This window comes from Schistocerca americana, chromosome 3 (assembly GCF_021461395.2).
Source record: "Schistocerca americana isolate TAMUIC-IGC-003095 chromosome 3, iqSchAmer2.1, whole genome shotgun sequence".
Taxonomy (NCBI): Eukaryota; Metazoa; Arthropoda; class Insecta; order Orthoptera; family Acrididae; genus Schistocerca; species Schistocerca americana.
This window is the reverse complement of record NC_060121.1, coordinates 382,108,797-382,230,692: the sequence shown is the minus strand read 5'-3', so window position 1 is coordinate 382,230,692 and position 121,896 is coordinate 382,108,797. Positions and strand designations below refer to the sequence as shown.

General features: G+C 43.9%; 1 protein-coding gene across 1 annotated transcript; it reads right to left on the bottom strand.

Moving 5' to 3' along the window:
* Positions 1 to 229: 229 nt before the first annotated feature.
* On the bottom strand, positions 230 to 116,674 carry LOC124606100 (probable tubulin polyglutamylase TTLL9). Its single transcript, XM_047138066.1, has 9 exons — positions 116,469 to 116,674; positions 102,465 to 102,540; positions 80,832 to 80,938; positions 65,338 to 65,509; positions 54,540 to 54,680; positions 49,938 to 50,137; positions 38,991 to 39,104; positions 5,983 to 6,101; positions 230 to 309 (listed from the first exon to the last, which is right to left on the bottom strand). The coding sequence occupies exons 1-9, from the start codon at positions 116,672 to 116,674 to the stop codon at positions 230 to 232; spliced, it is 1,215 nt and encodes a 404-aa protein (XP_046994022.1).
* Between the last annotated feature and the right edge of the window lie 5,222 nt (positions 116,675 to 121,896).

The following is a 121,896-nucleotide window of genomic DNA, read 5'->3' as shown; positions in this document are numbered from 1 at the left end:
TCCTATTATCAAAATGTATAGGTGACTTACATAATGAAAAAAATCTCTTTTCCACTTTTAACAAAATTTATTGCTTAACAAATTTGTGGGTAACAAAATTTATTGTTTCACAAATTCATGAATATATAGGCCTTCCAACACAGAGCAACTAATTAATTCTTGTGGCATAATGCAACAATTTTAAAAAAGACAGTAGAAATGACAACTTCAACCACATTCAGAAATTCATCTATTTAACTGCAGTAGACCTTGTCTTAGCTGCTTTTGACCATATCTCTAACAGCTGCTTCTGACGATTATTCTCACACCCTGCATATGGAAAAAACATTAATATGAAATTACAATGAGAAAAATCACAAATGAAATGTTAAAATGTTAATAGATAGATGTGCAGTACTTTTATAAGAATTTATCAATACATTTTATTAATGCTCTTTGTGTAGGTGCCATGGCACTAGGGGAATAAACTGTCAATAAACCACTTTTGTAACAATTAAAATATCTTTATTAACACATCATATTTCAGAATGTGTTACTGAATGTTGATTCATAAATCCACTGTTGCATTAGATCTTTGTTCCATGTAATGCAACCTGCAAGCAAATAAGTAACTGAACAACATAGTTTAGTAGATTGACTTTTCAGCTCATAAGTAGAACAATATGCAATATCAGCTGCCTACACTTGACACTTCTCCAGTGTTCATAACATACATGAGTAGGAAGACATCATTGTAAAAGGTAAGATATTTGTAAAAAAACTAATAATTTTTTTCTACTTTTAACAAAAATTGATTCTTCACATATACCTGCCTGTACAGTATGTTTCCAATCTTTAGTGTCAAAATTTTACATATGATAGAGGATCATAAACTGACTTGTTTGAGATAAAGTATTGATTGTCAGAAATAAATATTTAATTCTCTCTTTTTGAGGTAAAGAACCTATGTGCTAGAACAGCAATAACAAGTATTCAAAGTGATGAACACTCAATGAATGCTTTACAATTGGAGTGCTACACTGGACAATCCATTTACAGAAATTAACCATGACCTCACAATTGTTTTGCCAAAGGCCTTGCCTCCGTGGTAACACTGGTTCCCGTCAGATCACCAAAGTTAAGCGCTGTCGGGCTGGGCTAGCACCACTTGGATGGGTGACCATTCAGTCTACCAAACACCGTTGGCAAGTGGGGTATACTGAGCCCTTGTGAGGCAAACTGAGTAGCTACTTGATTGATAAGTAGTGGCTCTGGTCTCGTAAACTGACATACGTCTGGGAAAGCGGTGTGCTGAACACATGCCCCTCCATATCTGCATCCAGTGACACCTGTAGGCTGCGGATGACACAGCAGCTGGTCAGTACCGTTTGGCCTTCCATGGTCTGTTTGGACAGAGAATTCACAACTGTTTGAACCCATTGCTTGCACATAATGTTTATGACAGTGGTGGAATTGTTCCCACACTGTATTCTTCCTAGTGTCAGTTTCAGGAGAAAGTGGACAGTTGCTTATTAATGAATCTTCTACCAAACAATCCAAAACTATCTCCTAAAATTCTATTGTGTGTGCAGTTCTGAGTTGACAATCTTGGCTAGTTCTTTGTTGTTTTCATGATTCAGTTTCTTGTAAATTTCTATCATCAGTGACATGTTTCCTCCATTTAAGATGAAACTTTCCTTCATGCGTTTTTCTGGTTTCTGAGTGCAATGTCCTAAGGCACCATACATTAAATCTGTGTCTTTATGTTCCTAATAAAAGTAGTGCTGCATTTGTGGCAACCAGTCTGCACTATAAAAAGTGGTAAGGTCCACCATGGGTGCATCACAGACAATACAGTGCAATGTTTTTCTTATAAAATATGGTGTCCTACTACTCATGGAGCAAGTGTCCACATACATGTATATAGATTTTATTGAGTGTTAGGACAAAGGTCTAACACAATAATGCATAAGCCTATAGGTCTAAAAATGTAATAATGCATTCTGAATCAAGTGTGTCAGTGAAGGTACTTCAATTTTACCAGATGTATGTTACAGAGAAAATACTCCAAGTGGTATGGAAAAATGTTAAAACATCAAGCACTAACAAGATGCACAAATTTAGTCGAAATATTTCTTTTGTTGTAATTTTCAATAATAAAATTCCTCAACAGAGTACTACTTTTTTTATACACAAGTATAACAGCTGCTTCTATAATTGAAAAACTAATCACAAAACTCTTTGGTAAGTATGTTTCCTTAAATGGATTTCGCTCAAGTTTTGATTAAAAATTGTTCAAAAAATTGAAATTTTGCTTGTTGACATGAAAAAACTTGTTTACCAGTTTCCTTGCATAAGCAGAAATCTGTTTATGTATGATTCTGTTACTTCAACAACAAAAATTGTTGAGTCCTATTAAGGATATTCATTGTATTACCAGTTTGTAACTTACTACATATTTACTAAAAATCTGTTTGGTGCTAATTCGTTTTCTATAACATTTAAGATATTTGTGATGCATGATCCCATTCTGACATTCATTACTGTGTTGAATATATGCTCTTTAGTGCTTGTTCTCTCAACACTAACAAGACCAGGGCTCAGATTTAAGTTGTCCAATTATTCTCTCACACTTAAAAGGTGAGTAATATCTAGATAAGATTTAGTAGGGGAACTGTAAATGAGGAATGTAGTCATGCACAACTGGTTTACAGGGATTATTTAACTACAGTATTGCACAAGCAATATTATACCTGCATGTTAGAGAAGGAGACTGATCTGCTTACTTTTCATAATTTGACCCTTTAAAAATACGTGCTCCTGGGTAATAGCCAATATAGGCTTTGCATCTCTTTAAGTGGATGCATGGCATCAGCAGTTGTTGCACATCTTGCTGGTCCCAGTGAACAACAATTTTGTTAAACATCTAATGCAGCAGTTATGATTTGCTTGTGACATCAGAGCATAATGCTTCTTACACATTGGTAGCATGTTAAGTGACACTTTTCAGTATGATTGTATACTCAATAACCAGATGAAGGAATAATAGTGGCTTTATTGTATGTTGTGTATAATGTGTCTGATGTGAGTACAATCTAATAATAATATCATATGACTGTTGAGATAATGAGAAGCGCAATATGACGGGATATCAGTTAATGATTGTATTTATACTCATTTTTCTATGCAAGTAATCTGCCTTGGCTTTGCATGGACAGCACAAAGTGTTTCTGGCTGGATGACATGTCTCGTATAATAGTAATATTGTTTATGGGCCACTGCTTACAGTTACACATAAAAGCCAGAGAACAACATTAGGTAACAGAACATCATTACTTTCATACAACTAAATGGTTTACACAAAACATACCAGGAAAAGCTCTCAGGAGGCATGAATGTTATCTGTTTCATATTTAATTAGCATTTGGAGTGACTTTCATGGTAATGACTGGAGGACGTCATGATTTAGCTTACATGTCTACAACTAAGGTAAATATTCTGTGTTCTGTGCAAATCATGGGTGTATGGGTGTGAATGATTGGATACATCTTTTAATGATGTAGGAAGAGAGAGACTGCTACTTATTGGGAAGAATACACATCAAGTTGCAGACAGGTGTGATTAAAAGACACTCACATGTAGCAAACGAACACACACAAACACACACACACGACTGCAAATTCCAGCATCTCAGGCCATTTTTACTGACAAAGGCTGTGGCCAAAAGCTATATGTGAGTGTCTTTTAATCATGCCTGCCTGCGACTTGATGTGTCTTCTTTATGGTAAGTAGCAGTCTATCTTTTCCTACATTGTTGATATTCCTATCTAGCATATCATGTAATGGAGGCTGGCTAAGCGGATCATGTCTGGAGCCCACAAAAGAAATAAAACGAAAAAGAAAAGCCTGATGTAGATCTTCAACCCACAACAACATTGCTCTTGTCAAGCTCAGTATACACAGATTCATTGTAAGGACTCACTGCCACAATAATTTGTCAAAGACTCTTTGTGGTGCATTTTTTCACGCTGCCACTCAGAGGGATGTGTGTGCCTCTACGGTTGATTCAAGAAAAGCAGAAAGCTAGAAGCTAAATCATCCACTGCACTGCTGTAGAAAATTTCTCTATGTAAACTATCCAAAGCAACTTTACTTGGGGAAGTAGTTTATTGAAAAACATTTTACTTTACACACAAAAAACTAAAAACCACAGATTCTGGATTCACATGTTTTTTGCTATGCATTTGTTGTTGGTCATATATATTACAATATTTTTACATTAAGTAACTCACTACTCATTGTTGAAAGTATTTTCAGTGAAATATGAGTGCAAATTGCAATTGCCAGTCTGATGGAAGCCCATATTGGAACTCCAAATTTGTTTTCTTTTTTCAAACTGCATCCCTCAACCATCTGTAGAAGCTTTCACAATCTTCTATCATTACGTGTACAAAAATTCTGAATCCTGCTCTATCTTCTATGTTTAAGTTGTCAAGAATATTTTACTCATATCTATTTCTTTCTTCAAGAAGCTTCTACTTTTTGGTTGGTGCACTTTAGGTTATACATTTTTGCATATAAAATGTAGCTGAAAATGACTTTTTTTAACAGCCATTAAAGATCTGCATCTGTTTCTCATCACTGGAGATTTGTTTACCAGAAAAGCGTCCAAACAAACAATATCTGAACACGTGAAGGTGCATTCTCACTGATCAAACCATGCTGAACACATTCTGCTTGTCATTGGTACATCAAAGGAAATGGAGAACATGCACTCAGTTTGAACAGGGTGGTGTTGCACTGTGCAGAGCTGTGCTTCCAAGGAGCTCTGCTGTTCACAGATAGAAGGGAATGGCATTGTTCTCACAGCAGTGCTGGACTTTAATTCATCATAATTCTGTCAATTTGCATAAAATATTTGTAAATTATATACACAAACCTTCCTCTGTAAGAATGGCAGCAGGGTGGTTATCAATTCATATATGCATAGTCATAAGTATGTTTTTCTGTACCAGAAATACTGTTTTACAAACTGATATGTGACATTTCATCTTGCCTTTAGACTTAAAGCTTCTGTTACATAAATTCATTTGTAAAGGATCAGCAAGCAGAAATATTTAGAGCTGAATTAATTTAGTAGCCTCCAAACTGGCCATCTGCATGCTATTACAATACAGGGTGAACCAGAACTCAACAGACAAACTTTCTGTGGTGATAGTATGCACCAAATCAATTAGAGAAGTCCGATAAACATGGGCTCTAAAATGCATACCTTAAAAGCTATGAACACTTGTTTAGTTGAAAAGATGTTTTATGCAGCAATGAAGATGAAAAGGTGCTCACAGCTCTTAAGTTATGCACTTTACAGCCCATATTTACTGCACATTGTTTCTTGTTTTGGTCCATTATATCATCTCCCAATATATGGAAAACAAAGAGCTTACATTAGAAAATATATATCTTGTAGCAGTGAAGACAAACAAGTGCTCATAGCTCTGAAGGTATGTATTTTAGAGCCCATTTTTACTAGACTTTCTCTTGCTTTTGTCCATACTATCACCTCTGAAAGTTTGTCAATCGAGTTCTGGTTCATCCTGTGTAGTCCACAGAATTTACAGTTACATAAACTGAATTGTAAATCTCAACATCTTCAATAGTTTGTAACCAAAATTCATTTCCTATTTAAAAAAAAAAAAAAAAAAAAAAAAAAAAAAAAAAATCCACCTGTTTCATCAGAGTATCATAACGTTCTGGTTAGTTCCTTGAATTTTTTGTGGATCCTATCCATCATAACCTACTTCAATTTGGAATCTGCCAACTCAATTATAAAAGCACTAAATTTTCACATTCAATATGTGACTAAGTGCTGGCAATTTACATGACTTTCTTTTCTACAGCAGTGTAATAGCACTCCTGATTCACTGGTATCAAATCCACAAACTGTTATGGAGTGAGTTAAAAGATGTAATCATGCACAAAAACAGTATTTTAAATTCGAATTACCCAGGTAAAGGTTTAAATATCTTGTGTCAACTTGTCTACCACCTGGAACTGGAGCCCAAAGTGGCTCTCCATTACATAGCAAGTCAAAGCCACCAACTCTTCGTTCTTTTCCTGTTAATCTGAAACAGTTCAGTAACCAAATAGGTGAACTTATCCCTTCAGAAGTTAACAATTTTAAGTGATGCAAAAAACATGTTTAACTTTTTACTTACTTTCATATCAAGTATTTTACTTTTTATGACTCATTTACAATCGTTCATAATGTATTTGTGACTTTTATTCATCTAAGTATGGTATCCTATCATATGTCAAAGTATTAAATATCAACTCAAAATTGAAGCTTTTTGTATCTTTCTCCTTCCATTTGGAAAAGATACTATTCTTGAACTGCCTTTAGTTTTCCATGTTTGAAAATGAAACTCAGAAATATGAATCAAGAATTATATTACAGCATTTTACAGACTATAAGACGCACTTTTTCTTTGAAAAATTGCCGCCAAAATTCAGGTGCATCTTATACTCAAAATTAATATGAAAATGTCCAGTGTTTAATTTAAAATTCCTGCCAGTCTAAAAAATGGCCATGTATTCAATGCCATGGGAAACCTATCTCTATCAGGCAACATTGGATTCAACTGGCAGCAGCAGTGCACTGATGCGATGAAGATGAGTTGCAAGGATTCACAAACTTGCTAAAACCATCTCCCTCCTGCCCTACCATCACAAACCCAGAACACAGTCTAGCCTACATCATTGCAGTCTGTGGTACCAGTGAACATGAATTGTAAGTGATTTGTGTTACTGGTAACAGAACAATATTTTTGTTAGTAGCTAATTTTGTAATGGAAAAAAATAAAAGGTATTTATATGATGCAGGCTATAAATTGAAAGTAATAGCATATGCAGAAAATCATGGGAACAATACAGCTGAGTAGCATTTTCACCCTCCACCAACAGAAAAGACCACTTGCAATTGGCAGGCTAGTAAAGAAGAACTGAAAAAAATAAAATGAGGAAGACTAATTGTGCAAATAGAGGACTGAATGCAAAACAGCCAAAAGTAGAAGATGGCATACTGAAATGCTTTCAAGGACACTGTCCAAATGGCATTGTAATTCACATAAAATGATTTTAATACAAGGTGTTTGAAAAAGAACTTCCTAGTATTAAGTATAAATTTAATGGGGAAATTAATGAAAAATTATATCATTGAGGACATATCATAAAAGAGAATTCCTTCAAGTTTTGTTAATGTTAGTAGACATCAACGTGGGATACATTTGTTACCCTGCACATGTCGAGATGCTATTCCACTTCTTGCCATGTAGTCACCAACATATCAGGTGTAACTGTCCTAACTGCCATGATGGTTCTTTCCCATGTCTCTGATCCTTTCTCTGTACACAACTTTTTTATGTGGCCCCAAAAGAAAATGTCCAGGGGGTTAAGTCTGAGCTTTGTGGTGGCCAAGGTATTGGGCCAGCCCTGCCTATCCACCTTCCTGGAAAGTGAAGGCAATCCTAATTGTAGACTAGCATTTATGTGCTGGGTACGGGCTTGGCGAACCCGGGGTCCCCGAGCTGTGGACTGGTGTGCGCCGCCAGTCCTCTGACACCGTAAGCTCTGGGCATGCTTCAGCGACCACCGTGTGGTGCAACGGTGGAACGTTGTGTGTCGCAGGGACCGGGGATCTTGGCTTGATTGCCTGGATCGCGAGGATGGTACATACCTCTCTAAAAAACCCGTCAATCTTAAGGTGTGCTGCGCGCCGATAAGATGCATGGCTGTTGAGGTGGAACAGTCGCTAGCGGGCGACCTCTGAGGAACCTGCCACACCTCAGTTGTATAAGGCTTACCCAGGCATGCGGGGCTCTGTCTGGGCTGACGTTTCGTTCCCTAGCTGCTCGTGGGACGCACATGGCAACCACGTATTTCCCTTCACCAACTTCGCAATCAGCCAAGCGCATGAGGGAGGCTAGTCCTCCAGATATGCAGATGGAAAAGAGTAACAGCGCTCATGGAGTCGTAAATGACAATGTTTTCATCGTGATTAAGAGGAAGGAGGGCTCATTTGAAAAAGTGTCTCCTTTCTACATACATAAAGGTTTAGAAGGACTCGCAGGTACACTGAAATCTATCAAACGCCTGAGGAATGGTACCCTGTTAGTTGAGACTACTAGGGCATCGCAAGTGGAGCTGCTTCGGAAGTCACCCAAGTTAGGCGAGTATGATATTACTGTCGAGTTGCACAATTCCCTCAACTCCAGTAAAGGCGTTGTCACCTGCCGTGATTTAATGGATATCGATGTCGACGAGCTGAAGCAAGAATGGGCAACACAGGGGATTGTAGGCGTGGAACAAAGGACACGTAGGAATAATGGAGTTATTGAGAAATCTGCCACTTTCATTGTGACTTTCAATTCGCCTGTCTTACCTGAATACGTTCTGGCTGGTTTCCTCCGACTTAGGGTTCGGCCTTATATACCTAACCCTATGCGCTGTTTCAAATGTCAGCGATTTGGCCATACGACAATGAGTTGTGGGGGTGAACCAACCTGTGGTATCTGTGGCAAGGCAGCTCATGAAGCTGGGACCAACTGCACATCTCCAGCGCTGTGTATAAACTGCTCTGGGAGCCATCCCGTCTGGAGCAGAGACTGCCCCGTCTTTGCGGAAGAACGAAAAATTCAGGAGATCAAGGTGACAAAGAGGCTACCTTATGCGGAAGCCAAAAAAGAGTATAGGGCTACAAAACCCCCTGTCTTTGCCACGTCCTATGCCTCCTTGGTGCACAACCGTGCGTCGCGAGTAGACGCTTCGACGCAGACCATGTCCAGCGTCGCAGTATCCTCCACCAATACCTGTACCTGTGTTTGTACCTGCCAGAGCACTCCCACTAACGATATAGCTATTCAGGCTGCTCCGCCTGCACCCACCGCTATTGCAGAGAAAGCTCCAGTGAAACCTTCGAAGGCCCTCCAGAAACAGAGTGCCTCTCCACTTCCCCCATCCCCAGCTTCCACAAAGAAAACGGGACCAGGGAAAGGGGCACGGCGTTTGATGTCACACCTGCCAAAGGCACCATCGGATGTCGTCATGGCATCCCTGACTGATGAGGAGGACATCGTCATGGATTTTGATACCTCTTCCCCAGAACCTGGCAGCCCCTCTGCTGCCACTCGCTCTACAAGTGCCTCACCAGCGCGGCGCAAAGACAGGGGGGAATCTAAACCGAAACGCTGATATGGCTCCCATACTTCAGTGGAATCTGAATGGAGTCAGACCTCGCCTTGCAGAATTGCGGCTGTTAGTACAGGCAAACCCCATTTGCATCTCTTTGCAAGAGACACATTTTAAAGAGACTGACACGCCTGTACTTACGGGATATCGCATGTACAGGAAAGACGACCTGACTGGTAATAGGGCTCAGGGTGGGGTGGCAGTGTTCATTAAGGACACATTCCACTCCTCACCTGTGACCTTAACCACGACGCTACAAGCGGTTGCAGCTCGGATCCTGGCCCAGGTTCATGTTACAGTGTGCTCCTTGTATTTACCACCCACTGAGCTCCTTGACAGTGAAGCCCTTTCACGGCTCATTGATCAGCTGCCCCGTCCCTTTCTCATTTTAGGAGACTTTAATGCTCATAATGCATTATGGGGTTCCAACAAAACCTGCCCCAGAGGCCAGATGATTGAGCAGTTGCTCAGGACTTCCGACGTCATACTGCTGAACACAGGTCAGGCCACGCATTTTAGCACCGCTTCAGGTTCGTCTTCTGCCATAGACCTCTCTATTTGTTCGCCTGTGCTTGCGGACATTGCTCAGTGGGTCGTCGACGACGACCTTCATGGCAGCGACCATTACCCTATCTGGCTCCATCTGCCAGTTGAAATGGGTCGTGTCGCACAGCCGCCGAAATGGTTGTTCCGGAAGGGAAACTGGACGCTCTACCGGCAGTTGGCTGTTTTTGAACGATGTGAAGGCGTCCAGGATTGGGTGGATCACATTACGGCGGTGATGCACCATGCCGCTGATGTATCCATACCAAAGTCAAAGGGAACACCTGTGAGGCAGCCTGTCCCTTGGTGGAATGACGACTGTCGTACCGCCATCAGAGACAGGCGGGCGGCTTTGAGGAGATTCCGTCGGTGCCCCACTGCTGCGCATCTGACAACTTTCCGGATAGCACGGGCGCGGGCGAGGAAAATCGTTCAGGAGAGTAAACGGAGGTCTTGGCGTGAGTTCCTGAACTCCATCAATAGGTCCACATCATCAAGCAAAGTATGGGAAGCCATTAGGAGGATCTCAAGGCGATACTCTCGACCGCCACTAGCCGCTATACGTGAGCGGGGGTGTCTCCTAACATCTCCGAGAGACATCGCCCGGGCGTTGGCAGAATCTTTTCAAACTATTACGGCCGATTCTAGCCAGGACCCCGAATTTCTGCGCTATCGGGGTACACAGGAGAGGGGTGGTTTTGATTTCCGTTCACAGAACACTGAGGAATACAACCAGCCTTTCTCTTTGTGGGAGTTGGACTCTGCACTGTCCATATCTCGGGATACCGCACCTGGTCCAGACCTGATATCGTATAGCATGCTGCAGCAGTTGGATCTGCGGTCAAAGGAAGTCCTCCTTCAACTTTTTAATGAAATTTGGAAGACAGGCGACTTTCCTAGCTCGTGGAAAGAATCGATTTTAATTCCGCTTTTAAAACCAGGGAAGGATCGGACCGAACCCAGTAGCTACCGTAGCATTAGTCTCACGAGCTGCGTCGGAAAGACATTTGAGCGTATGGTCAATAGGCGCCTGGTGTGGGTTCTCGAATCTAGATCCTTACTTACCCGCTGCCAGTGTGGATTGAGGAGGTATCATTCCACCCTACATAACCTGATCCTACTCGAAACAGCGATACAAGCTGCTTTCCTACGTAAGCAACAACTTATCGGGGTTTTCTTCGACCTGGAGAAGGCGTACGATACTACCTGGAGGCATACCATTTTGCGGCAGCTTTATGAGTGGGGTTTCCGTGGGCGTTTACCCACACTCATCCGATCCTTTCTGTCGGACAGGTATTTTAAGTATAAGGTTGGGAATGTCCTGTCTGACCGTTTTAAGCAGGAGAACGGTGTCCCTCAAGGAAGTGTCCTCAGTGTGACAGCTTTCGCAATTGCCATCAATAGTATTGCGTCCACAGTACGACGGCCCGTGCAGTGCTCCTTGTTTGTGGACGATTTCTCCATTTTCTGTGCGTCTTCCTCCGTCACAGCTGCTACACGCCAATTACAGCTGACACTCGTGCGATTGGAGGAATGGTCTAAGACCACGGGCTTTAAATTCTCTTTGGAGAAGACCATTTGTGTAGATTTTAACCATTCCCGTTCTCTTTTTAATCTCCCTGTTTTAAAACTAGGAGACACTGTTCTCCCCTTTATGGAGAAAGTGAAATATCTCGGGCTTATTTTTGATGAGAAGCTCACATGTTTGCCACACTTAAAGGATCTAAAGGTCCGCTGTTTCAAGGCTTTAAACGTCCTTAAATGCGTCAGTCATAGATCCTGGGGCGCTGACAGGGCACGTCTGCTCCAACTTTATAAGGCCTTTGTGCGACCTCGACTGGAATACGGATGTCAAGCTTATGGCTCTGCAAGACCTTCCTACCTCAAAATGTTGGATGTGATTCACCATGAGGGTATTAGGCTTTCAACGGGGGCTTATCGCACGAGTCCGGTTGCTAGTCTGTGTGTCGAGGCGGGAGAGCCTCCGCTGTCCATTCGGCGTCTTCTCCTCGTGGTACGGCACGCGTACAGCACCAAGTCCACTCCTCTTTCATTGGCGTCCGACACTTTTTCCCAGCCGGCACTGGCACGTCTCTTCCGCCACCGTCCGGCGGCAACAAAGCCGTTTGGCATCTGTGCAAAGGAGAGTCTCGAGTCGGTACACCTGGAGGGCATTAAGGTCCTCCACCAGGAATGGAGTAGGGGATCTCCCTGGCGACTACAAAGGCCAAGATTACTTCTTGATCTGGCTGCTTACAGGAAGTATTGTACCCCGGACCACCTTTTTAAAATTAAACTTACTGAGATTTTAGGACGCCATTCCGATTTTACTACTGTTTACACGGATGGTTCTAAACAGGGGGATTTTATGGGCTGCTCTGCTGTGTTTACTGTCCATCGGATAGGGCTCCCAGAGCAGTTCTCAGTTTACTATGCAGAACTGTTTGCCATTCTGCAAGCATTAGAGCATATGCGCCGACATCGTGGCACGAAATTCATCATCTGCTCCGATTCCCAAAGTGCTCTACACGCTCTTGAACAGATGTACCCAGTAGATCGGATGGTGCAAGAGGTGCAGGACGCACTCCTGCTCTTGCAACAGCAGGGTAAGGATGTGATTTTCTGCTGGGTTCCAGGGGACATAGGGATTCCTGGAAATGAACTTGCAGATGCGGCTGCCAAGGAGGCTTGCTCCATCACACCTCCTGCTCGCTGTTCCGTCCCCCTGCAGGCCATTACGTCTTTCGTGACTCGGAAGGTCATGCGTTGGTGGGAGGCTCAGTGGCTGGATGTGAGGGGTAATAAGTTGCGAGCGGTGAAGGATTCTGTCCGACCGTGGCTCACCTCCTTTCGACAACGCCGCGCTGAGGAAGTAGCCCTTACACGGCTTAGAATAGGACATTGTCCTTTGACACATGGTTTTCTGTTACGTCGTGAGGAGCCACCAACGTGTCAGACATGTGGGAGACAGTTGTCGATACGGCATATTTTAACTGAGTGTGTTTTATATGCGGGTTTGAGGGAAGATTTCCGTTTCCCACCAGACCTACCCTCTCTTTTAACTAATAATGAGGCGAGTGTCGCTAGAGTTTTACGTTTTTGTGTGATCTCTGGCCTTCTTCCCAAAATATTGGGATTGAAGTCTTAATGTGCTGTCCAGTGGTTTGGTCACCCATTATTTTTAAGTGGTCACTCAGCCACCGTTACTTCCTTTTCCCTGTTTGTACTGCTCTTTTATTTTTAGTTTTATCTCCCTGTTTTGATGTGCTGTGTCCAATCTTGCAATTTGAACAATACCACTTCTCTCACGATTCGGCTCTAAATTGAACTTTTGGGAACGGGCGCTGATAACCTCGCTGTTGTGCGCCCTAAAACACTAATCATCATCATCATCATCATGTTTGGACAATGACTTTTTCGGGCTCCAGACACACGAAACATGGATCTGTTCAACAAAATCTTCAGAAGGTCTTGGTCTACCTGACGATTTTGCCTTTAAAACACTACTGGTTACCTTGAATGTCTTTAGCCAATGATGGATGGTTTTTGTTGTAGGTGGTTCACCACCATACTGACTCAGTTTTCACAAGCCATATAACACACTGCACTTTCTGTTGCAGAGTACACATTGTTGCTGAGTTGCTCTGCACTGCACTGCACACATGCCTGGACTGAACTCAGGGAACAGAGGAAAAAAGAACAGTACTGGTGCCGTCTCAAGGTCAAGTAGACCTGTCAACTGCAGGGGAGCCAAACTTGGAGAGTTGATGAATCAAACACCATAAACTAGAATAGTTTACGTCACTTTTTAAAGATTCTAGGACACATTAAAACTAGGTAGCTCTTTTTCAAACACCCTGTATATGCTCATAAACTGGTGCTACTTGACAGACCTTAAGTGTGGAGTTGGTTTGTGCTACAGGTTTATAAAGCATCATGAACTTAATGTGCAAACTAAAAACAAAATATCTCAGAAAATTCCACAAGAGTACAAAGCAAAAATATTATCTTTCCATCACTTTATTATTCAAAATTGAAAGAAAAACAGTGTGGAATTAAGTCAAATAGTGAAAATGGACAAAACTCCTCTGACATTTGATGTGCTGAGTAACAGAACTGTTGCCATGAAAGGTGCCAAAACTGTAACTACAAAAGCAAGTGGACATGAAAAAATACACTACACTGTTGTCCTTCCATGTTGTGCTGATGGTACTAAACTTAATGCAATGATCATTTTCATGTGTAAACAAATGCCAAAACCTTCTGAAATAGCCAGGTGTTCATGTACATGACAAGGGTTGGATGGATGAGGCTGGTATGAAATTATGGATTAACAGAGTATGGGAGAGAAGGAAAGGTACTTTATTGAAGAAGAATTCTCTTCTTTTGCTAGATCAGTTTAGTAGTCATTTAAAAAGTTCTATGAAACAGAAACTGATACAGAGAAATACAGAGCTCAATGTTATTACGGGATGGCTTACTTCACAATTGCAACCATTTGATGTCTCAATAAATAAACAAATAAACCTTTTAAAGTATATATGAGAGAGGAATGGAACAAATGAATGAGGCACAACATGAATTCAAGCTAAAGGGAGTTTTAAAATGACTTACAATCAAACAAGTATTTCAGTGGATAAAACAGTCATGGTCTAGAGTGAGAGAAGACATTACTATTGAATCTTTCAAGAAGTGTGGTATAAGTAACACACTCAACAGCAGTGAAGATCAACTTATATAGGAAGAAGACAACTCCAGTATCCTGGTCCGACAATTTGGACAGCCTGCCAGAAGGCACAGACATAGATGACAGTGCTTGGTGGTGCTCCTGTAACCTGCAAGCGCTGCTGTCACAACCACAGTGCTGTGCATGGGTCACCCCGCCACACCAGCCTATTGGCACTTACGGGGGCTCTATAAAGCCAGCAACACAGGGGCTTAGAAGTCAGTCATGTTCTGAGTGTGCTCTTGTATTGCATGCTGTACTCATCATTGTTCAGTTCCTGATCTTGCTACATATAGTCTCTCACTTTGGTTCACTCTTTGGACTTAGCATTCTGCTGTATCCACCCACAGCTGTTGCCGTCATCTTCATTGTTCTCCATAGCTGTTGTCTTTCTGTGGTTCTGGGTAACTCACTACTTTTGCCCTTGGCTGGTCAGCCTGTGTCCGCTGGTCATGTTAGGCTTCAGTTATTAGAATTGGCTATGAGGTAGAAAGGCTAACAGTGCATTATGGATGCAAAACGTGTACAGTTCATGGAACAGCAACAGCAACAGCTGCTCCTGCAGCAGCAATTGCTACAGCACTTCCACCAGCAGTTCCAGCAGCAAACAGACCTTTTGCATCAGGAAATGCAGCTGCTGTCAGGATGGTTACAGGTACAAGTTTCACAACTCATCTCGGCTGTGGTCACCCTCCAGGCGGAGTCCTGCCCACCCGCATTTCTGCCATTTAACAATACCAAGGAGGATTGGGACACATGTTTGCAGCAGCTAAACAGCATTTTTTCACTTTTTAGTTTCCGATGATGCTCTCCAGCAGTCACTCATCCTTTCTTGTGCCTTACTGGAGACATTTTTCTTACTTAAGAAGTTGGTTCCCATCTCAAACCCAGTTGCATTCACTTTCAAGATAATGTGTTCATTGGTGTCATCCTATTATTCACAATTGTTTCACATGTTGCATCGCACCTCAAAGCCATCAGTACCACAAGCAAGTGGGCCAGTCTTATTGCTCATGGGTGATGGATTTGCAAGTGCTGAATCATATTTCTGATTGTATTTGTTCCAGCCCATCTTGCAAAACCTCATATGCCAATTCCCTGATCCACGACATAGTGGTCAAATTGGTTCCTGATCCAGAAGCTTGGACTGCAGCCCTCAAGCTTGACAGTCGTCCCTTGGATGACATACTGAAAATTGCACTTTCTTTCGAGATCACGCAGGCCCCAAATCAATGTCATATGGCCTTCCCCCAGATGGCTGTGATTCAACCACCACTGTGGGAACAAAATTCTCACAAGCCTTCTTCCTGAAGGGGTCATTGTGATTCATCATTTTCAGATGTGTCAATGTCCCTGAGCAGCCAGTCAAGCCTGCAAGCAGAGGGGTCTGCCTTCTTGTCCTGAGTATTTTGTGATGCACCAACAGGCAGACTACCCTGATCAAAAGATGCACTGCGCCCATGGTGGCAAGGATGGACATCTCTGAACTGCATGCCGCCAGATATCAGGTCAGTTTAATCCCACTCCTAACTTGAGTCATGGCACGGCACATGAAACTCAGGCCAGGCCATTGTTCCCCAGGAAAATCCTTGTGCACCACCCCCCCTCCCCCCTCCACAGTTGTTTACTGATCTCACAACTGCCAACCATCATGTTGACATGGGAGCTACGGTTTCCCTGGTTAATCTTTCAATATACACTCATCTGGGCTACTTGGCATTGACCCCACCCTACTATGTGTTGATTGCATATGGTGACAGCTTTATTACCCACAGAGGTCAGTTCTCCACTACGCCTACATACAAGATGGTTACATGACCACTAATGCTGTATATTGCCAACAGTCATTCAGCTGGCAACATTTTCAGCCTGGATGCTTTTTCACTGTTTGGGTTCTCCATCACCAATGAAGGGAGAACCCAATGAAGTCTGGTCATCTTGGACACAGTTCTCTTCCAAGAACTTGGTTGCCATTGCACCTCTTTTGTGTCTCTGAGTCTGGCCTGAAGTGTATCATGAGTTCTGAGGCACATATTTCTTGCTGTCCAGATGCAGTGCCCCATTTCTGTCAAGCACATCCCCTTCCAGTTTCCTTCAGATGGCTGTTATGCTCGAACTCAATTGCCTTCATGATGCTGGGCTCATTGAACTGGTCAAAACTAGTGCTTGGGCTACACCTTTGGTCATGGTCCAGAAGCCAAATGAATCATTCCAGCTTTTTGGAGATTTTAAGTCAATAATCAGTGCCCAAATTCTGGTGGAAACCTACTCCATATGACATCAAGAGGGCCTTGTCAAGCTTGTAGGAGGTGAATGTTTTTCTAAAATAGACCTTGCTGATGTTTCCTTACAGATTTCACTAGATGAGGAATTGCAACACAATGTCACCAATATGCCTTTTGGCTTATAAAAATACAAGTAATTGCCTTTTGGGGTATCTTTTGCTCCAGCCATCTTCCAGAGATACCTGTAACAGTTAAGCATGTCCATCCCAGCTTGTACCAATAATTATCTAGATGATGTAATTGTTACGGGTACTATCCACCAATAGCAACTGCGTAACCTACACAACCTCTTTACTAAGTCGCATGATGTGGGCCTCAAGTGCCATCTGCACAGTTTTTTCAGGAACAAGTAAACTACCATTGCCGCTTGCTCATCAAAGATGGGATTCAGCCCACTGACTGCAATGTTTCTGCTACTGACTCTCTTCCACATCCCCAAATACCACAGGAGTTGCAGGCTTTTTTTGGGAAAAGTGAATTATTATTCTAAGTTCTTTCCACCAGTTTTGGAAGAAAGGCATTCTGTTTCAGTGGTATGCAGCCTGTGAGCAGGCCTTCACACAGCTAAAGTACATGTTACGTTCTGTGCTCTGTCTTACCACCTTTTCCCCATCACATCCCCTTGTTTTGACTGTGGGCACTTCTTCCTAAGGCATTGGTCCTATGATGGTATGGAGCAACTCATCACCAATGTATCAAAAACACTGACATCCTGCCCAATGCAGTTTCTTCCAGATCAAGTAGGAAGCATTGGCAATCATCTTTGCCATGAAGAAATTCCTTGTGTACCTGTTTGGGACTTGGTTTACCCTCGTTGCAAACCACAAACCTTTAGTAGCACTCTTTGGGCCACACTATTTGCTTTTACAATGGACAGCCAGAAGGCTCTGACATTGGGATCTTTTCCTTAGCTCCTCCAATTATACCATCAAATACAAGCCAACTGCACAACATGCAAATGTTGATTCCCTCTCATGTTTGCCCTCAGGACCAGACCTGGCTTTCAACCAACTGGAGTTCTCCTGTTTTCACATTGATGTGGAACAACAACATACCTCAGATGGGTTTCCCATTACTGCTACTCACATTGTGGCGGACACACACCATAATTCTCTCTTGCAGTGTGTCATAGCTATGTGGGTGGCCCACTTAGTTTTCAAAGTCTGCTGCTGGGCTCGGCTCTCTCATTGTTTGTCCATCATCTCCAATGTGCTCCTGCTGGATGCAGAGGCAGGTACTCACCATGTTGTCATCCATCATGACTACCTTATGCTCTCATGTCTTGGGACTCCTCCATTGTGGGCACTGGGGTATGTCACAGATGAAAGCTCTTACCAGGTGACATGTCTATTGGCCAGGACTGAACAAGGCTGTGGAGGCATGGTGCACTGTTGTTTTGCTTGTGCTCAGCATCAGGATGCTCCATCTCAGTCTTTCAAACACTGGCCTTCTTCCATCACCCTTGTGATTGCAGTCATCTACACTCCTGGAAATGGAAAAAAGAACACATTGACACCGGTGTGTCAGACCCACCATACTTGCTCCGGACACTGCGAGAGGGCTGTACAAGCAATGATCACACGCACGGCACAGCGGACACACCAGGAACCGCGGTGTTGGCCGTCGAATGGCGCTAGCTGCGCAGCATTTGTGCACCGCCGCCGTCAGTGTCAGCCAGTTTGCCGTGGCATACGGAGCTCCAACGCAGTCTTTAACACTGGAAGCATGCCGCGACAGCGTGGACGTGAACCGTATGTGCAGTTGACGGACTTTGAGCGAGGGCGTATAGTGGGCATGCGGGAGGCTGGGTGGACGCACCGCCGAATTGCTGAACAAGTGGGGCGTGAGGTCTCCACAGTACATCGATGTTGTCGCCAGTGGTCGGCGGAAGGTGCACGTGCCCGTCGACCTGGGACCGGACCGCAGCGACGCACGGATGCACGCCAAGACCGTAGGATCCTACGCAGTGCCGTAGGGGACCGCACCGCCACTTCCCAGCAAATTAGGGACACTGTTGCTCCTGGGGTATCGGCGAGGACCATTCGCAACCGTCTCCATGAAGCTGGGCTACGGTCCCGCACACCGTTAGGCCGTCTTCCGCTCACGCCCCAACATCGTGCAGCCCGCCTCCAGTGGTGTCGCGACAGGCGTGAATGGAGGGACGAATGGAGACGTGTCGTCTTCAGCGATGAGAGTCGCTTCTGCCTTGGTGCCAATGATGGTCGTATGCGTGTTTGGCGCCGTGCAGGTGAGCGCCACAATCAGGACTGCATACGACCGAGGCACACAGGGCCAACACCCGGCATCATGGTGTGGGGAGCGATCTCCTACACTGGCCGTACACCACTGGTGATCGTCGAGGGGACACTGAATAGTGCACGGTACATCCAAACCGTCATCGAACCCATCGTTCTACCATTCCTAGACCGGCAAGGGAACTTGCTGTTCCAACAGGACAATGCACATCCGCATGTATCCCGTGCCACCCAACGTGCTCTAGAAGGTGTAAGTCAACTACCCTGGCCAGCAAGATCTCCGGATCTGTCCCCCATTGAGCATGTTTGGGACTGGATGAAGCGTCGTCTCACGCGGTCTGCACGTCCAGCACGAACGCTGGTCCAACTGAGGCGCCAGGTGGAAATGGCATGGCAAGCCGTTCCACAGGACTACATCCAGCATCTCTACGATCGTCTCCATGGGAGAATAGCAGCCTGCATTGCTGCGAAAGGTGGATATACACTGTACTAGTGCCGACATTGTGCATGCTCTGTTGCCTGTGTCTATGTGCCTGTGGTTCTGTCAGTGTGATCATGTGATGTATCTGACCCCAGGAATGTGTCAATAAAGTTTCCCTTTCCTGGGACAATGAATTCACGGTGTTCTTATTTCAATTTCCAGGAGTGTAGGTTTTGCTGGCCCCTTCCTCAGTTGAATGTGGCTTATTGTCATGGATGCTTATTCAAACTACCGCTATGTGGTCAGCATGGTGTCCGCCACCACAGCTGGCACACTCAATGTCCTTCTGCAGATTTTTGCCACTGAAGGCCTTCCCTACAACATCGTAACTGACAAGGGGCCACAATTCACAGCTATGGCCTTGCAGCACCTGTGTAGCCCTCCATTTCATCCCTCCTCCAATGGCTAAGTGGAGCAGATGGTACACATATTTAAGCCATGAATGTTGAAGGCTGTGGTTGCATCTACCATGACAGTTGCACTCACAATGTCCCTGAGCACCTACAGGTCCACCCCTGACTATGACTATAGCCCAGCAGAGCACCTCCATGGCTGAGTGCCATGTACTCTCGTCCATCTCTTGGCACCCCTACCCAAGAAACCCCAGACCCAGTATGCTGAGTGATATCCTCCTGATTTGGCTGTTTGGGCATGTTCCTATGGGGCAAAGCCCTCATGGATGCCAGCTATTATAGTAGTCTATCATGGGTGCCACCTTAGAATGATTGACATCACACGAGGTTTGGATCATCAGCACATGAACCAACTCTGTCCCTGCCTCCAGCCCATCCCTCCAGCAACAGATTGATCTGAGTTGCTTCCTCATGAGTACTATTTCTCTCCAGGATACCAGTGGCAGCTCCCGTGGGCAAGGGTATGGAGACTTCACCGCAGCCTCCGTCTGCTTTGTGTACATCCCCCACATTGCAGTTTCCCAGTGCAGTGCCTTAAGTCCCTTGTTCCTTCTCCCAGATGGTGGCTTCCGCTGATGGGACACCACTGGATCACCACCTAAAACATCGGCCAGGTTGCTTCCTCCCTGTATGCCCATTTTGGGAGGGGAGGGATCTGCTATCCCAGTCTGACAATTTGGACAGCCTGCCAGAAGGCGTGGACATAGATGACAGCTGCTAGGCGGTACTCCTATAATCTATGAGTGCTGCTAACAGTGCCACAGTGCTGAGCACAGGCCATGACCACCATGCCAGCCTATCGGCACTTATGGGGGCCCTATAAAGCCAGTAGTGCAGGGGCTCAAAAGTCAGTCATGTTCTGAGTGTGCTCTTGTATTGTACATTATACCCATCATTGTTCAGTTCCTGATCTTGCTACATCTAGGCTCTTTATTTGGTCCACTCTTCAGACATGCCATTCTGCTGTATCCATCCATAGCTGTTGTTGGCATCTTGGCATCTTCATTGTCATCCACGGCTGTTGTCTTTCTGTGGTTCTGGGCAGTTCAGCGCCATCACCCTTGGCTGGTCTGCCTGCATCTGCTGGTAATGTTGGAATCCAATTACTAGAACAATGATGACACAGAAGCAGAAGAACAACAAAGTTCAGATGATGAATTTTAGGGATTTTAAAGGTCAGTTTGGTTTTATAAACTAAGATTTTCTTTTAGTCTGGCTTTGCAGTGTAATAATAAAAATGTTTTTTTTTTTATTTTTTTTTTTTTTTTAATTGCTTAAAAATTAAGAAGTGTTATAGTCCATAGCATCTTATAGTCTGTAAAATATAGTAAAGTAGATAAAGTAATGTTACTGACAACAACCAAATCTGAAAGAAATGGAGCACTAACATGGAAACTGAGCTTTCAGAACTAATGGTTACTATTGTGATATTAAGGCAACAGAAAATCGGAATAAGTTTAGCAAAACTAAACCAAGTTTTGAATCCTTAAAATTCTCTGCTTTTCCTCATATAATTTCCTTATTATGCTTGACTACATATATTTATAATGTAAATGGACAGATAAAATCTACTCATCAAGTGGCGGCAGGAGAACACACACACAAAAGGATTTAACTTTTACAAGCTTTCAAAGCCAGTGGCTCTTTCTTCTGGTGGAAGAGTTGCAGGGGAGGGAAGAGGGGCAAAGGAAAAGGCCTGGAGAGGTTTAGGGAAAGGGGTACAGTTTAGAAAAGTCACCCAGAACCCCAGATCAGGACAGACTTATTGGACAGAAGGAGAAGGAAAGACTGATTGTTGGGGACTGCACTAGACCACATTTGGAAATCTGAGAGCTTAAAGGTGGTAGACAGGATAATATGCAAGAGAAAGATCACTAGTGAAAGATTGTTCAAGGTGTGAAAAGCTGAAATCATTGTACATAACAGAGGTGGGAGGGAGGATGGCGAAATATAGACAAGTCAGAAAATGAGAGGTGTGGAAAACTAAAATGGAGTGAAGAAAGGAGTAGTTACTGCGACAAAAGTTCTGAGATGGAAGGAATTAACATAAATTAAGGCCAGGTGAGTGGAAAGAACCAAGAATATGTTGTAGTGCTAGTTCTCAACTGTGGAGTTCTGTGAAACTGGTTTCTGGGGGGAAGAATCCAGATGGTGTGTGTGGTGACACAGGCACCGAGGACATGACTGTCCTGTTGAGCAGTGTGCTTTGCAACAGGATATTGTGTGTTGCCTGTATACATCCTCTGCCTATGCCCATTCATCCTGATTGATGACTGGGTGATACAATGCCAATGTAAAAGGCTCAACAGTGTTTACATGACAGCTGGTATATGACGTGTCATTTCACAGGTCGCTCTCCTTTTGATAGGATATTTTTTTGCCAATTACAGGGCTGGAATAGGTGGTGGTAGGAGGGTGCAAGTCTTGCACTGGAGACATCACAGGGGTAGGTGCCATAGGATAGGGAGATGGGTGCAGAAGGAGCATAGGGTCCGACAAGGATATTGAGGAGATTGGAAGGGTGACAAAAAGTATTCTAGGTGTGGTGGGTAAAATCTCAGACAGAGTGGCTCTCATTTCAGGGCATGATTTTAGGAAGTAGCTGATCGATACATTCAAGAGCAGAATAATACTATTGGGTAGCAAGTGGTGTACCGTGAAGTTGTTATTTGGAGGGATCAGCAGTACCAGGATTGGATATGATGGCCTAGCAAATCTGCTTTTGAACTAGACTGTTGGGATAATATGTCTAGTGAAGACTGAAGTGAGAGTGGTGGTGTATTGCTGGGAAGAGTCTGCAAATGAACAAATACGTTTGCCTCGATTGCCAAGGCTATATGGCAAGAAACATTTGACGTGGAAAGAATGGGATCTGCCAAAATGTAAATACTGTTGTTTCTAAGTGGGTTCTATATGAACAGAAGTGTGTAGCTGGCCTTCGGTGAGGATGATATAAACATAAAGGAAAGTGGCTTGGGATTCAAAATAGGGCATGTGAAATTTAATTAGGAGAAGGTAGTTAGAGATTCCAGGAATTTTAACAGGTCAGCCTCACCATGAGTCCATACAGCAAAGATGTCATCAATGTATCTAAACCAAACCAGCGGCTGAAGGCTTTTAGATCCCAGGAAACCCTCCTCCAAGCAACCTGTGAAAAGGTTGGGCTAGGAAGGAGTCCTCCTGGTTCCCTAATTTGTTTGTATGTCTGCCCCTCAAATGTGAAGTAATTGTTGGTAAGTATAAAGTTGATTAAGATGAGCAAGAAAGATGTCATAGGCTTGGAGTCAGGTGGGCATTGACTGAGGAAATGTTCAGCAGCAGCTGACAGACCATGTACGTGGGTTATGTTGGTATAGAGGGAGATGGCATCAGTGGTGACAAGTAAGGTGTGTGATGGGAGTGGGACGGGCACAGATTTCAGTTGATCTAGGAAATGGTTGGTATCTTTAATATTGGAGGGAAGTATTTGTACTATGGGTTGCAGGTGTTGATCAACTAACGCAGATGTACACTCGGTGAGTGCTTTGAAGCCAGTAACTATAGGATGACCAGGATGATTGGGTTTGTGGATCTTAGGAAGAAAGTAAAAGGTGGATGTGCATGGTTTGGGTGGGTTGAGAAGTTCTATGGACTGAGATGTAAGTCCTTGTGAGGGGCCTGAAGTTTATATATAAAAATCTACTTCTATATAGGTACAGCGGCATCCACTGGTGAAGTGCATTGTAAAAGGTTCTTGCTAATTTCAGTTTGTTCTTATTCCATTAGTGTATGGTGTATAGGAAGAATTATTGCTTGAATGCCTTTGTGTGCATTGTAATTAGCCCAAGCTAGTCCCTTACAAGAGTAAACCACAGGTTTTGTAATACACATCCAAATTCACTACTTAATAGTGATTCTTGCTACTAGGTTTTGATGTTTTGTGCCATGCACAGTTTTATATTCCTGAATATTTAATGCAAGCTGCCTGCCTTTGCATCACTTTGAAATCTTATCAAGATATGACTGTATATTTATGCAGATTTTTCAGATAGTTAAATGAATGAGCATAATCTTTTTAAGAAAGCACACTGTGGTCTGAAATGGGAGGATTGACTGTACCACAGTTAAAAAAAGTGGAACTTGAAGCCCTTAACAAGGATGACTGTATCACAGGTACATTCTTAGATCTGTCCACAGTCTTTAACACTGTTGACCATAAAATACTATTAAACAAACTAGAGATATTAGATGTAAGAGGAATAGTAAATGATTGGTTCCAGTCTCACTGGAAAAGTAGAGTGCAAAAGGTAGAGATAATTCTTGTGTCTACTGATGATAAATTTTTAGTATGACAATTGTTAAACAAGAAACATGCAAACATAGATACGTCTCAGGGTAGTGTACTGAGCACACTTCTGTTCTTAATAAGTATCAATGACTTTCCAGACAGCTTAAGACACAGAGGGAAATTCTCTTTGCTGACAACAGCAACAGTATAGTCACTGATAAAACAGCAGGACTAAGAGAGAAGATAAAATAGACCCTCAAGGATGCCTACTAGTGCCCAATATGTAATAAATTAACATTGAACATAAAGAAAACAAACAACATGTACTTCAGCACAAACATGGAAAGCAACTCTGTCTCAATGAACATAGATGATAAACCTGTACATTGACTAGCAAACACAAAGTTTTTGGAGATAAACTTTAATTGTCAGTTAACATGAAATGAACACAAAAGCATACTGGCAAGAAGAATATATCACGAGCACGTTATGCTTGAAGGATTCTAGCACAATCTATAAAAGACAATGTCTCATGGTGCATAGTATTCCTACATGCACTCACTTCTTAGGTATGGGATTCTTTTCTAATGATCAAAGGTGCACACAATTTTAAAACTTCAGAAAAGGTTCAAAATAACTATAACCAAAATAAATGGCCAGTCTTATTCTAAAGGACTATTTAAAGAACTGGATATTATTACTGCATTCAGTGAATATATCTATCACCTGTTGTCCTATCAGGGAAAAATTAGTAGTATTTCATTAATGTTCTATATATAATCATAGAACAAGAGCCAATTTTGACTTGCATTTACCTAGGAAAACACACAAAAAAACCTGAAACAGTATCTTCTACCAGAAAAGAAAATTGTATAACAAATTGCCCAAGGAGTTGAAAAAGAATATTAAAATACATACACATCACCTGACAGAAAGGTAAAGCACCCATAAGGGGAGGAAGAAACAAAATTAAACTTTACAGATTGAGAGAGTATGTGGCATTATTTCAGTGATTACAAAATTGAGTAGAACTTGGCACTATGAGTCCACTAAGCAACATGAGATGCAAGTATTGATTCAGTTGGGAAAGGTATCATAAACCTATTGTATCCTCTTCTGAGGCAAGTTTGCCATACAACTTTTGTAATATGGATAATGGCCATAAGATGGAGGTGATATTCAACATGGTTCCACACGCATTCTGGGCATCTTGCTGGCCATGGGAGTACCTCAGCATTATGCAGCTAGGTCATAGAGCCACATGCCTTGAGGTGACAAGCATTGTCCTGTAGTAAAATGGCTCCATCATAGTGTCGCATGAAAGGTAACATGTAAGGACAGGATGCTTATGACCTACTGTTGTACCATCAGAGATCTCTCAGCCACTGCCAGTCCTGATGTGAGACCGTATCTAATGGTCAATGATGTCAGGAATAACACCACTGTGCCTCTCCAAAACATCAGAAGCCCACTATTGTGAATAATGAAACAGTATGGTTTCACTCTCTGTGGTTCTAGTAAGGCCAACCAGTACCATTAAAGAATACCAGAAAGCTCTTCACTAATTTTTTATTGGAAACAATTTCTTCAGGACTTGGTTACCTGAATATTCTGTGTATTTTGAGCTCCACCACCTTGTATGGGAAGGTTTGGTGTGGTGCAGTTCCATCACCCTCTCCACACTATCTTCACATAGAGCTTCTATTTTTATACCCATCACCTGTTGGTTTTTCTTAAAGTTCCAATGGCCTGTCACTAGCTCTACCAAGAGTTTAGTCTGTCTCCTGTTCAAGCCCAGGATTACAGAACTCACCTTTCTATTACATCAAAGGACTGTCCAAAAAGGGTAATACAAGTATGTGCTGATGAATCAACAATTACAACTAAACTATACATCTGGTTCACATCGTACTGTATAAACATTAACTTCACTGAGATACAAGTTACAAAACTTCAAACAAATAAAATTTTTAGCCATTAATCACTATGAACTATATTTAACTCTGTATGTAAAGTTCCTTAGGATATACCTAGATTACAAACCAAAATGGACTCATTCAAAAAACTTCAGTTTTATGGTTTTTGCCTTAGATGTATTTCTCATTGTTCATACAAACAAAATAGTTTCAACTTAGAGATAAGAACAATAGCTAGTTTTAATACATTATTTCTCTTTTATATTAACAAATTTTCCTGGATAATGCATCTAATGTAAATAAATTATTCATCCATAAAACCAAGCAAAAAGACTAATGTTTAAAATAGCTAAACATATATTTAGCAGAGAGTGCTACAAAATCTTAGAAGTCCTACATTCACTTTCCAGTAAATTTTTTGCTCAATTGTATTTGCTGCTAATAATAAAAATCAGTTGCAGTTGAATACTGACTTACACAACCATGATACAAGATACCGGTATACAAACAACTTTCATGAAAAATTGACTCATTGTGCACTTTTTAACATGGGTTTCAGTACTCTGCTGCAAAGGTGTTTGCCATGTTACCATAGAAGTGAAGAAAGAAATAAGGAATCCTTGTGATTGTAAAAGAAAACTAAGAAGTATTAGTGGGGTCTTCTTCTAAAAATTACCTAAATTTGTGAATTGAAAATGCCTTTTAGTAGCCTGCCAAGAAACAATGATAATTGAAAATAGGTCTCTATTCTTACAGAATATTGATAACTGTTCCCCTTGCATAAATATAACTATAATAATGATGTGTTATAAAATAAACAGCAGGTATTTTACTAAATTTAGCCTGTATGATGTCATATAGTAAATAACAATTTGATTATAGCTCATTATTAATAGGCCTACAGTTTAGAGAATTTGTTCTTAACAGGTGTTTCTCTACCTTGAATCTTTAGTCATTCCTCATATCCTTCGTGAACAGACATGTAGTACACAATGACTGAGTGAAAGGAAATAATCCCTTAATGACTGTTAGGATGAATTTTCTTTTGTTTAATGTGTGTGAAATGTTGCACCAAGAACTAATTTTCTGAAAATCTGCTGATTTCAAAGGATATTATCTTCTATAAAAGAAAGTATCATTTGGAAATAATCTTGTAAAGCTGGAAATATCACCATTTGCCAGAGCAGATGGGAGGAATACAACAGGAAATCATTTATCCTGATCCATATAAAAGATAAGATATTCTGTGAATGTTGTCTTTCTCATGCAAGAATGAGTAAAAAGCTCTTCCAGAAGCCTACAAAAAGGGTTGTTTCCTATAGTCATTTGGATATCAACATTCAGACTATGTTCAGCTGTCTGTTCTACAATTTTATAGTAAGCTGACATTCGTGCTATTGGACTATACCACGAATTTTACAGTTTTGTGTAACACATGGCTGGTACTTAAATAGCATGAAAGGGCAGCTAAAACTGACAGCAGATCCTTAGGTATCCTATACAGACTGTAACAAGAAATCATTTTGTATGGTCACCTTGAGTTTCTGTAGTCTCTGTTTTAAGGTGACTGACAGTACTGTCAATGACTTCATGTCTTCAATTTCTGCACTTACCAGTTGTTATACATAGGAGCTATGGAAGACAAAATAAAGAACAGAACAAGGAAAAGGAAAACCAGACAGAAGACAGGATTCCAACTTTCCATCTATAATGTATTTGTGCAGCAAATATGTGAACAAACAATGTTAGTCCAATTGGTGTTTTAGAACTGACTAAACATTCCTGGGTTTTTATGAAAGCCATGGAGATATAATTTTTTTTCTCAAATTCATTGGAGGATTTTTGAATAGTTTTTCTCCAAGTTTTTCTGAGTCAATTTGATTTCAGTTTACCTATACAAGACTTTGTCATTGCTTTTGTGCCAACAGTGTAGCTCTCACTGCTGCCGTAATGACGTACCAATAACATTATTAAATATGGTGAAGCCATACCATTGCTCAACCACTGCTGTGATAGATGAAAATGGTTCAAATGGCTCTGAGCACTATGGGACTTAACTTCTGAGGTCATCAGTCCCCTAGAACTTAGAACAACTTAAACCTAACTAACCTGAGGACATCACACACATCCATGCCCGGGGCAGGATTCGAACCTGCGACCGTAGTGGTCGCGCGGTTGCAGACTGAAGCACCTAGAACCGCTCGTCCACTGCGGCCGGCTGTGGTAGATGCATGTTCAGCATAATTTAACATCAGTATGTGACTAAAAAGATCCCTCTAAGTCCCAGAAGTATAATATTATATTCCTTTCACAACTCTTTTTCTGCATTAGTAATCACTTGTTCAATGACAGGTTTGTGACCATCAGTATCTGCTGTTAAGCTACAGAACTGTTGATGAAAAGAAGGCCTATAATGTGGAATGGGAATGGCTTATGCAAATAATCTATAACTCTTCATTATTATGTAATATAATTATAAAAGCATCAGATTTATCATCTAGTGCAGTTGATGATTGGTCACCAATTGAGTTGCTCTTAGTGGTTAATAGAAGCTAAAAGTTTGTGTGACAAAGCTCTACTACTGTCTAAATATTATAACATGCTTGAACCAAAGTTTTATAAATTTTGGTTTAGGTTTTCTGCCTGTAAAATGTAAGTATGATGTGGCATCACTGGCTGGTTCAAATGGCTCTGAGCACTATGGGACTTAACATCTGTGGTCATCAGTCCCCTAGAACCTAGAACTACTTAAACCTAACTAACCTAAGGACACCACACACAGCCATGCCCGAGGCAGGATTCGAACCTGCGACTGTAGTGGTCACGCGGTTCCAGACTGAAGCGCCTAGAACCGCACGGCCACACCAGCCGGCAGCATCACTGGCCATTATGATGAATTTGAAACCCAATGTCAGATGTTTTCCTTCTTAATTTCAGGCTACAGCATGGTATGGACCAGCCAACACAATATTGAGCTGAAACCTGACTCATAATCAAGGATGACTACATACTGCTGTAACCTGTTCTGCATGCAATGTGGAGCATCAGATGGCATCTCTAGCAGTCATGTTGTGGGTATCCAATGTATATCTGATCACCAATAAATATTTTTTATTTAGCATTTATCATTTCTATGAAGTTTTTGAAGTTTACTTTTGTAATTTTAAATAGTATTGTATATTCAGTGTTTGTATAAATAATAGCAATCTCTACACAGGAGACAGTAGTGTTCTGTCTGTATGTTGGTGTATGTAATAAATGTGCTTTCAGTGCTAACTGTTGTACTTTACTGATGACCGTGTTTAGCATTTGGACTTGAGTGTGATTATGGTGTGACATTGTTTGGTGAAGACACAGGGTACTTCGAAACATCTACATTATCATGGATCCAATTAGACAGTGTAAAAACTGCTGCCTGCGAGGGCAGGGACTAGAACACAATCAAGGACGAAATAAATAAATAACATTTGGATGAAAGAAAAGTAGTATGACCAACTCCCAAATGTGGTACCTATGATAGTTGCACAAGGCCACCATGAACACACATCTCTCATGTACCAGGCTATAAGAGAAGAGATACGGTGATTTATGGCAGTCAGAAACGTCAGACCATGTATACAAGAGATAGTAGCTATTAATATAGACCCATTTGTTTGGAGGTAACAGAGAATATTGAAAAAGAATGTTGGATGTCTGCCACCAGTTGAATATACCAAGAGGAATAGAGTAAGCCAAATCGGACTGATGCCACAGTCATCAAACAAATATCCAGCATCTGACCAACACAAATACAAGTACAATGAACTCCTCTACCAAGTGTTACACCATGCAGAAGAATAAATATTTGGAGGGCAGTGGACAACATCCTGGTATGTTTGCAATATGGAAATCATACCAGATAGGTGTTCAATAAGTAATACCCCATGAAATGTCAACTATTATAATAGTCCTATTCGCAGAGTCAACTGCAGACGATTATAGTTGTCTTCTAGGATGAAGACCATAGCCACACCTTGGACAAGGTTGCTGCCCAACATGTCATTGCTGTTCCCCATCACTTTACAGGGGTACCATCCAAAGACTTATTCACCACATTCAGGTAAACTAAACAAGGTGACCATCTATAGAGGTGTAGCCATTACAGATGAAATCTTTCATGGAAGACAGTTATCGAGATGTCACGAAACCTTATTGATGTCATCACGATGGTTGCCAGTTGACTCAGGGACTACTTTTTCTGTAATGTCTAATGTTCTTCATTGTCAGCTAAAGTAGGCTATGTTCCATGATATGAAAGTGACTGTGCTGAATGTGGTAAATGGGAAGTATGTCCAACTGACAAAAACATGTTTTGCAAAAATGGCAGAACACAGCCCTATGAATCTCTCACTTGAACAGAATGTAGTCCTGCTGTTAATTCTTGGATGGGATTTCATGCAGGTATCAAACAATTATAGAGTGTGGAAGATCAGCACTCCTGATTGATGAATCTATTCAAACATGCAAACACAACAAAGATTGTTCGGGGTGGCTATCTGCCATTTAAGTTATTTTATCCTGCCACCACCAACAATATGAGTTCCAGTTGTCAGTGACGTTATTCAATTAAACTGCAAAACTTTTTGCGACTGCAAAAAGCTACTCTGGCCCACAAAATATATTTACATACCAGCAGTGATCATAAGCATTGCATGTGGTCAAGGAGAATTTCGGATCACTAATTGTCATGAGCATCCACAATTCTTTCCAGATGGTATGTGTAAAGGCACAGTGAAACCAATCCAGACAGGCAGCTTAGTGCCACTGACAAAGATTCGTGCACCGGTACCAGTACAGACAATGTAGTGAAGGAAACTACTATTGGACAGCCAAAAGCATTCATCCTGACTGAGGGACAACATTGGCGAGTGTTAGCTGAGCTGCAGCAATTTTCAGATGCTTTCAAATCAGGAGTGGAGAAAAGACAGACCAAGTAGCGCATGGTACAACACTGTATCAATGCAAGTGGAGAAGATGTTGCAAGATGACACTATTGAACTGTCAGAGTGTCTTTGGTCCTCTCCTGTGAGCCTTGAGAAGAAGAAAGACAGCACAGGGCATAACGCATCACCCACCTTCAAGCGTATGATGGACTATCTGCTTTGGTATCTTAATTCGATGATGTATCTTTGCTATCTGGGTAACACTGTCGTTTTCTAAAAGACGTTTGAAGTACATCTGAGCTGCATGACAGCCATACTGAAGCGTGTTCAGACTGCAGGCCTGGATCTGAATCTGAAAAAAATGGCTCTTTGCCAACCAAAGGATATAAATAGTGGGGCTTCTAGTTAATGGCGATGGAATCATACCAATCTAGAGAAAATAAAAGCAGTCACAGATTTTTCGGTTCCTTGGCACATTGGTGATGTGAGGAATTTTGTCAGAAGGTGTTAGTACTACTGGCGATCCAAAAAGGACCTCTATACCAAAGCACACCCCTTGAAAAAACTACTCCAGGGAGACAACAAATTTTCCTGAAATGAAGTGCAAAGTCTACCTTTCCTTGTCCTAAAGGAGACACTAACATCTTCTGCAGTCCTGGCATTTTTTGACAAAAATAATGAGACACGACTTCACACCTATGCTAGTGGCTATGGGATAGGTGCAGTTCTAGTGCAAATTCGGGAAGGTTCTGAAAATGTGTTAGATCATACTGCCAGGGTACTACCTAAGTTCAAGAGGAACTGACAACTGACACGGGGGGACCACGACGTTGGGATCACTGTTTTTCTTCAAAGTTTGTATACTTTTAGTAGGACAGTAAAACAACGTAATATGCAAGTAGGAAGGTGTACCACTCTGGCAATTCCTAGAAAATCGCAAAAAAGCTTTATGCGTCTATTATGTAAGTCACGTATCTGAGGTGCTCCTCATAAAGAGTCAGTGTGGGCCAGCAGTTAGCGTTCGTGCTGTGCAAGAGTGTCGTGGATGAGGCAACGGTTTAGATCCAGTTTACTTTAGTTTTTAATCTACCTTTTTTAAGCGCTGTTCACTTTATTTAATTTATATGACGTTTGAGAGGGAATATAATGGAAAAAACCACGTGTATTTTCATGAAATTGTTGTGAATTTCATATGTTATTTGACCATTTACTACTTGCAATTAAATTTTCAAGATGCGAATGAAGTTATCCACAATCAGTAATATAGTATGTCACAGTGTGCCAGACCACAAGAGTAATATACAGTTACTCGTCGGATGTGCTCTCGACATCACACGTTGCAGGATGGTATTTGTCATACAGACATGGAAAACATAAATTGAAACACGTGTTTTTTTGCATTACATTGCGTCTTAAATGTCATATGAATGAAATAATATAAGCAACAATGAAAAAAAATAGATTCATTATTAAGTTGGAAACCGAGTCGGACCATCGCCTGATAGACCTCGTCTTCTGTAGCTCGAATGCTAATCACTTGATCACCATGTACTCAAACGTCCAGCACCTACGCACAGATACAGAAGAGACATAACAGATGCGTAAAACTTCTCCTGTGATTTTCTCGGAATTGCCAGAGTAGTGCCCCTTACTATTTGCATATTATGTTTTTTTGATGGCCTACTAAAGACGTACGAAGTTTGAAGTAAATCTGTGATCTCAACGTCGTGGCCTCCACTTGTCAGAAAGACTGCCTTGTTTGAACCATCAACAAGTTCCAGACGTATTTATTTGGCAAATCATTCAGTGTTCTGATGAATTACGAGTCTATATATCGGTTGACCAGCATGAAAAATCCATCCGGTTAACTGGCGAGATGGTTACTGAAGCTTAAGGGGGTGTGTCGTCACAGTGATATAAAAGCGGACGCAAACATAGGGCTGTCGACTGCATGTCAAGGAATCCTGTGGCCGAAACCAGCAGTGTGCATGAAGTCTCAGTCATCGCTGCAGTGAATAACTTGGCTGCTGAACAGAAGGAAGATCTAGTACTGCCGAAAACCAGAGAAACCTTGAAGAAAGAGGAACTGGTCAAAGGAGATTTCCAGTTTATGAAAGGAAATTGTCTAAGAGGAATTGTGGTCGAATAGGGTGTAAATGGTTGCTCATCATACCAACTTCTCTATGGCCAATTATCCTGATTTATTTCCGGAGTGCTCCAACATATGCTCACCTGGGATTCGTCAAGACTCCAGAGAGAACGGACGCAGGTATCACTGACAAGGTTTCCACAGATCCGTTAGACACTATGCGAGCTACTGCAACGAATGCAATTGAAGCATGTGCCACAGGTACTTCCGAGCCATCAGATACCAATTCTGCTTGCGTCGGCGCCATTCCATCAGGTTCGAATCGATATCATTGGGAGGTTTCCAAGGTTTACAAATGGGAATCGATGGATAATAGTCTGCACTGACTACTTGAGCCGCTATGTTATCACCAAAGCTGAACTGAATGCCAAATTTCTGGAAATTGCAAGGTTACTTGTAAAAAAAATAATTTGACACACAGAGCATCATGAGTGATGATTTTTAATTGTGGAAAGGTTTTCCAGTCTCGACTAGTAGGAGAGGTAAATTCGCACTGTGTTATCACCTACAGGATGAGAACTACAGACTACCCACGGACGAGTTATCTCAAAGAACGCTTTAATGAGACGTCTGCAGAAGAGGTAGACTGGGATACAAATCTGCCCATCATCACATTCGCATATAAGACAGCGAAACAAGAACCTACAGGCTTTATACTGCTCCCTCTGATCCACTGTCACGAGGCCCAAACAACAATGGATACTTGGCTCGTTTCAGCCGGATGATATTCAGAGTGGATACGTAAAACAGCTCATCAACAGGACCGGAGAAGCAGACAGTTAGCTCGCATATGGTCCCTGAACGCCCAGAAGGACTGAGAACGCGAAGGACCAGCCAGTGAGATACAGCCCGAAAGACTTGGTACTGTTTTTATACCTGTACAGAAAGTGGGACAGTCGGAGAAGTTAATAATAGGCTACTTTAGACCGTATAGTATCCTTTGACGTTTGTCGGATGTCGCATACAAAATCTAGGATTATGGCCCTTTAGCAAGAAGGCTAAACCACAGAGACGTCTTCCATGTCCTCCATGTGGAGCCGTGCTACAGCCCTGAAGCGCAGATTAACGATGGGGGTTTATTGTAAACTGAAAGCGAGCTCGATGATCGTGAAGCTTTGACAGAAAGGGCTACCTTTGATGCTCATCAGAGGGACGAAGATGTGACAACACGACCCAAACACGACGATTCTCTAGTGCTGCCTTATAGAGGGATAGAGGGCCACTGACGAGATCTATACCTAGGCCGCTGTAGTCGTTTCCAGTGAGAACTTCTAAAACAGAAGATCGCTGTTTCTCCAGAGGAGAGCAAGCTGTGAGTCCCCAGTTCAAATTCGATCACCAGTAGTATTTATTATTCACTATTTATCGTTTCTAGAAGGTTCTAGAAATGTATTATGTTTGTAATGTTTAGATATTCTGGGGTATTCAGTGTTTTTATAAATAGCAGTACTCTCAATCTGAGGGGGGGGGGGGGGGGGGGGGAGGTTCTGTTCTGTCTTTACGTTGCAGTAAAACTCCAGTGGCAGACGTTACAAGAGAGGCATTGTGCATCACGGAGAGGCTTACTATTGAAATTTGGAGAGAACACTTTTCAATAAGAGTCGGACAACATGTTACTTCCTCTAGCTAATACAGAGGCTTACTGACAATCATTCTTCCCACGCGCCATTCGCGAGTGTAGCAGGGAAGGAGTTTCAGTTAGTGGTACCCTCCGCCACACACCATTTGGTGGCTTGAGAGCATGGTGTAACTGTAGAGAAACGTGCTTCCAGTGCTACGTGTGACAACCCTGCCTTTGGATTTGGACCTGATTGCGGTTACGACGTGACACCGTGAACAATGTAAAAAACCTTATGACAGTAATCCCTATAAGCACAAAGAATAGGAGTTGAAATGTTTGCAGTTAGTAAGCTAACGTACTTTGATGAACGACAGTGATACCAGAATGCTTGTCGTATTCTGCAGTGACGCATCTTAGATGTCAGTGCCAGGCATTACGAATTTGTGAGAAGCGAATCCTGAACTACATTCTGTTGTACTGTATTGGTACTCTTTCGTCATTTTTTGTACCAGGTTCAATAAAACATGGGGCAAGTCATTTGAGAAATTGTGTGTGGATTCTTATTTTTCAATGATATCAAATGGTTCAAATGGCTCTGACCACTATGGGACTCAACATCTATGGTCATAAGTCCCCTAGAACCTAGAACTACTTAAACCTAACTAACCTAAGGACATCACACAACACCCAGTCATCACGAGGCAGAGAAAATCCCTGTCCCCGCCGGGAATCGAACCCGGGAACTTCAATGATATCCATACATATTATAAAAATGGGATGTATGTGTATTTGTTCCATATCTCTTCCTAAGCCACGGTATCGATTTCAGTCAAACTTGTTATCACTTATCATTTGGAAAAAACCACTGTGAAGGTAAGAACCACCTACCTCTCAGACGAGTGGGGGAGAAGGTGACAAAGAAGTGTAGCTCACGATGCGCAGATCACCAGGCAATATTTACCCAGTATTTGAGAATGAGACCACTTGTAACAAATTTTATACGTAATTTCAAAGCTTTACGAGACTGTCTCTCTGACACCACCCACAAAATAATGAAAGGAAAAAAAAGTTTATCGCTTACTACATTTTCGTTGTTCGTGTAGTAAAATGGCCGTATCATGCATGATGTGGTAATTTATTACTTCTCTACTACTAACTCTACTCATATTCGCAATATTATTCGCAGACACTATGTACATATACCACTGAATGTACCAGCAAAATTATATCACTGTACGACACATAGTTCAGGAGATATGACATCATAAACATCGAGCAGTGTGAAAATGAAATTGCAGGGCTAAATTCGCTAGAGGTACGCACCGATGAAATACGTATACAAATATGTGTGAAATATGTTAAATATAAATGAATACATGCGACACGTTCGAACCTGAGCAAAGCCACAGGAAAAAATCTGCTAAACTTCTGGATCGATTTCATGCAAATTTAGTAAACGTTACTTACTATTTGGAAAGATTACTGTGGGGGTGAGAACCAATAACTTCCTATTTGGGGTGGGTATCAAAAAATGGTTCAAATGGCTCTGAGCACTATGGGACTCAACTGCTGAGGTCATTAGTCCCCTAGAACATAGAACTAGTTAAACCTAACTAACCTAAGGACATCACAAACATTCATGCCCGAGGCAGGATTCGAACCTGCGACCGTAGCGGTCTTGCGGTTCCAGACTGCAGCGCCTTTAACCGCACGGCCACTTCGGCCGGCCGGGGTGGGTATCGTAATACGGTGATGGAGAGAGAACATTTGAGGAATAGATGGACAGAGCGGGGGGGAAGGAGATGACGGACAGAGGGGAGGGAGGAGCAGATGGATAGAGAGAGGTGGGAGAACGAGATAACAGAGAGAGGGGGAGAATGAGATGAACAGAGAGAGGCGGGAGTAAGAGATTGGAGAGATGAAAGGAGGAGACAGACAGAGGGGGTGGAGTAGGTGTGCACAAAGAGAGGGGAAAGTGGAGATGGACAGATAGTGGAGGGGGGGGGGGAGGATTGGAGGAGGTGTACAGAGAGAAAGTGGAGAATGACTTGGACGCAGAAAAGGGGAAGAAGGAACTAGACTAATAGAGGACTGGGATAAATACATACCTGTGCAATCATAGGTATTCAGGTAGTTATAGATATATAAATTTTATAGTTAAATAAAATGAAACAGTTTAGAGTTATTTTGCACTACATAATAATAGTTTTTTAATTGTGTACACACATTCAGCAGAAAGAGTTGTGCTTTGACATGTCCTCCAGTATTCAGGTATATGATATCGTACAATAGCTGAACGATTTCTACAAGGTGATTTGTGGCATCTTCAGGTGGTCCTGATGCCAGCTTATCAAAATATCACACCATACGGACGACGCCACACAGCTGAACAGCCGGGAACAACTTAGAATCAGTATACACCTTGAAAGGCTAAACTGTTACATCAAATTGTGATTTTATTACACACAAAAACTTAATTTTACATAGTGTGTCTTTGTGATATTTACTGACTGAATAGCTTTTCTTTCCAATTCCTTGTATGTTTATGTTCTAGTTATTTTTATTTTTTAGACTGTGGTAATATGTTTTTGTTGAATGTGACCCTGACGCCTTCGCTGTTAAGTTTGCAAATTAGTGTTTTTCAGTCAGTGATGTCAAAAGCATCGGACAGTTCGAGGCATATACCTATGACATTCTCGCCATTTAACTTATGGAGCACTTTATTTTAAATACAAAAACGAATGTGTCAGAGTATTGGAGTCTCTAAAGCCATTTTTCATTTAAATACAATGTTATTAGTTTTATTCAAATTTATGATTCAAAACCTATACATTGTGACCCATGAGGAATGGTCAATATTCAGGGACGTGAAAGGAATGCTCAGTTGGAGGGAAAAAATTCATATGGTTATATGCCCAATTCCGAATGGTTTCTGAGACAGAACACATTTAACGTACATTTGTTTTTAGACCAGTGGTGCACGCCTATGTGTCCCACCCAGTTGAACCTCGTCGGCGATTCATTTTAACCTCGCTGCTTTCAACCTCCTTGCTCGGGATGTCTTTCTGCCATCAAACTAGCCAGTTGAACTGCAACTGTCCGCGATGTGTTGAGAGTGGAGTAGTGCGAAGGACTGAGAGTGTATCAGAGATAAGCATCTGTTAACTGTGTTTATATACGTACGCGCTTGCTTAAATTTCGCATCTACACTAAGGACAAATATGCAGATATTGTGTACGTTTACAGCTTCTACGATGGTAGTACTCCTACTACTGTCGAATAATTCTGTTGACGCTTTCCAATATGTTGAATTTTGATTGTAGAGTGTTTACCAGAGTTTTCAGGGCGTTGCGTGAGACAGTTGTTCTTCCTAGTTCCCATTTTTCCTGAACGTTTAGTTCAACAACCTGTTCAAGAACAGCAACACATTGCCTACTACCAGCACACAGCGACTTTCTTGCATGTGAATGTGTTAAAAATAATTTTTTTTAAAATTAATACTTTGTGAACTGATGTTTGCTAAATGTTGTACACGTGTAAACCTGACAATGTATTGAATAATACAGAAAATAAATAAAAATGTGCAAATTTTGGAAATTTGTGGTAAGGTCTTATGGAACCAAACTGCTGAGGTCATCGGTCCCTAAGCCTACACACTACTTAATCTAACTTAAACTAACTTACGCTATGGACAACACACACACCCATGCACGAGGGGGGACTAGAAACTCCGACGGGGGAAGCCGCAATAACAATGTGCATTAAATGTGTTCAGCATGGAAATCCATTCGGAATAGTGCAGGTGTCCATCTGCAGTTTTTTGCTTCAAGTGATCGTTCCTGTTACATCCCTGAATATTCACCATTCCTCCTGGGAAACCCTGTATATCGAGCCAATTCTGTAACAGTAAAGACAAAGGAATGAGGCACTATGACACAAAGATGTTGATCGAGACCGTAAAACTTTCGGTAGTACGATATTCTTTGTTACTTCAGTAAGTAGAATATGTGTTCTGAGGACATTTGAGAAAGTGACGAGACATTCTTTATCATTAAAATGCCCGTATTTTTAGGAAAACAAACCTGGTGGGCACCTTGAACGAAAGAATTCATTATAAAAATTATAAAAAACCTAAACCTGTATATGATTCACATATCATAAAGCAGGAGACCTACTACTGGTAGAAGAATAATTATTACACAGTCTAAAAACATAGGTAATGGAAATTTTACATCTTGCTTTGGACATACTTTCCTTCAAAGTCCAGAATGTTAAATACATCTTGGAGAAGGTCATGCTTGAGTCGCTGGTCATCAGCATCACTTGGAGCAAGCGACGGAGAAGCATTCACCTCCAGCAGCCACCTAAAAAAGTGGAGCACACACTTCATTTACAAACATACGTCTAATACAGCACATCCCAGCTAATATTCCCTTATCTCAAGGTTTAGGGAAGTAACCGATGAGAGGAGAGTCCTTGAAAAAGAGGACCAACTACCGTTCCCCGATGTGCGAATTAAGAGAAGAATGGACGGATCCTTGAGTCTCCGTCTATGGAGAAAACCTGTGCGCACCGAAGACTCTCTCTGTAACTCCAGCCATCATCATACATCACAAAAAAATTCGCTGCTAAAGACCCTGGTCCATATAGCTCGAAAACTTTCAAACAAAGAGAGTGGAAGAATTACAACGCCTTCGAATAGCAATCCAAAGAAATGGGTACTCAGATAATCAAACTGAACAGTCGCTGCAATCAAAAATAAGATTGCCTGTGAAAAAGGAGACTAAGACAAAGGAAGAGAAGCCAAAATCGCTTACATATCTAATGCTCTCCCACTATCCGGAAAAAAAATCGGTGTACTCCTAACGAAACATGGCATCCAGTATCTTAACTTCCTTCAGTTAAGATAAAAAAGTATTGTTTGTAACGTTAAAGGCGATCTAAGTCTCCGAAAGCTGTGTGTGTATCGCATACCATGCGAATGTGGCATGTCTCACGTTAGTTAGGGAGACTATCAGAACAGACGAGCAGAGATGCAAGGAACATCAATGACACAGCGGACTAAAACAACCATGCAAACCAGCTGTCGCCGATCACTGCCTCGAATCTAATCGGGAAATGCATACGATCAGATCAGTATCATGGTATAAACGCCAAGTTTGTGGAACACCATAATTATAGAGTCTATCGAAATATAGAAATCAGGAAACCTAGTAAATAAGGACAGCAGTTTCATTTTAAATAAAGCTGGCGTCTGGCACTCAATTTATTAAATACTCGCCGCTCCTCACATCCACCAGAGTGTAAGAAGCTGAAAGAATTTGCTTTTCATGTACACTACTGGTCATTAAAATTGCTACACAAAGAAGACATGCAGATGATAAACGGGTATTCATTGGACAAATATATTATACTAGAACTGACATGTGATTACATTTTCACGCATTTTGGGTACATAGATCCTGAGAAATCAGTACCCAGAACAACCACCTCTGGCCGTAATAACGGCCTTGATACGCCTGGGCATTGAGTCCTTCAGAGCTTGGATGGCGTGTACGGGTACAGCTACAGATGCCCATGCAGCTTCAACACGATACCACAGTTCATCAAGAGTAGTGACTGGCGTATTGCGACGAGCCAATTGCTCGGCCACCATTGACCAGATGTTTTCAATTGATGAGAGAGCTGGAGAATGTGCTGGCTAGGGCACTAGTCGAACATTTTCTGTATCCAGAAAGGCCCGTACAGGACCTGAAACATGCGGTCATGCTGAAATGTAGGGTTTCGCAGGGATCGAATGAAGGGTAGAGCCATGGGTCGTAACACATCTGAAATGTAACGTCCACTGTTCAAAGTGCCGTCAATGCGAACAGGAGGTGACCGAGACGTGTAACCAATGGCACCCCATACCATCACGCTGGATGATACGCCAGTATGGTGATGACGAATACACGCTTCAAATGTGCGTTCACCGCGATGTCGCCAAACACGGATGCGACCATCATGATGCTGTAAACAGAACTTGGATTCATCCGAAAAATTACGTTTTGCCATTCGTGCACCCAGGTTCATCGTTGAATACACCATCGCAGGCGCTCCTGTCTGTGATGCAGCGTCAAGGGTAACCGCAGCCATGGTCTCCGAGGTGATAGTCCATGCTGCTGCAAACGTTGCCGAACTGTTCGTGCAGATGGTTGTTGTCTTGCAAACGTCCCCATATGTTGACTCAGGGATCGAGACGTGACTGCACGATCCGTTGATACAATGCTGTTGGGATCCAGCGCGGCGTTCCGTATTACCCTCCTGAACGCACCGATTCCATATTCTGCTAACAGTCATTGGATCTCGACCAACGCGAGCAGCAATGCCGCGGTACGATAAACCGCAATCGCGATAGGCTACAATCCGACTTTTATTAAAGTCGGAAACGTGATGTTACGCATTTCTCCTCCTTACACGAGGCATCACAACAACGTTTCACCAGGCAACGCCGGTCAACTGGTGTTTGTGTATGAGAAATCGGTTGGAAACTTTCCTCACGTCAGCACGTTGTAGGTGTCACCACCGGCACCAACCCTGTGTGAATTCTCTGAAAAGTTAATCACTTGCATATCGCAGCATCTTCTTCCTGTCGGTTAAATTTCACGTCTGTAGCACGCCATCTTCGTAGTGTAGCAATTTTAATGACCAGTAGTGTAGTATCAGTACCGGCTCTCAGAAACAAAGGGCATAGTGGGTTTCGGTAATCGAACTCAGTTTTAAATAGCAGCGTGAGACCAACAATATGCCCCAGTCTGTTTGGAGTCCAGGCAGCGAGTACACGTAACGCACCTGAAGAAGACGCCTGGTACAGTCGTCGAATTATTGAGCATAAAATGAAAACAATGACTTGTCAGAATACCCAGGAGCACCACATTACAGAGTATACACAGTTTTTCCGTCGCAAAACATTTACGCATATTTTATGATTACATTGTTTATGCATCCGATATACGTCACTCGGATATATAAAACACATATAGCACGTAGAACAAAATTTCGTCTTTTACTGGTTGATGGCAAAATTGTTTATGTTACCAATGTGTCTTAAATTAGTATAGTTAACCAGATGCTATGCTATTAATTCTAAATATCAAAAAGGAGAGCAAAATGATAGTCGTGCAATAAGAGTATGCATTGTGAAATGTCATACATCTTACAAGAAAGAACTAAGCCAGACCAAAAAAGAAAGAAAGCAAATTAGTTATTAATATGAAATCTACAAATTTCATTTTATGTTCTTTCCAGCATTTCTACTAGTTATTCTGCTTAACTTTCACTTAAGAAAAAAGTTCCTCGGGGAGATTGACAGATAATCAAGAACCAAGATTTTTCAACAACGACGTTATATTTTAAAGGACTCAAAAGGATTGAAGGAGTTAGGATTCACAAGAGTATTAGCTAGAGCTATGAGCCAACGTAGAAACATGTTACTCAGGACATTGTAAAGTAAGCACGGACAGCAGAAGACAAACAGGAAATGTTCTGGGAAATAGCGTGCGACTGTGAGCCATTACAATAACATAAAGTTAACGCTCCAACTTTAAAGCCGGTGCAGAGGGCTAAGATTAGGGATTGTTCATCTTATCTGACTGTAAGCTACGTTTTCCAGCCAACTTCAGGTCTCTGTTTTCCCTCCAAGTCCTCACTGTAGAGACTATAGGTTTTCGTCGGATGCCTGCTTACTCATTTCATTTCCTTAAAATATACTGGTCATATAAGAAAGAAATATATAACATTGCGTATCTCTCTTTAAAATGTCAAGCAAACTAAATCTTCCTGATATCTTCTGGGGATTTGTGAACAAAGTGATATAATGATAAAGAACGACTACATAGGCCAACGTAATATTTTTTATTATTTTTTTTATTACGTACGGGTAGGAAATTAATCTCATTTTCTTTGGGGAGGGAGGGGGCTGTGCACTGCATTTGTGACCTCGAATTTTTCTATAATATAAGTTTTATGACACTGCGCTTTCATTAGAAACTAAAAAATTAGTGAAACACGTGTAACCGGATAAATATTAATTTTATTCCTCACAGTGCACTAGGTTGTACTGACGTATAAACACGAAAAACCATATTTCTTACACAGTAATTACTAGTCCACTGGCTTACATTTCCTTTCTCACGTCTCCATAAAGCATCTAGCATAGTTTCTTCCTCTGCTGCACGTATTAATGAAGTGACCAGTAGCAGTCTCCCACCATCATTCCAGCGGCTTTGATGCCGTATTTCCATCACTTTGTTATCTTGTTCCTCACTAGTATCCTACAAATTTTCAGAGAAAGAATTAAGGTGATTGTTCAAAAAGTAACTCCTGACTCTCATATACTATCGTAGTGTCTAATTCCCTCGGTTTTTTAGCATGTACGCAACAACAGAAATAATCCCCTCCGTAATTTTTTATTCAAGGGTGGAACTGAATATGAACATAATTTTTTGAGTGTCAAAGTAACAAACACGCCTGCTTTCATTTTTGCTTCTGATAGCTGAAGAAACGTATTGCAGAAATACTTGATATATTCACCACGTTTCGTTAAGGCTTTCACAAACTGTTTCATTAGGCTCGACTTGTGTAAAGGTAGTAGAGGGGTTGGGAAAGAATATGGACACACCGAAAAACACTACACACTACCATGAGTAACAGGATATAGGAAACTAATTGGCATTCAAACAGCTTCCAGTCCTCTCAGAATGGATAAATACATGTTCCGTACGGTTTTCAAGGGAATCTTATACCATTCTCCCTGCAAAATACTGGCAAGTTGTGGTCACAATGATGGTAGTGGAAAGCGATCATGCACATTTTTCCTTGAAGTAGATCACAAAGGCTCAATAATAATGAGATCTGGTGACTGTGATGGTCAAGGGAGATATGGCAATTCATCCTTGTACCCACAAAACCAATCTTGGACGATGCGATCTGTGTGAACTACGGCTCTGTCGTTTTTGAACACAGTATCAGTGTTGGGAGACGAACATTGTACCATGATCGAATAATTCTTGGCAGCAACTTTAATTATATTCAGAAAAACGAAAAGCGCAAGTTAGTGTACAAAAATTGAGAACCCACCCGGATTCCAAAGAGGGACAGACTGCCACAGATGAATAGAAGAACAGAAAACATAAAGGAAGACAGAGACAAATTAAGACACAATCGATCCAGATATGAGGAAGGAATTGAATCATTCAATGAATGGGACGACATGAAGCGAAATATGGCGAAACAGGATGAACTATGGGGAAAGGAAGAAAAGAAACGGAAGCACTGGTGGTGGAACAAGGAATATGAGGAAGCGGTAGAGACTCGCAGGAAAGCCTGGAGAGACTGGAGAGACTGGAGCAGCAAGAAGGACCCGGAAAAATGGTAAGTTTTCTTAGGAGCAAGGAAGGAAGCGACCCGAACAATAAGATGGACCAGAAGACAGAAGATGAAGCAGGAACTGGACGAGGTTGAAGACCAACTTCAGGAAAAACAACAGCAGACATTTTTTCGGGAAATTCAAAAAGAGTCTGATTGGACACAAGGGTAGAGAACTGTTTATAAGAGATAAGAAAAGGGAGCTGACTGTTAGTGCGAAGGAGAACTGTCGGATTTTTGCAGAGCACTTTCACGACCTGTTGAACTGTGAACCACCTGAAGACGAGCTGGAAATGGGGACTGACACAGAAGAGAGAGAGCCACGCCTTCCAAAAAGGTATGAAGTCGCACATGCCATAAGCGATCTAAAGAATAATAAGGCAACTGGAGAAGATGGAATAGCAGCCGAGATGATAACGTAGGGAGGCAACAAAGCAATAGACAACATGACCAACATAATCCACCAGATCTGGAGAACAAAAACGTTGCCAGAAGGATGAAAGAATGCAATTGTAGTACCAATACATAAGAAGGGGGACAAGAGAGATGCAAGTAACTACAGAGGAATATCGCTACTAGAGGTCGGATACAAGGTGCTGTCAAAACTATTGCTCAGGAGAGTAGAAGAACAGGTAGAAAGTAGAGATGTCGACTACCAAGCGGGATTCAGGAAGGGAAGAGGTTGTATAGAACAGATATTTGTCCTGAAGCAACTGACAGAACATAGGGTCTTAAAAAACAAAAAAGACAGTAATAACCTTCGTGGACTTCACAAAGGCATATGACTCCATCGACAGGCAGATTCTTGTTAGGATCCAGAAGAACAGAGGACTTGATGAAACTACACAAGAAAAGAAATTCTGACAGACACAAAAGCAGGCGTGAAATTCAGAGGAACACTGTCAGAAGAATTTGAGATTAAGACTGGTGTTAAACAGGGAGATTGATTGTCACCATTGTTGTTCAATATAGCACTGGACGAAGTGATCACACAGTGGAGAGCAATAAACGAGGAAATGGGAATACCAAAGACCCATGTTGGGGACAAAAAGGACAACAGGGCTCAAGTAGACTGCCTAGCCTTTGCAGACGACATAGCAATGGTAAGTGAGACGGAAGAAGACGCAAAGACACAACTCGACAACTTAAGTAAAGTAGCCAGAAGGGTGGGACTTAGGATCGCCTGTAACAATAAAAAAATGGTTCAAATGGCACTGAGCACTATGGGACTTAACATCTGAGGTCATCAGTCCCCTAGAACTTAGAACTAATTAAACCTAACTAACCTAAGGACATCACACACATCCATGCCTGAGGCAGGATTCGAACCTGCGACCGTAGCGCTATAACAATACAAAGGCATTAAATACCAGTGCAGACTAGGAAACACCGGAAGGCACTGTGCAAATGGTGGACAAATTTAAATACCTGGGAGAATTTATAACAGGAAGGAAGAGGAGCAAGGATGGAATAACAGAGAGGATAAAGAAAATGAGGTCAGCCTTCTGTATGACGAGAGACATATACAATAAAAAGAATATATCCACAGAGGCAAAGATAAGCCACTACAAGACAGCGGTGAGGAATGCAGTATTATATGCTGCTGAGACGATGCTACTAGAAAGAAATGGGGCAGAACAACTAGAGAAAGAAGAGAGAAAAATACCGTACTGAGAAAAATACTAGGTCCCAAAACAGGTGGAGAGAGGTGGATGCGAAGACCTAGGGAAGAATTGTACCGGAACATGAGAACAATATGCGGGGAAATCAGACTCAAAAGGGCAAGGTTTGCTGAACATGTAGTTAGGATGAGTATGGACAGAATGACGAAGAGAGTGTGGGAAACTACAGGAAGGACAAGGGGAAAGACAGGAACCAAGTGAGTCGTTGAACTTCGGAAGCACTGGTTGGAATTGGGAATCAAGGTCGAGGGAAAGGAAAATTTGAGGAACAAATATACACCGACCGACATGCCGGAGATCAACGACAGAGAAGAATACAGGAAAAGATTAGAGTGCACCACTGGAGCCGACAGGAGAAAAGGATACTGAAGATCTCGGAAGAAGAGCAGGAGAGAAGAAGAGAAAGAATGAAGAGGTTCTGGGAGAAGAAGAGGAAAATGCAGTACACGAAGGGGCTACCTGTGGTCCTACAGAGGCCGTAACGAGAGAAGAAGAAGAAGATAGCCACGTGTGTTAAAGCACCGCTTCTTGGATGGGGAATTGCACAGGTAGATCGAATGCGCCCGGTCTATTACCGACGAGGATCGGTGTGCCGGCCGATGTGGCTTTTAGGCGGTTTTCCATATCCCACCCGGTGAATGCTGGGCTGGTACCCCACTCCCGCCTCAGTTCCACGATTCGCAGATATTTTGGAAACTTCCGTTCATTTTCGCACGAATAACGCTATTCGCAGACGGTTGGAGTCCGCATATTTCGTCCTGGGGGTAACAGAATGGGGACAGGAAGGGCACCTCGACACCTCTGAAAGTCTACGTCTACATGAGTACACTGTAAATCAAATTTAAGTGCCTCGCAGAGGGTTCATCGAACCACCTTCACAATTAATTTCTATTCCAATCTCGTATAGCGCGCGGAAAAAACGAACACCTATATCTTCCCGCGCGAGCTCTGCTTTCCCTTATTTTATTATGATAATCGTTTCTCCCTATGTAGGTCGGCGTCAAAAAAATATTTTCGCTTTCGGAAGAGGAAATTAATGAATGAAATTTCGTGAGAACGTTTTGCCGCAACGAAAAAAGCCTTTGTTTCAATGATGTCCATCCCAAAGCCTGTATCATTTCAATAACACTCTCATCCCTATTTTGCGATGATACAAAACGTGCTGCCCTTCTTTGAACTTTCTCGATGTACTCCGTCAATTCTACCTGGTAAGGATCCCACTCCGCGCACCAGTATTCTAAAAAAGAACGGACAAGCGTAGTTTAGGCAGTCTCTTTAGTAGATCTGTTACCTTTTCTAAGTGTCCTGCCAATAAAACGCAGTCTTTAGTTAGCCTTAAACACAACATTTCTTGTGTGTCCCTTCCAATTTAAGTTGTTCGTAATTGTAGTTCCTAGGTATTTAGTTGAAATTACGGCATTTAGATTTGACTGATTTATCGTACAAACCGAAGTTTAACGGTTTCCTTTTAGCACCATGTGGATGACCTTACAAATTGCGAATTTTTGCACCATAAAGATATCTTTTCTAAATCGTTTTGCAATTGGTTTTGGATCTGAAGACTTTACTGGTCGATAAGCGACAGCATCATCTGCAAGCAACGTAAGACGGCTGCTCAGATTGTCTTCTAAATCGTTTATATGTACAGATGAGAATAGCAAAGGGCCTATAACACTACCTTGGGGAACGCCAGAAATAACATCCGTTTTACTCGAAGACTTTCCTTCAATTACTAGGAACTGTGACCTCTCTGACAGGAAATCAAGAATCCAGTCATATAACTGAGCCGATATTCAATACGCAAGCAATTTTACTACAAGTGGCTTGTGTGGTACAGTGTCAAAAGCCGTTTGGAAATCTAGAAATACGGAATCTACCTGAAATTCCTTGTTAATAGCACTCAACACTTCATGTGAGTAAAGAGCTAGTTGTATTTCGCAAGAACGATGTTTTTTAAATCCGTGTTGACTGTGAGACAACAGACCGTTCTCTTCGAGGTAATTCATAATGTTCGAACACAATATATGTTCCAAAATCCTGCTACACATCGATGTTAATGATATGGGCCTGTAATTAAGTGGATTACTCCTACTACCTTTCTTGAATGTTGGTGTGACTTGTGCAACTTTCCAGTCTTTGGGTACGGATCTTTCATGGAGCGAACGGTTGTACATAATTGTTAAGTAAGGAGCTATTGCATCAGCGTAATCTGAACGAAATGTGATGGGCATACAGTCTGGACCAGAAGACTTGGTTATGTTAAGTGATTTAAGTTGCTTCACTACTCCGAGGATATCTATTTCTGCGTTATCATGTTGGCAGCTGTTCTTGATTCGAATTCTGGAATATTTACTTCGTCTTCTTCGTGAAGGAATTTCGGAAGGCTGTGTTTTGCAACTCTGCTTTGGCAGCACTGTCGTCTATAGTACTTGCATTGCTATCGCGCAGAGAAGGCATTGATTGTGTCTTGCTGCTAGCATACTTCATATAAGCCGAGAATCTCTTTGGATTTTCTGCCAGGTTTCGAGATAAAGTTTGATTGTGGAAACTATTGTAAGCATCTCGCTAAATTTCGACCTTCTGCAAAAGATCGCCAATCTCGAATATTTTGCGTCCCTCTAAATTTGGCATGTTTTTTCGTTGTTTCTGCAACAGTGTTCTGACCCATTTTGTGTGCCAATGAGGATCAACTCCGTCATTTGTTAATTTATTTGGTATAAAACTCTCAACTGCTGCTGATACTATTTCACTGAATTTAAGCCACAATTGGTCTACACTTACGTTGTTAATTTAGAAGGAGTGGACATTGTCTCTCAGGGAGGCGTCAAGTGAATTTTTATCTGTTGTTTTGAATAGGTATACTTTCTGTTTAGTTTTGGACGATTTGGGGATTACAATATTCAGTCTTGTTACGACAACCCTGTGTTCACTTATCCCTGTATCTGTTTTGATTCTTGTTATTAGCTCTGGGTTATTTGTTGCTAAGAGGTCAAGTGTGTTTTCAGAACAGTTTACTAACCGCGTGGTGTAATGGTTCTTTATTTACGTGACTTTTACGGCACTCCAGCCTCAGTTCTCGATAACAGTAATATCGTACTACTTTTCTGCGAAGTGACAGACATATTTTTGTGACAATATTCACATTTGGTTTTATTAATGTATAGGTACTACGATGTATCGATATATTACAGTGATATGGTTCTTGTGTGTATTCATTTCTGTCAGACTGTCATAATCTTTGACTTACATGTAACCGTTTTGGGGCGAATGCGCGCAGAGCAGTCTTTGTTTCACTTTGCAGAAGTTGTTATTTCGCTTTGTAAAAGAACAGTCAAGTCTTGTGTTTGGTTAAAATGGAAATTAAATATGTGAAGATTGATACAAAACTGTTTTCTTGAAGATGTGACAGTTAAGAAGAAGTATATGTGAATTTACAAGAAGTTTAATAAAAATGTGGATCGTGAACACCAAGTCAAAAATTATTTTGACCATACCATTGTTCTGATCTGGGATTGTTTGATCATTAAGAATTTCCTGAAAAACGCATTTGTTAGGTCTTCAAATATTGCTAAAATACAGATCTGGACCTTCTAGCAGTCAAAGTGGAATCACCCTAGAATCAACAAGATGAGCCATAACAACTTCGACAAAATCTACGTGGGAATCCATTCAAGATAAGTGCCAAAATTAATGACTATTTTTACAGTGACTTCATTATTTTCATTCTGACGATACCATCCACAGTCAATAGTTTTGTTGTTGCCCGATAAAGCGAACATATGCTGCGTGAGCAACATTATTAATCTGATTTCTAACTTACTTTGCACGTGGTGGTATTGTTAGAGTGGGCTCTTTAACTAACTGCTCGAAATAATTTTCAGAGAATGCATTTAGCAACCTGTAACCTTGCCAGATCTACGAGTAACCGTCCCTACGTCGATGTGGGATAAAGGCACAAGAAGAAAGAAGAACGAAGTGTATAAACATTGATGCTTCTGCAATGCACGCAAGCGAGCCGCTACATCGATGCTTACAAGATGGGGACGCGCTGTACAAAGGAAGGACACATCAGGTGCGACATTAGGGAGAGTGGAGTGGAAGGAGACGTACAGGCGCAGATCGGCGTCTATGAGGATGTCGAAGCCGTAGAGCTCGAAGCAGTGGGGGTCGTGCGAGACGGCGGTCTGCGCAGCGGTGAGCGCAGTCAGCACGAGGCGGCCGGCGTCGTGCACCAGCCCCATGATGGCCAGCTTCCCGTGGTTGAACTCCACCCACTGCCGCAGGTCCATCAGCGGCCACTTGCTGCCGAACTGCAAACAGCGCACCAGGGATAGCGCCTCCAGCCGGCAAACGGCCTCTAGTGGCAACATTGTATACAGGGTGAAAAGTATTTAAACCGACAAACTCTCGGAGGTTGTAGGGGACATCAAAACAAATATTTTTCCCTAATGTCATTTTTTCCTATGAGGATTATTTAAACCGGTAGAGACCGTATTACGCTTTTCAGTTGTTAGAGGCCGTATTACGATCTTCAGTTGTTAGAGGGCGTATTACGCTCTTCAGTTGTAGGCAACTGCTGTCCACCAGTGTTGTAGTGCATTGTCTCTGTTTACTAATGGAGTGAGTACACTGATATGGTTGGTGCGTACTATGTAGCGCACCACAACTGACGAGCTGCACATAGGGTTTATCAACAACAATATCCTAATCGCCGTATCCCGCATCATACGACCTTTGCTACTGTGTACCAACGTCTGCGTGAGACCGGGTCATTTAGTAAATTACCTGGACAGGGACGCCGTAGCACGGTAAGAACGCTGCAATTTGAGGAAGCTGTCTTGCAGCATGCGGAGCGGGATCCTTCAATCACCACTCGTGCAACTGCACGTAACATGGGGACGAATCAGACGAATGTAAGAACAGTCCTACGACAGCAAGTGTTACGTCCATTTCACTTACAGCGTGTCCACAACCTGGAACCAGTTGACTATCCAGCCAGAGCACAGTTTTCGCAGTGGTACCTGGAACAGTGTGAAATGCATCCAACATTTCCATCCTCTGTGTTGTTTACCGATGAAGCAACGTTCGGGCGTGATGGAGTCTTCAACATGCACAATTCGCATGTTTGGAGTGAGGATAACCCACATGCCACAGTTACTAGCGCTCATCAAGTGCGGTTCTTCGTTAATGTGTGGGTCGGTGTTGTTGGGGACTGTTTAATTGGGCCGTATCTGCTACCTAGGCCATTAAATGGAAGGCACTATTACAATTTTCTCGCCAGAGCATTGCCAGGATTGTTGGAAGACGTCCCGCTCCCTACAAGACAACGCATGTGGTTCCAACATGACGGGGCGCCGGCACATTTCAATCGTCGTGTACGTCGATTCCCGGACCGACGGTTCCCAGAAACGTGGATTGGCAGAGGTGGTCCTGTACCGTGGCCTGCTCAATCCCCAGATATGTACCCTCTGGACTTTTTTGTGTGGGGAGAGATGCGCAACCTTGTTTACGCAACTCCTGTTGCATCAGAAGAGGATCTGGTTGCCCGGATAGTAGCAGCAGCAGCAGGAACAATTCAGGATACTGCTGGGGTTTTTGCCCGTGTCAGACAGAACACGATCCGACGGTGTAACCTTTGTTTACGTGTCAATGGAGGCATTTTTGAAAATTTACTGTAATTGAAATTGGGTTGTGTTTATGTGTTGTCTCTTCGTCATAAAAAAATGGAAAAGTGTTTGTTGGTTTAATGTATATGCCGCCAGAGAAATCTTCCTCTACCGGTTTAAATACTCCTCATAGGAAAAAATGACATTAGGGAAACATATTTGTTTGGATGTCCCCTACAACCTCCCAGAGTTTGTCGGTTTAAATACTTTTCACCCTGTACACAGTAGAGGATCCTAGATAGAGTATTTTGAGATAAGGAAGACATTAGCGAAAATAAATATTTCAATCGGTGCGAAGTCTTCAGGAAACAATGCTTGGCAAACTGCTAAACAAATAACTGCCTAGCACATTTACCAATAAAATTTGCGCGGTCTGGACTGTTACCTTTTATTAGGTACAGTCGCTGACGAACCAGCATGACACCAAGAATTCTTAATTGCAAATTAACTTATTCGTGAAACTTTTTCTCGGCTTTAACAGCCTTAAATACGTGACAGGTACAAAATTATCGTTTCTACATCTACATGGTTACTCTGCAATTCACACGTAAGTGCCTGGCAGAGGGTTCATCGACCCATTTTCATACTACTTCTGTACCATTCCACTGTCGGATGGCGCGTGGGAAAAAGGAACATCTAAATCTTTCCTTTCGAGCTCTGATTTCTCTTATTTTATTATTATGATCATTTCTCCCTACGTAGATGGGTGTCAATAAAATATTTTCGAATTCGGAAGAGAAAGTTGATGACTGAAATTTCGTAAATAGATCTCGCCGCAAAGAAAACCGCCTTTGTTTCAGTGACTGCCACCTCAACTCGCGTATCATATCAGTGACACTCTCACCCCTATTGCGCGATTACACGAAACGAGCTGCCCTTCTTTGCACTTTTTCGATGTGCTCCGTCAATCCCACCTGGTAAGAATCCCACAACGCACAGCAATGATCCAGCAGAGGGCGGACAAGTGTAATGTAGGCTCTCTCTTTAGTGGGTTTGCCGCATCTTCTAAGTGTTCTGTTAACAAAGCGCAGTCTTTGTTTCGCCTTCCCCACAATATTATGCATGTGTTCTTTCCAATTTAAGTTGCTCGTAATTGTAATTCCTAGGTATTTAGTCGAATTGGTAGCCCTTAGGTTTGTGCGATTTATCGTATACCTGAAATTTATCGGATTTCTTTTAGTACCCATGTGTATGACCTCGCACTTTTCTTTGTTTAGTGCCAATTGCCACTTTTCGCACCATAGCGAAATTTTCTCTAGATCATTTTGTTATTGGCATTGACCGTCTGATGATTTTACTAGACGCTAAATTACAACGATCTGCAAACAATCTAAGGGGGCTGCTCAGATTATCACCTAGATTATTTACGTAAATCAGGAACAGCAGAGGACCTATGACACTACTTTGCGGAACGCCAGATATCACTTCTGTTATGCTAGATGATTTACCATCCATTACTACGAACTGTGACCTCCGTCCGAACAGGCCTCAGAAGGACAAACGGTACCGACCGACCGCAGTGTCATCCTCAGCCGATGGGTGTCACTGGATGCAGATATAGAGGGTCATGTGGTCAGCACATCACTCTCCCAGCCGTTGTCAGTTTTCGTGGCTGGAGCCACTGCTTCTCAATCAAGTAGCTCCTCAGCTGGCCTCACAAGGAAGTGCAGTCCCATTGTCAACAGCTCTCAGCTGACCCAGACGGTCACGCATCCAAGAGCAAGCCCTACAGCGCTTAACTTCGGCGATCCGACGGGAACCGGTGTTCCCACTGCGGTAAGTTCACTGGCTATTTAATGAAATGTAGGCCGTAAAAATGTCAACAGTCAACTTCGCAACATCTGATTCCAAAAATAGAATTGTGTAAGAAAAAGAAGCAAAACGGAGGGGCGTTTCATGAATTCAACTATATTATTATCCAAATTGTAAATAGCCTTTCGCGTCCTGTATTTTACCCCTGACACTTTTAGAATCTGAAAGAGAGTATTCCAGTCAACATTGTCAAAAGCTTTCTCTAAGTCTACAAATGCTAGAAACGTAGGTTTGCCTTTCCTTAATCTTTCTTCTAGATAAGTCGTAAGGTCAGTATTGCCTCACGTGTTCCAATATTTCTACGGAATCCAAACTGATCTTCCCCGAGGTCGGCTTCTACCAGTTTTTCCATTCGTCTGTAAAGAATTCGTGTTAGTAGTTTGTGGCTGTGACTTATTAAACTGATAGTTCGGTAATTTTCACATTACGGCTGTAGTTTCCCCTTGCTTTCAGCCGTTCACAGTACCATCAGAAGAGGAGTTTGTGGCACAACTTGACAAAAAAAAAAGGGACCGGTTAGTAGGACATGTTCTGAGGCATCAAGGGATCACAAATTTAGCATTGGAGGGCAGCGTGGAGAGTAAAAATCGTAGAGGGAGACCAAGAGATGAATACATTAAGCAGATTCAGAAGGATGTAGGTTGCAGTAAGTACTGGGAGATGAAGGAGCTCGCACAGGATAGAGTAGCATGGAGAGCTGCAGCAAACCAGTCTCAGGACTGAAGACAACCACAACACACAATTCTCTTGTAAAACATTTATAAGGTATGATAAATTTTCTGTTGATTACGTTTCTAGTAGTTAAAATGATACTCTCGTATTTCTGTGCTTGTGTTATCATAAATGAAGGGTAATGAGTCAGTATATGTGACACTTGAAACATAAGTTTTCTTACGGGCACTTACGAGTAGAACATGTCAATTTCATGGTATGCCACTTACAACGTTCTTTATAAATTATTTATTTCCTCATTTGTCTCATTTTTTACAGTCGCAAGGTGGACAGCCTAATTCTGTGGTCTCAGAATACCTTCTCAGCTTTTTCGATACAAATAAGCTACGTAAAAAAGGAAATACGTACATTGTTCATTGACTCTCCTGACAAAAGTGAAATTTGGCACTTAGGTCCATGACCATTTGCACTCTCCAGTTTGACTTATTCTAGCAATAGTATGTACATAATCCTCCTACTTTCAGTATTTGCTGCTTCAGTCAGTTTTCGGTATGTGCTGTACCGTGTCGCTGGGGTCGTTGCGCAGGCGCAGCGTGGTGTTGGTGAGGTGCCCCAGCTTGTCGTCCAGGTGCTCCAGCGAGAACTGGTGCGTGCACACCCGCGCGAAGCCCTCGCGAGCCACCCACACCTTCAGCGGGCAGAACTGCAACACCAAAAGCCAAATGAGTGCCACACTGTCACGCCTTTCAGGACACGAAGACCGGTCACTAACCTGAAGTGTCAGAGACCGCCGGACAGCAGCATGCTTGTAGTTTATAATTCACGCCAATAACGCAATGCTAAATGCCACAGTAATACTTACTAGCGACAGAATTACACTGAAGAGCTAAAGGAATTGGTACACCTGCCTAATATCGTGTAGGGCCCCCTTGAGCATGCAGAAGTGCCGCAAAACGACGTGACATGGACTCGAGTAACGTCTGAAGTACTGTTGGAGGGAACTGACGCCATGAATCCTGCAAGGCTGTTCATAAATCCCTAACAGCACGAGGAGGGGGAGAACCCTTCTGAACAGCACCTTGCAAGGCTTCACAGATAGGCTCAATAATGTTCAAGTCTGGGGAGTTTGGGAGCCAGTGAGAATGTTTAAACTCAGGGGATTGTTCGTGGAGCCAATCTGTAGCAATTCTGGTCATGTGGGGTGTCGCACTGTCCTGTTGCAATTGCCCAAGTCCATCGGAATGCTCAATCGACATGAATGGATGAGGGTGATCAGACAGGATGCTTACGTACGTGTCGCCTGTCAGAGTCGTATCTAGACGTATCAGGGGTCCTATATCACTCCAACTGCACAAGCCTCACATCATTACGGAGCCTCTACCAGCTTAAACAGCCCCCCGCTGACATGCAGGGTCCATGGATTCATGAGGTTGCCTCAATATTTGTACATGTCCACTGGCTCGACACAACGAGACTCGTTCGACCATGCAATAGGTTTCCAGTCATCAACAGTCCAATCTCAGTGTTGATGGACCCAGGCGAGGCGTAAAGCTTTTCGTCGTGCAGTCGTCAAGGGTACACGAGTGGGCCTTCGGCTCCGAAACCAATATAGGTGACGTTTCGTTGAATGTTTCGGACGCTGACACCTGTTGATGGCCAAGCACTGAAACCTGGAGCAATTTGCGGTAGGGTTGCACTTCTGTCAAGTTGAACGATTCTCTTCAGTCGTCGTTGGTCCCGATCCTTCAGGATCTTTCTCCGGCTCCAGCGATCTCGGAGATTTGATGTTTACCGGATTCCTGTTATTCACGGTACACTCGTGGAATGCTCGTATGGGAAATATCCCACTTCATCGCTACCTCGGAGATGCTTTGTCCCATCGCTTGTGCGCCGACTATAACACCACATTGCCGTAGTAGCAGCAGTAACCGATCTAATAACTGCGTCAGACACCTGTCGTCGTATATACATTTAGGTGTTGCCGACCGCAGCGCCGTATTCTACCTGTTTACATATCTCTGTATTCGATGACGGATGCTATATCAGATTCGTTGGAGTTTCTGTATAGATAAGATGCTTAAAAAGAAAACCATGTAATCCTACGTTGTGGAATCATAAACTTCATTGCTTTTCTTGATGGAATTAGTGACATAGCGGTCCCAACCACTTCTAAACTAGCGTCGTTGACGTCACTAACTTATTTACAGATGTTCCCACCGATGAGAGCACAAACATATTAACAGAATTTGTGCACAAATCCAAAGTAAAGCTTCTAGAATTAGGTAACACAATCGTTGCTACTGAAACGTATGTTACACAGAATCATTAGGTTCCGTAACTCAATCTGTAGAAACGGAATCCTTGTAGGATCAGTTTGCTGTCCTCTGCTGTCCTCTGTGTCTGTCTGCCCGACTGTTGAAAACCCTTTTTCTCAGGGATCAAGTTGAAATTTATGCCAGATACTAAGGCCTAAGGTCTCATTTATGCGACATATTTTTATACTCGCAAATTCATTAAGGTCTATAGAGTACTTTCCGTTGACCTAGAATCATGAAATTTGTCAAGGAGCAAGATTTCACAGTAAAAGTAGAGGAACATATCCTGAATTATTTAATTTGTATCTATATAACAAAAATATTTCTTTTGTCAATTGTTGTCTGACTTCAGACTTAAGACTGAAACATTCGCGAAGGCCTTGAAATTCCTGGGATCAATTCCTGCCGGTACCAATGTCGATAACAGATAAAACTCATCGAGATTCTCGATTACAGGGATCGACGAACTATCTATATACAAACAAACAGCATCCGAACAGGCCATGAAGGCTCAACGGTATGGACCATCCGCCGTGCCATCCTCAGCTCTTACGCGTCACCGGATGCGCATACGGAGGGGCGTGTGGTCAGCACATCGCTCTCCCGGCCGTTGTCAGTTTTCGTGACCGATGCCGCTACTTCACAGACCAGTAGCTCCTCAATTGGCCTCCCAAGCGCTGAGTGCCCCCCGCTTGCCAACAGCACTCGGCAGACCCGGTTGTTAACCCATCCTAGTGCTAGGCAAGCCTGACAGCGCTAAACTTCGGTGATCTGAGAGGAACCGGTTTTACCACTGCGGCAAGAGCGATGGCGAACTGTCTACATTCATAAGAAAGCGAGTTCTACTTGCACCTGGCAAATTTTATTTTTAATTTGCGAACACTGATTATAGACAGTTTGACCGCCAAGCTATGGGTTCTCCTCTTAATCCTTGACCATTTGAAATTTTCAGGGACCAAAAAATGGATCTGAACCCTATGGGACTTAACATCTGAGGTCATCAGTCCCCTAGAACTTAGAACTACTTAAACCTAACTAACCTAAGGACATCACACACATCCATGCTCGAGGCAGGATTCGAACCTAAACCGTAGCGGTCGCGCGGTTCCAGATTGAAGCGCCTAGAACCGCTCGCAACACCGGCCAGCACTTTTCAGGGACATTTTTGAATAAGCTTCTTTACAGAAAAAAAACAGTACCTACCGATAGTGTAAGCCTTATCTCACAGCATCCACAAACAAGCAGCTTTCCATTCCATGCTGCACAGCCTCATGTTAATTCTGTCATCCGACCCTCCATTACAAACCGAATTATAGACTATCAAATTTATCATTTTCTGAAATGGATATAGCTCTGACCTGACATGCGAAAAATGAACGTGCGTAAAAGTACACTACTGTACGCAGGTCAACAGCTAGCAATTATGAAACCGATGAACCGTTCCATATGTTGACAAATTTCGTATAGTCTTACAAAAAACTTAAAGTCTCGCAATTATAGACATGCGTTTTACAGTAACATAGCAGCTCAATCGCACGGAAAGGAAAAATCGTGCAGTAAAATCTGTATGTACGCCCAAACCGCCATTTCCACAGACAAAGGAAGCCGGAACTGATGCTCTCTCTCAATAGGGTGCCAGAATACTGGCACCGGGCTGATTTGCGTGATGCTGCGCTAGCTGTTAGCACGTCACCAGCCGCTGAATTAGTATGCACGCCTTCGCAGACTTACTTCGTGCCAGTTGGGATCATAGATGGGAATGTTTATGACAGTTCTTATTAAACAATGACATCAACAACATTTGCAGTGTTGGTGAGTTAATTAACTCTGGAGACTATACTTCTCATGGCGTAAATCATACACTTGGCAGTACTTTTTACATTAAAGAATGGGGCCGATAGGGGAACAGCGACTCCCGAATGACCGAGCAGTGCCTCGTTGTTTCAGTTCAGGAGTGGGACGTTTCACTGTGACTGGGTCTCACTCTTGGACGACATTCGTACAGTACAGATGGAAGAGCTCCTTAGCTCTGGTGAAGTGTATCAGGATCCGTGAGACACGTCAATATTAACATGGACAGCTATGTAGATGAGGAAGCTATGCAAAATTTCGAAGTTGAAATTGTTCAATTATTTCAACATGATACTGTTATACTTTCAATATACAGCAATGCACTGAAATAAATAAATAGATAATGAGTAAAAAAAGACGCACCGCGAAGGAATTAAGCGAATGGGACGGAAATCGGTAGATGAGATGTTCGTGTGCAAACAAATGGTCTCTCTTCGAATTGACCCCCGACGACCAGCGAAGACTTGTCTAGAGACGCCCCAGACAGTGGTGCATGAATGTCGCCCGCCTTATCGCTTACCAACCAGCAGTGAGGGTCTGGGGGTGCCATTTCTTTTCATAGCAGGACGAATTTGGTTGTCATCCGTGGCACCGTTACAGCAAACCGATACGTCGACGTTATTCTACGCCCCACTGCGTTGCCCTTCATCGCAAGCCATCCTGCGCTTACGTTTCAGCAAGATAATGCCCGCCCGCACACTGCGAGAGTTTCTACTGCTTGTCTTCGTGCTTTCCAAACCCTACCTTGGCCACCAAGGTCGCCGGATCTCTCCCCAATTGAGAACGTTTGAAGCTTTACGGGCAGGGTCCTTCAACCAGCTCGGGATTTTGACTGTCTAACGCGCCAATTGGACATAATTTGGCACGATACCCCTCAGGTGGACATACAACACCTCTATCAATCAATGCCAGCCTGAATAACTGCTTGCATAAGGGCCAGAGGTAGACCAACATGTTATTGAGTTGCACAGTTTGTGAAGCTCTTTCTCTTGAATAAATCATCTAACTGTTTCTGAAATTGTAATCATTTGTTTTTCTGTATATGTACATCACATCTACCGATTTCCGTCCCATTCTGAAAATTACTTCGTTATGCGTCTTTTTTTTGTCTTAGAGTGTAATTAAAATTTACCTCAGAATAATTATTTCGGGAACATATCTCTGGTGGCGGCCCTTTTATTTGTGTTTCTGTGACATAAGCACGCCGGACAAAAAGTTAGTACTCACAGGAGACATCGCGCTAATACTGTGTAACTCCGCCTTTAGCCTCGATAAATGTCTTATTTCGGAGAGGAAGATTGCCTCCCGCCCCCCCCCCCCCACCCCCCCACCCCAAGCTTCTTCCGGTGTGGCATATCCAGCTGGAGTCAGTCATTGATGATTAGACCCCGTGTAGCTACCAAATTTCGGGGATGTGATTGCTGTTACAAATAGTCCCAGACACTTTCTATGGGGCTACGACCACGTGATTTAGCGGGCCAGTCGAGTTTCAATAGAATGTGTGGGTGTTCGTCAAACGAGGAACGCGTTTCTACAGCCCAGTGAACACGATTGTCGTCACTTTGAAGATGTAGACGAGAGGGTAACACTTAGGCACCGGGAATGTTGAAACAAACATCCTGGTTCATGATCACGATAGTCTCAATGAGTGAGCCCAAGTTACGGTACGAGAAACACTCGAAAAAAAAAACGACAGAACTGACTCAGGCCTGAAGTACACGCTACGCACATTGTGGCTGAAACGGCTCGATGGGCCAACGGTCCTGTCTACAGCTTGCATCAGTTGAAGAGAGGCAAAAGAGCGAGTCGTCGGTACTGTCTAGTTTCGGTGTTTTTGGCCCACTGAAGAAATCCAGCTCTGTATGTAGCTTTGAGAAATGGTCTTTTGTCGGACACCCGACTCCGAATTTCCATTACGTGCAAATTCGTTCGCTGGTTGAGATGAACGTGCTTTCATTGACATCAACAATTCTTGTTATGTTTGAAACCGATATCATTCAGAAGATTTTCATCTGTCTCCGGTCCCTGTCGATTAAGCTATATTCACGGCCACTGTTGTTACGGCGTATTACATGACTGGAAGAGGTACACCAATCCTTGTAGACACATTCTACGGTCCGCTTTAATACATCAACAAACTGGGCAAAATCATTGACAGTATGGTCATGGGCACGTCCAAACACGAAGCTCGTTTCTTCCAGTCTGTCACGTCTCCACCTCGACCACCACATTGCGCTAGTGTTGCGCTCTAGCAATACTGCGGTTCCTTAGTTTTGATACAGTGCATAAATGACGGAGTATATAGAAATACTGATAGTATAAATTAAGGATAATGCTGATACATGGTGAAACAACGCTCTTGTGGGCGGTTTGCGGGTTTAAATCACCTCGGGGTATTACGATGCGGTGCATTTGACCTGCAGTTACCGCACAGTCTCGCTGGTAGCAGTCCACATACGCAGAGGTGTGTTGGTGCATGTCAGAGTACGGTGCAGTAAGTGTCCAGACGTTTTCAGACGTGCTAATGGTGACTGTGTTGAAAATGGCTCAAAGAACACATCTTGATGACGTTATGAGGGGTAGAATACTAGGGCGACTGGAGGCTGGTAAAACACAGCAGGTCGTAGCACGGGCCCTCCGTGTGCCACAAAGTGTGATCTCAAGATTATGGCAACGATTCCAGCAGAAAGGAAACGTGTCCAGGCGCTACAGTACGGGACGTCCACAGTGCACAACACCAGAAGAAGATCGATATTTCACCATCAGTGTCCGCAGACGGCCACGGAGTACTGCAGGTAACCTTGCTCGGGATCTTTCCGCAGCCACTGGAACAGTTGTCTCCAGACACACAGTTTACAGACGACTGAACAGACATAGTTTATTCGCCCGGAGGCCTGCAAGGTGCATTCCACTGACCCCTGGTGACAGGAGAGCCCGTAAAGCCTGGTGTCAAGAACACAGTACATGGTCATTGCAACAGTGGTCCTAGGTTATGTTCACGGACGAGTCCACGTATAGTCTGAACAGTGATTCTCACGGGTTTTCATCTGGCGTGAACCAGGAACCAGGTACCAACCAGGTACCATATTCTTCTGTTGCTCATATAAGAATGGTTATTGGAGGATTGATGACTATCTTAATGTCCTTGAAATGACCTGTATGGAGGTCGTGGTTTGATGGTGTGGGGTGGAATTATGATTGGTGCACGTACACCCCTGCATGTCTTTGACAGAGGAACTGTAACACGTCAGGTGTATCGGGACGTCATTTTGCACCAGTATGTCCGCCTTTTCAGGGGTGCAGTGGGTCCCACCTTTCTCCTGATGGATGATAACGCGCGGCCCCACCGAGCTGCCATCGTGGAGGAGTACCTCCAAACAGAAGATATCAGGCGACTCGAGTGGCCTGCCTGTTCTCCAGACCTAAACCCCATCGAGCACGTCTGGGATGCTCTCGGTCGACGTATCGCTGCACGTCTTCAAACCGCTAGGACACTTCAGGAGCTCCGACAGGCACTGGTGCAAGAATGGGAGGCTATACCCCAGCAGCTGCTCGACCACCTGATCCAGAGTGTGCCAACCCGTTGCACGGTCTGTACATGGTGATCATATCCCATATTGATGTCGGGTTACATGCGCAGGAAACAGTGGCGTTTTGCAGCACATGTGTTTCGGGACGGTTTTCTCAACTTATCACCAATACCGTAGCATTACAAATCTGTGTCGTGTGTGTTCCCTATGTGCCTATGCTATTAGCGCCAGTTTCCTGTAGTGCCACGTTGTGTGGCATCACATTCTGCAATTATCCTTAATTTATGAGCACGAGTGTTTAAATGTATGTGTAATAGAGAAACTGGGAGCCGAAGACTTCTCTTAGTGTTTTTTTTTTGTTTGGTTGTTTACTTCGCACATAAATAGAACTGCACATCGTTCAGTGTTGGCCCCGATATAAACTGCATTTTAGGAGTAATGAAAATTAGTGGATAGCGTGACTTATGCGTTTTTATGCAACCAAAGCAATTACTTTTGATATAAGTGCAGTTTGCATAAAATATGTATAATTACTGTTATTTTGTACTCAGCTGAACGTTCTTCATTACAATCAAAGGCATGAGTTTCCTGTTGTCATTGATAACTGTGAAATCTGTTTAGAAATAACAAAAACAGTTTTTAGATAAGTTCGGCAAAGTGCTGAAGTGATGTTTTACATATTTTTGTTTTGTAGTTTTCCTTAATATTCTACCGTTTTGTTGAGGAAACTGCGTTTCCTAGCGCTATATATAAACCCGTAAAGCTTATTTAAATTTTTACTACAACATCCCACCATGGCAAGTTACAAGTCAACAGCTCTCGTATAAAACTTAAATTAAAACATCGACAATTTCAATTTTGCTATAAATACTGTTTATTTTTAAGTTGCAGGTAGGAGGATGACTATGTAGAAGAAAAATGTTCGTAGGTTATCCTGTCGTTTATATAACCCCACTGAGTTTCTACATGGCTCACCACTTGAATGTTTCTAGCGGAATGCAGTAAAACATTGATCGCATGCATAATGAAAGCGCTCGTTATGAGGTAACGCCCGACGGATATGCAACACACATAACTTACAGGTAATGCGGGTACTATGCCGCGATGGTTCCTTTGAAAGGACACAGCCGAGTTCCTTCTCTACGTCTACATCTACATACATACTCCGCAATCCACCATACGGTGCATGGCGGAGGGTACCTCGTACCACAACTAGCATCTTCTCTCCCTGTTCCACTCCGAAACACAACGAGGGAAAAATGAGTGCCTATATGCCTCTGTACGAGCCCTAATCTCTCTTATCTTATCTTTGTGGTATTTCCGCGAAATATAAGGTGGAGGCAGTAAAATTGTACTGCAGTCAGCCTCAAATGCTGGTTCTCTAAATTTCCTCAGTAGCGATTCACGAAAAGAACACCTCCTTTCCTCCATAGACTCCCACCCGAGTTCCTGGAGCATTTCCGTGACACTCGCGTGATGATCAAACCTACCAGTAACAAATCTAGCAGCCCGCCTGTGAATTGCTTCTATGTCCTCCCTCAATCCGACCTGTAGGGATCCCAAACGCTCGAGCGGTACTCAAGAATAGGTCGTATTAGTGTTTTATAAGCGGTCTCCTTTACAGATGAACCACATCTTCCCAAAATTCTATCAATGAACCGAAGACGACTATCCACCTTCCCCACAGCTGCCATTACATGCTTGTCCCACTTCATACCGCTCTGCAGTGTTACGCCCAAATTCTTAATCGAAGTGACTGTGTCAAGCGCTACACTACTAATGGAGTACTCAAACATTTCGGAATTCTTTTTCCTATTCATCTGCATTAATTTGCATTTATCTATATTTAGAGTTAGCTGCCATTCTTTACACCAATCACAAATCCTGTCCAAGTCATCATGTATCCTCCTACAGTCACTCAACGACGACATCTTCCCGTACACCACAGCATCATCAACAAACAGCCGCACGTTGCTATCCACCCTATCCAAAAGATCATTTATGTAGATAGAAAACAACAGCGGACCTACCACACTTCCCTGGGGCACTCCAGATGATACCCTCACCTTCGATGAACACTCACCATCGAGGACAACGTACTGGGATCTATTACTTAAGAAGTCTTCGAGCCACTCACATATTTGGGAACCAATCCCATATGCTCGTACCTTAGTTAGAAGTCTGCAGTGGGGCACCGAGTCAAACGCTTTCCGGAAGTCAAGGAATATGGCATCCGTCAGATACCCTTCATTCATGGCTCGCAAGGTATCATGTGAAAAAAGGGCGAGTTGCGTTTCGCAGGAGTGATGGTTTGTAAAGCCTGCTGATGCAGGGACAGCAACTTTTCTGTCTCAAGGAAATTCATTATATTCGAACTGAGAATATGTTCGAGAATCCTGCAACAAACCGATGTTAAGGATATTGGTCTGTAATTTTGAGGATCCGTCCTTCTACCCTTCTTATATACAGGCGTCACCTGCGCTTTTTTCCAGTCGCTCGGGACTTTACGTTGGGTAAGAGATTCGCGATAAATGCAAGCTAAGTAAGGAGCCAATGCAGTAGAGTACTGTCTGTAAAACCGAATTGGAATCCCATCAGAACCTGACGATTTATTTATTTTCAACCCATTCAGCTGCTTCACAACCACAGGGATGTCTCGCACTATGTCCTCCGCACGGGAATCTGTACGAGACTCAAACGGCGCTATGTTTGTACGCTCCTCCTGCGTGAAAGATTTCTCAAACGCTAAATTTAAGATTTCAGGTTTCGTTTTGCTGTCTTCCGTTGCCAGGCCAGACTGATCAGTGAGTGACTGGATGGAAACCTTCGACCCGCTTACCGATTTTACGTAAGACCAGAATTTCCTTGGGTTTTCAGCAAGATCTTTTGCTAAGGTATGACAGTGGTAGTTGTTTTATGCTTCGCGCATCGCTCTTTTTACAGTAGCACGAATGTCTACTAACTTTTGCCTGTCCTCATTCTCCCGATCTTTCTTGTACCGCGAGTGCAACTGCTTTTGCTTCCTGAGCATTCTCCGAATTGCGCTGTTAAACCACGGTGGGTCTTTTCCGTCCGTAACCCACTTTTTCGGCACATACTTCTCCAATGCGTGATTTACAATGTGTTTAAATTTTGCCCATAATTCTTCCACGTCCATCGGCCCGGAAGTAAATGAAGTCGATTTATTTACTAGGTGGGATGCTAACAACTGTTTATCTGCTCTTTCTAGTAAGAATACTCTCCTAGCCTTCTTGACCGACTTTTTAACCTTCGCAACCATAGTCGTCCGATGGGACAATGACCTCGCTATTTGGTAGCCTCCTCCCGAATCAACCAACAAACCAACCAACGACCTCAACTGAACAAAGCTGCTAGGAAAACTGTCGTAGTCTACGCTTAGTTTCGACTGTCTACGACAGTTTACGGTAGTTTTGCAGCTGTACACTGCGCTGATTCCACAGAATCCCCGCACACCACTTCACTGGAATGACACGTCTGCAGTGGAGGGTCACGTGTCGCCTGCTACTAGCTCCACAGCGATCAGTGTTCTTTTAACGGAGTGTCTAGTGTTCTGCCTAGCTAGCTAATTTTCGACACAGTGTCGAGCTGCAAGTTTGCAGTAGGCTCCGTAGCGCCTGGCGGCCGCTACTTTGGCGAGACTCACGGAGGTGACGAGCACGTAGATGCGCAGGTCGAACTTGCGGCCGGCGACGAGGGAGGGCCGGTGCACGTAGCGCTGCACGATGTGCGTGGTGCCGCCGCGCGACTGCTCCCCGCTGTCGCCGTCTTCCTCCGCCGGCTCGCGGTTCCGCAGCCACTCCCGCAGCTGCTGCAGCCTGAGTGCACGTCACGCCAGTCACCTCCTAAACATCTTCTCACGTAATTAGCTAATGAGCGCTGCGCGAGAGGCACGTGTTTATAAAATGATAGTACGAGGGTCGTCCAATAAGTAATGCAACACATTTTTCTGAAAGCAGGTAGATTATATTCAGAATTCCAATACACCATATTATTCCCCCTCTTTTGGCTAGGAAACCCTCTTTTGCAACACAGTCTCCGTTCAACGCGACGGCCTTACGCCACCTCACTGGGAGGGCCTTTATGTTCGCATGGTATCACTCTACGGTAGACGTCGCAGCCAACGTCTTTCTCCATCATCCACGTACTGCTTTTCGCGAAGTGCATCCTTCGTTGGGCCAAACACATAAAATGAAATGATCGCATGGCAGTGTTGGCCAGGATGTCTCAGTCGGGTTCGGCCGCCAAGTGCAAGTCTTATTTCGGTCGGCGCCACATTGGGCGACTTGCGGGCGATGATGAGGGTGAAATGATAATGAGCACAACACGACACCCAGCCCCCGAGCGGAGAAAATCTTTAAACCGGCCGGGAAACCGAGCGAGGTGGCGTAGTGGTTAGCACACTGGACTCGCATTCGGAAGCACGACGCTTCAATCCCGCATCCGGGCATCCTGATTTAGGTTCTCCGTGATTTCCCTAAATCGCTCCAGGCAAATACCAGGATGGTTCCTTTGAAAGGGCACGGCCGACTTCCTTCCCCATCCTTCCCTAATCCTATGAGACCGATAACCTCGCTGTTTGGTCTCTTCCCCCAAACAACCAACCAACCAACCAACGGGCCGGGAATCGAACCCGGGCCCAGTGCGTGGGAGGCAAGCTTGTTACCACCCAGCTAAGCAGGCGGGCGGGCCAAACAGATGGAAGTCAGGAGGTGCGACATCAGGAATGCAGAGTGGACGAGGACGAACAGTCGAATGAAGTTTCGTCAGTTCCTCCCAGGAGCGCAGACCTGTCTGAGGGCTTGTGTTGTCATGGAGAAGAAGTTCGTTCGCTTTTTGTGGTGACGAACACACTGAAGTCTAACACTGCAGGAGTCACAGCTGTGTGGGGTCAGTTCGCACGTCGGAGATCGTACAGGTTTGGGCGACCTTGTTGCGATGATGGCAGGCGCATCGCCCAACGATTCGCCGCACTTTTGTTCACTGCTAGGTCTCCGTAGATATTGTGCACGTGCCTTTGAATATCTGAGTTGCTCTGGTTTTCCGTCAAAAGAAACTCAGTGACAGCTCTCTGCTTGGAACGCACCTCCGTTACAGATGCCAATCTGAAGACTGTGCAAAGCGCCGCCACCTATCGGAATTACTAGAAACTATAGCGCCTGAAGCTGAAATATTCCACGATGGCCCACAACAAATTCCGTATTTTTTTCAATTGGAATTTGCCGAGAACCAAAATGTGTTGCATTACTTATTGAACGCCCCTCGTGGTATCAAACAACTGTGTATTCGTCGACGTTGGTAGCACTGCCCTGAAAAATATTGCACACTCATAACACTGCCAGAATTCACCACGGTTTACAACTTATAGCTGTTTAGGGCAGACGAAGCATTACTCATTACAAGATCTTACAAGCTTCCATGTAATACATTGATCAGTTGTTCCGTCGGTCATTGGTTGAATATTTTATACATTATGAATGAAAACACGCATGACACTGGTGTAATATTCTACAGTATTGATTATTTATATGCCTTCTCTACAGCGTGGCTGAATACTGTTCGCCGATCTGGATGAGAAATGCAAACGTAGCCAAAGTGGACGTCCAGCGGAAGGAGACCATGCGGATAATCTCTGAAACACTCTGGGCCACCCCATGTGCTTCACTCCCCGTCTATCAAACAAAAATACCCCTGAAATTAGGAGATTACAGTTAGCTGGAAGTCATATAGAAAAATTCTAGAGAACCCAAAACTCTCTGTATCACCACAACCTGGCTCCTCTAAACAGACTTAAGCTCAATTCACTTATATGGAAAATCGGCGAGGAACTGCATGACTTCCACTCGAGGATAGCTTCGAAAGAACTGTAGGCTGTAAGTGGACACAAGACAAGAAACTTGGTGGACCACACTGCAAGAAGATCGATGGATACATGCTCCAGGGGAAATTGTGGAGAACTTTCAACATTGTGAGGACGAGTGTAGGTAGGTGTAAGCAACTAGTGAACAAATGGGGCCTATAGAACAGTCTTGAATCTGAATGCGGGAAAATTCTGTCAGTGGGACGATTACTTGTGTGTCAATGCATGGCTATGAGAGTGATCTGAAGGACATATACGGACTCTCCACTACAGAGTGTATCAAGAATGTTTATGATATTGTACAGTATTATAGACTGAGGTGACAAAGGTCATAGGATACCTACTAATGTCGTGTCAGACCTCCTTTTACTCGGCGTAGTACAGCAGCTCGACGTGTTATGGGCTTCCCAAGGCGCTGGAAGTTCCCTGCAGAAATACTGAGCCCTGCTGCCTCTATAGCCGTCCTTAATTGAGAAAGTCTTGTGCACGAAATGACTTCTAAATTATGACCCATAAATGTTCGATGGAATTAATGTTGGGCAGTCTGGGTGGCCAAATCATTCGCTCGAGTTGTCTAGACTGTTCCTCAAACCAATCGTGAACAACTGAAGCCTCGTGAAATGTCACATTGTCATCCCTAAAAATTCCATGGTCCATTGGGCACATGAAGTTGATAAATGGCTGCAAATGGTCTCCAAGTAGCGGGGCAAAACCATTTCCAGTCAATGATCGATGAAATTGGACCAGAGGACCCAGTCCATTCCATTTTACACATCCCATACCAGTATGGAGCCACCACCAGCTTGCACAGTACCTTGTTGATTCTTTGAGTCCATTGCTTCGAGGGATCCGTGTCACACTCGAACTCTACTATCAGCTGTTACCAAATGAAATCGGGCCTCATCTGACATGTCACGGTTTTCGAGTCATATAAGGTCCAACCGACGTGGTTACGAGGCCAGGAGAGACGGTGCAGGCGATGTAGTGCTGTGGGCAAAGCCACTCGGGTCGGTAGTCTGCTGCCAAGCCCATTAACAGAAAATTCCGCCATGTCCTAACGAATACGTTTTTCGTTTGTCCCACATTGATTTTAGTGGTTATTTCACGCAGTGTTGCCTGTCTGTTAGCAGTGACAACTCTGTGGAAACGCCACTGCTCTCTATTGGTAAATGAAAGCCGTCAGCCACTACGTTGTCTGTGCTGAGAGGTAATGACTGAAATTTGGTATTATCGGCACACTCTTGACACTGTAGATCTCTGAATGTTGAATTTCCTAACAATTTCCGAAATGGAATGTCCCATGTGTCTATCTCCAACTACCCTTCCGCGTTAAAAGGTTAAAAGTCCATTGATTCCCGTCGTGTGGCCATAACCAATCGGAAACATTTCCTCATGAATCACCTGAGTACAGATGACAGCTTCTCGAGTGTACTACCCTTTTATACCTCGTATCCGCGATACTACCGCCATCTTTATATGCGTTTATTGCAATTCCATGATTTTTTCGCCTTAGTGTAATAACATACGTAAAGAGTATTGCATCTCACTACAGAGCTATCAGAATATTTTAGTTAATACACTGTAATGAACGTCTTTGTAAATGTCGAACGAGTAAATAAATAAATAAATAAATAAATGCTTATTTTACAAAACGGTTTTCGGCTGTGACGCTATCATCAGATAAATATATGACGCTGTGAAAGTTTTGTAGGATCAAAGATTTTTAACTAGTGCGTTTGCAGAGTATCCCAGTTGGTTTCCAAAGACAACAAATGTTAACTGATATAATAGTAAAACGAGAGGAATTATTTAAGTGAAAATGCTGTTTAAAATGCCTGAACTTAAATAAAATAAGTGCCATATTAAAGATGTACGTACATGTCTCATCACAGATAGTAGATGTCGGATGCTTGCCCGCTCTGTAAAGCAGTATAGGTGGTAATCTGTGGTATATCTGATGACACTGTACAAAGATGTTGGAGGTACAAGAGTTTCTGAGCACACCATTCAGCGCGCATGTCTGAACATAGGTCAGCTAAATGCTCGTTTGTTGACCCAACGACATCGTGATTTACAACAGTGGTCACGAGATGATCGAGAGTGGATCACGGATGAGTGAAAAGCTAGTGCTTGGTTGGATGAATCATGCTTCTTGTTTCACGAGGTCGACAGTTACGTCTCGATATGCCGTCATCCAGGCCTAAGACTGCTCGAACCATGCACTGCGCCACAAACACAGGCCGGTGGGGCAGTATTATGCTATAAGTGACATTAGCCTGGTCTTCCATGGGTCCTACGCTAGTGATGAAAGGCACCATGGCAGCTGTGGACTATGTGAGAATAACCATCCTTGTCACAAGGCCAGAATCGTTCCCCGGGTTGAGCAGCGTGATAGCGAACTCACATCGATGACCGTATCACGAAATTCGATCGCCAGCTCCGCGCCTTTAAATATCCGACCCTCAATTTATGGGAACTGCTTGACCTGTGAGTGGGCATCTGACGCCACATACCTCCGAAAATTTACGAAGCACTTATCCAATCCCCGCCACGTATAATCCCTTCTGTACTGCGTTCCATAGGTGGACCAAAACGCTTTTTAGCAGGTGGCCTTTATGTATTGGTCTGCCTCCGTATCATAGTGGGTAGCCCAGCTGACTGCCATTCCGAGGACAGGGATTCAATTCGCGGTACTGCCAGGAATGTTTTTCTTGGTCGGAGGACTGGTATGCGATGCATTCAGCCTCGTGATGCCAATTGAGGAGCTACTTGACCGAGTAGTAGCGGCTGCAAGTCACGAAAACTTACAGCGGCCAAAACAGCCGTGCGCTGATCCTATGCCCCTCCATACTGCATCCAATGACGCCACTGGCGGCGGACGACACAGGGGTCGGTCGGTAGCGATTCATCCGCCGGGGCCTGTGGGCTGAGTTAGTTTACATAATGTTTAGACTCATCAATGTATGTTGTAATTGACTCACTATGACTAGCAGTCGTCACGTTGAATAGTTGCAATAATCCTAAATTGTAACTAAATGTGTAAATTTTTTTCATGGTTAAAAAAATTAACGTTAATTTGATACTATTAATTTCCCATTTCAAAAAAAACTCAGTTTAGAATCTTCGAACACCTAGATAAATCTGACGCTAAATATTTGGGATGCCTTGCGTAATCTTCACAAAACTTCAGACTCGTGACCGATATTCATTAGTTTATTTTTTTCATAACGTCACAAATACCTACATGAATTATGCTAATACATGTTTGAAAAAATTCTGTTCGAGACATCTCATATTGAAGATTTTGTCTATAATACATATTATTTTTTAATTTGTAAAGATCTGGGATTACTGTTTAATAAAGGAGTTAACTCATATTATGACAAAATCTTTATACCCAGATAGAGAGAATTTCGGACACCGTCACCAGAAGGGGAAGTAAGTGCTTCAGATATGTCCTTAAAATGGACCAGTGTAAGTTGGCACATCAGTTTACACCAAGGCACGCTGCACCTAAAAGGTACAAATAGATTTAGAACACAGGGGAGTAGAGGAAACGGAGATTTATAACAGGGTGACTTTCAAATAAAAAAAAGAAGATCGGTTTGTCACAGGTTTGCACGGCGTAATGAAACCCAATGTAAAATTACCAAGGACGGAAGATCGAAGAGGACTGCAGTTCAAAGAATATTGGACAAGGATAAATGCCAGAAGAAACGAAGCTCACTCGAATTGACGTGGTCCTCAGCTGGTCAAAGCAAAAAGAAGAAGAGTGTAACAAATAAAAAATAGACAACATTACACTACAGTTTTATTCATTACCAAAGATGTCAACTAGCGCAAATAAAAAGAGCATAATGTTGAATCCCATGCTCAATGTTTTATCCGTTCTGTATTGTAGACTTACAGTCAGAAGTGTTTCTGCTATATCCGTAAATAACTGGGAACTTTTTCAAATAGTTCCTGATTTTACTGGATTTCTGTGAGCTTCAGTACGCAGCAGATTAACACTCTTCTGTTTCTGAAACAAGGGAAGAAGGATATTCTGTTTATAGTGGGCTGTAATGCCTTCGGTATCACATACAACTTAGCTGCAAATTACCTAGGATCTTGAAACCTGAGACAATGAAGACACAATCTTGGAAGACATCGGTGCAGGAAATTTACTACTACTTGTACATCTATTTCGAAAAGAAAGCACTTCGGAAAAACCCCAAGGGCCATCACTGCAACTAAATGCATGGTAAGCAGGTGAATACGGATATGAGTACCTTATGGATGTTTGCGCTCCATGAGAAAGAAGTGCGTAATGGGGAGAGCCCACACAGCAGCCATGGCGCAGAGACTGGATTTGAGGACGATCCTAAAAACCCCAGTGGACAGCCTAGTCTCTTCGGTGGATTGTATCTAATTTCTATAAATATGCTGCTCTATCACGCCTATAAACGCTTCATTTCACAAAAATGTACTATATTATAGAAACGGTAAATAATTTGCAAAAACTTGTGCCACGATCAGTTCTCAAATGGTTCAAATGGCTATAAGCACTATGGGACTTAACATCTGAGGTCATCAGTCCCCTAGACTTAGAACTACTTAAACCTAACGACATCACATAAATCCTGCCCGAGGCAGGATTCGTACCTGTGACTGTAGCAGCAGCGCGTTTCCAGACAGGAGCGCCTAGAACCGCTCGGCCACAGCCGCCGGCGATCAGTTCCGCTCTTCTTGATAATTGTGTCACGTTTTGTGCTTGCGACCCGAAAGACTGCGGTGTCATGTGCAGTTGGCCTACCGTTGAACCTGTGGGGAGCCGTTCGTCTACCTGTGATCGCGGAACGACTCTGCCAAATGAGTTGCGGACAGACTTGGTTCGTAGTTGACCTTAAGACTATCGAAAGGATTCTTTAGCAACGTCGATGCCTATGGCGGCAACGAAGGGATTATCCGAATGGGACGGAATCAGTAGATGTATTGTACACTCCTGGAAATGGAAAAAAGAACACATTGACACCGGTGTGTCAGACCCACCATACTTGCTCCGGACACTGCGAGAGGGCTGTACAAGCAATGATCACACGCACGGCACAGCGGACACACCAGGAACCGCGGTGTTGGCCGTCGAATGGCGCTAGCTGCGCAGCATTTGTGCACCGCCGCCGTCAGTGTCAGCCAGTTTGCCGTGGCATACGGAGCTCCATCGCAGTCTTTAACACAGGTAGCATGCCGCAACAGCGTGGACGAGAGCCGTATGTGCAGTTGACGGACTTTGAGCGAGGGCGAATAGTGGGCATGCGGGAGGCCGGGTGGACGTACCGCCGAATTGCTCAACACGTGGGGCGTGAGGTCTCCACAGTACATCGATGTTGTCGCCAGTGGTCGGCGGAAGGTGCACGTGCCCGTCGACCTGGGACCGGACCGCAGCGACGCACGGATGCACGCCAAGACCGTAGGATCCTACGCAGTGCCGTAGAGGACCGCACCGCCACTTCCCAGCAAATTAGGGACACTGTTGCTCCTGGGGTATCGGCGAGGACCATTCGCAACCGTCTCCATGAAGCTGGGCTACGGTCCCGCACACCGTTAGGCCGTCTTCCGCTCACGCCCCAACATCGTGCAGCCCGCCTCCAGTGGTGTCGCGACAGGCGTGAATGGAGGGACGAATGGAGACGTGTCGTCTTCAGCGATGAGAGTCGCTTCTGCCTTGGTGCCAATGATGGTCGTATGCGTGTTTGGCGCCGTGCAGGTGAGCGCCACAATCAGGACTGCATACGACCGAGGCACACAGGGCCAACACCCGGCATCATGGTGTGGGGAGCGATCTCCTACACTGGCCGTACACCACTGGTGATCGTCGAGGGGACACTGAATAGTGCACGGTACATCCAAACCGTCATCGAACCCATCGTTCCACCATTCCTAGACCGGCAAGGGAACTTGCTGTTCCAACAGGACAATGCACGTCCGCATGTATCCCGTGCCACCCAACGTGCTCTAGAAGGTGTAAGTCAACTACCCTGGCCAGCAAGATCTCCGGATCTGTCCCCCATTGAGCATGTTTGGGACTGGATGAAGCGTCGTCTCACGCGGTCTGCACGTCCAGCACGAACGCTGGTCCAACTGAGGCGCCAGGTGGAAATGGCATGGCAAGCCGTTCCACAGGACTACATCCAGCATCTCTACGATCGTCTCCATGGGAGAATAGCAGCCTGCATTGCTGCGAAAGGTGGATATACACTGTACTAGTGCCGACATTGTGCATGCTCTGTTGCCTGTGTCTATGTGCCTGTGGTTCTGTCAGTGTGATCATGTGATGTATCTGACCCCAGGAATGTGTCAATAAAGTTTCCCCTTCCTGGGACAATGAATTCACGGCGTTCTTATTTCAATTTCCAGGAGTGTATATATATAGACAAACGAATGATTATAATTTCAGAACAACTGGATGATTTATTCAAGAGAAAGAGCTTCACAGATTGAGCAAGTCAATAACGCGTTGTTCTACCTGTAGTCCCTATGCGAGCAGTTATTCGGCTTAGCATTGATTGATAGAATTGTTGGATGTCCTCCCGAGGGATATGGTGCCAAATTATGTCCAACAGGCGCGTTAGATCGTCAAAATCCCGAGATGGACGGAGGGCCCCGCCCATAGCGCTCCAAATGTTCTCAATTGTTGAGAGATCCGGCGACGTTGCTGTGCCAAGGTAGGGTTTGGCAGGCAACAAGACAGGCAGTAGAGACTCTCACCGTGTGCGGGCGGGCATTATCTTGCTGAAATGTAAGCCCAGGATGGCTTGCCACGAAGGGCAACAAAACCCGGCGTACAATATCTTCGATGTACCGCTGTCCTGTAAAGGTGCCCCCGGTGACAAGCAAAGGAGTCCTGCTATGAAAAGAAATGGCGCCCCTGACCATCACTCCTGGTTGCCGGGCAGTATGGCTGGCGACAATTAGTTTGGTATCCCACCACTATCTGGAGCATCTCGAGACACGTCTTTAGCCTGGAATCTCACTGACTGTAGTAGAATTGTCTTCAGTGATGAGTCTCGCTTCGAATTCAGCCTCAATGACTAGCGAAGCCGTGTCCGGAGACTTCCAGATAGCGATGGGATACCAACCTGACCGTCGTCCTCCATACGACCGAACGACCAGGAGTGTCTTTTTTTTTTTTTTTTTTTTTTTTTTTTTAGAGAAAATCTTTAGTTTTTTGTTTTTTTCAGGAAGAACATTACTATGCCAGTGTTCTTCACCTTGGTGAATCCTTTTCCGACAAACATATGGCAATGTGCATGACGGGCAAAAGAGAAACATAGAGCAACTCAGGAAGTCAGAACAACTTTTAAAGACTCTTTCAACAATATTTTCATTGTGTTAAGGCATTTATGTACGAAATTTTGCTAGTTAACGTATCACTGCTCTTACAGCGGCGTAGATGTGGGACTTCCATTAGTCGCGGGTTTTGGGAGAATCGTCTTGACGACTTTTTGTTTTTTTCATCGACTTTGGCCGCCCAATAATCAGACACATGTGGAGACTATATTTTCGCCTCGTAATTTGTAATTTCCTAACAATGAGTGCTACAAACCACTACTGCGAAAGAGGGAAGCATGACGAAACAGCTCGATGAAAGGGTTCTGAACGTCCACAAAAGACGATGGCAGAAAGCCATGAGGTAATCGTCGTATGAGGTCCTTTCTAAACGCGAGTGCCTAGAGAGCGACTGTGACTGTGCGTTTTACCATCACACAGCCGGCCGACGTGACCTTTCTGACTCTCTCCGCTGCCCTTCCTGCTCCAGACAATGGCGTATCTCGCTGCAATCAAATTCTGTGTGATGGCTACCCCCTCATTACAAAAGCAATTTTTCCTTCAGTTTGGGACTCTGCATACGGCGGAGCCGATTACATAAACAAAACATACACTCACAAGAGAAAAAAAGGGATGGATAGTCTTTCCTCCTACAGAGCTTTGACTTTAACATCAAAATACCTATCTTCAGAAAGACATTTTCTTACTAATATTGTAACTCAATATCTACGGCAGCAACGAAGCTCGCTAATTTTAAATACTGATAACGAGGAAATGGCTGGAAGAAAAGTTGTAAACCATTCACAAGTATAGTCGAAATAAGAGATTTCATAGTGACTTATTTTATGTAGACATATATAATTTCCTGCGCCGCCTGATCATGTATGAAAATACGTGAGACAAAGCAATTACACAGCACCTAAGATCTCTGCACTTTATTCTTGAAGTCGATGCTGTCTACCCTTCTTAGGGCAAAATGAGGAAAGGATTGAATAAGAGGAACGCGTAACACATAGTTATACGGTCCTCTTGTTCTGCGGTTATCTTGGTGGGAATGAGTTTGACTACAGAGCACAGATGCCACTGTAGCCGCCAGAGAGATGTATCACTATAGGTGGCTTGTCCCTCTTCTACCTTTTAGATCTTCTCCGACATTGATTTAATTTACCATTACATTTATTACTAGATCAGACATTTCTTGGTCTGATGTCGCTAGAGTTTTTTAGCAGGCAGCCTGTTCCATTAGTTCAGGACGACGACGGTTCAGAGGCGCATTCGGCTATCGTTTTTTATGTTTTCGATGATTTCCCTAAATCACTTTAGACAAATGGTGGGATGGCTCTCTGAAAGGGCACGGACGATTTCCTTCCCTAATTCGAGCTTGTCCTCCGTGTCTAATGACTTCGCTGTAGATGGGACGTTAAACACTCATCTTCTCCTCCTTCAGTATTCCATTATCTTTGAAGAAAATTGCATAACACAATTATTTTATTGTGATCTATATGGTAAGCGACTGGAGACTGATTCTACAAACGAAATCTGTCAGTGTTTGGCTCAACACCACTTTGTCAAGAGAGGACGCTTAATTTGCGACAATGTTGGAGAGGATATATGATTCTGCTTATTCTAGACAGAAATGTACGAGGGCTATCCACAAAGTACATTACGTTTTGGAATTAAAAATAAATAAAGTATTGGAAATTTTTTTATTATATACAGATGAAAGCCACACTTAAATACTACTTTTCTACATAGTTGCCATTTAAATTGAGGCACTTGTCGTAGCGATGGACGAGCTTGGAAATTCCTTCGTCGTAAAATTCGGCCGCCTGCGCCTTCAACCACGTGGTTACCTCTTCTTGAAGCTGTGCGTCGTCATCAAAAGGCTGCGTAGCCAACCACTTCTTCATTGCTGCGAATGAGTGGAAGTCGCTCGGTGACAAGTCGGGACTGTACGGCAAATGAGGAAACAACTCCTACTTAAAGGATTCGAGAACTTCACGAGTGGCATTTGCCCTGTGGACCCGGGCGTTGTCGTGAATCAGCAAGATCTTTGAGCCCAACTTTCCCCTGCGCTTGTTTTTTATTGCTCTTCTGAGGTTGTGCAGAGTTTGGCAATACCTTTGAGAGTTTATTGTAGTACTTCTTTCCAGGAAATCCACAAAAATCACACCTTTTCTGTCCCAAAAGACAGTCGCCACGTGGTTGAAGGCGCAGGCGGCCGTATTTTACGACGAAGGAATTTCCAAGCTCGTCCATCGCTACGATAAGTGCCTTAATTTAAATGGCAACTATGTAGAAAAGTAGTATTTAAGTGTGGCTTTCATCTGTTTATAATTTGAAAAAAATTCCAATAATTTATTTATTTTTAATTCCAAAACGTAATGTACTTTGTGGATAGCCCTCGTATTATAGTACGCAGGTTTTTTATTTTGAGACAACCATCATTTCTTACTACACTAATGGATGTTGTTTATCTTTTAGATAAAGATAACTGTTATACCCCTACATCTACAAAATAAACAGATTGAACCAGCAACTATGGCAAAAGAAGGCCCACAAATATGAATGATATAAAGTAATGGACTACGTACAGTAGTTAGGCTGTATAGCTGCTCCAAGAAAGACACGCTTTAACTTTACAACGACTTTCGGAACGTACACTGGTGCACAAAATTAAAGCAACAAAGGTTACACTTGTTTTGGTACAAAACAGTATAAACAGGTGATGATAAAATAGAAATAATATAACGAATACAGAACGTAAACGACTGCAACACGCATAACGGTAGACAAAGATTTTTCTTTTTTTTTTTCAATTTAACGGATTTGCAAGCACATTCCGACAAATGGTTAATGTGCTCAGTATGGGATGCGACCACCTATGGCAGCAAGATAGGCCTCTCAACGATGGGTTACGCTTTGAAAGATGTCGTCAGTCTCATGTCGAGGCAATAACGCCCTTTCTTCCTGCAGAGTTACATTTTGTGATAAGTTCCTATCGGACCAAACTGCTGAGGTCAACGGTCCCTAGGCTTACACACTATTTAAACTAACTTACGCTAAGGACAACACATACATCCATGCCCGAGAGAGGACTCGAACCTCCGACGGCTGGAGCCGCTCTAGCCGTGGCAAGACGGCCGAGACCGCGAGGCTACCCCGCGCGGCCCTGAAGAGTTACTCGCAGGCTTGGAGAGTGGTTGGTGGATGCAGACGTAATGCAAGCTGTCTCCCCAGTGCATCCCAGACATGCTGTCAGCCCCGATAGCTGAATGGCCAGTGTGACGGACTGCCGTCCTCAGGGGCCGCGTTCGATTCCCGGCTGGGTCGGCGATTTTCTCCGCTCAGGGGCTGGGTGTTGTGTTGTCTTCATCATCATTTCATCCCCATCCGGTGCGCAGGTCGCCCAATGTGGCGTCGAATGTACTAAGACCTGCATCAAGGCGGCCGGACCTGCCCCGCAAGGGGCCTCCCGGCCAATGACGCCAAACGCTCATTTCCATTTCCATCCCAAACATGCTCTTTGAGTTGCAGAAAAAGGTTCAAATGGCTCTAAGCACTATGGGACTTAACTTCTCAGGTCATCAGTACCCTATAACTTAGAACTACTTAAACCTAACTAACTTAAGGACATGACACACATCCATGCCCGAGGCAGGATTCGAACCTGCGACCGTAGCGGTCGCGCGGTTCCCCGACTGTAGCGCCTAGAACCGCTCGGGCACTCCGGCCGGCCTTTGAGATTCAAATCGGGAGAACGAACAGACCACGCCATGAGTGCATTATCTTTCGTTTCCAAGAAAACTTCATCCACCCGCGCTCTATGAGGTCGAGCATTGTCATCCATGAATACAAAGTATTGGCTCACAGCACCTAGGCGCTTCAGTTCGGAACCGCGCGACTGCTACGGTCGCAGGTTCGAATCCTGCCTCGGGTATGGATGTGTGTGATGTCCTTAGCTTAGTTAGATTTAAGTAGTTATATGTTCTAGGGGACTGATGACCTCAGATGTTTAGTCCCATAGTGCTCAGAGCCATTTGAACCATAGCACCTCGCAACAACTGCAAATGAGGTTCCAAGATCTCGTCATGATACATGACAGCAGTTAAACCTTGTCGATTCACCCATAAAATTTCATGAAGAGCGGTTCTTGTGGTAAACATAATCTCTGCCCACATCATTAAGGATCCTTCTCGACATCAGTCTCTTTCCACAATGTATAGGTCCCTAAATCGTGTCCCACTTTTCCTCCAGATGCGAACCCATCGAGAATAACTCTCTAGACTAAACTGGGACTCATCTGTGAAAACAACATTGGCCCACTGTTCGACCATAGAGGTAGCATGTTGCTGACCCCACTCTAGACGTTCCCTTCTGTGAAGACATGTCAGAGGTAGACATACAGCAGGTCTCCGACAATAAAGGCCACTCTGCCGAAAAATTATGCACACCGTTTGCCGATACAACACATCCAGTGGATGCTACGGGCTGACCTTCCAGATGGGGTGTAGCGCAAACGCGGTACTGTCGTACCCTTACAGCCAACTAACGGTCCTCTTCTGAAGTCACGCGTTGTCGGTCCTGCCCTGGTCTTCGGGATACAATTTCTCTCTCTATACACTGCCGGCACGTCCGAGAAATAACAGAACGATTCACACTGAGCCATCGGGCCGCATCAGTTTGCGACTGTTCTGGCTCTGAGCACTATGGGACTTAATGTCTGAGGTCATCAGTCCCCTAGAACTTAGAACTATTTAAACCCAACCAACCTAAGGATTTCACACACACCCATGCCCGAGGCAGGATTCGAACCTGCGACCGTAGCTGTCGCGCGGTTCCAGACTGTAGCGCCTAGAACCGCTCGGCCACCCCGGCCGGCCGACTGTTCTGCCTTCTTTCTTTCTTTCTCTGGCCTCTCACCGCAGAGAGTCTGGTAGGCATCTTCTCTGTGCCATACTGCACCGTCTGTGACTGTGCACACAGCGATTGTGGATGTGGGACTACACGGCAAACACTACCTCGATTTATAGGCGTCCTTGCTTCATCACTAGCATGGTTGTCCGTTGACTGTAATGCTATCTTCCGTGCAGAGCGCGATCGTACGGACATCTGTTGACAGTCTGTGTGACTATATCGTTAATTAGACACAAGACGGGGAAATAGCGGTTTGTTGCTTTAATTTTGGGTACCAGTGTACGCAATATACAGATAATTATGAAGTTGTTTTTTTTTCCTCAGTGCAGACATGAGAAGAACAAAGATAAAATCCAGCCTAAAAAAAAACAAAAACAACCCAGCTGTTGTGACCGTGCGGTTCTAGGCGCTTTAGTCTGGAACCCCGCGACCGCTACGGTCGTGGGTTTCGAATCCTGCCTCGGGCATGGACGTGTGTGATGTCCTTAGGTTGGTTAGTTTAAGTAGTTCTAAGTTCTAGGGGACTGATGACCTCAGATATTAAGTGTCAAAGTGCTCAGGCCCATTTCAACCATTTTTTTTTTCAAAAAAAGAAAAAAAAAATGCTGAGCAGCTTGCCAGATTAGGGTGAATAATAGGTCACTGAAACGAAAGTAAATCACTATTTGCAGAAGAGAAAAAGGAGAAAACACTCCACATAATGCAGTGTTAATATTTACAAATGGTTAAAATGGCACTAAGCACTATGGGACTTAACATCTGAGGTCATCAGTCCCCTAGACTTAGAACTACGTAAACCTAACTAACCTAAGGACTTCACATACATCCATGCCCGAGGCAGGATTCGAACCTGCGACCGTAGCAGCCACGTGGTTCCAGACTGAAGGGCATAGAACCGCTCGGCCACAGCGGCCGGCTTAATATTTACAGATTAATGAGTCACTTGACAGCAAATTCCCACAACGAGAGCGGCTGTGGTTATAAAGACGGCTTTGGCGCCTTCTGCCAGCAGTTTGTACATACAAGTACAGTAATGTGTGTCGCCGCCGACTGACCTCTTGAAGAGGAAAATACCACGCCCCTGGCTGCCGGTGACCGGTTTGACGATCCAGATATCTTCTGGGTTCTTGCGGTGGTGCTCTGTGAACATCTTGTAGTCACCCTGCGAACAAATAAAATACGGGAGCACACTGCGACCGTCCGAATTCGCTGGTCGGGACGCTGTCTGAAGCTGAGCTCGTCCGCTTCGTGTACTCCAAGATAGAACACCTGCCTACATTACAGCGGCTTGTATAAGTTAAAATTTTATTTATTGGATAAATGAATTAAAAGCATTTTTGCGTTTATGTAATTTTTTTGTAGCTTATTATAGTCACGTTTTAATACTAACTGGTAACAGTAAAAACATTTTACAATGGTACTGGTTTTAGATGTCAAGTATAATCGTACCATATTTAGATTCGCTGCCCCCTTAAGCGCCCACCTCCGGCGGTACTCCGCAAGGTTACCGCCCTTCGATTGTGCCATTCCAGCACTAATCAAAGTGCTAGGTTTTTCAGGTGCCAGCCAGCCAGCCAGCCAGCCAGCCGAGCCGAGCCGAGCAGAGCAGCAGCGGTCCAGCCGAGCCGAGCAGCAGCAGCAGCAGCAGTCCCCGCCCCGTCCGCGGCAGCAGCAGCAGCTGCGGCGTTCCTGCCACCCGCCGTCGCCGTCGCCGTCGCCGTCGCCGTCAGCGCCAGCAGCGTGGGACTCTGGTGTTCCTCCGTCTTCGTCTTCCTCCGTCTTCGTCTTCCTCCGTCTTCGTCTTCCTCCGTCTTTGTCTTCCTCCGTCTTCGTCTTCCTCCGTCTTCGTCTTCCTCCGTCTTCGTCTTCCTCCGTCTTCGTCTTCCTCCGTCTTCGTCTTCGTCTGTCCCCAGTTTTTGTCCTTTCTTTTTCGTCCTGTGCGTTTTTGTTTCTCCCTGTCGTCATGTCCGCCCCCACCACCAGTACCACCACAGCCATCGTTTATACTTCCCCCTCCGCCGCCACCACCACCACAACATGGTGTGCCCAGTCACACCCCCTCTTTCCATCCCGCCTCTTCTCACTCTCCCTTCGCCCTCGCTCTTTGTCGCCCCCTCTCCAGCTTCTTCCTCCCGCTCCTCTCCCTCTGATCCTTTCCCCCCACTCCCCCGGCCTGTCACTGCCGCTCCAGCTAGGGTGGTGCCCATGCCCAACTCTCCCCATCACCTTCGCCGTCACCGCCACCACCGTCGCCGTCGCCTTCACCATCACCATCTCCGGCGCCGACTGCTGCGTCCACGCCGGGACCTGCCCCTTCCCATCACCTCCCTATAGCTCCCATCCCTCATATCACCACCCACCCTTCTGCCGCCGTTAAACGCCCTAGTGGCACCACCACCTCTTCCGCTCCCAAAAAGGCCCCGCCTCGTCCTCGTTCCCTCCCCCCCAGAATGCCATGGATGTCTTCCCGCCTGGCCCCGCTCCCTTTGCCGCCGCCTCCTCCTTCCCCTCCTCCTCCTCCCCCCTCTTTATACAAATACCTCCTCTCCCATCCTGATCCTTCCCTTCTCGAGGCCCGGAATCTCTCCCTCCTCCTCCGCCAACACTTCTCTGGTGCCCCCATCTCTCTCCTCACTCCCAGACGGGATTCCATTCTCATCTCCTCCCCCAGCCCAACCCTCCATACTGACATCCTCTCCCGCCTCCCCATCACCCGTTTTTGCCCAACACCTCCCTCACCCCTGCCCCTTCTCCGTCTCCTACCCGCCAACCCCAACCCCCGCATCGCCCGCCGACCCTCACCGCCGTGATCACTTGGCTTAGCCCGACGATCACGGAGGAGGAGGTGTTGGCGGAGCTCAAGGCGCATCCCACGCTGGAGGTGCGGGCAGTCCGCCGCATTTTCAACTCAGCTGGCCCCACCCGCCTTATGTGGGTTTTCTCCGAGGACGCCCCCTCCATTGACCGTCTCCTGAAGGAGGGTGCCATCCTCTTCAACCAGCGCTACAAGGTCGACCCGTCCCGTTCCCCTCCTCAATTCCTGCACTGCCAGAGGTGTCTGCACTATAATGCACACCCAACAGCCGAGTGTCGCAAGGCCCCCACCTGCCCACATTGTAGGCAAGCAAACTTCCTCCGACAGTGCCCTAACCTTCAATCCCCTCCCTCCTGCAATACCTGCAACCTCCTAAATCCCACCTACTCCCAAAAGTTTAAAGCCCAACCCCCTCTGACCACTCCTGAACTCACCATCCCTGTCCATCCTCTGGACACCCCCACCCCTCCCAGCAATTCCCTTCGCCCACCCCCTACCGCTGAGGACATCATCAGATTCCTCACTCAAAATGTACGCCACCTACTCCAACAACCAGGCTCATTTCACCTTCTCCCGTCTTGACACCCTTGCCTAAATCCCCGACATGGCGCGACAGCACCGTATCCTTTTCAACAATATCCACTCCCTTCATGCCAACAAGAACCTCTTCCTGCACACCCTCACCACCCACTGCGTGGATGCCTTCCTCCTCAATGAAACCTTCCTCCAACACCACCACACCATCCACACTTTGCCCTATCTCCTCCACCGCTCCAATAATCCCCTCGCAATTGCGCGTGGCGGAGTTGCCGTTGGTCACCACCGCCAGATCCCTGTTCGGCTCCAACCTCTTCTTCCCGACCCCACCGAACACCTGATCCTTAGTCTCTTCTTCCCCAGCCTTACCGTTACCTGCGCCACCATCTATGTCCGCCCTAACGCCCCTATTCCTTTCGACTTCCTCTCCCACATTGACCGTACCTTCTCCTCCTACGTGATCGCCGCTGACCTGAACATCCATAGTCGTTCCGCCGCCCAGTTATGGCGGTGGCATCGGTTCCTCTCCTCCCTTCAAGGCGACCTCATCCCCATCCCCCAGCACACACATCCTGAATCCAACTCCACTCCCAATGTCATCCTTTCCTCCCCCAACCTCCTTGGCCGCATAACGGTGGATGTCCTGGAGCCTATTGGTAGCGACCATCTCCCTGTCCTCCTCACTGTTTCAAATGGTCGTCGCCCCCGCCCCGACCCTCACACTGACCCTCCCCTAAGTACGTCCATGACTGTTCCCGTGCCAACTGGAATGCCTACCAGGATACCCTTTCCACCCAGGTCGATAGCCACCCCTTCACCTACCACCACCCTGACGATGTAACCCATGCCGCCTCCTTTCTCCAGCAGGCCTTGTCTGAGGCTGTGGAGGCCCACGTCCCTACTGTCGCCATCCACCCCTACCGTCCTACCTTACCTCCACAGGCCGTCCTCCTCCTCCGTGAATCCTGCCCTCTCTACCGTGCCTTCCTCTGCATGCGTGACCCGGACACACTACGATGTCACCAGCAACTCCAGCAACACATTCGTAATTTGCTCGTGACTAAGAAACGCCAGGACTGGCGACAGACATGCACCCGTTTAAATGCTACCCTACCTATCAACTCGTCCAAGTTCTGGTCAGCCTTCCGTCGCCTTACCGGAACTCAACCATCCCCCTACTATCCTCTTCTCCATGATGATCACCCCTTCCATGACTCCCTTAGTAAGGCCAATCACTTTGCCTCCTACCTCTCTGATGTGTTTTCCATCCCCAATGATCCCCAGTTTGATTACTCCCTCTTCCCGGATGTCTGCAATTGAACTGACACCTCTGTCCCTCCCCTCGAACCTGGTTTCCAGTACTTGGACAACATTGCACACACGGAACTCAATGCCCCTATCACTACACAGGATCTCATTACTACCCTCCGCACAAAACGCAACACAGCTCCTGGTCATGATCGTGTCACCTACCGTCACCTTTGTGAAGCTCCTGTCGCTTACCTCTCCACTCTGGCCAGGCTCTACAATGTAGTACTGTCCAGCAGTTACTATCTCGACCTGTGGAAAACTTCCCGTATCCTGATGTTCCTTAAACCTGGCAAACCGCCGACAGCTGTCTCTTCCTATCATCCCATCAGCCTTACCTCGGTCTTCAGCAAGGTCCTGGAATTTATCCTCACCCGATGCATCCACCAGCATCTCCGCCAGCACCGCCTCCTTCCCGTTATCCAGTGTGGCTTTCGGCCGTCCTCTTCCGACGACCTTCTCCCTCACCTCACTCATCTCCTTTCCGAACAGCTTAATTCCCGTCGCTCCGCAGTCTTCCTCTCCCTGGATCTCGAACGTGCTTATGACCACGTGTGGCATTCCGGTCTCCTCTTCAAGCTCTAAACCTTCGCCCTTCCCATTAACTACGTCCGTCTGATAGGTTCCTTTCTCTACCACCGTCCTTCCTACGTCACCATCCATAACACGGATTCCTACACCTTTTTCCCCTCCGCCAGTGTGGCCCAAGGCTCCGTCCTCTCCCCCCTTCTGTACCTTTTGTACACGGCGGACATGCCGCCACCGTCACCCCCCGTCCACCTCCTCCAGTTTGCCGATGACACCGCCTTCCTTGCCCTTGCCCCCACCCTGCAGCGCTCCGAACACCTTCTCCAATCCCATCTTGACCGGTTCACCGCTTGGTGCAACCAGTGGTTGCTCAAGGTCAATCCCTCCAAAAGACAATGCCCAGGCGATCATTGTAGGCAAAACCACCCCTTCTTTCCGCCTCCTTGATTTCTATCTCACCATCTATGGCCATCCTATTGCCTTCACTCCCACCCTTAAGTACCTTGGCGTCACCCTCGACCGTCGCCTCTCCTCGACACCCCGTCTCCGGACAATCCAAGCCAAGGCACGCTCCTGACTCCGTCTCCTCAAGCTCCTTTCCGGCCATACGTGGGGTCTGGACCCCTCCACCATCCTCCACACCTATAAATCCCTCATCCGCCCTATCCTTTTTTACGCCCATCCAGCCTGGATCTCTGCCCCCCCCTACCTTTTATAAATCCCTACAAATCCTTGAATGCCATGCTCTCCGCCTCGCCTATCACATCCGTCTCCCCTCCCCCACGCGGATCCTGTATGATCTCATCCCCTTCCCCCACCTCCTCCTTTTCCTTGAAAGAATACGGATCCTGTACATCTCCCGCAAACTCGATCCTCCTCATCCGCTTGTCTCACATGTCCTCTCCCACCCCCGCCCGCTGCCGCGCCTGTATTCCCACGTCCCACCCGTTCTCCATCTCTCCACCCTCCTTACCCTCTCCCCCTCCCTGATGATGTCCTCCTCCCCTCCATCTACCCCTCCTACCAACTTTGATCCTCCCTCCCTCTCCCTGTGTCTGTTCCTTTGGTCACCCTCCGTCCCTCCTCCCCTTCTCCCCACTCCTCCCCCGGGCCTCCCCTCCCCTGTCCCTCTACTCCTCCTCCAATCTCCTCAGCCACTGGCATCTTTGTTCTCCCCTCTCCACCCTCTCCACCCCCCCCCTCACCCTTCTTCCCCACTTGGGAGGTCCCCGGACTCGCACACGCTACGTGGACTTTCGCGCACCGGAGATCATCGCCATCAATGTCTCGTGTGTGTGACGTCGTTTTGTGTTTTTAGTGTTCGCCGTCACGCTTCTACGTTCACTTGTGCCGTTGGATTCATCAGTGTTACGTGCGCCGTGTCAACGTGTTTTCAGTGTCGTTATCGTCGAGTGTGAACGGCTCCGTGTTTTTTGTGTATCTGTGACCACTATTTTTTGCCCGTCACTATGTTCATTTTAATTCTCCATTATTGTACTGTTATTGTCAACACTATGGCTGAAGAGCGGCGTAGCATGCCGCTGCCAGCCTACCTGATTGTTCAGGTGTTAAAATAACAATAAAGAAGAAAAAAAACCCTTAAGAAGTGAAACCCTCAGATTGAGAACCACTGCTCTGGGCGACGATGACATTTGAACTGCAGCAATTCCCCGTCTGGGACTATGTGGTCGCGCTTAAGAAAAGGAGTCTGCTGTGATAATTCAGTTTAACGTAAATTTTACTATTATCCTCGACGTAAGCAATACTGTGATATACTAACCGCCTCATACCGAACGCAGCAGAGGTTTATTTGCACAATGTATGTTTTTCGAGATTCAATAGAAATCTGATTTTGTTCACATTAAATTGGCGAATATTGAATTCGGTCTTTCGAAGTTGTTTCAACGCAGGGGATCGAACGACCGCTGAAATGGCAGGTATTGCCGCCTGCTTACCTGGGTGGTAACGTGCTCGCCTTCCATGCATACGGGCCCGGATTCGATTCCTGGTCGGGTTGGAGATTTTCTCCGCTCGGAGACTGGTTGTTGTGTTGTCCTCATCATCATTTCATCCTCACCACCGGCGCGCAAGTCGGCTAATGTGGCGTCAACTGAAATAAGACTTGCACTTGGCGGCCGAGCTTCCTCGCATGGGGCCTCCCGGCCAAGGATGCCATACGCTAATTTCATTTCAGAAACGTGATAGAAAAGCAACTGCAATCGCTTAATAGTCGAAAGGCATCTGGAGCAGATGAGATAGCTGCGTGATTCTACGGAGACTGTGCGAAAGAACTTGCCCATCTTGTAGCAGTAGTGTATCGTAGGTTGTTGCAACAACGAAGGGTACCTAGCGACTGGAAGAATGCTTACGGCACTCGCGTTTTCAAGAAGTGCCGTAGGACCGATGTACTTAGTTATAGACCTATATCGTTGAGTTCAATCCGTTGTGGAAGTATGGAACATGTTTTATGTCCATGCAGTATGAGTTTTTGGAGAAGCAAATATTTTCTAAAAAATCCAGTATCGATTCCGCAAGTAGGGATATTTGGGAACCGAACTCGCTCTGCTCGTGCATGAGATCCAGAGAGTTGGTGCCGTGTTCCTTGACTTTCGGAAATAATCCGATACAGACCCGCAGTGTCGTTTAGAGAACAAAATACAAGCTTAACGACTATCGGACCAGATTTCTGACTGCATTCAGGACGTTCTAAGAGATAGAACTCAGTGCGTTATTCTTAGCGAGCAAAATCGACAGATCTTAAAGTAATTTGTTGAAGACCCCAAAGGAATATCATAGCTTCATTAAAGATCACGCTATACGAGGGCCCGTCGAAAAGTAATGCCTCCGAATTTTTATGTGAAAACTCTTAAAACTTTACAAATAAAACAAACGTTATGATTAACCTACATGTTTATTTCTCATGTCTACGCATTTGCAGCCCTCTGCCTCTAGGGGGCTCCGAATTGTAGCCTACAACATGTCGACGTGTAACGTAACTATGACGGTGCGCGAGAAATAGCATGCTGTAATCGTATTTTGAATTCGAAGAGTTCGTCCACACTAGGAGCACCCCCTTCTTTAGTATGACAATGCCAGACTACACACGAAAGCTGCGACATCTGCAACAATCCGACGCCTTGGGTTCACTGTCAGCGATCATCCTCCATACAGTCCCGACTTGGCCCTCTCCAGTTTTTCATCTGTTCCCAAAATTTAAATAACACCCTCGAGGACTTCACTTTGATTTTGATGAAGCGGTGCAAGCAGAGGTGAGGTTGTGGCTCCGTCAACAAACTCCGATATTCTACAGTGACGGTATCAACAAACTGTTCTCTCGTTGGGAAAATTGTTATCGTCATCAGAATCACTATGTTGAAAAACAAATATAGACACATGAAGAATAAAGATGTTGTTGTTGTTGTAGTCTTCAGTCCTGAGACTGGTTTGATGCAGCTCTTCATGCTACTCTATCCTGTGCAAGCTTCTTCATCTCCCAATACCTACTGCAGCCTACATCCTTCTGAATCTGCTTAGTGTATTCATCTCTTGGTCTCCCTCTACGATTTTTACCCTCCACGTTGCCCTCAAATACTAAATTGGTGATCCCTTGATGCCTCAGAACACGTCCTACCAACCGATCCCTTCTTCTGGTCAAGTTGTGCCACAAACTTCTCTTCTCCCCAATCCTATTCAATACCTCCTCATTAGTTATGTGATCTACCCATCCAATCTTCAGCATTCTTCTGTAGCACCACATTTCGAAAGCTTCTATTCTCTTCTTGTCCAAACTATTTATCGTCCATGTTTCACTTCCATACATGGCTACACTCCATACAAATACTTTCAGAAACAACTTCCTGACACTTAAATCTATACTCGATGTTAACAAATTTCTCTTCTTCAGAAACGCTTTCCTTGCCATTGCCAGTCTACATTTTATATCCTCTCTACTTCGACCATCATCAGTTATTTTACTCCCCAAATAGCAAAACTCCTTTACTACTTTAAGTGTCTCATTTCCTAATCTAATTCCCTCAGCATCACCCGACATAATTCGACTACATTCCATTATCCTCGTTTTGCTTTTGTTGATGTTCATCTTATCTCCTCCTTTCAAGACGCTATCCATTCCGTTCAACTGCTCTTCCAAGTCCTTTGCTGTCTCTGACAGAATTACAATGTCATCAGCGAACCTCAAAGTTTTTATTTCTTCTCCATGGATTTTAATACCTACTCCGAATTTTTCTTTGATTTCCTTTACTACTTGCTCAATATACAGATTGAATAGTATCGGAGAGAGGCTACAACCCTGTCTTACTCCCTTCCCAACAACTGCTTCCCTTTCATGTCCCTCGACTCTAATAACTGCCATCTGGTTTCTGTACAAATTGTAAATAGCCTATCGCTCCCTGTATTTTACCCCTGCCACCTTCAGAATTTGAAAGAGAGTATTCCGGCCAACATTGTCAAAACCTTTCTCTAAGTCTACAAATGCTAGAAACGTAGGTTTGCCTTTCCTTAATCTTTCTTCTAAGATAAGTAGTAAGGTCAGTATTGCCTCACATGTTCCAGTATTTCTACGGAATCCAAACTCATCTTCCCCGAGGTCGGCTTCTACTAGTTTTTCCAACCATCTGTAAAGAATTCGTGTTAGTATTTTGCAGCTGTGGTTTATTAAACTAACTGTTCGGTAATTTTCACATCTGTCAACACCTGCTTTCTTTGGGATTGGAATTATTATATTCTTCTTGAAGTCTGAGGGTATTTCGCCTGTTTCATACATCTTGCTCACCAGATGGTAGAGTTTTGTCAGGACTGGCTCTCCCACGGCCGTCAGTAGTTCCAATGGAATGTTGTCTACTCCGGGGGCCTTGTTTCGACTCAGGTCTTTCAGTCCTCTGTCAAACTCTTCACGGAATATCGTATCTCCCATTTCATCTTCATCTACGTCCTCTCCCATTTCCATAATATTTTCCTCAAGTACATCGCCCTTGAATAGACCCTCTATATACTCCTTCCACCTTTCTGCTTTCCCTTTTTTGCTTAGAACTGAGTTTCCATCTGAGCTCTTGATGTCCATACAAGTGGTTCTCTTATCTCCAAAGGTCTCTTTAATTTTCCTGTAGGCAGTATCTATCTTACCCCTAGTGAGATAAGCCTCTACATCCTTACATTTGTCCTCTAGCCATCCCTGCTTAGCCATTTTGCACTTCCTGTCGATCTCATTTTTGAGACGTTTGTATTCCTTTTTGCCTGCTTCATTTACTGCATTTTTATATTTTCTCCTTTCATCAATTAAATTCAATATTTCTTCTGTTACCCAAGGATTTCTACTAGCCCTCGTCTTTTTACCTACTTGATCCTCTGCTGCCTTCACTACTTCATCCCTCAAAGCTACCCAGTCTTCTTCTACTGTATTTCTTTCCCCTATTCCTGTCAATTGTTCCCTTATGCTCTCCCTGAAACTCTGTACAACCTCTGGTTCTTTCAGTTTATCCAGGTCCCATCTCCTTAAGTTCCCACCTTTTTGCAGTTTCTTCAGTTTTAATCTACAGGTCATAACCAATAGATTGTGGTCAGAGTCCACATCTGCCCCTGGAAATGTCCTACAATTTAAAACCTGGTTCCTAAATCTCTGTCTTACCATTATATAATCTATCTAATACCTTTTAGTATCTCCAGGGTTCTTCCATGTATACAACCTTCTTTCATGATTCTTAAACCAAGTGTTAGCTATGATTAAGTTATGTTCTGTGCAAAGTTCTACCAGACGGCTTCCTCTTTCATTTCTCTCCCCCAATCCATATTCACCCACTATGTTTCCTTCTCTTCCTTTTCCTACTACCGAATTCCAGTCACCCACGACTATTAAATTTTCGTCACCCTTCACTATCTGAATAATTTCTTTTATCTCATCATACATTTCTTCAATTCCTTCGTCATCTGCAGAGCTATTTGCCATATAAACTTGTACTACTGTAGTAGGTGTGGGCTTCGTATCTATCTTGGCCACAATATAGCGTTCACAATGCTGCTTGTAGTAGCTTACCCGCATTCCTATTTTCCTATTCATTATTAAACCTACTCCTGCATTACCCCTATTTGATTTGTGTTTATAACCCTGTAGTTACCTGACCAGAAGTCTTGTTCCTCCTGCCACCGAACTTCACTAATTCCCACTATATCTAACTTCAACCTATCCATTTCCCTTTTTACATTTTCTAATCTACCTGCCCGATTAAGTGATCTGACATTCCACGCTCCGATCCGTAGAAAGCCAGTTTTCTTTCTCCTGATAACGACGTCCACTTGAGTAGTCCCCGCCCGGAGATCCGAATGGGGGACTATTTTACCTCCGGAATATTTTACCCAAGAGGACGCCATCATCATTTAATCATACAGTAAAGCTGCATGCCCTCGGGAAAAATTACAGCCATAGTTTCCCCTTGCTTTCAGCCGTTCGGAGTACCAGCACAGCAAGGCCGTTTTGGTTATTGTTACAAGGCCAGATAAGTCAATCATCCAGACTGTTGCCCTTGCAACTACTGAAAAGGCTGCTGCCCCTCTTCAGAAACCACACGTTTGTCTGGCCTCTCAACAGATACCCCTCCGTTGTGGTTGCACCTACGGTACGGCTATCTGTATCGCTGAGGCACGCAAGCCTCCCCACCAACGGCAAGGTCCATGGTTCATGGGGGGAGGAGAAAAAAGATGCAGAATGTTAATAACGTTTGTTTTATTTAAAAAGCCTCAAAGGTTTTCACTTAGAAAGTTCTTAGGCTTAGCTTTCCAACACGCCCTCGCATATAATTGATCTGCTGGATAACGTCGGAACCCTTGCGAAGTTGTTTGCTGATGATGCTGTGGCGTATGGGAATGTGTCGTCGTTGAGTGTTTGTGGGAGGATACAGGATGATTTAGACAAAATTTCTAGTTGGTGTGATGAATGGTAGCTAGCTCTCAGTATATAAAATTATAAGTTAATTCAGATGAGTAGGAAAAATAAAATCTCGTAATGTTCGAATACAGCCTTAGCAGTGTGCTGGTTGAGAGAGTCAAATCGAATAAATATCCAGGTGTCATGTTGCAAAATGATATGAAATGGAGCGAGCATGTAAGGACTGTAGTAGGGAACTCGAATGGCCGACTCCAGTTTATTGCGAGAATTTTGGGAAAGTGTGGTTCATCTGTAAAGGAGACCACATACAGGACACTAGTTCGACCAGTTATTGAGTAATGCTCGAGCGTTTGGTATCAGTAGCAAGTCGTGTTGAAGACTTCGAAGCAGTTCAGAGATGGGCTGCAAAGTTCGTTATTGGTAGGGTCGAACAATACGCTAGTAGTACAGAGATGCTTCGGGAACTCAAATGGCAATCCTTGGATTTAGAAAGTCGACATCTGAAGCTGACTGAAGAACGATTCTGCTGCCACCAACGTATATTTCGCTTAAGGATACGCAGATAAGACAGGGTGTATACGTGGACAAAGAAAAAAAATTCCCGGATTTCCCGGTTAAAAATACACATTATCCCGGGTGAAAACACACATTTTCCGAGTTAAGTGACAGTATACTCTTCCTCGGCACTGTAAAACGCATCAATCCTTTGAATGTTTATGGTTTTATATACCGACTTAGAATTTCCCGGCACTTTAGACAACAAAACTCCCGGAAGGGGGAGGGGCATGTACGCTGCATATTTTCGTATTACGAAGGTATAAATTTGAATTCCACCAAACACCGCATGTTACTTTCCGAAACACTGAAATCGAGATTGCGATGCGCTTTTGTAAGCCAGTCATAGCTCATGTCACTTGATCTCGCCCGCTGATGACAACATGAGACACGTGATGTAGTCAGCCAATAGCAAGATGAGTCTTAAGTAGAGCGAACACACAAATAAGAAAAGTTTAAATTAAGATACATCACAGAAGTGTGCCAGTAAAATTTTTAATAACGACGAAAATGTCTGATCTGGGATCGAAATTCTTCTAAATGGTTGTCCTCAAAGCGTTGATTTTTAAATGGAGTCAAACGCTTTGTGATTTAAGAAACTCATCGTACATAGTTCATCTTGCACAAAGGGAAATTTGCTTTGAATGTAACGCTTTTCAAACCACCATTCGCAATATTTTCCCGCGACCTGTTAGAAATAGGTTCGTTTCAGCAGTTGCAAGAGAGCGCCAGATAACACGCGTCACCTCGCTTGCGCAGCTGCGATGACGCAGGAAGCCCGTATGTTCGTACGTGTAAAACATTAAAAGATCTTACATTATGTCATAAAAGAAACAAGACATCAGAGGATACTCCAAGAGTATCGGAAATTCGTGAACCACACTAAAATGCATAATTCGACTTAAAGTGCACATTCGTATGTCCACATTCGGATGTAAATTTTCTTGGAGTACCAGTGCTGTATTATCTTGTTTGGTCCTTTATTATGGTATAATGCCATACATGCACTTGAAATGTAGCGAACAGTTGAAACCCGCCAAGAGTGTGAAATTAAACACTTCGTTTCAAATAAATTGACTGCCTCAGCAGAAAAGATTAAAAGCCAAATCTCTTTAGCAAACCGACAAAAATAACTTCATTGATCTGCAAGGCGATTAATGGTTGACTATATTAAAAGTGGAAATAAAATCTAAAACTAATAACATATTTTAGCCTTCCGTTACTAAGCGAACGTATTTTAATTCATTTGATAGCTCCCGGCCACAAAAATCCGTTTTGTTTTCATTTAACGTGAGAGCAATAAACGAAGAGGAAACAACAAAATCACTGAACGTAAACACAGGTCACGTGGAGATGACCCACCTCCCCACCAGAACTCGGACTGCTCTGTGCATCAGCCCCAGATTTACTATATTTCCGAACCGGGGCAATATTAGGTAGTGGCGCCCAGCCATACTTCTGTAACCAGAAGCGGGAGAAGGTATTACTCATACGCGACGAAACTGCGCATGCGCAAAAGCCGACCGCAACTGCTCAAACGACTTAAACAGTTGTCACGTCATGCTCATCGGAGGCAATGTGTTGTTATGAAGCATTGCATAGTTTTCCTAAGCCTTCGACACACTGTGCTGTTGGCAGACGCTTGTGTGAGCACTGTGTTTTGTTGTTGTATGCGGCGCATTTCCTTTGCAACTTAAGTTTTATTTTTGTTTTTTTCCTCTCGTTCATGTTTTGTTGCTGCAGTATTATACTGCAGTAGCGGGATACAGTAATATCCTTTGTTGGAGTATTGGTTCTTACCAGTCAAATTCACAAAAATTTAACAGAAAACCAAAACAATGAAAAATTCCCGGAATTATAAACAATTCCCGGGTTTTTCCCGGTTTTCTCCCGGATGAAAAAATTCCCGTTTTTTCCCGGATCTCCCGGTTGTCCTGGGTCGTATACACCCTGTAAGAGAAATTAGGGGTTGTACGGAGGCATAAAGACAGCTGTTTTTCCATCGCTCCGTACGGTTGCTTGCAGAGTATGTAAGCAATGGTAGATGTACGTGTAGATGTCTATTTACGATGCACTTGTCCATAGCAAGCTAACAGCGCCTAAGGAATGCCGGAAAATCTCCAAGGGGCAGTGGTTGGTTCAGGAACTCGCAGTTGACCCTGAACATAAATAAATGTAACAGAGTGCGTACAAACAGACGGAGAAATTCACTACTGTACGATTACACTATAAAAATACCTAGGAGTAACCATCCAATTGTAAGAAAAAAACAGAGGTAGGCTAAGACTCAGTGGAAGAATCTTAAGGAAATGTAATTGTGCCACGAAAGATGTGGCCTACTAAATATTTGTACGACTTATTGCTGAGTACTGCTCATCAGCCTGCGATCCTCACAAGATTGCATTAATAAAAGAGACTACTCACGGCATGGCACAGTAGCGTGACAGCACTATCGAGATGATCTACAAACTTCAGAGGCAGACGGTACAAGAGAGGCATTGTACATCACGGAGAAGTTTGCTACTGAAATTACGAGAGAGTACGTTCCGGGAACAATCGAGCAACATATTAAACTCCTTACACATACGACTCGCGAAGTGAGCACAGCACGAATATACGAGAGGTTAGAGGTGATACGGAATATTATCACAATCATTCTTCCCACTCGCAGTTCGCGAATAGAGAAGGAAAGGGGGGGATCGGATAGTGGTACCGGAAGTACGCTCCTCCACACGCCGTAATGTGGCTTGTGGATATGCAACGCCGATGTAGAACCCTTAGTCTGCGAGTGCAAATAAGAACCGTGTAAATCGGAACAGTGCAAAAGCTGCAGCAGCAACATCAGCTCCTGAACTGGCTCGTTAAGCAGTAGCATCCATCACCGACGCAAGCGGCCTCACAGCCGCTGTATTTTGGCCCCATTCTTCAACATTCACACGGTTTGACGACGCTCAAGGAGACTGGAGGGTATACGTCTGCGGTCTACGGCAGCATTTCGAACTATACCACGTAACTCACCAGCAAAGACAGAAAGTTCATTCATGGATAGATCATGCAATTTTTCTCCTGTTAGAAAAACCAGCTACTCTTCTAGAACCATATCAGTTTCGTCAAAGAAAATGTGTGTTTTTTGAGTCCACATTATCGAAGTCAGACCAACATTATTACATCTATGCTGAGGCTTCATCAAAGAGAAAAAGTCATAAGCAACTGTATCACATGCGCGCAGCATAACTTTAAACACTAAGTCGCAAATCTGTTTTTACTTGTAGATAATGTCAGATTCTTTAAATCATAATGTCGTGTAAACGTATGCGCCAGTCAAAGGGATCTCGCACAAAGAATTAAAATTTTGGGATGTCTTATTGGAAGATGTACTTCAAATCACACAAACTTTCGAACTAGCATGGACTACCTATAGCGAGATTCAGCAGGAAGTGAAAGCTCCTGATTTCCACTAACCAAACCAGTGCTACTTGCCAACATTTTAGTCTGAACACCCAGCTTAAGTACAAAGATGAGCCGTGTTCGAAGTAATCTAGACTGAGTAAATAAATAAACGTGCCGAATGTAGCACCACATTCTACAGGGTGATTTTTCGATGTCTAGAGAATATCAAACGACGTACAGGCAATAATGAAAGGGATCGATAAGTAATGTAACATGTTTCACGCAAATCAGTATTTATGGAGCTAATTTGCCGGAGCTGCGAAACGAGGACTCTAACATACGTAAAACTAACAAGTTCTTACACTAAATGGTCGCGTTATAAAGATTTCATGAAACTCCTCTGTCTAAAATAAGCATATTGGTTGCAAAATGTTTCAGTAGCGAGTCAAGTGAAAGAGGGTCGAAACTTCGTAAACGCTGTATTTTCTCCGGACTTGGCCAGCAGTGCTACTTGGCGAGTTCCGTCTGGAGAACGGGGCATACTTCCCCTTGTACGTATTTGCTACTTAATGCCCACAGGGGACCAAAAAAACGCTTCCCGCATGTTGCAACCGAAAGTATTTCAGCAATCAGACCAGTTTAGCCTTTATTAACAAGGCAACATCAGTGGATGTCAGTTAAAATTATATCTGACATCTTGACGACTGTACTGCTTTCACTCATGAGGTAAAGGTATTAAAGTCGTTTCCGTTGTTTTGGGTGTTATTAATGTGTCCAAGTCGAAATTTCTGTGTTTCACTACAGATTTACTATAGTTATCGTCACTTTAACAGTGAACAAAAATTCATGTGGTGTGTCTTGCTGATACCTATAGTGAATCTATAGTGTCAGCCACAGTACACGCCAAAAATTTAGTGAAACAAGGAAATTTAGGCTTGGAAATGTTAACAACTCCCAAAAGAACGGAAAAAGTGCGGCTTTCAGTCTGTTACCACACGAGTGAAAGCTGTACAGTAGTCCAGATTCTTTAAATGCGAAATGCGTCTTAGTGATTAAGTTCATTCAGTAGCAGCTTAAAAAAGGCGTTCTGATTGATACAAATTATAAAGCTCCTGCTGAAAATGGCCCTCTGCTAGAAACTTGTTAATGTCTCCTGTGCGAGTGCCTGTTCCGACCTAAGGAGGTTTCCGTAGTCGTTTCTATAAACGAAATTTTAGGTTAACTGTCGACAAAACTGTTGTTGACACAAAAATATGGACTTTCTGCAGATTACGTTTTACCGAGAAGTTACTCGGCACCGGGCAATGTTGCGATAGACGACGGCCAACTCTGATCGTGTTTTACGACTAAAAATGAAGCCTTCCTAGCGTCTTCTTATCAGTTAATCGAGTTCTAATTATTTGAGACTCTCATGAACACGGCATGGAAAAACATGTCATATAACACTTCACAGACATGTAGTTAGTGTTTTAGCAAAAGAACGACAGAATGCAGAAGCAAGCTTTGAATCCGGAAGGACTTGAATAAACTCCTTGCCGACGCTGTACTTATCAGGATTTCACGAGCCTCATAAGTTTTTCATGGAACTTCTTCTTCGCGACAAAGAGATTTACGGGAGTTGTGTTCTGCCACTGATTCCGACGACTCTTAGTAAACCCCATTCGTACGCAGGTGGAAACACGACCCTGGAAGTAAATAACGACGTGGGCTTCAACGTTCTTGCTGAGCGCTCAGAAACGGTTACACAGAACGTGCATGCTCGCTCACGTAATCTGTGACCGCATCGCTCTGCACTGCTACTTATCTACGTCTACCTCTATACTCCGCAAGCCACCTTGTGGTGTGTGGCGGAGCGTACTTTGTGTACCACTGTCACTGCAGTTACCGACTGTATCTGGTGCTACAGACACACAGATTTAGTTTGCGAACACGCGTGAAATGGCAGCTTAAGCTTCTGTAGTGATTCTCAGAAATCAAGGTAAGATCCCGAAGAATACTATGTGGGTATTAGTGGAATCAAAGGCGGTTAACATGTTGAAGAGAGGATTTTACATGTTTCCCTTTTCGTACTAGACGAAATATCATTTATTACATATTTGACGAACCAAACAAATTTCGAACATTGGTAAATTTGTTATCTAACGCTCCATGTGGGCATAAAACAAGATAGCACCATAGTATGTGATTCTAACTTGTTTGCATTCCTACTTCGCAAATTTATCACTAACAAAATTTTCATTTCTATTTCATCAGGGAAGAAGCAGAAACTGGCTAAGTGAAACTTCTGGAGAAATTTACGATGGTCATTGTAAAAGTAAAGAACGTTAATTTGTCCGGACATTTGTAATCAATAGCAACTGCCGTTCAAGTTCCAACATATACCGCCACGCTCCACATGCTTTCCTATGCCTTCTGCTTACTGATTTGTCACTAAGTTGTTGAAATAGTCACTAACGTTCCCTTTCAATTTGTTATAATTTCCGTATTGCTTTTCGCCCAAAAATGCTTCATTTCGAGAAGTGAAAGATGATGATTACTCGGGACATAGATCGGGCTGTAAGGCGGATGTTCAAAAACTTCCCACTTAAACTGCCAAAGCAAATCCTTTGTCAACGCAGCAGAATGTGGCTGACTGTTGTCGTGAACAAGCACAGTGTGGCTGACAACAGGACACGCCACTGGTTTGCGCGGCGCCGCATGGCGTATACGGTATAAGGCCTGACAATGAACCGCTGGTTTACTGTCTCTCCTCTAGGCATAAAGTCGATGAGTAGCACTTCTTTTAGAATCCAAAACACTGTCCCCGTAACCTTATTGCTGCTCAAATTTAGTCTGCTCCTTTCGGTTTTGTTGGGAATGGTGAACGAAACCATTCTGGTCACTGTTGCTTTGTATCTGAACCTCAATGCAAAACAGTGTGAGGAAAGTCGGTGCAGCTCTCTTTCGTTGTTTTTTGTGCTCATCTGTCAAAATGCGAGGAACCCAGCAAGCGCACTCTTCTCTCTAGCCCAAATCATCTCTAACAATTTCACAGAGAACTGATCGTGAAATTTCAGAAAATCCCAAAATAGTGAGAAGTTTACCCTGTTGAAGTTTTCCAGAATCATTGATATGAGCTCATCAGCCATAACAGAAGATCGTCCTGGTCGTTCTTCTTCATGAAATTTCGTTCGTACGTCACTAAACGTAATGTACCATTATCGAACTCAACCTTCATTCATCACACCTCCATAAAGTTCAGGTGTTGATCTCTAAGTTTCAATAGAGCAGACGTTTTCTGCATATAGAACCCAAATTACACTATAAACCTCGAAATTGGGAGATTTTTAATTTTATCACGATTCTAAAATTTTGTTTATCATACTGGCGTTGGTGATTAAGTATCTATGCAATGGCAGTGGCATGCCATGGGAATTACGCGGCTCGTCAGATCAAAACTGTCTATTTATGCTATATATTTATGCTTACTTACGGTAGCATTTTTAACCACAGACGAACCACTGCCGTCATCTCGTTATAATCATCTGCTCGGTTCAGCCTGTGACGTAGAATCCGATCTTGCATGTATTGGTTAATCTTTCACAGCAAGTGTGCAAAATCCCACGAAAATTCGCAAATATGACCAGTGAATCGTCACATGCTCACACAAACCATGCAGTCATAAAAATACATTTAAAACTATCATAATACTTAAACCAGACCCAACATTTAAATTAATTTTTTATGCAAATAGAAGATTGACTATCATTCTAACATAGATCCCTGCTAGAGTTATAGAAACCGACTCAAAAAGTAGTGAGACAATATCTGAGTATCATATATTCCGATTGCGGTGGCCGCGACTAAATACCTAGCCCAGCTGTTGAATCGGCAGTTTAGAATCTCTCCATTGTAGTCTATATAACGCCTCTTTCAGAATACATTTATCACCTCAGTTCTCTAGACCTGGACGTTGCTTTTGGAACTCTGATAACGACTATTGCTGTTTAAGATGGTCCAGGTGTTGTTCATCGGTACTGATTTATGCCCACGTTACCTGTAGTTATAGCTTTCACTGTCACCGTTGATTTCGTCTGTAGGCTTAGGGTCGATACTTTGTCCAGTTCGGAGCAGTGACTTGCCTAGTTTGTGTCAGGCTGCGGCACAAAATTCGTCAACTCCATGTGAACTTAAGCCGAAAGGCATGATGTGGAGTAAATATTACTCAGAAATTCCGAACTACGAAGAAAAAGCTTCCAATTAACATTAGGAAGGCGGCCAATAAAGTTCATGCCAGTGGCCTCTGGGTATTACAGAGCCAGAATGCGGTCCCCAAAGTGCTCCTCCAGGACATCAAATAGTCTCCTGCTTCGACTGGATCGAGCGCCGTCTTGCATGAACCACTTCTTGTCGAAATAAGGGTCACTTTGGATAACAGGGGCGAAATCTTCTTCCAAAACCACGTACCATTCGGTAGCCACCGTGCCATCTAGGAATATCGCACCTATTATCTCGTGACTGGGCACTGAACAACAGACAGTCACATGTTAATGGTGAAGAGACTTCTCGATCGCGAAATGCGGATTCGCAGTCCCCCGAATTCGCGAACTTTGCTTAGCCATCCTAATGATAGCGGGCTTCGTCGCTAAACCAAACCATACTAATTCCCATTATGCCCCGCGGCCAACCGTGGAGTTTGAACGTCCAAACGCAAACCATTCAGAACAGAAGTTAGTACGATTCACAATAGGCACATTTGGCAAAAGTAATGTCTGGAAAATCCTCAGAATCACACTCTTGAGATGCAAAATCAAATGTCACTTGAATCACATTCTAGAATTCAGTAACGTGTTTGTTAGGAATATTGAAGCATAGACTGATACACTGTAGCAGACAGCTGGTTATGAAAAACAGAATGCAATTTTATTACGAAATTTCCTATTTCCCAATTTAGTGTAGAAGTCACTGAAGATAATCCGTACATAATCTGTTACCCTTTTTGGATATATTTTATACCGTCGGCAGAAATATAGTTCCAAAGATGTCTTTACCCGCGAATGAATCATTTGCTGTTGTTGCGTTCTTATGAGCTCTCCAGGAATCACAAAGTAGTATACACTTCTAGTTATTTGCGACATTGCCATTAACAACATGCACGAAAAAGGATTTTAAAAGGTCTTTTGACATTTTCCTACTTGTGCTAGCTTCCAAATGTATGTTTGATGGAAGATCGTCTTCATGACCTTTTTAGCTTTAGGGCCGAAATTTTTTTCCTGAAGACAGGTTGTAGACTGAACCATGGCATCTGTTGTTTTTTTCCCTTTCTTAGACAACGTCCCACCAGAAGTTGGTTCATAATTAAATCCACTTTGATCAGTGTTCCTAATGCAATGTGAGTGTGTCTGGAAACATGCAGTTTTCTGTGTTACTCGTCAGACAAAATGGGCCACAGAACAGCGAACATCTTGGTCTTTCTGTACATCTCCGGCTGCCATTAAAGCACTGACCTGTCTACGGCACATTCTGCGTTATTTTTTGAGACGTGCTATGAAATTGAAGAACATTTAACAATTTCTCCTGCTGTTTGGATCGCTCAAAATTTGAGATACCAGTACTGTACACATTTTACTTTATTCCTTGCTATGTCAGATGGGGTAGAACACGTTGTTTCATCTCCAGTTTTTTTATTGCCTTGGTCCTCGAAATGGATGTTTATTACGTCTTTTTTCCTCCATATAATCAAATATTACTTTGATGTTCGACGTGCTTCTTATGGATGGATGTCTCTTCAGTAATGAGTTGTAGGTCGCACCTTTATGTGGAGGTGTATGATAATCATCATAAATACGTTCAAGATATTCTTCCGGAAATTTTATTCTTTTCTGGTGAAGGTTCATAATCACCAGAACTGTTAACTTCTCTTTGAAGTGTACTGTTTCCCCCACTGCCACTAGCACTACAGTCTTGAACACGATTAATCGTGTTGTCGTCTATAAAGCCGTTTTCTTTATCCATTGTCGTTTCCAATGTAATGTCAGTTGAGCAGTCAAATGAACATTCATGTTTCTGAATAATCAGATTCATCAAAAACATTGCAAAAGTGTCGTTATCTTGTCCTACATCGTCTTCCGTTGGATAACGCCTTCTTACATGGGATGCCACAATACTTAAAATGTTCTAAACACTAACTGTTTCGTTCACATTTGCTGTACATATATGACAATACTGACACACATATACTAAAAACGTCAACTACTTGCTGGTGTAACTGACTAACTGTCGCGTTAACCTCCCTCACCTCTCCGCAAAGACCGCAAGAGCTGTTGTGAACAGACATAGAGCAACATAGTCGCAAGTCGTCGGAGGCATGGTTAGAAATGTGAGACGGGTGTGCGAACAAATGTTTAAATACAAATTCCTGTTACAGCTGAGAGACCTACCTTGTAAGTAGATTTTGCAGTTAGCTTGACAGAGTAGCGAGGATAAAAGCTAAGCAATGCATTCAATGAGGAATGTATGCAATAATCAATAGTAATTTTGTATCAGCGTGCACAGTTATACACAGACAAAATAATCTGCGCTATGCTTTTGGAAAAACAGATATCTGCGGAGAGTGGTTGGCCCCTGAAATGTCCTCCACCCGCGCAACGCAGAAGGCTGAAGGGTTGCAGCACTTACTGGCAGCTCAAACGTGAGTGGCATGATGTCGCACAGAGAAGCCTTCTCTTCTCCGCCTTCTCGTACGTATCGGCGCCTGCAACAATAACAATGCAATGACGCATTATAGCTCTTCTCCGTTATAAAAACTTTCAGTAAGCAGCGTCTTCAAGCTCTTAAATAGTGAAGAAAAGACATTTTAACACCATTAGTTGCTGTTTATTTACTGTTTGACTAGTTTTGGACTTTGTTCATACTCACAAGCCACCTGTTACCGAGAACGAAGTATCAGCGATGAAATGGTTCGTGTGGTAATACTTAGGCATTTGTATTCAGGAAGCCGAGCGGTTCTAGGCGCTTCAGTCCGGAACCGCGCTGCTGCTACGGTCGCAGGTTCGAATCCTGCCTCGGGCATGGATGTGTGTGATATCCTTAGGTAAGTTAGGTTTAAGTAGTTATAAGTCTAGGAGACCGATGACCTCGGATGTTAAGTCCTATAGAGCTTAGAGCCATCTGAACCATTTTTATTCAGGAAGACAGCGTGACACACAGTGCAATCCAGTAAGAACAAATTCTCCATTGTGTATAAAATATTGTAGTCAAGTTTATCACATCAGGCTGGATGATGAAAGGTACCATAATAAACAAAAATATATATTATTCACATGCATTAACATAATAATGTATTATGTAACTACATCTGTGATATCTTGCAACGCAGATATAACACTAACTTAAATGAGATGACAAAGAGAACTGTCTACAGCAAACATAGCCCAAATACAAATACGCAAGTAGTTACCATACGAAACATGTTATCACCGATACCTTTATTATCCACGTGCTACACATCCACTCACCAAAAATTTTGTTGTCTGTAATAGGTGACTCGTAAAATGTGCAAAGCTCAAAACTAATCAGCCAGTAAATAAAGAGCAGCTTTGGTGTTAAAATGATTTTTCTTCACCCGTTGTTGGAGCAGATATACATGTTACGGCAAATGATATGTAATAAACTACTCAAAAAAGTTTAATATCACTTGTATACCGGGTGTAAACGATAATTTTTACAGCGTACTACAGCGGTGTAGAGGACGTCGAGATTAACAATTCGATGCAGGGCACTTGTGATCCACCAAGTTGGGAAATCGACACAAACAGGCCCAGAAAAACCACATGCGTTACAGCGCACGCGCGGTTCCCGAGATTTTCAATATTCCTTCGCTCTCTGGGCGCAAACTATTGGTCCTAGCGAAAAATTAAAGTTTATGCAGTTTATTTTATACTGGGACATTTTCGCTAGAGTTGCGGTTTTCGAGTTATTCAAGAAACACGCAGAAAAGTGGCAATCAAATGTCCCCCACCTCCGTACTCACCACCCACAAGATCTTTAGTACGTTGGTCATAACACCGTACAAAAATTTGCGGCTGTACGAATTATTTCCCATATTCGATCTTTTTTTGCCTTCATTGACTGAGCTATTATAATGCCACCGGCTTAGTCATGCACCTACAAATTACAAAACTGACGTTTGCGCAAATTTTACCTCATAATTTTTAAAACCTTACCAGATTAAAGTTACAATTAAATGATTTGTCTGTCTGGCCTTCTTTCTATGAATGTACTCAGCTTGTGGGGGTTAAATTGAGATCGGATTTTAAGCGTAAGTAGTTTATGCATAACTTTTACAAAAACTTTTGTTTCAATACTCTCAAGGGAATGTTCAGATTAATAATGTTAACAAAATAGCCAACTAAGCCGGTGGTGTAAATGCCGATTGAATGTAAGCCAAAAAGGTTAAGTTTGGTAAATAATTGTATAAATTGTATAAATAATTTATACAGTTGTAGGAGGGTGTGCTATGGACAACATACTAAAAATCTTGTAGGTGGTGGGTGTGGGGACACATTTAAGTCACATTTGTACGGTTTCCTTGAATACCTCGAAAACCGCAGCTACTATGGAAAAAATATCCCAGTACAAATTTAAGCTGCCTTAATTCCTACTAAAACGTCCCACTAATTTTTTCTCTGGTGCCAATACTTTGCGCCTAGAGAGCGAGAGACTGTTGGAAATCTCGCACGTCGCGCATGTGCTGTACCTTAAGTGGTTTTTGTAGGACAATTTGAGGTGGTTCCACGACTTGATGGCTCACAAGTGTCCTATATCAAATTCTTAGTCGCCACTTCGTCTTCAGCCCTGCGGTGCGTTATAAACAAATATCGTTTACATCCTGTATATGCGAATGTTTCTAGCAGGGAATGAAAGAGTGGTCCTTAAGAAACCAAAGAAAAAAATAATAAATCCAGTTTGTACTAAAATACAGATCTTTGCACACCTGTGAAATCAAACTGCTGCTGGATAACATTAAATACCATAGTGTTCCACCACAGGCATTGTTACATGTTATGTAAATTGAAGATGGATGCTGGAGAAAGGAAAGGAAAGGAAAGGAAAGGAAGCGAAAGAAAAGGAAAGGAAAGGGAAGGAAAGGAAAGGAAAGAAAAGGGAAGGGGAGGAACCGTTGATGGAAGCTGCATCGGCACTTTATGCGGAATTAGCGGCAACGCGTGAAAATATGTGCCGGACCGGGATTCGAACCCGGGAACTCCTGCTTACTAGGCAGTTGCGTTAACCACTGTGCAATCCGGGTACTGTTTAGCGCAACTGAGAGGACTGTCTCGGCATGTCTCCCGGTCGACTCATGTTCCCCCCTAGCGCCACCTGCCGGAAGTTCCCGTCCATATCCTCCATGCTCGCTGTTTTGAGATTCCCGTAAGAGATCTAACGTACTTGTACATCCGCACTTTGAAGGTGGTGGATTCATTGTCCATAGAGAGGAATGAATTATATGAAAGTGTGGCGTGTGTTCTTTAGGACATGCCGAGATTTTGTTTCCGGTGCCGCCCTCTCCTGAGTCCATCCAGTGAGTGAGAAGGGTTCCAATGATGACACACCACAAGTTTCAACTGGTCCGAAGCACGTTCAACCGCAGACAAATCGATTCGATTGATTGTTGCCTACTGGAGGATGCTGTTCACAAAGTTGGAGCGGTGTTTCCCTGCATCGCCTATGTGTTGAGTGTAGAACTGAACAGTTTGTTGAAGGATCCTATCCTGATACTATACAGCCCTAAAAATAGCCTCCAAAACGATGAGGGGTGCCAGACATCCGTACGTGATACCAGTCCAAAACGTGACTCACCCACCACCTCCATCCAGAACGCGATGGATTGTGAGCATGGATCACACAGTGTTATTTGTACTCTTGTACAATGATCGCCTGGCGCCACCAAAATGAAAGTCTGCTCGGTGAAGAGAACTCGATGCCACCAATTAACGTTACGTCTTCATTGTTCACTGCCCATCTTCTTCAAAAAACAAGGAACAGGCTAGTTTGTATTTTTATTCGTAACGAAATTTTAGACGCCATACTGATCCTATGGACACGATTGCTTGCTGTCACACCCCTCCCACTTGCCGGCTAGAAACCTATGCGCTGTTCTGCTGCTTTCTTCTCGGAACATCTTCGACTCATAGTTTGTAGATAGCCGTCATTAGCTGTTACTGCTGATCGTCGGCGACGACTATCAGGCAGGTCTTCCACGTTTCGTGTCTCACCGTAGGTAATGAACGTTCGACTGACGTCTCTACGGCGTACACCAACTCTGCGGGCAAATTTCCGTATTGACAACCCTTCTTGTCCTAAAGTGAAAATGTGATTGCGATTGAAGTTGAAAATGATGGTGACAGGCATGGTGACAGACTGATCGGCGTACAGGAAGCCGCACTGTCCCGTACACGATTGGAGACACAGCGTATTCTGCTGTACTGTACGGGTATGCAGGTTTGCATTTCTCCGTGTACCTTGCGGTTACCTGTGGTCTAAATTGTACTGGGAAAGAAGTTTCCTATTTTAAAAAAAAAGTATTAAAGAGCTATAAAAGTAATGGGGCTCTTAAGAAAGCTCTTTTGGGCAATATATAAAACCAGAGATAACGTAGGAAGTTCCTAGTGATGTTGGAAAACCTTCATGTGGAATCAAATTTACTTAACACCTGGCAACAAGAAACAGTGTCGCCAGTTGCTAAGAGAGCTGTGAGAGCGCCTGGTTAAACAAAAATTGTCATTTTCTTGGATAAAGGAAAAAAACTACTCTTAGTAAGTTAAGATATATTGAGGCACAGGAAAAAGGAAAATAAAAGTCAACAAAATGAATTTTCTTGCAATACTGGGCATTTAGTAGCTTACAAGTTATGTGCAAAATATGAAACCTGTTTCAATCCCACTGAGAAAATGGTATAACAACACTATTTTATGTTGGTTGGTTTAAAAGGGGGTGAAAGGGACCAAACTGCGAGGTCATCGGTCCCTTGTTCCCAGTAAAACAATTACCCAAGGGAAAGAAGAAAACAAAGAAGACTCACGGCACAATAACACAATAAAGGAAGAACCAGAAGAACGACAGAAGGACAACAAACACTACAATGGGCAAAACAGGACAAGAAAACCTCATAGAAACGCAAGAAACATGAAGAAAAGATTGAAAACCAGAAATCATATTACCATGGCTGGCTGCCCATTAGAAAAAAAAAGGAGAAGCCAGCCTCTCTGCAACACATTAAAACCTCCACCCGAAAAGCCCTAGGGTGAACGACACAGAAGGACAAAGGTTATGAACTAAAACTCAGATCAAATGATAAAAACCACCCGCACGAATAAAACGTAAAACTAAAGCTGCTGTTGAGGCATTGTCGCCCAACATCGAAGGTAGGGTGCTGAGAAAGTTAAAAGTACGCCGCAAAGCGGCTAAAAGTGGGCAGTCCAGCAAGAGGTGGACTGTTTTTTTGGGAGCCACAGCGAAACTGAGGTGGGTCCTCGCGGCGGAGGAGAAACCATGTGTGTGCCACGTATGACCAATGTGGATTCGGCAAAGGACAACTGATTCCCTGTGAGAAGCCTGCAGGGAAGATTTCCACACATTCGCAATCTCCTTAATGACCCGCAATTTGTTGTGCATACTGTCATGCCACTCCGTCTCCCAAAGCTTAAAAACCTTGTGGTATAAGACAGAAGGCAGGTCAGTTTCAGAGATGACCATCTCTAGGAGCAGTTTCCACTTAGCCTGTTTGACCAGCCTGTCAGCAAGTTCGTTGCCTGGAATTCCGATGTGTCCTTCGGTCCACACAAACACCACCGAGTGACTGGACTGTTCCAAGCCAGAGATGGACTCCTGGGTGTTCGCAACTAAAGAATAATGAGGGTAGCACTAGTCGATAGCTTGTAAGTTGCTCAGCGAGTCAAAACAGAGAAGGAACGGATCACCAGAACGGGAACGGATGTACTGAAGTGCACGAGATATGGCCACAAGCTCTGCAGTGAATACACTGCAGCCAGCGGTCAAAGAATGCTGTTCAATATGGTCTCTGTGGACATAGGCGAAGCCAACATTACCGTCAGCCATCGAGCTGTCAGTGTAAACCACTTCAGAGCCACAGAACACTTCAAGAATCGAGAGGCAGCGGCAGCAGAGAGCGGTGGTGTTAATGGAGTCCTTAGGGCCACATAAAAGGTCCAGACGAAGCTTCGGCGAGGTGTACACCATGGAGGTGTACTTGAATGGACTTCAAGTAGAGGGGGTAAAGGGAAGGACTCCAGTTCGGAGAGAAGGGATTGCACGCGAACTCCAGTTGTGAGCCCTGACCTGGGCCGCCGTTGTGGGAGATTAACTGCCGCGGGAGGGAAAAGGAGACGGTAATTCGGATGTTCAGGAGAACTACGAATGTGTGCAACATAACTGGTGAGCAGTTGTGCACGACGGATCCGCAAAGGAGGGACTCCGGCCTCCACCAGGAACTGGTCACTGGACTCGTTCGAAAAGCTCCTGTCGCTAGGCGAACGCCACAGCGGTGCACTCGGTCAAGTGAACGCAACACTGAGGGCGCCGCAGAACCGTAAACCCGACTCCCACAGTCAAGGCGGGATTGTACAAGGGCTCTGTAGAGCTGCAGCAGCGTAGAGCGATCTGCACCCCGGTTGGTGCTGCTCAGGCAACGGAGGGCACTGAGATGCTGCCAGCACTTCCGCTTAAGCTGATGAAGGTGAGGTAGCCAAGTCAATCGGACATCGAAAACCAGTCTTAAGAATCTATATGTCTCCACTACAGTGAGTGGGTCGTCATTAACATAAAGTTCAGGTTCCGGATGAACGGTACGACGCCGACAGAAGTGCATGACACACGACTTTGCGGCTGAAAACTGGAAGCCGTGGGCTAGAGCCCGTGAAAGCGCCTTGTGAATGGCTCCCTGTAGGCGCCGCTCAGCAACACCAGTACTGGAGGAGCAATACGAAATGCAGAAGTCGTCCGCATAAAGGGAAGGGGAGAGCGACGCCCCTACGGCTGCTGCTAGGCCGTTAATGGCCACTAAAAACAGAGATAAACTCAATACGAAACCCTGCGGAATGCCATTCTCCTGAATACGGGGGTAGCTGTGGGAGGCACCGACTTGGACACGGAAACTACGGAGTGACAGGAAGTATTGGATAAAAATCGGGAGCGGGTCCCGAAGATCCCACTCATACAATGTGGCAAGGATATGATGTAGGCAGGTCGTGTCGTATGCATTACATAAGTTAAAAACGACGGCAGAGAGGTGATGGCGTATTGAAAAGGCTGTTCGGATGACAGATTCGAGGGAGACAACATTGTCAGTGGTAGAATGACCCTGGCGAAAGCCGCCCTGACATGGAGCAGTAGGCCACGTGACTCTAGGCCCATCCCAATCGCCGACACAACATAACGTTCCAGCAACTTACAGAGAACGTTGGAGAGGTTGATGGGCCTATAGCAATCCACATCAAGCGGATTTTTACCGGGTTTTAGCACCGGAATGATGGTGCTCTCCCGCCATTGCGATGGAAAGACGCGATCGCACCAGATTCGGTTGAAGATGACGAGGAGATATCGTTGTAGTCAGACGAGCGATGTTTAATCACCAAACTATTGATCCGTTCCGGCCCAGGAGCTGTGTCGTGGCAATGTGCAAGGGCGCTGAGGAGCTCTCACTCTGTAAATGGGGCGTTATAGGGTTCACTGTGGCGTGTAGTGAACGCGAGGACTTTCCCTTCCACCCGCCGTTTGAGGGTATGAAAGGCTGGGAGGTTGTTCTCCGACACAGAGGCTCGAGCACAGTGCTCAGAAAAGTGCTCGGTAATCGCGTTTGCGTCGGTAAATAATGCGCCACTGATGTAAATGCCAGGGATACCTGTAGGGGTCTGGTACCCAAAAAGACATCTGATCTTCGGCCAGACTTCGGAAAGTGAGGGATGGCACACAATGGTCGACACGTACCTCTCCCAACACTCCTGTTTTCGTCATTATATAAGCAGGCGAATGCGGGCACGGAGCCGCTTAAAGGCTATTAGGTGATCTAGGGAAGGGTGCTGATTATGTCGCTGTAGAGCTCGCCGATGCTTTTTAATTGCCTCAGCGACTTCCGGCGACCGCCAAGGGAGTGTCTTTCGCCAGGGGCAACGAGGCATCGCGTTTCCCAGCACAGAAGCGATCATTGTAGTGACCTGCTCAATCACAACATCGATGGCACCATTTGGGGGTGATTCAAAGGTGATAGGAGAAGTGAAGGCTACCGAGTGTGCCTTGTTTAAAGACCATCTGGATAGGCGTCCGTAGGCATGACGCCAGGGGAGTGACAGGAAGATGGGGAAGTGGTCACTACCACACAGGTCGTCATGTGCTCTCCAGTGGGTAGATGGGTGAAGTTCTGGGCCGCACATTGATAAATCAATGGCCAGGTAACTACCATGAGCCACACTGAAGTGTGTGGCGGCCCCAGTATTTAAGAGGGAGAGGTCGAGTTGGGACAGTAAATTTTCAACATCTCTGCCACAGACAGTAAGCATGGTGCTACCTCCACAAGGGTTTATGGGCGTTAAAATTTCCCAAATGTAGGAAAGGTTTAGAAAGTTGATCAATCAGTGCAGCCAATATGTTCAGGGGTACAGCACCATCTGCAGAGAGTTATTTCCTGCGTCGTTCATATCCTGACAGCCACAGCTTCAAGAGAAGTTTGAAGTGGCACAGCTTCACTACATACCGAGTTCAGGACACAAACGTGAACTCCACATATCAGCACGTTGTAGGTGTCGCCACCGGCGCCAACCTTGTGTGAATCCTCTGAAAATCTAATCATTTGCATATCATGGCGTCTTCTTCCTGTCGGTTAAATTTCGCGTCTGTAGCACGTCATCTTCGTGGTGTAGCAATTTTAATGGCCAGTAGTGTACAACAATTTCATTCTGAGTTAAACACTAAACAATTACTTTTAGTAGCGCTTATTTGAGAAATATTAAACAAAAGCATTTAACAATGTGATCGATATGATTCAATTTTACTAGCACGTGAGACATTTGAAAGAAGCAAAACATGTCTCATTAAACTACTTACTCCATCTACAACCAGCTCAGTCAATAAAAACTCCGACAGAGCAGGCATCAGAAGGCGCGACGGTCCGATCGACCGCCGTGTCATCCTCAACCGATAGGCGTCACTGGATGCGGATTTGGAAGAGTATGTGGTCAGCACAGCAGTCTCCCGGCCATTGTTAATGATCGTGATTGGAGCCGCTACTTCTCAGTCAGGTAGCTCCTTAATTGGTCTCACGAAGGGTGAGTGCACCTCGCTTGCTAACAGCGCTCGGCAGACCCTGACAATAATGGATCCAAGTGGTACCCAAGCCTGACAGCGCTTAACTTCGGTGATCTGGCGGGAATCGGTATTACCAGCGCAGCAAGGCCGTTGACAACGCAATGAATAAAGCATTATTAAATAACTGTTTGAATGAGGACTTGGAATTTCATAACATCGCAGATTACATAATAGAACGGGGCTGGAAATCTTACTCAGGTAACGTCAATCGACCGGATAAGTAGGTCTTACACAATAAGTTCCCTTTGATATGTATATTAAGTAAATATGACGAAGTATAGTTCATGGTGGTAGTATAATTCTACAACATTACTTTTCCTAGAGATAGACGAAGTATCGAGCTGCTGCGGCGGCGATGCTGACCACGATTGTGCAACCGTGGCTCTTCATGTAATACGCTCTATAAATCTCTTCTTAGCGTGGAAGTACTGACCCAGAGCATGTAATTATATACTCTGCCGTTACGTGCTCCAGCCCGTTGAATCCGAGGCTCATTTGGAACAATTTATAAGCACTTTTGCATCACTCGTTGCTCCAATTGCTTTTTGCCGTAAGGCAGGCCGCAGGCTATATTCTTTATTCTATAACGGACGCGCTCACTACGTTCCGTTCCATCTTTTCTATTCGTGCGTTCACCTCTCAAGTACCGACGGCCTTCTCTCCGTGATTTTCCTATAGCCTACAACTTCAATCTTCTAAGCATGAACTAGCCAGTTTGCACAAAATTTAATTCTGATATTTATATACAAATTTCGAACATTTTGTATCATAAATACATTAAATGCATTAAAATAAACCACAGAAAATATAAAATGTTTAAGAAAGCAACAATATTTTGATAAAATGTGTAAAAATGTCATCTATACGAACAAAAATGTAAATGTTCGTTTATTAAAAGCGTAAATCTCTGAAAGTTCTTCACTGAGTGCTTTGAAATTTTGACACAACGTTGCATTCGAATACGAGCCTGTTTCTATACAACTACTGGAGCGACATCTATATTAATAATAAATTTATAAGACCGTAGTGTCTCTCTGAACACGCTTCTCGAAAACTAGTAAATGATTTTTCATGCAGCTTTCGCAGGTAACTTGAGAATACCCTGGGCACTGCATAGGCTTGATTTCATAAAAATCTAATTACGAAAAAATATCCTGATTTAAAGTTTTATTTTAAACCGTCTTGTTTGTTTCTATTTGAACACGATGATCTCTTTCACTGGGGTTTCATAGGTAACATCAGCATAGCTTGGGGCACCACACAAGCTTTATTTCACTAAAATCAGATCATGGAAAAAAGATGTCGTAGATGATGGTTTTATCCATAGGCTTCTATTAATATTATAAAGGCGGAAGCAACTCTGTCCATTACATTTCTACAACTAACACGCTGAACCAATTTCTCTAAATCTGGTATGGAGATAGCTTGAACCCAGAGCAAAAACAAAGGCTGCTTCAGAAAGTGTGTAGTATTCGTTTGAAGAATGTTAAGCGAATTAGGGAAAAGTATTTAGTCTTTGAAACAGCTATTTACTCTTTGAATATTTAACTTTAGCATGTTTTGAAAATAGTTTTATCGGTTGATATGTGCTACGTTATACGATTCAAAGTAACGAATACAATGCTTATACAATCTTCAATGTGTTTAATCCACACTTCTACACTATTTGCAGCATAATGTACACGTGTGATGTGTAGCTACTCCGATAGCACGATACATAGATGGATGCTCCTGCCCGTACCCCTGTGTACGCACTGCTCGGAGCGATGCTCCGCATGTCGACGCTTCGGGCGTTTGGGTAGCATGGGGAAGGGTGAGAGCGGTGTGCACATCACGAGCTATTCTTACCCAAACAGGGAGACACATGAAGGCAGCTGGTGTTCTTGCACGTACAGCAGCTTATTTACTCACCATCACTCATATGTGAGCCCAGCTGAGGGTAACAGCTAGTCTCATAATATGTAAATACACATTTAATACAGAATGGGGAAACGTTGTTATCAAAAATCTCGAGAGGTACTTGACTGATTTACTTCAAAATTTTACACATTACTGTACTAAACATTCGGATGGACATAATATACAGGGTGATTATAATTAAAGTTACACTTTCAAACCGCTGTAGAAATATCACCACTGGTCAGAATGACGTCAAATTGCAACGGAATATTATCGGAGAAGGGGGAAAACGTATGGCAGAATAAATTTAAGTAACTAAAAAATGTAGCAATAGATGGCCTGTAAGCATCATAATTTAACAGTGGTCGACTACAAATGACAAATGAATCATATAACAATGCCTACGGTGTACGTTTGACGTTAGACAAACCGTACTACTCAGTTTGCATGGGTGTACAAGTGTAATGCTGTTAGTTACGTAAGCCCATCCACCATGGCAAGGTCATGTCACATCGGATGGGAAGAATCGGTTTTCAATCGTCCTGTGGCCAAAAACTGCATACAAAGCATCACTCACATCGGTTTTTAATCGTCCTGAGGCCAAGAACTGCATAAAAAGCATCAATCACATGGGTTTTGGTTTTTAATTGTCCTGAGGCCAAAAACACCATAAAAAGCATCAATCAAAATCAAATCGGATTATTAATTTCCGTGTGACTGGCACGAAACATGTTCAGAATAGTGTCCACCGTTTTCTGTAACAAGTTGAAATCGAGAAACAACATGTTCCACAACTGATCAAGTGTTTCCGGGGTCACGCTCAGAATGTGTTGCGCAATGCGTGTCTTCAATGCACGTAAGTTTGCAACCGGAAGGCTGAACAAAACATCTTTCAGATAGCCCCACAGCCAGAAGTCATACGGATTAAGATCAGGTGATCGGGACGACCAGGCTGCAGCGGAATGGCGGCTGATAATTCTAGCATTTCCGAAATGGCGCTTCAGCAGCTGTTTAACTGGATTTGCAATGTGCGGAGGTGCCCCATCTTGCATTAAAAAGATCCCATCCACACATCCACGCTGTTGGAGAACTGGAACTACGTGGTTGCGCAAAAGACACTCATAGTGTTTACCAGTGACGGCACAGGTAACAGGACCGGAAGCACCCGTCTCTTCGAAAAAATGTGGCCCTATGATAAATGATGCCGCATCCGCACCACACAGTGACCTTTTCAGGATGAAGTGGTTCTGGTTGATTTTCGTGTGGATTTTCTGTTGCCCATATTCGACAATTCCGTGTATTGACATATCCTGTCAGGTGGAAGTGGGCTTCGTCAATCTCAAGATCTTCCGCGGCCAATCATTGTCCACTTCCATGCGAGCAAGTAATTATAAGGCAAAGGTCTCTCTTGCTGACAGGTCAACAGGAAGCAACTCATGCACATGGGTAATTTTGAATGGATAGCAAAGAAGAATTTTTCGTAGGATTTACGCACCGTGCTCAAGGGTAAGTCCAGTGTTCGGGCAATTCTCCGTGCACTACACGTTTGCACACGACCACTCGCCTCCTCCTGCTTTGCTGTGGCCGCTGCTTCCACTGACGTCGAATCAATTCGCTTCTTCCTTCTAGCGAGTTGCACACCAAAAGAGCTCTTTTTTTCGAATTTCCTAATCATTTTCTCCAGACCCATGGCAGTCATCTGACCAAAGCCTATTTTTAAATCCTTCAGCGCCCGGAACTTCAGCAGAGCGACGTGTGCAGTCATCATTCTTGTAATACAGATTTACAAGCAGAGCGCCATCCAGAATTGAGACAGTCAAAGCGAACGTCGCAGACGCGCAAGGTGGAAAAACCGTGTACCAGGTGTGTTTATACCAGCTTTAGGTCATGCGCTTGACAGGTGTTTTCATTTACTTAGTCTGACAAATACAGCGCACTCTATTGATCAATTTTCACGCTATTTTTTTCTTCTGCCATACGTTTTCCTCCTCCTCCGATAATATTCCGTTGCAATTTGACGTCATTGTGACCAGTGGTGTTATTTCACAGTGTTTTGAAAGTTTAACTTTAATTATAATCACCCTGTATGTAAGACATAAATGTCTACGTGATATGTAATAGGGAAATGTTAGCAAAATCAGGAAACGTTCTTGACCAATTTACCGCAAATTTTTACAGGACACTAATAAACATTCGTGAGGACATAGGCTATATATATATTTGCAGGACACTCTATAGGTTTTCTGTTAAAACCAACTGCAAGCAAGGAGATGCTGTGCTTTGTCCATGTGCGGTTTTGTCTTCGTTTTGGCGATCTGTTTTAATTACGATAGTAGGATATTTAAACCAATAGAAAGATTTTTCTCTCTTATATATTATTTCTAATTATATATATTTTTAAATAAACATTGTATACACAACGATGTACTGTTTTGTTTTCTTACACGTAATCGTTTTCACAGAAAATTAAAGAGTTGTATTTATGGCTTACAGAATCTGAATTTGCAATAATAATAATAAAAAGCTCAAAATCAGAGAGAGGGGGAGGTGTAGATGGACGGAGAAGTGGGGAGGAAACGGGCATAGAGGGGGGGGGGGACAAGGAGGAGATAGACAGAAATAGGGGGAGGAAATGGACAGAGAGATGATGGAGTTTAGGATATATATCCAATTCCCACAGGTATTTAGCAACTGCAGGGTTCATACATGGATACAGAGTGTAGGTATTACAAATGTAGACTTCGATTGACTGGCAGCATACTGAAACGCTACAGTTTGCCAACAGAAAAGACTGCTTAAAAAGTCACTTACACCTTTTAAAAGGTGATGCTGCTCATGGAAGTGGTACTTATATCCCGTTTGATTGACAGGAATCATCGAGAGGGAAGAATAAAACAAAAAGAAGATAGTGCTAATGGTCACAGACTTGTTTATACCGCGGGAGAAAGTAAGAGAAATGTCGAAAGTTTGAAAACGTAAAACTCCACTGGCAAGGTGGAATCAGTCTCGTCTTTCAAAACAGTTGGAGACCGTGATAACAACTAACACTGAAGCAAATGTGTTATTTGGTTCCATTTTTCCGACCGAAGGAGGTGGTTCTATGTTAAGGCGGACCCGTCCGCCCATCCAGCGTCAGTTTTCCCATGGTTTCCCTAAATCACTTAAGGAAAAAGTCGGACTTGTGTCTCTGAAAGGATGCGGTCTTTTAATACCCCCATCCCTCCCCAATTTGAGCTTGTGCTCCAACTGTAATGACCGCGTCGTAATTGGTACGTTCTATCCTAATCTTCGTTCCTACCTTCCGCGTTATCGACAGTGAAGGGAAGTGCAAACAATATTAATACAGCCCGTCCTATGCATAGAGTTTTCAAATGAGGGCAGGTAAGCGCCGGCTGGGGGTACCTGAGCCTGGAGAGGTTCCTGGAGAGCAAGTTCTTGCGAGTGAGCTCGTAGTGGTTGCGGAAGTGGCACACACGCCGCCCGTCGTCCCTGCGGACCGGGTCAAGAGCCGCCATCGCCGTCTCCACGTGCCGCGGGTCGCACCAGCACAGGTCCCAGTTGCTCTTCAGGAACTCCACCTGACACCACGAGCCATAAGAGCTGTACATCCAAACAATTAAGTACAAGCGGTTTACAGTGTTTAGTTTAGTTTTGAGTCTACAGAGCGGGCGTTAAGTACAGTCATAGTGGCCCTGGGGCAAGTACACAAAGGGGGCCCCTCCACATCCCACACGCCTATCTCCTCTCTATCCCATTCCCAACTCAATAAAACGTCGCCCACACATCGTCTTTCACAGCCAGTCCATCTCCTCCCATTCCCCCCTCCACACACACACACACACACACACACACACACACACACACACACACACACACACACCATTTCATCATCATTGACTCGTAAGTCGCCGAAGTGGCGTCAGCTAAAAAGGACTTGCAATTTCGGCGGCCGAACAACCCGCATGGGGTCTCCCGGCCAGCAATGCCGTACGATCATTTCATTTCACTACATTACACCATTATCCTGCTACTCTCCTCCCATCTACGTCAAAATGTGAAATAAGTAAGATACATGAAAAACAGTCTATTTTATTTTAAATACTCTGGTGAAGCGAAATACAATCATAATTTTTTCCCCCGATTTATTGATACATGAAACATGTATTCGTCCCTGAATCGTTGCGCGTAAACACTGCACATTACTCAAAATACGCAACCAAAGTGTCTTTATTTAACTTGAAGACTAACTTCTTACGCGCAGGACAGAAACAAGTAAAATTAGTTATTTAAAAAGCTGATTAATATAACAACAAATGAAACAATATCTAATACTTTAATGCAAATGAAAACAAGATTTAGTAGATAATTTGGAAGAAATATATAAGGTCGAAAACCGCCTCAGTAGCTGAGTGGTAAGCGCGGCTATCTGGCATGTGGAGGACGCGGGTACGTTTCCTGGTACTGCCACGGATTTTTCCTTGGTGGAGGCAGTGGAACGAGGTGCACTCAGCCTCGTGATGCCAGGTGGGGAGCCACTTAGTAGAGTAGTAGCGGATACAGCTCACGAAAGCAGCAATGGCCGGGAGAGCAGTGAACTGGCGCCACGACCCTCCATACCGCATCCAGTGATACCACTAGTAGAGGATGACATGGCGGTCGGTCGGTACAGATGGACCCGCCAGGGCCTGCGAACAGACTTAAGGCTTTTTATGAAAATAAGTTTGAATATCCATGTAAAAATGTAATTGTTAACGAAACGTATTTGCTCAGCAACCTAAATTCTTGTCTTACTTAAATGAGCTTTTCCTCTGTACATGGAAAATGGTCCGTTATTTTTTGCAAAATCAGTATTTTGTGATTTATCATTTCTACGTAGCTTATACGTCCTTATCTTCGTTTATATTCTGCGAATCATAGTATACGTTGCGTCAGAGGGTACACTCTTCTGAACCATAACGTCTGTGCGAAGAATTAATGTTTGTGCGCCTGTTTGCGAGCAGTTATTTCTGCAACTTTATCTGCACGGTTTCTACGGGTTGGACACATTGAGTGTTGAAGACATTGGTGATTTTCACGCTAAAAGATGAGCCTTGGTGTTTTCCAAATACCTTCTTGAGAGATGTATGGAGTATCGCTTCGAGTTCTGCCAGTTAAGACTTTTCGGCGTTACTGTTACTCTCTCTCGACGGTCAAACAAGCCAGTGACCATTAGCCCCCACTCTTTTCTCCTAATAATAGGGTTTCCAAACGGGATAACAATTCCTGACTCATTCTACAATATAAAATTTTTTAAAATTTTTTTAGCCTAGAGAAAGAACCGTCAGAATTTCCAACAACCGTGGGTTTGTTAGATACAGGGCGGCTGTAAATTATTATCGACGTTAGCTATGTCGGAAACGGAAAAGAAATTTCATGTGAAAATGTCATTGAAAATCTTATGTGATTCATTATTTAGATATTTGTCACAGGCGGTAGACATGGAATCTCTATAGAAAACTTCATTCCTAGAAACAAGATATTTACTTGCGAATGAGTTTTGTCAATCAACCTCACAAAGCTCGTAGAAGTGCTTCTTTGCTGCATCTACTCGTTTTTTAGGCAATTTCCACTCAATGGCTTTTCTTCCACAGTTATTGAAAGTTTCGTCTTGTAGTCTGTCGCCATGACCCTTTGGTGGTACCTACTTGTGACAGCAACCGAGAAATATGTCACAGTGGTAACACAATGGATTCGCTTTCGGGAGACCGACGGAAAAAATCCCTGTCGGGACATTTAGATTTAGATTTAGGTTTTCCGTGATTTACATATATCACTCCTGGGAAATGCCGGGATGGTTCCTTTGAAAAGGACGTAGTCGATCTCCTTTCCCCATGCTATAGTACTTCGAGTTTGGGCCCAATCTCTAATAATCTGACTGTCGACGGGTCGTTAAACTCGAAACTTCCTTCCGTCATATTTCGTCGTCGATGGGACAGTAGATCGTAATCTTCTGTCTTGACGCGCGGTGTACCCGCGATGTCTCAGGCGCCTGTCCACGGTTCGCGTGACTCCCACCGTCGGAGATTCGAGACCTCCCTCGGGCATAGGTGTGTGTGTGTGTTTGTGTTGTCCGTAGCGTAAGCTACTTTAAGTTAGATTAAGTAGTGTGTAAGCCTAACGACCGATGACCTAAGCAGTTTGGTCCCATAGGAACTTACCACCACCTCTTCCGACTTGGTTTCTCATAGCACGGATTCCAAGAAGGGATATGCAAGACATTAGGTGCCATATTAATACATTCTACAGGTTGATATTGTGTCTGAAAAGAATGAGATTATGTTTTTAACCTACTGCTACACTTCGTTTGTTACATTTCTTACAACTACGTATCATTCTGCCAGACACTTAAGAACGACAATGAATCTCTATGTGAACAGACGGTTTTTTATCTCACACCCCAAAGCTTTATATTTGCTGTATTTAGCGTTACCTTGGAATTGATCAACAAACAGGCTGGACATACCCTTGTATGGTGAGATGGGGAAACACGGTTGTCCAGGTGTTATAATATGGAGAATCATGATGTTGCAAGCTCGTAATGGCCTCCAAATCTATGGATACGGAACACTCAATCGTCAACGTTATTGTGACACTCTATTCCTTCCCCATGCGCAACTTTACTGTGGTACATTCATCCCGACCTTATTTTTGTGGATGAGAACCGTATGGAACAGCGCACTAGAAGGGAAAGGGGGGTGGGGTGGGGTGGAGGGAGAGGTTCTTGCAACAAGTTGGAGAAAGAGGAAATCTGGCGAACGGACAGACCTGCCGGTTCCCTTGACTTAAATTCTACCGAGCTTATGTGGGATCCGTTGTGGAGAATTATTGCAGCAACGATCGTCCAGCAGTTATCAACCGCGTTGGTGGAGTAATGGAAGCCTCTGTTACAAGAAAGCGCTACCAACCAGCATGGGAGCACCTTGACGATTTTTACCTGTTGTCCATGGTGATCACAAAGCCTATTAAGAACCATGTTCCGCCATTGTAATGTACAGGTGACCATCATAAATCGTGGTGATTTTAGTGTAATTATTGTCTTCGAATAAAAGTTCCATTTCTGTTCTTCTCATGCGTATTTCTTCCCGTTACCACCTTTCCTATACTGTAGAAGTTCTTTCTATGACTGGTCCAAGTTCATCGAACTATAATACCTGATAATGATACATCATGCGAAAGTTACTTTCGCCCATAAGTTCTGCGTGCCAGTGCATTTGAATGACATATGGTCAAGGAATGAAATAGTCCTCGCCATGTGCCACCCTCTCTGGACGTTATGCTTAACTCATTGTTGCCAGAGGTGCAGGCGCCTCGGCGCTCTTCTATGTGTTGCTGTGTCTCTTATCTCCCAGAGGACACAGAGCACGTGAAGTCAAAAACTTCCCAGAGTATGTTAAGGTCCTTCAGGTATTGTGTTGGAAATTTTGTCGTGATGTTGGGCAACAACATCTACGATTAGTTATGCTCTGCAGTAGTCCAGTGCCAATCTGCTGCCATATAACCTATACTAACAATAAAAATGTAAATACGCCGTGCCTGTCTGTTTGAACACGCTAATCTCTAAAACTACTTGAATTTTCGTGGGGTTTTCGCATGTAATTTGAGTGCAACTTAGAGCAACAATAGGCTTCACTTCACCAAAATTGGATCGCGAAATAAAAAACAAAGATATGCCGATTTAAAGTTTTATCTAAAATAGTTGTGTCCGTCTGTTTGGATAAATTTATCTCCAAAACACCTAGCCTAATTTTCGTGGGGTTTTCACAGGTAACATGAGCGTAGCTTGGGGCAATGCATAGGCTTCATTCCATCAAAATCGGATCGCGGAAAAGAAGATATCATCACTTAAGTTTAATCTACAACAGCCTTGTCTGCTTCCTTTTCAGTTTGAACCCTGTAATCTCCAAAATGACTAGACGAATTTTCATAAGGTTTTCACAGATAACTTGAGCGTAGTTTGAGGCAAAATACAGGCTTTACTCCACCAAAATCGGATTTCAGTTTAAAGTTTTATTTAAAACAGTCGCCCCTGACTGTATGATGGTGATTTAAAGTATTATTTAAAAGCGTAGTTCCTGTCTGTTTTCACACGTTAATCTCCAAAGTTACTGCACGAAGTTTCCTGGGGTTTTCACAGGTATTTTGAGTGTAGTTTGTGCAACATATAGGTAGGCTCTGAAGAGAAAGAAAGATGCCAGAATGTATTTGTCATCGTCATTGGGGTCCAGCACCTGGTGTGATGTTTTTGAGGTGCCATTAGGCATACAACATGATCGGTCAGGTCCGTATGGCTGGTAATTTGGACGATGTTAAGGCTGATGGTTGTGGTCTCCCTTCGAGGTATCTGTGATTCTTTTTTTTCAACAAGACAACGCCGGGTAGTATGTTGCCCGTGCTGTCCTGTTCTACCCCGATAAAGAGGGAGATCGACTGTCGCTCTGCCAGCACGTCTCCAGCTCTTTCACTGAAAGAACACGTCTGATCACGGACTGCAGAGAGACTACCACACCACTACTCGCCAGTCACTGCGACTGATGAACTCTGGTACGAAGATGGAGCATCATGGAGTAACGTACCTGTACCTCTCATCCAAGCTGAATTTGACTAGAGCCGGCCGTTAGTGGCCGAGCGGTTCTAGGCGTTACAGTCTGGAACCGCGCGACCGCTACGGTCGCAGGTTCGAATCCTGCCTCGGACATGGATGTGTGTGATGTCCTTAGGCTAGTTAGGTTTAAGTAGTTCTAAGTTCTAGGGGACTGATGACCTGAGATGTTAAGTCCCATAGTGCTCGGAG

Coding starts and splice junctions, on each gene's coding strand:
- LOC124606100 (XM_047138066.1), bottom strand. CDS start 116,674: ATGTACAGCTCTTATGGCTCGTGGTGTCAGGTGGAGTTCCTGAAGAGC. Junction 54,681..65,337: donor TCTACGTGCTCGTCACCTCC/GTGAGTCTCGCC, acceptor TTGGTGTTGCAG/TTCTGCCCGCTGAAGGTGTG. Junction 50,138..54,539: donor GCAACGACCCCAGCGACACG/GTACAGCACATA, acceptor CGCTGTTTGCAG/TTCGGCAGCAAGTGGCCGCT.